At 45.2% G+C, this 101,716-nt stretch overlaps 2 protein-coding genes and 1 non-coding gene across 6 annotated transcripts; 2 read left to right on the top strand and 1 right to left on the bottom strand.

The window, feature by feature from the left end:
* The first annotated feature begins 20,457 nt into the window (after positions 1–20,457).
* BNIP5 (BCL2 interacting protein 5) lies at positions 20,458–43,223 on the top strand. The gene is made up of 12 exons (XM_077161614.1): positions 20,458–20,752; positions 28,900–29,537; positions 30,891–31,013; positions 32,453–32,517; positions 32,800–33,040; positions 34,015–34,146; positions 35,128–35,189; positions 35,472–35,712; positions 36,618–36,749; positions 37,628–37,692; positions 39,279–39,542; positions 41,230–43,223. Exons 2-12 carry the CDS (start codon positions 28,904–28,906, stop codon positions 41,263–41,265), a joined length of 1,995 nt encoding a protein of 664 aa, XP_077017729.1. The 5' UTR covers positions 20,458–20,752; positions 28,900–28,903; the 3' UTR covers positions 41,266–43,223.
* Positions 43,224–44,234: 1,011 nt separating this feature from the next.
* PNPLA1 (patatin like domain 1, omega-hydroxyceramide transacylase) lies at positions 44,235–100,586 on the bottom strand. Of its 4 annotated transcripts, none has more exons than XM_077161610.1 (9): positions 100,215–100,586; positions 78,579–78,811; positions 73,784–73,849; positions 71,417–71,626; positions 70,470–70,530; positions 60,195–60,806; positions 55,463–55,541; positions 47,679–47,784; positions 44,235–47,012 (listed from the first exon to the last, which is right to left on the bottom strand). In XM_077161610.1, the coding sequence occupies exons 1-9, from the start codon at positions 100,417–100,419 to the stop codon at positions 46,962–46,964; spliced, it is 1,623 nt and encodes a 540-aa protein (XP_077017725.1). In that variant the 5' UTR covers positions 100,420–100,586; the 3' UTR covers positions 44,235–46,961. The 4 variants fall into 4 exon arrangements, with proteins under 4 accessions (XP_077017725.1, XP_077017727.1, XP_077017726.1 ...); XM_077161612.1 differs by having other exon boundaries at positions 60,567–60,806; XM_077161611.1 differs by lacking the exons at positions 44,235–47,012; positions 47,679–47,784 and adding an exon at positions 51,163–54,246.
* On the top strand, positions 59,097–59,203 carry LOC143685346 (U6 spliceosomal RNA). The gene has a single exon (XR_013176591.1). It is a non-coding gene; the product is annotated as a U6 spliceosomal RNA (small nuclear RNA).
* Positions 100,587–101,716: the final 1,130 nt, after the last annotated feature.

The raw sequence follows: 101,716 nt of genomic DNA, 5'->3' as shown, positions 1-101,716 counted from the left end.
CCCCAAAAGACACAGGCATTGACATAATGCAGGTATCAGCCCATCGCCTCTCCTGCCATTCTCCTGGTGGTAATACGATTTTGTCTCTGACAGCTGCTCCTGTCCTACCCCATAACAGAGAGTTCTAGCCTTAGCAACAGAGGAGGGCCCTTTAAATCAGGCTGGGCCTTTCAGAGAAGCCCATTCTTCTGACCACAGCCATTGGCCCAGAGATAATACATGACCCAGGCCAGGTCAATCAGAGGCCTCTCCTGGGATTTTGCCAACTGGACCTGGCAGGAAAGTTTCCCCCCAAGTTGGTGGCGACTGTGTCCTCTGCCATGAGGGGAGGCCAAAGAAGCAGGTACTAGAAGCAGAAGATGAGGTCTTGATGGTGTCTGGTCTCCACTTCCAATCCTTGGGTGCTTGGAGCTGTCCTTCCCAGTGGGTCTTATTTCAAGTCTTTGACAACCCACTTAAGGTGTTGTCAGTTAAGGAAAGTTATGACGAGTTTTTGAGGACAACATGTTTAGTCAAAGGTTTTTTGTTTTGTTTTGTTTTTAGCAGCCTCCAGGTTCTTTCCCAAGCTTGCCACTTCTTTCTATCCTAGCAGTTAAGTTCCCTATGACTAGAGATTTTCAAGCTGAGAGGGGATGTCCTTTGGGGTGACTTGGCAGGAATCACTGCCTTGTAGCTCAGGTTTAACTGGGTGATGTCAAATATTCTCTGTAATATTTGCTGATGCCATTGTGTGGAGTTTCAGGGATTAGATGTTCTGGTATTTGAATTCGGTTCTAGCTTTCCTTTGAACCTATATATTGAATTTATGAGTATCAATGTAATACACCATATTAATAGAATAAAAGGCAAAAGCCACTTCATCATGTACATGGACACAGAAAAAGCCTTTGACAATCCATTCAGCCATTCAAAGAAATGGAGTACTGAGACATGCTACGACATGGATGAAATTTGAAAACGTTACGCTAAATGTGCAAAGCCAGGCACAAAAGACGGCATATTGTATGATTCCAATTATAAAAAAATGTTATGAATAGGCAAATCCATAGAGACAGAAAATAGATTAGTGGTTGTCAGAGACTGGAGATTAGGGGGTATGGGTTTCTCATGGTACAGGATTTCTTTTTGGGGTGATGAAATGTTCTGGAATTGGATAGTGGTGATTAATGGACAGCTTTGTGAACATTCTAAAAACCACTGAATTGTAAATTTAAAGGGTGCACTGTATAGTATATGAATTAACTCTAAATAGGATGTTGTTTTTTTTCATATTTCATGACTGTTTTATTTTAAGAAATTGCCACAGCTACCTTAGCCTTCAGCAATCACCAATGTGATCAGTCAGTAGCCATAAACATGGAGACAAGACCCTTTACCAGCAAAAAGGATTACTCACTAAAGGCTCAAATGATGGTTAACATTTTTTAGCAATAAAGTATTTTAAAATTAAGGTGTGTGCACTGTTTTTTTTAAATCTTTTTTTATAATTTTATTAAATAAAAAAAATTACAAGAAACAAACATGCCCAACACATACACTCAGCAATTCACAATATCATCACATAGTTGCATAGTCATCATCATGATCATTTCCCAGAACATTAGCATCAATTCAGAAAAAGAAATAAAAAGACAACAGAAAAATATAACAAACAGAAAAAAAATATTTTTACAGGCCATACCCCTTACTGATCCCTTTCATTGATCACTAGCATTTCAAACTAAATCTATTTCAACATTTGCTCCCCCTATTATTTATTTTTATTCCATATGTTCCTCTCATCTGTTGACAAGGTAGATAAAAGGAGCATCAGATACAAGGTTTTCACAATCACACAGTTACATTGTGAGAGCTATATCATTATACAATCATCATCAAGAAACATGGCTACTGGGACACAGCTCTACATTTTCAGGCAGTTCCCTCCAGCCTCTCCATTACATCTTGGATAACAAGGTGATATCTACTTAATGCATAAGAATAACCTCCAGGATAACCTCTCGACTCTGTTTGGAATCTCTCAGCCACTGACACTTTGTCTCATTTCACTCTTCCCCCTTTTGGTCGAGAAGGTTTTCTCAATCCCTTGATGCTGAATCTCAGCTCATTCTGGGATTTCTGTCCCACGTTGCCAGGAAGGTCCATACCCCTGGTAGTCATGTCCCACGTAGACAGGGGGAGGGTGGTGAGTCTGCTTGCTGTGTTGGCTGGAGAGAGAGGCCACATCTGAGCAACAAAAGATGTTCTCTTGGGGGTGACTCTTGGGCTTAATTTTAACTAGGCTTGATCTATCCTTTGCGGGGTTAAGTTTCATATGAACAAACCCCAAGACTGGGGGCTCAGCCTATAGCTTTGGTTGTCCACACTGTTTGTGCAAATATCAAGAATTCAACTTGGGGAAGTTGAGTTTCCCCCGGTTCTCACCATTCCCCGAAGGGGACTTTGCAAATACTTTTCCACTCACTGATCAAATCACTCTGGGATTCATCAGGGCATTACCTGGACAAACCAACAAAATCTCATGTCCTATACAAAGTTCCATGTACTTAAGGTGTTCAACCAGCTATCTACATACGTTATATTAGGAGATGCACTAGTCAAAGTATAGATTTGCAATTATTACTTTTTTAATGAAAGAGTTTCTGAGCAAACAGAACCTCTGTGTGGAGTGGCAGCTTCCTTTGAGAAGGGCCGTGGATCAGAGGCACTTTCCAGGGCTGGAAGTTTGTTAGAAAAACCATGACAAGCACAATTCATGACAGCATTGCCGTTTGTCTAGGCTTTTCTTTCTCATATCATGCATGGCTTAAGGATAAGGTCAAGATGAGGAATATTTGTGAGCTGTCTCAGTCAGGAGTCTATTGGAGGAAACAGAAACCACACCAGCAAATTTTAGCAGAAAAGGGATTGTGGCTTACAAATGGTTGGAGGGGTGGCTCCAGGCAGGGCTCCAGGAATGACCCCAGAATATCCCCAGCAAAGCTGTGATCCAGCAGGGAGCTACCGCCCCCTGAAGGAGTGCCTGGATGCAGGAACACTGCTGCAAAAAGGAACCACTTCTCCTTGACCTTGCTTGTTTCAGCTGCAGCTGGAGCCTCAGGAAAATGCCCAAATTCACTTCCTCTTTCCATACCTTGGGCCAGTGCATCTGATTGGCATAGTCTAATTCACATCTGAAACTCTAGCTGCAAAAAAGTCTGGGAAATGCACTTTTCAGCTTTTTAGGTTGTGAGATACAGGAAAGCATCCTTGAAGTAAGTTGGAAGGGACACCGAATGTGTCGAATCCATTTGGACTGGCCTCCTTACATCAAGATTTTAACATTTAATTTGGCTCAATAATTACTTGGGATAAACAACTGATGATAAATATATTTTTCTGTATAATAGCTATATTTGCAGAGGGGATGACTTTATTCCAGTTTGTGGAATCTATAAATTTACCTCCAAAGTCCTGTCTGTACATGAATGAACCCTCAAATGCTGGAGAAGTGGTTTCCTTTTGAGAAATGATCTTATTTAAATCTAAGTCCTTTGAGTTTGGCTGATGGTGAACTGAGAAGTCTTCTTCTCTTTGTGCTGTGGGAAGCACCTGTGTGCTATAGGAAGACAGTGCTTCCACATATTCTTTTGAGCAAAATGAATACTTCCTGGAGGAAACAATATAACTTGATAAATGGAATATATTTTTTCAATAAAGAACCTGCTACTCAAGGAGAAACTTAAAGGCCAAGAAGTTTTTGAGCAGATGTTTAATTTCATTAATAATTAAATAAAGGCAAATTAAAACAATAATTGCTCATCAGATTGGCAATAATTAACAGGATCAATAGCATCCACTGTGGATGTGAGTGCAAGGAAGCTAGCCACATTGTGGATCAGAAGTGTAAAGAAGTGCAAACTTTTGGAAGGGAATTCAGCAGAGCCTTAAAGTGTTAAATTTACCTCTCTTGTAATCAGCCATTCTATTTCTGAGAAGACACGTTTCAGAAATGTTCTCAAGTATGCACAAAAACTTAGTTATGGAGGTGTTCTCTGAAGCATTGGTTATAGTTACAAAAAAACTTAGGAAAAATCCAAATGTCTAGCAACAGGTGATTGGATAAATACATTACAGTATAACCATGCAATAGAGTAATATGCTGCTAATTTAAAGAGTAATAGATCTATAAGTTCTGACGTGGATATTCCTGCAGATACAGAGCTCGTATCTCTTGGTTATTTGCCAAATCATGCTGCTCCCCTTGTCTGTGAAAATTCGGAATTGGTAAAACTGTCATTCATGAAGCATGGTGCAGCACGGCTTAGGTCACTTCTGTTCTATAAAACAATTCATGTAAATTATATCAAGCAATTAGACTAAAAGTACAGGATGGTCACTAGAACTTTATGTCTTCCATTCTGTCATGAGAATTTTGCTTGCCACTCAGCACCCCAAGTAAGAAAGAAAAACTTGAAATTGGATACCCCAATTATCAACCATCCTGGGATTAAAAGAGGGAGGTGTGTCACCTCGGGGGCGGGAGACAGTGACAAAATGCTTTTGGGTCACCCTCCTTGTCCCTCCCACACCCCACCCTGTCCCTGCCTGCCTAAGTTGAGGTGAGAGTGGGGGCTGCAAGATCTCCAGCTCTTGAAAGTTTCAGGAAGAAAAGGTCATCAGCAGAAAGCTGAGAAACCAAGTGAGTAAAATGTGATTATTCCGTAATGTCATTTTGTGTGGAAAACACCGGGATTTGGCTGGAAAACCTTCTTAAGTATTGATTATCTCTTGGAATTCCGAACCCATTCACTCACTAAGTTAAAAAAGAAACTATTTCAGGGCTTAGAAGGGAGAAGGGAGCTTCCCTTCCTCTTTGATCAAAAACTCCCTTAAAACGATGATTATTGTGGAATCACCATAACCACCCAAACAAAGACCAAAAAAGAAGAGAATGAAGAGTCGATTGTGGAGCAGTGTGTATCGAATACTCTTATCTTTGCAAATAATACTAACCTATGATCCTGTATGCTGTGGTAGTCAGGGTTCTGTAGAGAAACAGAACCAACAGGAGAGATCTGTAAATATGAGATTTATAAAGGGGTCTCACGCAACCATAGGAATGGAAGAGTCCTAAATCCATAGGGCAGGCTGTGAAGACCCGATGAAGGGTCTGGATGAACTCACAGGAGAAGCTTGCTGACCAAAGAAGCAGTGAAAGAGTCTCTCTCATCCCTTTAAGACCTTCAACTTATTGGATTGTCTCATGGGTGGGAGACATGCCTTAGTTGATCACAGATGTTATCAGCCACAGATGCAATCAACTGACTAATGATTTAATACACCAGCCTTCCAGTTTATCAACCAGCCACAAAATGTCCTTGCAGCAAAGGTCAGGCCAGTGCTTGCCTGACCAGCCAACTGGGCATCCTCACTTGGCCAAATTGGCAGCAGAACCCAACCATCACAAATGCATAGAAAAAGGCTTCTAGAAGAGCTTATTTAAAACAGTCTTTATCCCTGAGTTGGGATGTGTTCTGGGGTGTCCTTGGTGTATTGGATCACACAGAAGTGTTACTTTTGCAGTTCTACAGTCCCACTGCCAGCAAAGTTGGCCCAACTGTCACCTGCCTGTTGGGGGACTGTCGTTTTGATGAGACCTTCAAAGTGGGTCTGGATGGCTCATTTTCTTTTCTTTTTAAAAATATTGTTATTGCTAAAACAACATACAATAAATGTTATACAATAAAAAAGTTAAAACAACAACAATATACAAACAAATACTCTTAACATGCGAACATTTCATACGTGGTGTACAATCAGTGGTTCACAATATCATTGCATAGTTGTGTATTCAACACCATGATCATATTTTTAAACATTTGCATCACTCCAGAAAAAGAAATAAAGAGAAAAAAGAAATAACTCATACATACCATACCCCTTACCCCTCCCTCTCATTGACCACTAGTATTTCCATGTACCCAGTATATTTTTTGCTTTTCTTTCTTTTTTTTACATGGGCAGGCACCAGGAAGCAAACCCCGGTCTCCGGTATGGCAGGCGAGAGTTCTGCCACTGAGCCACCACGGCCTGCCCTACCCAATATATTTTAACCTTTGTTCACCCTGTTTTTTTTCTATCCCCCTTACCACTCTCTTTCATTGATCACTAGTATTTCTTTTTTTTTTTTTTAACATTTGTTCCCCTATTATTTGTTTATTTTTAATCCATATGTTTTACTCATCTGTTCATACCATAGATAAAAGGAACATCAGACGCAAGGTTTTTTCAATCACACACTCACATTGCAAAAGCTACATCATTATACAATCATCTTCAAGAAACACGGCTACTGGAACACAGCTCTACATTTCCAGGCAGTTCCCTCCAGCCTCTCCAGTACACCTTAACTAACAAGGTAATATCTATTTAATGCGTAAGAAGAACCTCTAGGATAACCTCGGGACTCTGAAATCTCTCACGGAGGGCTCATTTTCTGGTTCCCTGATGGGAGTGGTGTGATCTTGCTCCCCAGGTAGGAGGGCAGTCCCTGCTCTAACGCAGAGGTGGCCCCTGCCTTGAGCGCCCGCCCCTTCCAGCTTGGGCCCAGAGCCTGAGATCCCCTATCTAATTACACTCCCCAGGGAATTTCAGGAAGCAGCTTGTTCGTGGCACGTTTCACCTTGTGGGCACCCGCTGCTGGGGCAATCTCAGTTGGACTTAAAAGGAAGGTCAGAGCTAAGAATGAGTCACTAAGGCAGGAAAAAAAAAGATAGGTTAGGCATCACCCTTGGCTTCCATTTCCTCGATATTGGTTTTAAAGTTTTTGTTTCAAGATCATTTTCCACTTCATTTCATTTGCTTATTTTTTAGAGCCCTGAGGGAAGCACTTCGAAAGTCAAAGTGCTTGGCCCTCCCCCTGCTCCTGCTGCGAAATGGAAACATCTTCAACTGGTCAGTGAGGCCTCGTGTCCCCAGGGTGGAAGGAAATAGGTCAGGGGTATCCTGACTCAGAGGAGACGGACAGCTGAACTACGAGCCTGGGCTGGAGTTAGCTGGCACCAGGACCCGGTGCCCCAGCCTGCTGAGTGGCTGGTATAAATGAAAGGGACCCAGCCCGACGGCGGACAGCTGCTGCTCCCGGCCCCTTCACGCCACTGCAGTTAGCTAGTGACCGCGCGCTGTGTAGTGACGGTTGCAAATCTCTCTTTGCCTAATAGATTGCATAACCTCATTTCTGCAAATGAGGTCTCAGTTCGGAACCTGGCTTCTGTATGCTTATAGTGAGGCCCATTTGCAGAAGGAACTGGCGCGCTCGCGGAAGGAGAAACCAATCGTCATTCTTCAGCAGGGGGAACAAGCGCCGTCCTGGGACCCCCTCCTTTCCTTCCCGCTGTGGTCGCTCCCAGGTCTTGTGCGGGTGGGGATACTTCACCCCTCCCCCCTCCTGGAAAGGGATCCCTTTGGGTTTGATATTGTCCCGAAGATGCACCCGGCATTCTCCTTGGGTGAGGGGTGGTGGCAGAGAAAGCCCGACCCCGAAGCTGCAGCAGAGAGGACCCAGGGTGACATGTTTGAGGCTTTCCACAGAGAGGAAGCTTTCCACAGGGCACAGGACCTGGAAGCTGCCCCTGCGGAGATGCTCCAGGAGTCCGCCCCTCACACCCTCTTTTGCCAAAGAGGGGCTAAGTGTTCCTTTAATTCTGCAAACAATTTCTAAAATACTGCAACTGATTTTTTTCTGGATATTAAAAAAAAAAAAAGGAAAGCCTGGGTAGCTGGATATATGAGTAATAAAGTTGGAACATTTGGCAAAGAATGAAAAAAAAATCACCTGTGATTTCTTTCCAAATGAAAGCCATTTGAAGTATTTGGGTGATTGTATTTCCATTTTTAAATGCTTATGTATGTTTTAATGTCGTTTGTATTATTATATATACACACAATTTTATATACTGATTTTTCTACTGAATACTGTGTAATAAGTATTCAAGGAAAGTAGTGTGAGTAAACTGCATCTGAGCTGCAGTCGTACATGAACAGTAAAGTTAAATATGTACTAAGTTCATTGGTTTGTATTTGCTTTTTCTGTGATTTGCTTAGTTTTAAAAAACTTGAATATTACTCTTTTCTCTTACTGGTATGAGTCCTTTATAAAATAAGAAGAGTAACCCTTTGCCTGTCATATATGCTGCAAATAATTTTTCCTAGTTTAGTTGCTTGCCTTTTATTTTTATAGTGTTTGAGGTAGGCAGATTATAATTTTGACTTAGGTCTATGATTCTTTAAGAGGTTCCACTCATTATTGCTCTTATTATTAGAAAGTCCTTCACCCAAATGTAGTTATTTACTAAAAGGTATTTTTAAATAGGTTTATTTATATAATAATTATTTAATTCATCTGGAAATTGTTTTTGGATTATAGTATAAAGTGTCAACCTAAACTGACCTTTCCCACTCTCTTGCCAATTTCTCCAACATTATTTGCAACATACTCTGTTTCTTCTTATTGGTTTCTGAGGTTTCTTTCTAATACAGGAAATTCATGTATCACTTTCAGAGCTGTCTATTTTTTCCCCTTAGCCTGCACTTTGATTCTTGTGTTAATACAACATTATTTTACTTCTTTAACTTTATAATACAAAATCATATGTATAGCACAGAGAAAATATCCCTTCCCCATCCCAATTATTTTTCGTTTTTCAAAATTTTGTGGTAAGCTTATCTATGAATTTTTCAGATGAAATATAGCCAGGGAAAAATTTTTTGTGTGAATTTCTAAATTCTAATTGTGTCACATATAAAATTTTAATAGGAAGTGTGGTGAACTATGAATTAATCAAGGATGAATTGGAATTTTTTTCATAAGTTTTCCATTGAAGAATATGGATGTCTCTATGTTTACTCAAATTTTTATTTTTAGCTAGACCTCACGCATTTCTTTTTAGGGGTATTTTATGTTTTTTGGTTGTTGTTTGTTTCTTTGTTTTTGCATGAGCAGGCACCGGAAATTGAACCCGGGTCTCCGGCATGGCAGGTGGAGACTCTGCCACTGAGCCACTGTCGCACTGCCCTATTTTATGGTTTCTAAAATACTATTGTGGTTGGAGAATTTTCTCTCATCATGCTTTATAACTGGCTACATAGAAATGTAATAATAGTAAATAGCAGTAGATAGAAAAAAATTATTTCGTGTGTGTGTGTTTACTTTGCACATAGGCTCTTCTGTGTTATGCTAAATGTTTTTGGTGCATCCCAATTTTCTGGGTGCGTCATTATATTTTTTCAAGTAATAATTTTCCCTTCCTTTTCTTATATTTCTTTTTTTTTTTTGCATTCACTGCCTTTTGTTTTGCTTTTAAATTTTTAAATTGTGAAATATGACATATATACAAAAAAGCAATAAATTTCCAAGTACATTTTAACATGTAGTTACAGAAAGATTTTAAAGTTTGGTGTTGGTTACAGTTCCATGGTTTTTCATTTTCCTTCTAGCTGCTCTGAGACACTGGAGACCAACAGAAATATCAGTATAATGATTCAGCAGTCACACTCATTTGCTAAACTCTATCTTCTCTGTTATACTCCTCCTTCTCTTTAAATAGCATATACACATAAAAGCAATAAATTTCGAAACTATGTTGCAACAACTAGTTGTAGAACAGATTTCAGAGTTTGGTATAGGTTACAAATCCACAATTTTATGTTTTTATTTCTAGCTGCTCAAAGGTACTGGAGGTTAAAAGAAATATCAGCATAATGATTTAGCACTCATACTCATTTGTTACACCTGGCCATCTCTGTATAATTCCACCATCACCTTTGATCTTTCTCCCACTCTTTGGAGGTTTTTGGGCTATGCCCATTCTTTCATGTTGGAAGGGGATAGGGGGATGGAACTAGTTGATGTTCTGGAGAAGCTGGCCCCTCTGCATTTCAGGACTTATCTGGTCCAGGGACCCATCTGGAGATTGTAGATTTTGGAAAGTTGCCTAGTGAATGGAACCTTTGTAGAATCTTGTATATTGCCCTAGGTGTTCTTTAGGATTGGCTGGAATGGTCCTGATTGGGGTTTGGAGGTTATGATAGGTAGCAATGTCTAACTGAAGCTTGCGAAAGAGCAACCTCCAGAGTAGCCTCTTGACGCTAATTGAACTCTCTCTGCCACTGATTCCTTATTTGTTATACTTCTTTTCCCCCCTTTGGTCAGGACGGCATTGTTAATCCCACACCTAGGCCGCCAGGGAGACTTTCACCCCTGAATGTCATGTCCAACATAATGGGGAGAGCAATGGTTTCACTTCCAGGGTTGGGCTTAGAGAGAGTGAGGCCACATCTGAGCAACAAAAGAGGTTTTCCAGAGGTGACTCTTAGGCATACCTACAGGAAGGCTAAGCTTCTGTGCTACATACATAAACTTCACAAGAACCAACCTCAAGATCAAGGGCTTGGCCTATTGATTTGGGTGTCCCTAATGTTTGGCACAGTATCAAGGTTTTCCTTAATGTTAAATTGAATAGTTCCGTAAGTTTTCTCCCATCCCCAAAAGGGACTTTGCCAATACTTTGTTTGTTTGTTTGTTTTTAGGTGCATGGTCCAGGAATCGAACCTGGGTCTCTTGCATGAAAGGCGAGCATTAGACCACTGAACCACCTGTGTACCCTGCCAATACTTTTTGATTATCTGTTTGATATACTCTGGGATATATCCAGGCACCACATTCAACTATACAGGATTACAGGACCTCATTCTCATTCTGGGCTCCCTGTGTTTGGATTGTTTAAATGGTATATCCAGATAAGTTGAGTTAGATTATGTTCTATAGAAAATTTAGGTTCTGGACATAATAAAACTTTCTTCTTTTGGTCTCAAAGAATAGGTGAAGTTCTGAAACACAGACAGTGTCTTCCTTACCCCTGCAGTCTGAACCACCCTAATCCAACCTGATTGGCTTCATTCTTATCTCTAAATATCAGGTTATACCTATTTATATAACAACCCCTCAAAATCCAGAAATAGCAATTACCACTCTGGACTAAACATGATTGTTTCAAGAACTTACAATCCAGGCCCCCGTTTTCTTGCAATTATTTTCCAAATGAGATCATATGGTACTTGTTCTTTTATTTCTGGCTTATTTTGCTTCACCAAATGTCCCCCAGATTCAATCACATCATTGCATGCCTTACAACTTTATTTCTTTTTGTAGCAGTACAATATTTGCTCATATGTTTACGCCATCATTCGCCAAGCTACCTCTCAGTAAGTGCATCCTTCAGCCACCTCCATTTACAGGGCCTCATGCAAAATGTCCAAAGTCAACAGTCCATCATCACTCTCAATTCTAGATAACTTCATTGTCCCCAAGAGAAAGATAGCCAACAAACATACCCTCACCAAATAGAAAATCCAAACCTCCCCCTAATTCTCGTCCCTTCCCCCATCATGTACCCCTGGTACTGCTGCAGTACTGTTGATGTTTTCCTTTTAAACATAGCCCACAGCAGGCAATATCATTTTTCCACCTGCACCCCGAAATAATGCACTCTTTTTACAAGATTCATACCTTTGCAGTAGTTCATGCAAGAACTTATTTATATTTGTAGTGTTAATTGGTGGGTCTATACAGCCCTTTTCAGTCATGTTCACCTTCGATATGGTTACGTTACTGATAGACCCATTAGTTAACACCTTCACTTCTGTCTATTCCCTAACAATTAAGTTCAACCTCATTAGCAAACTGTGCATCCATCTCAAATTTCTGTGTATCTCTAGGTCCCCTATATTCTGTATTATAAGCCTCTGATTTTACCTTCTTATATTTCTATGTATCTACCTGCTTACCTATAGTTTATTTATACCTTTTACTTCTATCACATGTCTCATTGCACTGGTCAGAAATTCTCAAAACAATGTTCAGTAATTATGGGCTAATGGGCTTTCTTTTCTTATTTCTGCTTTTCATCAGAGTGCCTCTGGTATTTCACCATTGTATATGATATTTGCAATTTTTAAAAAATTTATTCTCTTCCTTTTGCTTTTGTTTTGTTTTGTGTTTGAGGTTTTTTCTGGAGCCTCAGGTGCAGTTCATAGTACAAGAGTCCCAGCTGGCATGAGATCCCCTCTGCTGTGTGCTGGGATGTGTTTACCCCGTGTCTCCCTTGCTCTGAGTAACCCTCCTTTTGTGCTGAACGTGCATTTTTTGGTCTACATTCTTACAAACAAGGCATTGCTGTTTTGCATACTTGCATTTTAAATTTTCATAGCTGTTATTAGGTAATTCACTCATTCTGGTTCTTACTTTTGTCACTAAACACGATGCTGATAGGATCCTTCCATATTGCTATGTGTTCATCTAAGCGAATGCCTTTAACATGTACCTAATTCTCTAAGTGTATGTATTAGCCAGGGTTTTCTAGGGAAACAGAAAATATACATATGTGGACCATTTTATATATAATGAGATATAGGAATCGACTCACGTGACTGTGGGGAGGGGCATATCCGAATTCCTTAGGGCAGGCCACAAACTGGGAATTCCGATGAGGCCTTTGATGAGCTCCCCAGGAGAAGCTGGCTGGCCAAAATAGAGATGGAAATTCTTCTTTCTGGCTGCTGAAATCACCAGGTCTCCCTTCAAGGCCTTCAACCGATCGGATGAGGAGACGCCCCTCATTGCTGAAGGCAGGCTCCTTTGTTGATTGTGGTTGTAAAATCAAATGACTAATGATTTAAATCCATGAAATGTCCTCACCGTAACAATCCTGCCAGTGCTTGCTTAACCTAGCCATAACCTGGCCAAGTTGACCCCTGAACTCAGCCGTCACCAGAGGGCATCCGCTATATCTGCGTCTCCATTTTTTTTTTTAAATTGATGTGAAATCCATATAGCATGAAATCAATCATTTTAAAGCACCAACTCAATAGCATTCAGTACATTCACGATGGTGTGCAATCACCAAGTGTCTTCAATGTTTCATCTGTTCTCCTCTCAACATCTTTCTGCTCCTTGCTAAATCACGTAAGTGCCTCTGTGGGCACCCTTGTACATGCACGCTTAAGGAGCTTGGGAGAATTTCTTTGGGGCATATACCTAGAAGAGGAATTGCTAAATAAAGACACCCATTTTGACTAATATGGGTGAAGAATGGCCACATCCATCTATACGCCTTCCCACCCCTGGCAATGCATGGAAGTTACTTGCATATGCCCGCACACGTTGCCAACATATCAAAAATGCTGTATGACTTGGGTCAGAATAAAAAGAAGGTTACAGGAGACCCACCCTCATTCCCACTCCCTGGAGGCAATTGATTTCAGTTCTTTTCTGTTTTGGTTTTCCTGGTGATGATTTTCATTAATCTAAAGACTATTTTAGATATTATTTAAGGTAAATAATTTTTTTATCATGGAAAAGAAATATCCTCTGTATCTATTTTTTTTAAAAATTCCATCAGGATTGCACATAGAAATTGTTCAACGTTTTTTCTTATACCTACTATGTGATATGTCATAGTAACAATTCCCTAATCTGAAGCCATCCTTGATTTTCCAGGATACAGTTTACTGGGTGATGGTTAAGTCATTTAATGTGTTTCAAGTTTAATTTACTGCTTTGATATTAAGAAACACTGTTATGTTACTACTTGTTTTAGTTTCCTTTGGCTGCTCAAGCAAATACCATGCAATGGCTTGACTTAAACAATAGGAGCTTTTTTTAGCTCCTGGCTCTGAGGCTGGAAAAAAAGTTCAAATCAAGGCAATGCTTTTTTCCTGAAGACTGGCTCTCTGGGGCTGGCTGCTGCTGATCTTTGCTTGTTGCCTCTCCTGTTACATGGCAGCCTCTCCTGGCCGCTCTCTTCTTTTCTGGGTTCCCTTGACCTTCAGTTTCTTCTTTCTTTCTCTTTCTCCCTCTGAATTTCATTCTGTTTATAAAGGACTCCAGTAATAGAATTACCATCCTTTCTGGGCCATACCTCAACTGAAGTAATCTCATCAAAAGGACCCTCTTACAATGGGTTTATGTCTACAGGAATGGGTTAAATTTAAGAACATGTTTTTCTGGGGTACATACATCTCCAAACCACCACACTGCTTTACGTGACTTATGGGGAAAACCCACTGCATGCGACTATCAGTATTTATCAGGGGCCAGCTAACTACAGGGCATCAACTATATTTGCATAGTCTATAATCTTTTAAGAACGTTTTTTACATTTTTAAATGGTTGAAAAAAAATGTTTAAAGAGTATTTCATGATGTGAAAATTATATGAAGTTCAAATTTCAGTGTCCATAAATAAAGTTTAACAGAATGCAGTCAAGCTCATTAGTTACCAGCCTGTGATCTCAATGGTTCAATCTATAAAACTCATAGAGAACCTATTGGGGAAGTGTATGCTGTCTGGGTCTTCATGGGAGTTTACCGTTCTGCTGGGAAGAAAATCAGTACACAAGTGATAAGTGATAGGATGGAGCAGAATACAGGACTGAATGGGGGTGGGGTGGGGTGGGGGTGGGGCATAGTTAATGCCTCTGAGCCATGCCAGGGAAATCAGGGAAGGCTTCCTAGAAGTGGTGATGTCTAAACTGAGACCTAGAGGGTGAGACAGAGCTACCCAGATGAAGGGAGTGGGGGAAGTTGGGGGTGGCAAGAAGAATATTCTGGGGAAGGAGAATACTATGTCAAACAGGAAGCACGGTTTGTTAGAGGAACTAAGAGATGTTTCCATTGTCATTTGCATTATAGGCTTGCTGATAGTTAACTAAATCTGCATATGAATAAATAATCATATTTATAATAAGGGCCTATTTAGGGCCCTTAGTGTTATAAGCAAGAAGAGGGGAAAGTTCATTCATTCAATCAGCAAGCATTGACTGAGCACTTTCTAAGTGATGAGCACAGGGCTAAGTTAGGAGGAAATAGATGAAAACCTGAGGAGATGCCTGTCATAGAAGTGTTCATGGTGGTCTAGAAAGGAAGGCAAACAATAAAAAAACAATTTTCACATGTATAAGAAGTGCTTATACTATCATGTTGGCAGGGGGCATCCCATCTCATTTCCAACCGCCTTCTCCCTTCCCCAGTTGGCCATTTTCTCACTCTCCCTTGCAGCTGGGGTTGACATATAAACCAGTTTGGGCCAATGAGACAAAAGAAAGGTCTCCTGAGAGGTTTCTGGGAAGACTCTTCCAATTAAATAAACAAGTCACACATAGCACCACTTCTTTCCTCATTGCCTCCTTTTGAATGGGACTGTGATGGCTGGATCTGGGGCAGCCACCTTGTGATCATGAGGTGGTGAGCATTAGCACAAAACCCAGTCCTTCCTGGTATTATTGAGCTGCTGCACCAAACCTGGAACTACCTATCTTCAGAGAATTATAGTTACATGAGATTATTGCCTGTTATTATTGCTTAAACCAGTGTTTCTCAATTGGGAGTCCTCTTACCCCCCAGGGGATATTTTGCAATGTCTGCGGATATTTTTGTCTCTTCTGGGGTTCGGGTGGGGTGGGGGGGACGGTGTAGAAATACTGCCATCTAGTGGGCAAAGGCTAGGAATCCTCCAAATAGCCTAACTGCACAGGACCGCCCCTTATAACAGAGAATTATCCAGCCCAAAATGTCAACAGTGCCAAGGTTGAGAAACTTTGGCTTAAGTCATTGTTGACAAGGTGCTGGCAAAGTTTTCTTTACTAATACATGGAGTGTGAGAGCTTGGCTGGAGCCACGGGAGGGTGAGTGGACCAGTATCCACTTTAGGGCGCAGGAGAGAGGAGTGAGGGGAACCATTCCAGCTGATTTCATTCATAGCACACTGTTAGGCTTGGAGCAAGTTCCGTGAAAGAGCTGCAGACTCCAGCACTATAGGCAAGACCTCAATGTGGGCTCCTCTTGAGCTAATGCTGCCACTTCCCATGCTGGGAGCCCGTTCGGATCGCATTATTTGAAGTCTCTTGGCAGGCTTGCAGGGTTGATATCATTTGTTCCCATTTTACAGTTGTGAAAGCTGAGGTTCAGAAGAACAGAGGTGTGCTGTGCTTTGGAGACTGACTAACAGATTTTAATCTACTGCTTGCTAGCAGGGCCACTTTTTGAGCATCAGTTTCCTAATCTGTAAAATAATGTATACTTTATAAATGTTATCGTGAGGGTAAAAAATAAGTAACGTTTGCAAAGGCCTTTAGTATAGGGCCTGGCACATAGTAAATTTATCACAGGTGGTTGTTGCTACTGGAATTACTCACGATATTATTACTGAGTTTAACTGGCCCAGAGTCACCCACTTGGGAGTTGAGGTGCTGCGGGAGCAGGTCCCCCTGAGTCACCCCAGAACAATTGAGGAAGGGGGGATACTGGGAGACACTGAAGAGACAGGAAAAGTCCCCGAGCAAGTGAGACTGCATGGGAATTGAGATTTCCTGAGCACTTTCATTGTAAGACATAACTTCTGTCATCTTATATACCAACCGAAAGAATATTCTGTAATTTCCTTCTTGCCGGGGGCTGGTGTGGAGGTGGGGGTGGGGTGTCAGGGGACCTCGGTCCTCGGTACTGACCTGGCTGGGGAAGGGGTAAAGCCTCTGCCTTTTGGGTGCTTCTCGCCGAGGAAGGAAAGAAGACACAGACAGGGTGGGGGCTGGACTTTGGATTGGGACCTGGCCCTGGATTCCAGGTAGAGGGTCTGGACCTGGAAAGGAGGGTGTGTTCTCACACTCGCGGGTGCCCTTTGCTCCTGAAAGTCATCAAGAGCTGGCATAATTATTTCCATCATGTAAATTCTCTTGCTATGATTTCTGGGAAGCTGAGTTTCAAACTCAGAAAGGTTGTGAAAATTCTTCCCTTAAATATGTTACTGAGAACAGCTCCACCAATCACTCCTGAGGCTGAAGCACTCTACCCTGCTCTAAATGTGGTGCCCCCTTTTCATCCCAGACCCTGCTTATCTTTTGTGTCTCCGTGTGGCTTACCCAGTCCACACAAGAGAGTGAATAAATAAACATACAACCTCTCTGGGGGAAAAAAATTCTCTGTTTTGTGAATGCAACATTTTTCCGTTTCACGGTCACCGCCGGACATTTGAGTAGTTTCAAGTTTTTGGCTATCACAAATAGCGCTGCTCTGAACACTCTCATAAAAGGTGCTGCTTTGTTTTTCTTGGAGGGGCACGTGTGTATGTATTTCTGCTCTGCATATATTTAGGAGTGGAACTGCTGAGTCATAGGGGCTGTCTGCTCAGCTTTGGCAGATGCTGCCACGCAGTGTCCCAAAGCGCCTGTATCATTCTCTGCTCCCACCGGTGGCGTGTGAGGATTCTGCAGCCCCACGGCATTGGCAGTCAGAGAACGTGGAGCGGCAGCTACAGGCCCAGGATGGCTGAATCTCACAAGCACGAGGCAGAGCGAAGAAAGCCAGACCTAAAAGAAGAGGTGCAGCCTGGCTCCTCTTTATATAAAGCTCAGAACCTGGCGAACTGAATCTAAGCGGCTACAAGTCAGGGTGGTGGTGCCCACAGGGACACTGCCTGGAAAGGGGCATGGGGACTGGGTGGGGGGTTCCTCTGGGGCTCTGGGAATGTCGATTCCTACTCTGGGTGCTGGTGACACAGGTTTATTCCCCTTTGACAATTCCTCGAGCTGCATACTTAGGAGTTTTGCCCTTTTCTGTATGTTCCACTGGAAAAATCATTTCAAAAAGGATCTTCAATCTCCCTCTCTCCTCCCTCTGCTGTGTTTTCTCACAGCGTTTGGTTGGGAATGTCCATCCGGGCCCCTACTGTGGCCGCTTCACCAGACCCCCCTCTGTGTCTCTCCTTGAAATTCGTCGTAGTTTTCAAACAAAAGGCCCTGCATCTTCACTGTGCATGGGGCACCCTATATTATAAGCCCTTCCTGGTGAGGGACCTTCTTAATAGGGACATGATGACTGCTCCTCTTGCAAGAACTAGGGGTGAATATTCCTACAAGTGATGTGGGATCACAGGTGCCTACATGATGCCTTTTGAGCTGGATTCATGATTTTCTCTTTGTGTGTCTGTTTCCCCACCTCCACTATAAACTCCAAGAGGGCTGGGCCAGGCTAACTCACCTCTGAACAAGAAAGAGCACATACAGTGTGCATGAGGCTTGAAGGAAGGGTTTAACTAATACTGTTTGTTGTTTAGCCTCTTGTTTGAAGCCTCCATCACCTCTTAGGTGAATGAATTCTCTGTACTCAGTGCCGAGGCTGCTGGCACACAGTTGCATCCCAAACTTGTTTGTTGACAGAATGACTGAAACACTAACAACTCTCCTACCAAGAATAAGGTATTGGCCCTTTATTGGCAATTTACTAGGTGCCAGGCACTGTGCTAATATGTAGAAATGTGACTGTTACATAGAAGGCATGCCGTACATTTTCTTCTTTTGGTTTTCTATTGTCTCTTTTCTTGCAAGCATGAGGACATTTGGCCCTCGCAATCACCCTGGTTTTCTAGGTGAGGAAACAGGCCCAGAGATGTGTGTCTGTTGCCCAGGGCCACACAGCTGGCAGATGGTTCCAGGTCTGAGTGAGGCCAAAACTTGGTGCTTCCAGTCTTTTCTTTTTATTATTACATATTAATTAAAATTTTTTCATATTATCAAATCAAAACAACATATAACGAACATTCCTAACATACAAACGTTCTGTGCATGGTGTTCAATTAATGGCTTACAATATTATCACATAGTGGTATATTCATCACCATGATCATTTTTGAGAACATTTGCATCACTCCAGAAAAAGAAGTAAAAAGAAAAGAGAAACAACTCGTACATCCCATGTCCTTTCATTGTTCACTAGTATTTCCATCTACTCAATATATTTTAAACTCTGTTTCCCCTTTTTTCTTTCTATACCCCTTACCATTACCTTTCATTGTTCACTAGTATTTCAATCCATTCAATTTATTTTGACATTTGTTCCCCCTATTATTTATTTATTTTTAATCCATATTTTTTACTTATCTGTCCATACCATAGATAAAAGGAGCATCAGACACAAGGTTTTCACAGTCACACAATCACACTGCGAAAGCTATATCATTATACAATCGTTTTCAAGAAACATGGCTACTGGAACACAGCTCCACAGTTTCAGACAGTTCCCTCCAGCCTCTCTAATACACCTTAAACTAAAAAGGGAATATCTATAAAATGCATAAGAATGACCTCCAGGATAACCTCTTGACTCTGTTTGAAATCTCTCAGACACTGATACTTTATTTTGTTTCAGTTTTCTTTTTCCCCTTTCAGTTGAGTCAGTTTTCTCAATCCCTTGATGTTGAGTCCCAGCTTTTTCTAGGATTTCTGTCCCATGTTGCCAGGAAGGTCCACACCCCTGGGAGTCATGTCCCACGTAGAGGGGGAGGGCAGTGAGTTTGCTTGTCATATTGGCTAAGAGAGAGAGGCCACATCTGAGCAACAAAAGAGGTTCTCTGGGGATGACTCTTAGGCCTGATTTTAAGTAGGCGTAGCCTATTCTTTGCAGAGATAAGTTTCATATGAACAACCCCCAAGATTGAAGGCTCAGCCTATTGATTTGGTTGCCCCACTGCTTCTGAGAATATCAGGAATTCTCCAAATGGGGAAGTTGAATTTTCCCCTTTTCTCACTCTTCCCCCAAGGAGACTTTGCAAATACTTTTTTATTCATTGTTCAAATCAATCATCTATCTTTCTTTCTGGTTTCATTTGTGTCACCAACCTTTCTCCCTTTATCATTCTCACATTCAGGTACTTCCAGTCTTGACTTTTTATTGTCTCCCAGGTCAATGAACCAAAATAGGATTTCAAACATGTTTTGCTTTTGTTTAAATAAAGCTAGCTTTTAAATTTTCTGATTATAAACACATGATATCTAGCTATATATACATATATATATATATGTATATATATATATATGTATATATATATATATATATATATATATATATATATATATATATATATATATATATATAATAATCCAGACTCTATAGTAAATGAAAATCTGACTTGTAAGACTTCTTAGAATGTTCTCTAAAGAGTCATGGCAAGCCTGGCCAGAAATAACAAGATTGGAAAACACAGTCCTTATCAGCTCTTACTTCTGAGTCTTTAGTCTCTAGGTCAAGGAATAAACATGCTCCCCAGTCACCTCTCTTTCTCAATCCTTCCTTCCCTGCTGACCTTTCACGACAACCAAGTGAAGGTGGCGGAGGTGATAAAGCTACACAGAAGCAAACCTCCTCCTTCTCCCCACCCCTCGCCTGCGTTTCCCATAAACGCTTGTTTATAATTCCATGGACTGGTCTTCCCCAAGCCAGGCCTAAGGTTGTTTGCTCAGAGGTTGGTTTCTTCTTGGGGTTTGGGTGCAATAAGGAAGTTGTCAAGTGAAACTGTTTTTTTTCCAGGGTGGCTGAGCTAAGCCTCCTATCACCGGAGGAGAAGGAAGGGGCAAGGACCAGGTCACAGCAGGTGGAGGAGGGTGGGCTGGCCCATGGTGCTTTGGATTGGCTGCCCGTGAGTGAGCTCAGCTCCTGGGTGAGACGATTTATATGACTGAAAGCATCTTCTGAGACACTCTGAAAACTGGCAGCAGCAATAGCAGCATCTTCTCCCTGGGAGAGCTGGGCCTGACCCTTTATCAGACACCCCTTCCAGCCAACAGGGAGAGTGCTGAGTCACCGAGGGGTGCCCGACGCAGAGCAGGCCAGGGGAATCTCAGCCGACCGTGTCCTGGGACAGGAGCAACTTCTGTGGTCCGAGGTTGGTTGAACAATACCCTCATCTTTGGAGGTTGGAGCATTTGGGTAGATATCTTGGCATACCGAAAAGAGGGTAGACCCTGGAGACAGACTCTGAGTCCAGCCCCAGTTCTGCCGCTGGTTTATTGGGCCCTCTATGGCCCTCGGTTTCCTCTTCTCTGAAAAGATGGAGCAGGGTTCAATGAAGAGATCTCAACCGGATGTCACCTGAGAGCTCTGAACTCACCTGGAGTGCGGTGTGCTAGCCAAGCAGCCCTGAGCAAGAAACTTAATTTCCTGAGCCTCCCGTTCCTAGTCTGCAGAATGCGGGTCCGTTACATGTCTGTCCCTCTGGTTTCCTTGTAGGATGTTGTAGAGGTGGAGTCAGAGTGTGTGTCAAGGGAAGACTTACATAAACAGGAGGTGTTATTGCCTAGTTCTGTGCTCTTAAGATTCTCGGCAGTTAGTCTAAAGAGAAGGGGCTCTTATGAAAAGAACTGGTGGCTTGATTCTCTGCTAGGAGATTTTTTTGGGGGGTGGGGGGTGGATTTTAACTCACCATTTCCATCCCGCGCCCCAGGCAGCAGTTGCCTTGTGGTCTTGGATAGAAGACAAGATGGGAGTGGATGTGGAGAGAGGTAGGGGTGGGGGCGCTTCCTGAGCACACTCTAGGAGTGGGGTGGAGGGAGCGGAGATACTTTTCGGAGTTCTCCAGCTTTTTGAACGACGTCTGCACTGCTCCCTACCCGAATCTGCCCCGCTAATCTGTCACAGTTTCCCAAGTTCATGGCTGTGACTTTCCACCCTGGGGACTCTGGGTGTGAGATGGTTGTGGGCCGGCGGTGCCAATGAGAAGTAGATTGGGAGCTCCTGGTGCGGCCCTGGCCCTCTGGCCCACCCACAGCGGGTAGGTTTCCTGCCCAGTGGTCTGTGAACCCCGCCCCATGCTCACAATCTTTGGTTCTGGGCCACTGATGTCTGTATCTGGACACACGTGGACACCTGACTCTACGTGTACCAGCCCCGGTGAGGGTGTGTATCGATAAGGTTATTTCTGTCGGGATGAAATAGCAATCATGCTCATGGGTAAGTCCCTGTGTGTGTATATGAGTGACTGTATTTATGGGAGGCTGCTGGGTATTGGAGGGAGAAAACAGGATTAAGAATCAGGAGAAGTGGACTCAAGTCCCAGGTTTCCACTTCTTGGTGGTATGGCCTTGGGCATGTCTCTTAATTGCTCAGAGCCTCAATTCCCTATTTGCTAGCTCCTTGGATTCCCAGGGCCGTGACAGAGGTTAAATGAGACAATGCAGATAAAAGCTTTCTCTGGATATTGCATGGGGCAGCACAGAGTTGATCTGACTTCACGTCTGTCTGCATACCTGTGCGTGCTTCATGTGCGTGTAAACATGGACATGGCGCTGAGCCATGCAGGCTGGGTCCTCCTTCCTGCGAGTTAGAATTCGACAGGGAGGCAGAGGGCAAATAGCTCCATAGATAATTTTCCTCTTACAATTGGGACCATACAAATACAATTTAAATGGCATGTTATGAGTCCGTGTTGGTTTATATGGGGTGCATGCATGTTTTGTGGGTACACTTCCACTACGGATGTGCAACAGGTCGGTTATTTCTTAAATACCTTTTGGGTGTCGCCTACAGAGGTGGGGCAGGGAACGGTGTGAGAGAGCAGTTCCAGAGCAGAGGGGCTGGATAAGGAAAATAGAGATGCGTATATAGATGATGTCAGTGTACAGTTTAAAGAATAACCAAAAAAAAAAAAAAGCAGCATATTGGGGATAAAAATAACCAAACTTCCTGCTCCACAGTAGTTCAAGGTCAGTTTTGTGTGCTTTCTTTGGGTTGTTTGTCGTTTTCATACACCTCACGGGAACACGTCATGTCTTATCAGAACTCATCTGCTCTGCAGACCGGTTGGATATTTCTGAGTTGATTTGGACTTTGCTCTGAAGTTCACTCTCTACCAAGGCAATAAACAAGTTTACTAGAACAGCTGGGTTTCCCTGCACTGATGATCTACCGCTGTCACAGGATCACTGGTCTGAAAGCATGTTCTGGACAGGGCAGGATTTCCTGACAGTCAGGTCAGCGCAGCTTAGCCCACAGACAGAGCAGGGGCACAAAATGAGTAAAAAGAGGAGAGAAAAAAGAAAGTTCTGTCTTGATGAATTCTGGATAAGCAGAATCTTGACAGCCAGAAAATCTAGAAAGACTTAGTTTGGGTATATATAGAAATTGGGGAGGGGCTGATGTGAAAGCATAATCTTCTCCGGGCTCAGGGACTTTAAAAAGCTGAGGACAAAGAGGGTCCTTCACAGGGCAGGTGGGTTTGCCTTCCCGGGCCAACCACAACTCCTCAGAGGAGGGGCGGTCAGAGACGTAGGAGGAAAACTGAGCTGAGTTTGGTCTCAATCACCAACAGAGGAAAAAATCGCAAGAAGCAAGTGGACATAGTAGCAAATGCTGCAGCACCTTTTAGTGGGATGGGGGATGAGAAGAGGTCACTGGATTTGGAATTAGACCTCGGGGGAGTCTGGGATTCTCTCTGCACTGGGGAAGCACCCCTGTGATAGCTGAGGCTCCAACTCACCCATCTTGTCCTCTCCCTGCCTCCAGGGCTGCAGCAGCTGCTGGGTTTGGTTACCCTCCCTAACTTCTCTCATCCCCCTCTGGGCTCAGGGCACTCGTTGCTCTAGGGAGGAGGGGACCAAATCTAGGCAGTTTTCTTGAAAAAAAAAAATCAACAAGGAAGCACATCGCCTGGTGTCACTGTTTGGTGCCCTGGTCAGAGGTGGCAGCGTGCCCTTTGAGAGTGGCAGGAGGGCAAAGTGATCCTCATCAACGGCGAAATGGCTGTCCACAGCAGTGACAGCTTTTTGAGAGATTCCTGCGCCTTTTTTCCCATTAGCTGGGTAAAGACGCTCTGTGAGTTGGGCCTCCTGAAGCCAAGTTAGTGCAGGAGGAAGGGGGCTGAGCTGAACAAGGGCGGTGTGTGGGTTTGGCTGATTTTGTGGGGTTTGCTATTGAACAGCTATCAGCCAGCCCCGTCCAATTTGCCCTGACCACAAGAACACATGGAAAAGGCAGAACTCTGACGCCATTCAGTAAATATACCTGGCTCAGTTTGCTTTGATCTTAAAATCAAATGGAACTTTCGCTCCAACTTATCTTCTCCTAAGACCACGTGCCTCTAAGAGGGAGCAATGCCAGGGGTATGGAACATTGCTGACCCCACGATGGACCCACACCCCAATTCCTGCCCATGGGAAGTGGAGCAGGGCTACTTGCCTTGAGGGCATACGGTGACTTTTGCTCAGGATGACACCCCTAGCTCCAAGAGCAATTCCTGGCACACCACGGTGTTTATTGCATGTTGGTTGAAAGTATAAATAAGAACAAAGAAGATCATTTTCCTCTATGATCTTTTTTTCTTATCCCACCCTGGTGGCATTTTGGAAGTCCAACCGTACGGGAGCCTCCAAAGGCTTTTAAGAACACATGTCAATTTCCATGTAAGGTCCAGGCACAGTGTTTACTACATCCCAGGTGTTCCTTTTAGGACACATTAAAATACAAATAAGCCTTTCCAGTTGCCTGCCTCCCCCCACCCGAGGCTCTTTTGCCATTTGCTCCGAGATCGCCTGCCTGTGGCTGCCCAGGACCACCGGCCTCAGCCAGCTGGGGCTGCAGTGCTGTCCAGCCCTTCGTCCCCAGACCACGCTCCAAGAAGGGAAGGCTTCCTACATGTTCCGCTCACCCGCATTTCTCCCTGTGTCATTTCTTATCTCTTTAATGTATCTTCCTCACATCCTCACGGGATCCCCACACATATATTGCAATGACAGATCCTTATATTTGCCTCTAAGCTGGACATAGCACTAGAGTACATTTTAGGGTAAATGGGTCTGTTGGTAAAAACTGGAGATATTATATTAATACATAATTTAGATTCCATACCAATGAATAACGAAATGCATGATATTGCTATAATGTAAACAAGCCTGAGGCTGCTGTGGGGAGAAGTTACAGTAAGGAGGCAAGGGAGACCAGTCGGGGGTGCTGCACCAGCCCGGTGTGCAGTGCGGTGGTGGGAGGATGGAGGTGGGAGACGTGGCTGGATGCTGGATGTGCTTTGAAAGTGGGACCGACAGGCCCTGCACATGGATCGGATATGTGGAGGGAGAGAAGGAGAGGGTAAGGGATGAATTCAAATTTTTGCCCTTGGCGGCTGGAAGAACGGAGTCGCCATTTCCTGAGCCATTTCTTGAAATTCACAGCAGCTGGTTGGATCAGCAGGCAGGTCTTGGGCATGTTCCAGGTGAGGACACTGGCACGGAAGAGATGCACGAGCCATCCAGGGTCACAGGGCTTGTAAAGCGCAGGGGTCAGGCGGTCCTGGTTTCCTGATGCTGCTGCAATAAAGCACCACAAACTTAGTAGTTTGGGATGCAAATTTATTATGTTAGGTTCTGTCTATAGAGGAGAGGAGTGTATTGAAGTCTCCCACTATTATTGTTGAAACGTCTATCGCTCCCTTTGCTTTTACCAATTTCTGTCTCATGTACTTTGGAGCTCCTTGATTTGGAGCATAAACATTTATGACTATTATTTCTTCTCGCTGAATTGTCCCTTTAATTCATATATGGTGTCCTTCTTTGTCTCTTATGAAATCTTTACACTTAAAGATTAATTTTGTCTGATATTAGTGTTAACTACTCCTGCTTTCTTTTGGTACAGCTTGCGTAGAAAATCTTTTTCCATCCTTTCACTTTCAATCTATTTGTATCCTTATGTCTAAGATGTCTCTTGTAAGCAGCATATAGCTGGCTCATATTTCTTAGTCCATTCTGCCAATCTGTATCTTCTAATTGGTGAGTTTAGCCCATTAAAAGTCAAAGTTATTACTGAAAAGGCATTTCTTGATCCACCATCTTATCTTTTGGGTTTTATTTGTCAGATCTATACATTCTTTCCCCTCTTTCTCTTTTAATCCTTTAAGCTATCCTTAAAGTAACTCTTCAATTCTGTGCCCTACCCCAGGCCTCCCTCTCCTGTCTTTTTTTTTCAACTGGCAGAACTCCCTTTAGTATTTCTTGTAGGTCTGATCTCTTATTGACAAACTCTTTCAGGATTTGTTTGTCTGTGAAAATTTTAATCTCTCCCTCAGTTTTGCAGGACAATTTGGCTGGGAACAGAAGTCTTGGTTGGAAGTCTTTCTCTTTCAGGACCTTAAATATATCATATCACTGCTTTCTCACCTCCATAGTGCCAGCTGAGTAGTCTGAACTCAGTCTTACGCAGTTTCCCTTGTATATAATAGATTGTTTTTCTCTTGCTGCTTTCAGAATTTTCTGCTTCTCTTCAACGTTTGATGGACTGATCAGTATGTGTCTTGGGGAAGGCCCCATTGGATGTATTCTATTTGGAGTTTGTTGAGCTTTTTCACTTGCATATTCACGTCCTTTAAAAGGGTTGGGAAATTTCTCCTCCATTATATCTTCCACTACTCTTCCTAGCTCTTTACTCCTCTTTTCTCCTTCTGGGACACCAATGATTCTTATATTTGTGTGCTTTGTTTTGTCCATCATTTCCCTGAGATTGAATTCAAAATTTTCCATCTTTTTTTGCCTTTTTGAGTGTTCAAAATCAGTTGTCCTGTCCTCCAGTTTGCTTATTCTTTCTTCTGCCTCTTCAAATCTGCTGTTGTGTGTCTCTAGAATGTTTTTTATTTGGTCTACAGCATCTTTAATCACTAATATATCTGCTATTTTTCTATTCTTTCAAATTCCTCTTTATGCTCTTCTAGTGTCTTCCTGATCTCCTTTATGTCATCAGCCCTCCCATGTATTTTATTTAGTAGAGTTATATGAACATCTTTGATTAGTTGTTCCAATGATAGAACAGTTGTTCTAACGTCCAAATTTGGTCGTTAGGCTGGGCTATATCTGTCTGTATCATGATACGCTTAGTGATCTTCTGCTGTCTTCATGGCATGTAAATATCTTGATTGGTTTACTTTGGAAGTTTTCCTTCAGTAGTCTAAAAGCCTTGTGTTTCGGGATGGATGTGGAGCAGGATGCAGGGTAAGGGGCATACCAGTGCGGTAACATGCTGCAGTGCAGGTGTAGGCGCAAGTTGGAGATGCTACGCGGGTGCCTGTGAGCCTGGGTGCCCAGAGGCGAGAGGATGTGGCTGTGTGGGTGCACCGGTCTGGGGAGGGCAGGGCGCTGGCGTGTGCCCTGGTCTAGGAGGCGGGGCCCTTTGTGCGCAGGCGCAGAGCTCATGGCAGTGGTCGGTACTGCACCTGCGTGGGATGGGGGCGGATGTGGCCCGGCTGCACAGGTCAGGCTTTCCCAGAGCTGGAGGGGGTGAGACTGAGGGCCCTGCGCATGTGCAGATCTGGGAGGGCCAGTAAACTGATGTACATGTGCGTGGAGCTCAGGTGGGATGGGGTGGGGCTGCTTGACTCTATGGGCTGGGGGCGGGTGTAGCTTAGATAGAAAGGTAAGCACCCGCCGTCTTTACGTGCTGTCCACTGCCTGCAGGAGGTAGGCACTGGGAGGTAGGGTTCCGGAGGGACGGTCAGGGACTGCGCTTTTGCAGCAGAGGTAGGTTGGACTGTGGCAGGCGCGCACGCACTTGGGGAGGGGGTGTGAGGCAGGTACATGAGGGGTTGGTGGGACAGGGTCGCTTGGCGCACACGAGGTGGGGGGGTGCAGGTGATGGGGTTCAGGTGCATGGGCTGTGGGGTGAATCACCGGTCAGGGGACTGCACTGGGGGCGGGTAGCGTGTTCCAGGACCCCGCTTCGCTTACTTCCTAGTCTCTGTCTCCCTGTCCGTGCACTCCTGAGGGCTCCGGACTTCCGTGTTAGGCTGTTTGCACCAGCCTGACTGTCTCCGGTTCTCTGCTTCTCAGCATCTCAGCTTTTGCAACCAGCGCCTCCCTATGTGGTGGAGAAGACTCTCCCAGGTCCCTTACACCCTGGAATTGCCATCTCAATCGCCCTCTTGTCCTTTCTATAGCTGTTCCTTGAGCAGGGTTGAACTCAATCTATCCTATTCCACCATCTTCCTGGAACTTCCTTCTTGTTTTAGGTTCTGGAGGCCCAAAGTCCAAAATGAGTCTCACTAGGCTAAAATCAGGGTGTTGGCAGGGCTGCGTTCCTTCTGGAGGCTCCCGGGGAGAGTCATCTCTGTGCCTTTTCTGGCATCTAGAGGCTGTGTGCTGGAAGGTGACATAGCCACAGGTTCTGCAGATGAGGCCGTGGGCACATTTGGGGGCCATGTTTTCAGCCCACACACCTCCCCTTCCACAGCCCAATCCATCCAGTTCTTCCCCCTTAACCCTCACTGGACTCCAAGGTGTGCCCCTGGGTAAGGCCTGTGTGAGCGTGGGTTCCCCAGCGGGAGCTTTGCTAGTGGAGCAGGAGTGATTCTGGAGAAGAAGGAACTGTCATGTGGGTTCATCTTCTCCAGCTTTCCTTTGCCACTATTCCTGCTTGGTGCAGCCCAGGGTTTCTCCCAGGGCTTCTCATCTTGGCCTGCTTCTCTTGAACAGTGACTCTTGGCTTTGGCCTGTTTGTGCCATTGTGGTCCATCGAAGGTTGCCAGCCTTGTGTCCCATTCCCTCAGGTCTCTCGGGGTGGCGAACTAATGTGATGAGCCAACCTGTGGGAGTGTTTGCATGTCACCCTCCCAAGTGACATATTTCCATATTCAAGGAGATGTGTAAAATCATGGGGGAGTGCTCTTGGATTAAAGGCCCTAGGATAACCTGATGAGGGAAGGGTTTGGGGCAGGGACTCTTGGTTCAATGAAGCTTCAGCTGATTAGCTGTGGGGCTGCTGAGACATTCAGTCTTGACCTAGGGACCTGGGCCAGGTTGATTCTAGACCTGGCTCCCCTACTGTTGAGCTGGCTGATCTGGGGTGTGACCTCCCCGTGTTTCACTTTCCCTTCTCTGGGAAATGGGCATGAGGATGCCCCCTCCCCACCCCAGGGTTGCCGAGGAATTTAAAGGCAACAACAGCTTGGGAAAAGTGGTGACACAAGAGGTTGACATGGCTCATGTGGATGGGTGAAGGGCAGCGGCTGGCCCTGGCTTCCCCTGCGGCAGTTTCTAAGGGGGTTGTTTGTTTCGGTTGTAGCGCAATGGAGAATCCACGGCCCCCGAAGAAGTCCTTGTCAGACAGGAAAGCCAGGTCCCTGGACAGGCCGCAGACTACCAGGAAGGACTCGGAGTCGCCGGACTGCCGGTGTCTTTCCTTGCCCACCACCCCCAGCAGGAGGGGGCTCCGCCGCACGGCCCGCGATGGGGCAGGCTGCTTGGAGAGGCCAGCTCAGCCCCTGGAGGCTCCAGGCGCTCCGGCCGCGGCCCTGTGTCTGGAGGAGACCGGGGCGTTTCTCCGCAGCGAGCAGGGACCCCCGCGGGACGCAACGAAGGACAAGGCCCAGAAGCGGGCCAGTCCCGGGTGGCTGAAGACCCTGCTGAACTTCTTCCTGAGGTCGGACCCCGAGGAGCCTGAAGAAAAGGCCAGCAAGAAGCCAAAGGGGAGGGATGGCCTCCCTCGGCCCGTGGCGTCCCCTGCGGCCCCCGGGGAGCCAGCCCTCCGAAGGAAAGGCCAGGACAAGAAGGGCAGCCGCAGAAGAACCTTGGGGCACAGGAGACAGGGTGCCGAAGAAACGAAGGGGGCTCCGGATGAAGAGGGCAGAGGCCAGGAGGCTGGGCTGCCCAAGGTGGTGGCCTCAGGCCCCGAGCACGCCACGCTGGGCCCAGCTTGCAGGGGTGAGCAGACCCTACCTGTTTCTATGGCAACCCCTTTCCATAGGGCCAGTGCTCCCTAAGCTGGCCCCTCAGATCTCTCAACAGAGGGGAATTGGGGGGTTGAGGGGGCTGGTGGGGACAATGCCCCTGTGAACTTTGCTGGAGGTAGACCAGTACACTGGCTAAGAGCTTGAGGTCAAACCCCAGCTCTTCCACATATCAGCTGTGTGACCTCAGGCTGGTGATTTCACTCTCTGAGCCACATTTTTTCTTTTTCCTTCTAAAATGGAGATAATAATAGTTAGTGTCTCATGGAAGGTGCTCAGAGGATGGTAGCTATTATTGCTTATTTTTTCTAAATATTTTTGTGTTAAGTTATACAGAACATACAGTTTGCCATTTTAGCAGTTTTTAAGTATATAATTTGGTGATATTGATTACATTGCCAATGTTAGACTACTATTATCACCAGCCTCTCTTTCATTTTTTATTTTATTTATTTTTCTTTTTCTGTGAAAAATAACATATATACAAAAAGCAATATGTTTCAAAGCACAGTGCTTTGAAACAGATTTCAGAGTGTGGTATGGATTACAATTCCACAATTTTAGGTTTTTACTTCTAGTTGCTCTAAGATTCTGGGGACTAAAAGAAACGTCAGTATAACGATTCAGCATTCATACTCGTTTGGTAAACCCGACCTTCTCTGTATACCTCCACCACCTTCTCTGTGTAACTCCACCAGCTATTATTAAGTACTCCACTTTGAGAAGCATGGTCCTAGAAGTGGACAGACAGGGAAGCGGGAGAGGAGGGAAGCTTTACCCCTTCACACTGGTCCACATGTGAGGGCTGGGGTGGGTGCTGAGGAAGAGGAAGAGTTGCTGCCGGGGTGCTAGAGACCTCCGTTCTAGACTTGGCTCCACTGGGAATAAACTTGCTGTGTGCCGCTGAGTAACCTGTTGCCCTCTCTGAAATCTTTGTTTCCTCATTTGTAAGATGAGGGATCTAGTCCCTAAATGGCCTCCTAATCTGACTCCAGGGATCCTGGGGATGAATTTCTAAGATTTGAATGTCCGGCCAACACCTCGGGGGAGATGGAGCCTGGTCCTGCAGTGCTCCAAACATACCATATTTTTAATGGGGAGAAGAGATTAAAGGAAGCTCCAGGATTTGGGGTGAGGTGGGGTGACTGGGATGCGGTAGAGTGGACACAGCTCTTTTCAACTCCAGCCTTGCCGAGTTCCTGATTTTTTTGTTAAGCCTAGAGTTGTCTCTGGCTGCACCTATCCTTTGAATTTTGTGCAGGTTTTTTGGTTGGTTAGCAAGATCAGATGAGTGTCACCCCCCTACTCACTCAACTCTGCATTCCAGGCTGGGAAGATCCTGATCTCCACGGGTCGTTACTCAGCGAAGCTGGAGTCACAGACGTTTCTTCTCAAGCCACAGATCACCAGCCAGACGAGGAGCGAAAGCCCGAGGGCGCACCGGAATCCAGTTAGTGTCCTTTTCTGTCTGCAGCCGGGAAGACCGTGAACACGAGGTGTCGATTGCTCTGAATGCCTCTCTCAGAATAAATGCCCTCTCGGCTCTTCCAGAGCCAAGAAACATGTGGGCTCTTTACTTATTTCCGAGTTTCACAGGAAAGGGTCAGTCATTGGAAAGGCTGCTGGCACGTGTGTTAATGAGAACGGGACTTTTTTTTTTTTTAGTCTTTTCAAATTAATTTTACTTTAAAAAACATATAGAAGAATGGAAAGAACAGTTTAATATAGATATATATATACACTCATACTTGTTAACAATCGTCCATTTTTGCTTCAAGGTGTGTGTGCAATTTTGTCACTAAATCATTTTAAAGTAGAATGATGCTTCACTCCTAAATCTTTAAGCATGCGTCTCCAAAAAATAAGGACATTAAACTGTTGTTGCACCTAACAAAATCAATATTAATTCCCTCTTTACCTAACTGTCTGTAGAGAATGGGTATATTTTAAAAGGCAAGAAATGGAGAGGCTCTGTGCCTGTTAAAGAAAAACTTAGTTTGGAAGGTTTTTTTGGTTATTTTACATGCTAATTGTTTTCTCACATGAGAGGAATCAACTGGTAGACTGAGTCAGGGAACAAAAGCCAAACAGGATTTATAAGCAAGAGGAAGTGAGGGTAGGAGAATAAGGGGAGTGAAAATTGGCAGTTAGCCTCAGAACAGTGAATGCTATTGGCACTTTTTTGTGTGTAAACTGATCAGCTGGTAGCTGGCAGAGTTCAGTCTGTGCATAATGTCCTTGAATGGGTTAGCTAGGGGTATCAAAGAAAATCATTTCAGTTGTTTGTGACTTCTCCATAAAACCTTGGGAATGTGGCCGAGGTGCAGACATGACAGGCTGCCTCTGAGCCTGTGACCTTCCGTCCCCCACCTTACTTAGGCAGGGTGGCCATCATTTCCCCAACAAGAATTTTGCAGGTTCAAAGATCAGCATTAGCCTTGCAAAGCAAGTACTGTCCCTCATTTGATGGCTTGACAACCTTCTGAGGGAGACAGGTATGGATTATGATCCACACTTCCCATGGGAAGAAATGGAGGCTCAGAGAGGTTAAGAGACTTACCCAAGATCACACAGCTCACTGATGTTTACCAACATGTGAAGTTCAAAAGGAATAATGTGGCACAAACTGAAAGTTCAATGCCCAGGGCTAATGTGAAACTTCCTGCAGAGAAATGCATGCTTTGGTTTATTACCCTTGCCCTGTGGATCTACTGATGCCCTCCAAGGCTCCCTCAGAAGGACTGGTCCAGAGAATGTGGCACTTTCCCCACTTCTCTGGCTTCAGGAACTGTTTTAAGAGGGCTTTGCCCAACCGAGAGACCCAGTTGATCTCAGAAATCCAAGACAGTCATTTAGAAAGATTAATTGGGTACATTCGCTTTTTTCTAGAGGATGATATCATCCGGAAGATAGTGGAACTTCTCCAGAGAGTGGGAGACCAGTGGGAAGAAGAGGTGAGGAGCAAGCCAACTGGACAGATCCACAAGGGCATGCTGATTTCCTCCTTCCCCTCCTTGCTTGACCCCTTCCTGTCCTTTGAGAGCCGAGAGCCGGCTCTAGCCTCTTCCCCTCCCTACAGCCTCCAGACCTCTGTCCCCTGCTCCTCTGGGCTCTACTGCCTCCCCTAATCTGGGGCTGCACTACAATATGTGGTTGCTCTCCAGTTGCTTTCAGGGCAGCTTTCCCCCTCTCCTAGTTCGGGGGCCCTGACTCAGTTTCTCTCCTTTCCCTCACAGAGACGTCAAACCCAGCAGCTAGAGGTGGCTCTGCAAAACTCAGCACCAGCTATCAGGAAGACATCCCAGGAGAAAAAGCCCAACATCAAGAGAGGCTTTTCTCATAAGAAACATGACTCTGAGGAATCCAAGAGGGTGGGGGCTGCAGGTGTTGTCAGCCCTGAGGTCCGGCTGCCCAAGAAGCACAGCTTTCTGCCCATGTGTGTTGGTGGCCAACGGCCATCCATTCCCAGCAGCTCTGGTAAGCAGGCTCTGTGGTTGCCATAGCAACACAGCAGCGCCCTCCCCCTCTGGAACCTTCCCTAGGGCTGGAGTTAGCCATGTTAAGGGCTGCTGTCAGAGTTCTGACTTGTGCATTCTGCCCTGAGTGGTATGGGGAAGGCTGTGGGGAAGAGAGAAGCAGCTGTATGCCAGCCGATCTGGCCAACCCAGCAAAGCTCAGGGATTTGCCAACTATCCTCATCTCTCTGCAGCCTGGTGGGGGTTAGTGGTGGAAGAAGGAATTAGAGCTTGGGAGGCAGGAGACCTGAGTTCTGAGCTCTGTAGGTTCCATGCCTTTCCCCTTCTCTCTGCCTCAGTTTCTTCACCTGCAAAATAAGACACTCCCCTATTGTGAATCAATCAGTCCTCACAATCACCTTATGAAGCATACATTATTTTCCCCATTTTACAGATGGAGGAACTGAGGCTCTAGGAGGTAAAGCAATGTGTTCAAGGTCCCATGGCCCATTAATGAAGGAGCCAGAACTGGACGGACAGTGGCTCAGGGAAATTGTTTCATCCTGGGGATCAGGGAGGAACAGTCTAACAGGTCACCCTGGCTAGGGGGATTTATAAGAGGGTACCTCTAATAGTGGGATTTTAAGTCACATGCAGAGATATTTTTATGCAGGGGGATTCTGGCTGTGACTCCTTAATCCATACAATGAGGAGGAATCAACTGCTCAACTTGTTGAACAAGCCAGATGGCTGAGGAATAGGGGAGCCAGGGGAATGGAGGAGAGAGAAATAAAGCCCAGGGAAGCTAGTGCAGTGGAAGGGCAGATGGGATAAGAAGGCTGGGTCTGGGCCAGTAAATCAGAGACATGGCCCAGCCCCAGCCATGGTCTCTGTGGTTTGGCCATGGAACCCATTTCAAAACCTGGGCTAACTTCTGTGTATTAGTTAACATCCTCAGACAGATGTCATACACTCACCATTTCATTCTGTTTCCAGACCTGGAAGAACCTGAAATCCAAGAGGCCCTGTCTGCAGACATTGGGCATCCGAGTCCCTTTGAGCTTTCTAGCCAAGCAGGAAGCTTGGGGCCAGAAGAGGAGTTGCAGCTGGACAGAACCTTGGAATTCAGTGAGTACCCTCTCACCGTTTCTCAGAGGCCCCTCTGAAAACCTCTGGCTTGACACCTCCACTTGCAGGAGGGAAACTGAGTCAGAGAGGGGCAGTGACCTGCCCCGAACCACTCAGCAGGCTGGGAAGCAGCACGGGGTCCAGCGCCCAGGCCCTGAGCCAGACCACTACTCCTTACCGTGTCTGAGTCTCAACTGCAAAATGGCAGGAGTGACAGCCCCGTTCTTGGGGAGGTTGACATAAGTAATGCATGGAAAGCATGGGGCCGAGTAGATGGTACAGATCCTTGGGCCTCGGTTTGAATCTGGGCTCTGGCCCCTCTGAGCTACGTGGATGTGGGCAAGTTTCCCCATCTCTCTGGTTTCCGTTTCCTCATCTGCAAAATGGGGCTGATAATAGTACCTACTTCCTAGAGTTGCTGGAGACTCTTGATGGGTCAATGTCTGTGAAGTACTTAGAGCAGTTCCCACTGGCAGCTAATAAATACCAGTTGCCAGTGAGTGTTATTATTATAGTTGGTGTTTTTATTTAGCCCAATTTGAGAAGCAGAGCCTCGGAAGACGTGAGGAGGATGGAAAGGGGTAGAAGCCATAGGAGGGAAGCTCAGTAAGTGATGGCTGCTGTTGTTATTATTTCAGCATTGGTAGAGCCAGGCCTGGAATCACATAATCATTGTTAATCGCATGTCTGAAAAGACTTGTTAAAAATTTCCGCTTCTACTCCCCAACCTCCTGGTTTTCTGCTTCTTTTGGTTTGCTTTTCACAAGACATGTGCCTCTAAGGAGAATGGGGGAGGCCCTGTGAGGCCTAGAAGAGGAGAAAGGTGAGGGGACTTGGGGAGTCAGGCCTCTCCCCATGGGGCTTCCGGCACCTTCCACCAACCCAGCACATCACAGGCCCTCACTGGCGAACAAATAACTGCACGTGGGTTTCCAGGAAGCCTGCTCTCTAATATTTAAACAACCCCTTTGATCTTTTTAGAAGAATTCATCCAGAGGATCATCGACCTACTCCAAGACGCAGAAGAGCAGGGAGCAGAAAAGGTGAGGAAGGCTCCCACGTGGCCCCTCGCCCTCACTATGGACACCCCCCACCCTATCTGGTGTCATTCCTCACCCCCTGCCCCTATAATTCTCCTTCTCGCCAAAGCCCAGCTCCAGGCCCTCCTCCTTCCTGGAGCCTCCCCATGCCTGCCCCAGAGTTCTTCTTACCTTCTCAGCCGGTCTCCTGGTTTCACGGGATTCTGGTCCATCTCCCCCGCCCACTCCCTTGCAAGCTTCTCAAAGTCAGGGGCCCTGACTCAGTTTCTCTCATCGCTCCCACAGCGACATCAAGCCCAGCAGCCAGAGATGGCTGCAGACAACCTGGCCCCCACCTGCAGGAAGAAATCTCAAGAGAGAAAGTCCAGCTTCAGGAGATCTTTTTCTCTCAAGAAACACAGTTCCAAGGAGCCCAAGAAAGCAGGGACTGCAGGCACGGCTAGCCCCGAGGCCTGGCCGCCCAAGAAGCACAGCTTTCTGCCCATGTGTGTTTCTGGCCATCGGCCCTCCATCCCCAGCAGTCTTGGTGAGGAGCCTGGTATTGCCATGGTAACCAGAAGCTGCCTCTGGTCTCAGAAGCTTCCTCCAGAGCAGGGGTTGGCCAGCTGGATGGCACAGCACGCTCAGTGTTAACTGACATCTGCCTTCCGGTCTGAGCAGCATGGGGTGGTGGGGACTGCGGAGAGGAGAGGAGGCCTGGTTGCCAGCAGGACTCATCACCCACAATACACACACACACACACACACACACACACACACACACACACACACACACACACACACACACACACACACATATTCATACTTAAGATGCAAATGTGGTATAAGAGCAGTGGTTCTTAAAGTGCATCAAGATCACCTGGAAAGCTGATAAAAAATTACAGAGACCCAGGATTGATGAGGTAGGAGAGGACCTGGGCCTCCCTGCTTCCCACTACACAAAGTGTAGGGACCAGTGTCAGGGGGCCCACCTAACATCTATGGGGTGCCTAGTGTAGTGCCGCTTTCTCACATTGTCTTATTCACAGAACCCTGTGAGTCAAATGGATCCCTGTTAGTTCCATTTGACACATAAAGAAAGTGGGATTCACAAAGGCTAAGTGACTTGGCAAAGCTTTGCAGAATAAAGGGGGTGGGGTGGGGAGTGGGGCTCACTTGGTGGGAGCCGGTATCCCCGACTTTTTGTTTTCCCATCTGCTGTGCTCCCGGACCGGAGAAGGCAGAGGGGCTGGGTGGAAAGACAAAGACAGCGAGAGCGCTGTGAGCCCCTGAGGCCAATCGGAGGGGGCAGGGAACTCCTCGAGGAGCGGGGAAACCAGCACCCCGGCCGCCAGGGCCTTTGAACACCGCCTCAGGACCTAGGTTCGGCCATAGTTCGTGGACTTGAGAGCCACGTAAAAGGCCCTCACACTGTCTCTGTTTTGCCTTCAGATTTGGAGCGTCTCGACTACCAGGAGCCCTCGCCTGCCGAAGGGGGGCCCGCGGGATCCCCAGAAACCCCCACCCAGGCGGGAAGCCACAAGCCTGAGGGGGCGGCTCAGCTGGAGGAAGCGTGCGAATCCAGTTAGTATCAGCCTTGACAGCGTCCCCAGGGGATTCTTTTGTTGACTCCAGGTGGGGAATCGGAGAGGGAGCTGAGACGCCGGAGCAGGGGAGGCCGCAGGCTTGAATTTAAATGGGGCTGTCGGGGCGGAGTCGCAGGTGGAGCGCCTCCTTCCGGCGGAGAACCTGCCAATCCCGCGGCGGGCCTCGGCCGCCCCCCCTCCCCCACTACTGTTTTGCTTGCATTTCTCCTGGAAGATCCCCGGCTTGCTCTGTGCCTCCTAACCAGTGGGGTCCTGGCAAACAGGTTCTCGGGGATTGGAGTTTGTAGTATTGGCAGATTTTTCCAGTATTTCCACAGTGCAAATATTTCCACTGTGGTTGATTTCGAGCTTCCAATATCTTAATGACTGGTTTTCAATCAGCCATCAGTGGGAGCAGAGTCCCGCCCGCACTGCTTTTTAACCGAAGCCTGTGGGTATCCTCCGGTCCTACGGCATCACTGGCTGTGGGGTTTCCCCTCCTCGCATTCAGTTTAGCAGCTTCTGGTCCCAGCTCCCGTTTTTTGACCGTTCCGTCACCCAAGTGATAGAGGCCTCAGTTTCCCCATCTGTCAAAATGGAGCTGAATGTGGTTATAATTGGGCCTGGGCAGACGCCCTTTAAGGTCCCTTTTATCTTGGTAGAGCAAATCCAGACAAAACTCTCATGCCCCATGTTTAGGGGGTAAATCCTAGTTTAGGGGGAAGGGTTTTCTTTGCCCTTCACAAATGCGTGCTGTCTTTTTGAGATAAAATGCTTTCCTTGATCAATGGATATGTCCTTGCAGAACTTTATTGGTGGAAGGGGATTGGGTTTCATCTGGTCGATAGCCCCTCCATTTTCCTTTATTTTCCTTAGAGAAGATGATTGTCCAGAAGCTGGTGGCCCTCCTCCATGAAGTGGATGGCGAGTTGGGGAAGAAGGTGAGGACCACTCATTCTTCCCCAGGCAGACCCCAGGGGCCTCACCACCCCACAGCTGAGACCTGAGTTCAATCCCCATCTCTGCAACTCTGGGCAGCCTTGGCATGTCCCTTAACCTCTCTGAGCCTCGGTGTCTTCTCTTGCAAAATGAGGGATAGACTCTACTTGTCAAAGTTTAGAGCATGTATAGAAAATGCCAGACACGTAGCAGATGAGATAAATGTTAGTTTATTATAATATACTGCTCATATTATAATAAACTCTGCCAGCAAGGACCTCCTCCAGTTGAATCCTCCATTGAGTTCAGCTCATGGCCCACCCCTGGGATCATCCTTCTGCCACCTTGGGGACTTGCCAGTGTCATCCTCTGCTGTCTTCCTTTTCACTCTCTGTCTCGGCCACACACTTCTATGTGGTCTCCAATTATTTCAAGCTTGTCGATTTTCCTCCCCTGCTAGTTAGCCTGTAGGAGAAGGTCCCCTGCCCATGAAGGCTCACTGTCCACTTGGTGAGACAAACACAAACGGCATGTGAAGTGGCATCAGGCGCCATCTCTGGCCATAGCTGAACGGTCAGTATGGCAGACACTGCGGGTGACTGGCCCTCCTGCCACAGTGCACACCAGCCCAGACTCCAGCTGCCAGCACCTGCTCCTTTTTACCTGAGGACTGGCCTCCTCAGAGGCCATTTTGCCACCCGTGGATTATGCTGGAGTTAACACGCCTCACCTCCCCAGGAGCTGCTCTCGACAAGGGCCAATGAGAGTGGGTGTATAAATACCCCAGCTCCCTCGCCCCTCGGGAGGGGTACCCCTGAGGGGTGTGCTCCACACTGGCTCCCAGAATTCCCTGGAGAGATTAGGCTCCAGTTGCCACCCAGTATGGGCTTCCTTCCCATCCTTGTCCCCTGTCTCCTCTCCCCCATCAATGTTTCCTGGGATCATTTTCCAAATAAGCTACCTACAACTGGGTCCTTGTCTCTGGGTCTGCTTCTGGGGGACCCTCCCTGAGACATTTAGGTATTGAGAGGAGGAGCTTGCTGGAGGCGGCTTAGGGTGGAAACTAAAATTTATCTAATGGCTACTCTGCACTAAACACTTTACACAAATGATCTCACTTAACTCTGCCCACCATCAACCCTAGGTGGATATCATTACTCCCATTTTACCAGGGAGCTCAGAGAGGTCACCAGGCCTGCAAAATTGATTTAAGCATTAGTAATCTGAGTCCAAAGACCTGCAGTGTTTAGGTCCTTTTTTTAACTTTTTATTAAAGGCACCAACACAGAGTACAAAATTTCCCATTTTAACCACATTCACTTGTTCAATCCAATAGTATTAATTATATTCACAACCTGCACTCCCCCCGCCCCCTTTGTCCTGCTGCTTTCAGTTGTTCCATACAGAAGAGATTCTGAGAGGCCAGGGGTTAGGGAGAGCAGCGGAATTTCACAAGGAGAGCTTATGCCAGGGACAAGGTGCCAGGGTACCCAGCCTGGCTGCACGGAGCTGGGGGGTGGTGGGCGACCGCTGGTGGAGGGGACTACCGGCCAGCAATGCTGATCACCTGCTTCATTTCTGTTTCCAGATCAGGAGACACCCCAGCTTTAAGAGGTTTCTATACGAGCTCTCAGACTCCAACCTCAGAAAGCTGGCAGCCACCCTGCGCAGCCAAGTTGCCCTCCCCGCTGAGCCTGACGGGAACCTTGCCAAGAGACCCTTCCCATTTGCTGATGGCTTAGCTAAGAAATTTGCTGGCAACCATAGCCATGCTGTCCCCCGCCTCATGGGCCTCGGGGGGCACTACAGCGGACACACATATGCCCAATTCCCATACAGGGAAACCACACCGGTGAGAAAGGGTGACACTGTGGCACAAATGATAACAGAAGGGCTTGTGGTGGGCCTCAAGGGGGATCTGCTTCTGTCCTCTCCCATCCCTTACTTAACCCAGGACTTTTAGGATCTACTTCAAATGCTATCTCTTTGTTGAGCCTCTCTGAGACAATTCTATAGTACAATGATCTTTTTCCTTTCCAAAATCTTCACTGGCTTTACTCCATGATTAGCATCTTCTTTATTTGGCTCTGGTTTCTAATTGTATGCTCATTTTCATACTTTGATATCAGAATGGAATATTGACTGTTTACTATCTTAATGTGCTCCTTATTACTTAAAAGATTCTGCAGCTTGGCTTCCCAATTCTAGGCTGTCAGAAAAAGTAAACAACAGAGCAAAGTCAGGTTACCTATCAAATAAGGGATGAGAAGGCTGTGTGGCTGTTTGGTTCTAGAAGCTTCCAGAAGGTGATCATTTACTGACCGTGGCCTTGGTTGGTTGATTGGTTAATTGCATCTCCCTGCCATCACCCTCACTGTTCTGGATGGGTTTAGGCTTTTCTTAATGATTCCCCCTCTCCTAGAGGCTCTGGAATTTTCCCTGTAGAGATAATATATATCACTATATATATTTTATTCTGAATTTTCATGTTTTCTGGTAGACTCTAATAAACAGATTTTTCCCACCCTTTTCAAAATCACTTAAGGTTACCTACTTACAAACATTCTACTCAAATCTATAGTGTAGAAGTCACTGAATGAAGGTATAACTTTAAAGGAAGGAAGTATTCTGTTGCTGTTGGACAAACATGACCAGAATTTCTATATCCAAGTGGTCCCCTGGGAAACCAGACACACTGTAATGATGCACCCATCACTGAAAACACTTCTGCTCGCGTCTCTTGAAATCACCTTTAGAAACCATCTGATCAGTCTCTCAAGAAAGCTGGTCATATTTCATGATAGTCATACCTTGTCATTCAAATGTTTTACTCCCTAATGTCTTGCTTTCCTGGTGGTGCCTCTCTTTCCTTGGCCTCAGTATCTTCTTCTGGTAAGAGGGGATTATTATGGATAAGTTGCCCTCTAGACTGGGCTAGATGATAGCTTATAAGGTGACCTGAACTCTCTGTGAAAGATACGGTAGAATCACCAGTTATGACATCCTCAGTAGCCCCAATTCCACTTTCTTGTTTTACTGACCATTCTTTCAGCCACTACCCATGCGTTCAGGATACTTATTGAAAACCTCCTATGGGCTCACTGTGTAGGGTGCTGTAAGGGTCTGCAGATGGTCCTGCCTTCAAAGATTTCATCTACTAGTGCAAAAGACAAGATGTTTACTGATGACAAAATTAAATAACAATTAAACGTCAATCGAGTGCTAATTAAGGTCGATGAAGCAAGTTGGTCCTGGGAGGCTTCTAGGAGGCAGCAGTCATTGATTTTGATCTTTGAGGATGGGGAGGCTTTAGCTGGGGAGAAAGGCCCAAGAAAGCACCGTAGGCAGTGGTGGTGCTATAAGCAAAGACCCGGAGGGGGAACTAGTGTGGGGTGTTGATGGGATAATGGGAAGTCTGATGTTACCTGAGTCAAGGGAAAGTTAGGGAGAAGCAGCCACTCTAACTGTAGGGCCAGTTAATGAGGGACCCACGACTGACTGAGTTACGACTAAAACCTGTGTTCTTTTTCTCCTTCCAGCACAACACGAGTCCTCAGACCCAAAGTCCAGATTGAAAGCTGTGTCTGCACCCCGGGTTCCCATGAACTGGCCAAACCATTGTCAAATTTAGCCAGGAGGACACCTTAAAGATGCCTCATGATGCCCCAATCCCATGTTTCACAGACATGACTGAAGACAACAGCGGACAGCCATCTGTGTCTGTACACCATTGTGGGTTTGTTAAGGTTGAGAATGCACACAGCCTTTGTCCATGAATCTAGATGCAGAGGCTACGTTGGGGGGAAGGAGTGCTGGACTGGGAGTCAGGCGATCAGGACTCACCTGCTGAACCTGACACGAGCTTGCTGGTAGACCTTGGGCACAGCCCCTCTCCGCACCATACCCTGGATCCTGGGCTGACATGGGAGACCCCACAGACCTTTTCCGGCACTATCATGATGAAATCTCTCTAAAGAGAAGTAGTCAGCACCTTTGCCCTGTGGTTAAATATACTTCACTGGGCTAGAGGCAGACTTGAAGTCTTCACTGAATGAATGAAGGCATGAATGGGAGAACCCCTGAGATCCAGGCAACTCTGCCAAGCATTCCCTGGGAAATTGGTCCTCAACTAAAATGGTGAGGCCTGTGGGTTAGGGAGGAAAATGGGGGGCCTACCTTGACTGGCACTGCCATGAGTGCTGGAGCAGGAACCAAACCCTTGGGTTCTAGGGCCAATCCTAGTGCCAACTTTTGTCTCCCTGGGCAGATCTCCCAATTCTTATTTTCATTTAACAGTGAGACTAAATCCTTAATCTTTTTTGTCATCATAAATTTTCTCAAGTCATAGGGGCCACAAATATGTAGCCTTCACGTGGAAGGCCTGCTGACATTTTTCCAGATGTTAAAAAAGAATCTCAGTTAAAAAAATTAATTTCTATTTAATCCTTCACCAGAATACCCACATGCATTTTAACAGAGGTGCATCCATGTGCAAAACATCAGTGCTTGATGCCTGTATGGGTTCATAGATGCCTCCCAGAAACTCTGCAGGCCCCAGATGGGGGAGACCTAGAGGTGAGGGACCCCTGGAATCTCGGAATCCTTCCATCCCTGTGCCCTGTAATTCTTTGACCAGAAAAATGAAGATAATACCTTGCATCTCTCTCATCTTATGAGGGTTTGTTTAGAATCAATGAGAAAATAGGCACGAAGAGTTCTGAAAATTAAACAGCGGCGTGTCCATGTATGTCGTTTTTCTTATGATGGCTACGAGCTGGGTTGTCTTCAGGAAATGGAGGAATGCTGCCAAGAGGCCACCTCAGAGGGCCCCAAGGTGTTGCTATTCACGTTCTAGACATTGTAGATTTATGATCACTTATTTTCCAACTAACGGCAGTCAAGTGTCTTGAGGAAGAAGCTCCTTTTTGTATTTGCACAAAGGTGAGGTGTGTGCAGGTGGAAGTGCTGCCTTCTACACAGGTGAACAATTTCAGCAGCTGGGCTCGGATGGGCCGATTCACTTCCAACATAGGACGGCGAACAGATGTCTAATTCCCTTGGACATTGCCTGAAACACGTGGCCATAAGGAAGAGGGTGTTAAAACCTTGATGGCCAACTAAATCTTGGTACTATTGGTGGATATTGTATTTCTGTGTTGAGCTGTGGTGAGCCCCAACGGGGGTGGTTGTGGAGGGGGAGGGGCTGAGGGCCCAGAGACCCTGGCTACTTAGATGGGACCGACCCAAACCCGACGCAAAGATTTGGGAAGTTGAACTCTGGGCATATTCTGAAATTCGTTTAGTTTTTATTGCCTCTGAGAAGTGGGACAGAGAGGAGCTATTTATGGATTTATTTTAGACAGTGTTCAGGAACATAGCACCAAGTTATGAAGGATTGGAATAGGTTATGAAATGAAGGGCGGGGACCTTTTGTACATAGTTTCTTATTTGGAATGGTGTTCTTTAAGTTGTATGTGTATTTGGTATGAGTTCCTGATGCTGGCATCTGAGTCTCATTTTTGTACTGTGTTATTTGAGCAAATAAAATTGACTCTCACAAAGGTCTGCCTGGGTTATTCATGATGAGGGCAAGAGGGAAACTCACCTGGCATCAACCTCCTTGTGTCTTCTCCCCACCTGTCCCATCCTGGGGATGCCAACTCACTGAGGCAGTCAAAGGGCCCTGGGCTGGGCGGCAGGGGACCCAGCTGCCTGTTTTAGTTCAGCCGCCCGCAGGCTCTGTGACCTTGGGAGAATGTACTTCCTTCCAGAATTGATATTCCACCTACTGTGTGACTCTTCGGGTGACAGTCCATTGAATACACCGTTATCACACCTGCATGTTTGGGAAAATCTGGACCAGTCCCGAGTCTCCCTCCTCTGTCTTATTAGTTGTCACCCAAAGCCTGATGTCCAAACTCTGTCACTCGAAACCAGGATAAAAATAGAATACGGTTCCTGGTTTGAGGTTCAGAAAATGTGGTCTCCATGGAAAGGCCTCCTTTCCCCTCCCTGTTTGTGCATGAATCCTTCCAGCGGCTTCCTGGGGAAGGGCTTCCTTTTGTGTGTCCAGCTTTTCTCCTTCTCAAACCGCACTTACATCCTCCACCCCTTTGAGCCTCACTGCCACACTGGGTCGGCAGGACAAGGCAGCCTTATGATTCTCATCTCACAGAGGAGGAAACTCGGGCTCAGAGAGGGTTCAAGGTCACACAACCAGCACAAGTCCGAACCTGATCAGTGCTCTGTGCTAGTGCCCTCCTTGTGTGTAATCCATTAGTTAATTTATTCAGCCAACGTTTAATGAGCACTTACTATGTACCGGGTCTTATGGTAGCTTTGTGGAATGCATGGATGTGAAAGACACAACCCCAGACGCTCAAAGACTTCACTGGTTATGGGGATTTTGTGCCAATAGGGATATAGGGTGGTGAGGACACAATTTGGGGGGGGTGTCCTCCCTTGTCTCACACTACGGCTTTTATAAGAGCACTGAGGTGCTTTTAAGAGGTGGACAAGAGACATCACAATTTTTTATCTTTTTCTTATTTTATTTTATTTTAACATTTATTCCGCCTAGTATTTATTCATTTTTAATCCATATGTTTTACTCATCTGTCCAAAAGGTAGAGAAAAGAAGCATCAGACACAAGGTTTTCACAATCACACAGCCGCATTGCAAAAGCTCTATCATTATACAATCATCTTCAAAAGATGGCTACTGGAACACGGCTCTACATGTTCAGGCAGTTCTCTCCAGCCTCTCTGTTATGCCTTAACTAAAAAGATGATATCCATTTAATGTGTAAGAATAACCTCCAGGATAACCTCTCGACTCTGTTTGGAATCTCTCAGCCAATGATACTTTCTTTTGTCTCATTTCTCTCTTTTCCCTTTCGGTGGAGAAGGTTTTCTCAATCCCTTGGTGCTGAGTCTCAGCTCATTCTAGGATTTCTGTCCCACGTTGCCAGGAAGGTCCACACCCCTGGGAGTCATGTCCCACATAGACAGGGGGAGGGTGGTGAGATTGTTTGTTGTGTTGGCTGAGAGAGAGAGGCCACATCTGAGCAACAGAAGAGGTTCTCTTAATTTTAAGTAGGTTTAGCCTATCCTTTGCAGGGTTAAGTATCATATAAACAAACCCCAAGATTGGGGGCTCAGGCTATTGCTTTGGTTGTCCCCACTGCTTGTGAGAATATCAAGAATTCTTCACTTGGGGAAGTTGAATTTTCCCCCTTTCTCACCATTCCCCCAAGGGGACTTTGCAAATACTTTTTTACTCATTGTTCAAATCACTCTGGGATTTATCCGGGCATCACTCTGGACAAACCTACAAAATCTCGTGCCCTACTCAAGGCTCCATGGACTTATGATTACACTGAGATATCACAATTTAATTAACTTATCGCTCCCTGGGAAGTCAGGAGGCTGAGTAGGTGAGGCGGAGACAATAGGGTCAGCAGGAAGTGGTTGAATTAGGTGGGCCAGGTGAGTTACAGGAAAGTCTGTGCTGGGGTCATGCAGATATGCATGTTTGGAAGACAAGACAGTATTCCAGCCTTGGCCTTGGCATCAGTGAGCACAGTTGTTGGCATGTAAAAACGATCCATTAGTGTATTTTTTGTTGTTGTTGCATGGTCTGGGAATCGAACCCAGATCTCCCACATGGAAAGCAAATATTCTAAGGGGAAAGTAATTCATTAAGGTTGTCAGAGTTAACTGATAAAAATACAGAAGGCCCAGTTAAATTTGAGTTTCAAATAAATAATAAATAATTGCAATTGGGGACATATGCTAAATAATTATTCAATGCTTACTTGAAATTCAAATTTAACAAAGTGTACTATATTTTATCTGGCGACCCAAAACTCATGCAAGTAAAGCAATTCACTTAATTATCCCAAAATGAGGAAGAGGGAATAAAAGAAATGCAAGGGGATTTATTGATGCTTGCAACATAATTGACATTAAAAGCATCTGGGCTTTAAATACAGGCTTTAAGTTAAAACAATAATTATTATTAAGTTTGAGTCTCCCTTGCACACCAGGAAACAAGCATCTCCTGAGCTGTGTAGAGAGAAAACCCTCCAGGACACGTCTCGGGGTCTCTGGGCAGAAGCCGCCCGCAAACAGCGAGGATGACCCTGGAGAAATGGCCTGGAAACCGCGGCCAGCTGGGCAGCCTCCAGGGACCCGTCTCTCCCCCACTGCACAACCTCCAGGGCTCTTCCCTTTGCGGGTCTGGGCCACAGAATCAAGCAGAGTGGCCAGAAGATGCAAGAACAGCTGGACCTCTCAAAAGCACAGTTAGGTTCTTCCAGGCAGAACCTTCTCAAGGGGGCTTGTGTGGACTCATTCCCTGGAACGGCCCCATTACCTGCAGGCCCCTGGGCATCCCTGCCACTGTCCTTTCCCCCGACCCCTCACCCTAGCCCCCAGTTCCCGCCTCCAACATGGCTTAAATGTGCACACAACCATTCTTAGTCTAGAGTTTTCTCCCTCCCTTTTGCTCTGGGTTTCGCATTCCAGAATCTGCTAAACAAATGCATCTGAGACCCACAGGCGGCCGGCCTTCCTCACTGGGACTCGTTGGGCACGGAGGTTATCTGCTTTCTGGGAGGCCAGAAGTGTCTTTCTTGTGGAATATTTTCCAAAAGGTGTGGCCAGCAGGCAGGGGGTCTGCCGGCATACACCCCGACGGGAGATGAAGGAGGCAGAACTTGGCCTTGCATTTCCCCTACAACCACACTAGGGCTCAGGCAAGTCGAGGGCAGCTGGTCTCAACCCCAGATGACCTTGTGATCCCTGGGGAGCTTTTAAAGACCCCCATGACCAGGCTGCCCCTTCCATCAGGTGGCTCCCATGAGCGGCTGGGGTGGGAGACAGGGCTCTAGTGGTTCCAGCTCCTATACCGTTAGAATGCAAAGCCAAACAAAACAAAAGACGAAGTTGTTCTCTTGATGGGGTTGGAAGTAAGGAAGCCACACCACCGGGAATAGGAGGGTGCACCCACAGCTCCGGTCTGCCAGACCCCTGACCGGGCTGGTGGAATGGGTCCTGGGGAGGCTAGAACCCTCAGGGTGGGGTCAGGAGGAAGATCCCGGAGCCCAGCTGCCAAGTGGAGTCTGCGTTTGTTGAGTGCTTTCAGCAGCTTCCAGCAGGATCCCAGGGAAGCCGAGAAGTTGGTTAGACAAGGACTGGCAAGTGGGCGCTGCCCCTGAGCCCCGAAAGGCCTAGGGTCAGGGGAGGCATCTGCTTGGCCTCAGGGTCCTCAGGTTCTCTCCCATTCCAGGTCAGATTCTCTCTCTCGGATCACGGCTTCCTAGGGAAAGAACACGGATTCATCACTTCTAATTTCTAAGTCAGTCGACTTCCTTCATCTTAATTCCACTCAAGATATCCCTCACAGCATCGTAAGCCTTGGGCAACCCTGAGCAAGTAGGTAGTTTCCATTCTAGCCAACCTCATGAGTCGAGATCAGAAATCTCAATGTATAACCAAAGGCAGTTAGGGGGTTTCTTTATTGTACAAGGGCCCTGGGCTGCTCTACAAATGGAATTTTCTACAGGGAGGTGAAAAAAGAGTGTTTGAAATATTATTCCATTTATGCAAGTTTAAAAAATTTCAGGAGCATCACTCACAATTGGGCAGCAGGCACACTGAACAAGGGCATGACGTCACTATTTAAGGGACTAGGTACTTCTACAACAATGCAGCTTTGTATGATAGTTTCACAGTTTTCTAACAGTTGGCAGCAAAGTCCAAAATCAGTATATTAAGACAATTTTCTTACGGCTGGCAGTCATGTTCTTGAGGAAGGAGCACTGGTTTCTTAGCTGCACAAGGTACTGTATGGACTAGCATTGACCTTGGCTGTGACCCTGAGAGGGCAGCAGGGAGGCTTGTTGACAGGGCCCAAGGGTAGCCACAGCATTCAGGACAGGGCAGGTGACGTGAAGCCTCTGGGATATTCCGGGAAATTCCATACCTCAGGGCAGCTGAATTCCTGGATCCGGCTAGGGTGAGGCCTGTACGTGACCCAAACTGTTTCAGAAGTAGAGAGCAGAGGGAAGTCAAGGGGGCAGGGAGCGGACCTGGATAAAAGAAGATGAGGAAGCACACGTGAGGAGAAATGTGACAAAAAGGGAGCCTCAGAAGACCTGAGTTCCAAGCCCTGCCTTCACCTGCTGTGGGATCTTGGGCAAGTCAATTGCCCTCCCTGGGAAATTGGAAGAAGACTCCTGCAGACCTCTCCTGGGGTTGCAGACTTACAGATTCATAGATTGTCTACAGTATTCAAATCCGACCATATCATTCTGCTGCTTAACACCCGTGATGACTTCCCAGCACCCAACCCCATTAGTGTGGTACCAGAGCTGGCCAGACCTCTCCCCTGCCCATGTCTCCAAATCCCCTCCAAGCCTGTCCTTGCCTCCATCTTCCCAACCACAGTTAACCGCTTGCATAGACTGTGCTACTACTCCGTGATGTCCTATCTGCTGCAATGACTTTCCACACTGGCCACCACCCCCAGACTGCCTCCTGCCAGCCTGGCTAACTTCTGTCCATTGTCCTTGCGTCTTTCAGGAAGCCTTTCCTGAGACCCTTCAGTTAGCGGGATGAACTAGCTGACTCTCCTCTGGGCTTCCATCCTATCCATGGTCGTGGTTCTCAAACTCCAGCATGAGTCGGAATTGCCTAGTAAGCCAGGTGGAATACTGACCGCAGGGCCCTAGACCCAGAGTTTCTTATTCAGTGGGCCTGGCATGGGGCCCACGAATTCCAGTTTCTCACAATTTCCCAGGTGATGCTGCTGCTGCTGATTGGGGAACACACTTTGAGACCCACTGGCTTGGGGATCTCTCTATAACTGATCCCCTTACTTGTCATTCTCCCTCCAGCCAACTGAGAGCAAACTAAAGGCTGTTGTACCTCTAGTGTCCACCAAAGAGCAGGACTAATGGAATGCCGGTTGAATAAATAAAAGTTAATGAATGTGAAAGTGCTTTGGAGAAAAATAACTAGATAGATAATTAACGTCAGATTGGTTTAAGTCAACTTTTGGCCTGAACACGAGATATTATTGAGCATTTACCACGTGCCAAATTCAACGGGAGGTGGTGCTCTGAGAGTGCCATCTGCAGAGTCCAGGATGAAGTTTTGCCCTGGGATATTTTATTGACCTGGAGGCTCTGCAAGGTGACTGCGCAGGTGACTTCATTTCTGGAGCCTATGTCCCAGAGTTTTGAGATAATTAAATGTGAACCAGGTTCCTGGCACTCGGTCTTAGTTCAAATATGATTTTGAATCCCAATTCTATTTGAAAGACATTGCCTGGTTTATAAGACGTTTAAATATATAAACAGCTCAGTGGTTAAAACACCCTGCTACTAATGTGGAATGAATAGCAGATCAACTGAACAGGCCCAGGTATTAATGGAATGTCAATAGGGGTAATATTTAAAATCAGCAGGGAAAGGATGGATTACTTAATAAATCGTATTGAGATGACTGGCCAACCATTTTGGGAAATTAACATTAGATCCTTACCGCAGATCTTGCACCAGAATGGATTTTGGATGGATTAAAGATAAAGACATAAAAAATAAAACCAGGCAAATGCTAGGAGAAATGTAAGCAAATATTTTTATGAATCAAAGTAGAGACCCTTAAAGCACAACAGCAAAACTGAGGGAAGAGAAGAGCAGAAAATTTTCTAAGAGACAAAATCGGGTGTAGATTATAGAAAAAGGCATTTGAGGAGTGGGGCGAGGGGCATTTGCCTTGGGCCCCACACAAATCAGGGAGGCCATTTGGGAGAAAGAGCCAGAATGGAACAAATTTGGAGAGAGGCGGAGGCAACCCAAGAAAGAGAAATGGGAGGCACATGACCCCTGAAAGAATGAAAGGACAGCTTGAGAGGTTTTCAGCACCCAGGAGTCTCTCAATTCTTTTATTCGAGTGAGCTCCAGGGTATTCTTACAAAAATACTCCATTTTAAAATCAAACTTGAGGGAGGTTTCTGTTCTTTGCAAACCCCCAAACAGCCTTGTCTAGACCATTGCCCAAACACCTTAATCAAAGAAGGGAAAATAAAACAGTCATATAAAGACCTGTTGAACTAGTGGTCAATAAGAGGGAGGGGTAAGGGGTATGGCTGTATGAGTTGTTTCTTTATATTTCTTTTTCTGGAGTGATGCAGTTGTTAAAAAAAATAATCATGGTGATGAATTCACAACTGTGTGATGATATTGTGAGTCATTGATTGTACACCATGTATGGAATGTATGTGTGTGAAGATTTCTGAACTATAAAAAAGAAAAAATTTCTGGACCATACACTAAAAAAAAAAAGACCTATTGAGACCAATAACCAAAAGACTAATCTCCCAATAGAAAAACTGGCAAATGCAGGAACAATTTCCCAAAGGAGAAACAAGAAAGGCCAGTGAGTAGTGGAAGAGATATTTGGCTTCACTAGTAGGTAATGAAGAAATTTAACAGGTTTATTTTCACCAATCAGTTTGGTAGAGAATTAAAAGATTGACACAGTTTAGCAATCTCTTATCTAAAGCTTGGGGGCAGCTGTGTTTTGGAATACAGAATTTTTTCAGATTTTAGAAAGATAACAATGCCTTTATCATATGTTTTGTAATTACTCCGGAGGTTTGGGGCAGCACCTTTGCGGGTAAAGCATATCAGCATTTCTGTAGGAAAATACGTTAAAAAATTTTTGTTAAATTGGATAAGTAAAAGCTATAAATAGCTTTATGTCCATATAGCGCTTTTGCCGTCAAAAGAGTGACCATAAGTTTTCGGTCTTCAGAGCTTCTTCAATTTCAGAATTAAAGATGAGAGGCTGTGTCCCTGTGATTCCTAACGTTAGTGAGGGTAGGAAAACCCACTCTCCTTTTCACTGCTGGGAGAAGAACAAAGTGTAATAATCCCTTGAAGAGGGTTTGTCACTATGCAGTAAAAATTCCCCAAAGCACATGCCTTTAGACCCAACAATTCCAATTCTAGAAATGTAGGCTAAGGGGACAACTGTGTGTGCACAAAGATGTGCCTATGGGCACATTAATCATAGTATAATGTTGATAATAGCAAAAAAATGGAAACAACCCAAATGTCCATCAGGTGAGAATCGATTAAATAAATAATGATACATCCACACAAATGGAATACTGTGGGTCCATCATAAACTTGATAGATCTATATTTATTTGACATGGAGAAAAGTTATGATATGCTATCTAGTTAAAATCAGCCTACAAAATAGTATTTACATATGCTACCACTGCATAAAAATAAACACATGGATATCTGAGTATGTGAGCATATGTGGAAAAATATAGAAGGATGTATACCAAAATATCAACAGCTGGGTGGTGGGGTTTTAGGCAATTTTGACTGTCTAAATTAAAAAAAAAAAAAAAAATATATATATATATATTTTTTTTTGTAGTGGGCATACATTGGTTTTAAAATCAATAAAAGCAATAAAATTGTTCATCCTGTAAAGAATGCCAGCATAAAATTAAAGCTTTATGGATAATGTTGCTTTTAAGTGACACTTTTATTGGGCTAATGTAGGGCTTACTCTGCCCAGAGCCAGGAAGTATGTGGCTCATTTCTCTGTGTCCCTCCTCCATCTACTCAGAAACCCCATCTGCTTTCTCCTGGTAGAAGAATCCACATGGTGCCCAAGCTGGCAAGTTGCCCCAACCCACCCAAACGTCCCACACTGGCCTAAGTCCTAGTCATTTGGACCTGACACATCTTTCTTTCTTTTTTTTCTCAGAATTACACAGGACGCTTGCACATTTAGCTTTGCATTGAAGTCCCAAAGAACTGTGGGATGAAGGCAGGGCAGATGTTATCACATAGGAGGGAAACTGAGGCTCCCCTTAAGTAAAGTGGCTCACCCAAATGGAGAAGCCAGGGGCCAGAACCTGTGATCCCAACTCCCACTCCAGTGCCCCTTCTTCCCGGGGAGGCTGTTTTGCATGGTGGTTGTACCAAAATGTTCATGACAGACAAACGGACTTGGATCCTGGAGCTGCCATCTACTAAGTGTGACTTTGAGCAAGTTGCTTAACCTCTCCGTGCCACAGTGCCTGCTACATAATAGGAGCTATATAAGTTTTAGCTGTTATTATCACATGCACATTTGAATAGAGGAAAATTCCATATTTACTAAAAGGAAGGGCTCTCTAATGGTGGAAATTTGGGGAGCCTAACAGATTTGGCAGCAAGCATTTGGGAACAGGATGGAACTCTTCCTTCTTTTCCATTTGTAGCCTGTAGGCTCAAACTCTCTCTCTCTGCTGGCCTTTACACAACCCCAAGTCAGATGACCACTGAACTCTGGTTGGAGGCAAGACCAGGCTAGCAGAGGACAGTTAGGCTGATACCCATATCTAGCCATTCTCCAGGAAAGGAACGTGTTGGCCATAACCACTGGGCCCAGAATGAAAAGGACATGGAACAGATTTGACTCCAACCTATAGTCTAAGCAGAGCTACCCCAGCCAACTCATGGAACTATGAATGAGAAAAACAAATATTGTTGTAATCCATTGAGATTTAGGGAGATTGTTTGTTTTACAGCATTATCATAGCAGCAGTCGTTGACTAATACAACCTGAATCAGCATATGCATTTGAACATTGGATTTTTTTAAAAACCATGCACTGATTAATGTAGCTTTTATTCAAGTCTGTCTCCTCTTTGTTGGCAGGGGCAGAGATATCAACTGTGGTGGGTGTGTGGAGGGGCAGGAATTTGCCCAGGACTAGCCCGTAGATGTGATTTTACTTTGGGAGGAAATTAGCAGATTTCTCCTCTTCCTGGATCACTCCCTCTTTTCTATCTCTAACATTTTTGAGCTTCTCTTTTCTGTCCCTTTCCCTGGCTTTTGAAGGAAGCTCAAAGCAGTGAATTTGGATGGAATTGCTTATGACCATCGATTGGTAAATTGTCTCCTGGCAGTCTCACAATCTGTTCTATAAAGGAAAGCTGCAGGAAACCACCTGCATAATGCAGGATGTGTAACCTACTGACAACAGCATTTCCGACACTTTATGAATGTTGCTTTACTTGTTTTTCTCACAGCTTCCTTCTTTACAAAGCTCCTTCATTCCTAGAAGTTTCATGGACCGAGGTTGTCCTGGATGGACCGTGTAGTCCTGAATGCTGTGATGCAGTGGGAAGAGTTCTGGCCTTGGAATCAAGGGACCCAAGTCTGGGCCTGGTTCCCAGATGATGCTTTTATCTCCAGGGATACGTCCCCACACCCATGGCCAACCTGCCTCAGCTCCCATGAACGAATTTGACTTTGAGCTCCTGAAGACAAAGTTACAGATGCACAAAGATCAGAGAAGTCTTAGAGACCAGGGAATAGAGTGAGAATAGTTCCAGGCTGAACTGACTCAATGATCTTTAGGGTCCTACACCCCCCCATGCTCATCCAGAAACTGACCCTCATCCATTTGACATGTGTCTCATGTGTCTACCAGTGAAATAATGTAGATGAAATAACTGCAGTTGAATTTTTGAGTGTGTATATATGCGCAATGTGTCTGTGAAACAAATGTAATGATTCAGTGAAAAATTAAAAGTTTGGCTTAGTTGGTGTTCAAAGTTGGAAAAGTTAGTATATTTTAGCATGAACTTTAATCCAAAGTTCAATTTGGGGTAAACTCTTGAAAATTGGGGAGTCTAATTCATCTTTGATGTCCGCAGAGCCTAGGAGAGTGTTTAACTCTTAGGTGTTTTATAAATGTTGACTGGTTAAATCAATGACACTATTCCAGTCAATAAACCTGGAGAAGCAGGCCTGTGTTGATTAGGATTCTTAATTGTCAGTCAGCAATAGTTTGGACTTCTTCATGCTGAGGATCACCGAGACATCCACCTGGCTAGTTTGGTTTTTAAGTGCAATTCTGTTCAGAAGTTGAGAGGTAGCTACTTAACCTCTGGGCATCATGTGACCACAGTGCCAATAAATATGGAGTGCTATTGCACATCCCCCACTTTGCTAAGCTATTTACATAGGTGACCTCCTGCTACCCTCACAACAACCTTATGAGGTGGTACAACCTTCATTTTTAAAAATTTTATTTATTTATTTTTTAGGTGCATGGTCTGGGAATCGAACCCAGGTCTCACACATGGAAAGCAAGCATTCTACCACTGAATCACCTGTGCACCCTATAATCCCCATTTTACAGATTAAGAAGTAGAGGCTCCAAGAGGCCAAGTGTCCTAACTGCGATCACTGAGCAAGAATGTGGCAGGGATTTTATGTCAGGTGTGTCCGACTCCAAAGTCCAAGCCCCTAATTCAAGCTCCATACTGACTTCCCCTCTCCTCCTCGTAACCCCTCTGCAGACCATTTCCTGCACAATTTAGGAAACATTAGCCACACTCAGTGCACTCTGCCGCTTGCTTTTCTGGATCGTGGCTGTCTTGGGGAGCCTTTTCTGGTGCCACTTGTCTTCTGCTTGCTCTTCTTGAATACCTTGTTCACCCAGTTGAAGTCTTCAGCAGAGCTCTCCCTGGGCAAAGAGAGGAAGTAGGTGGCTCTTTAATGGCCTGTCCCATGTCCTCCAATAGCAGGGCCACCCTGTTGCTTAGAAGGTAGGTGCCCCAATGCTGTGCATTGGCCCAAGCAGAGCATCAGCGCCCCAGCAAACATCTTTTGATAATTGATGAACATTTATCTAAGTGGCACCATGCCAACTAGTCAACTGAGACTCAAACTTTTCTGAAATAAATGTAAAAGTGTAAATCATGCAAACAAAAGGCATCATTTGTGCCTAATACCAAAATCATTCAAGTTATACAAGTTCAAAAAGTTTTATAGTTAAAATTGTACTTGATGTTGCACACAAGCATAGTTTAATATGCTTGATATATTAGGGAGTGGGAACATCAAAAGTAAGAGGGTTTCAGACCCTGTTCTCCCAAGATCTACAGCTGTGGCTTCAGAGAAACTGCTGGAACCACCCAAGGCAGGAAGGGATGGGAATGGGGTGGGGAGGGGAATACACCAACTTTCTTCCTTTCTACCCTCTGATCTCCTTTTGGTACCCCCAATTGGTTAACCCAACTGGCATCCAGCCAGCAAAGAAAATTGGATAATGCAATCCCAGGGAACTTTAAAAGCATACACATAGCCAGGACCTTTCATCATTACTGCATACATAATAGCGGAGTATATGCTACGCATCCCAACAATCAATGTGCATTATGAAAAAATATTTCCTGGGGACAATCTACAGCAGAGAAATATTAGGTCTCTTATCATGCTGTTAGGAAATAATTTGGATTAAGGAAGGCTTTTGACAAAGCCCTGCAATTGATGCCATGCAGGGGCCACCTAAGGCTAGGATGTGGAACGCCAGTTTACTCTTGTGAACAGAGATTAACACATGAAAGGGGAACAGAGGCGGAGCACATTCTCCCGTTGAGCTCAAGGAAAATGCATCCCCCAGTGTGCACAGGAGGCCACCGAAGAGAAGGACACTGTTAGCATGAACGGGCTCATTTCCTACACATCTTCCACACCGAAGAAGACAGAAGAGGAGGTGGTAGTTTGTGAAATGTACAGGTGCGGACTGTAATCATATAAGTTAGACAACTATCTCAGGGTTCCAGGGGCAGCCAGTGATGGAAAATGTCACTTAGCTGGCCCACTGCCCCCAACCCTGAATCCTTGCTCTTACCTCTGACCAAAGGAAAGAACTGGCTCCCAATTAAGGAGAAACTTACATGGCATAAGGCTTGCAGATGGTCTCCTTCACATTACACAGAAGTGTGGTACTTTTGGGATTTGAAGAGGCAAGGGGTGCTAGAACCAATGTAAAAACATAGATATGAGTGAGATGGGTGGGGAAGGAGCATTTAGTCATTTAGCAATGTTCAGCAAGCAGCAGTGCTTATGTAACTGAGAAATCAGGATTTAAGGGATGGCTTTGATTGCTGAATCATTATATAGATACTTCTTGCGTTCTGGTACATTGGAGTAGACAGAGGGAAATGCTTGATATCTCTAAAGTGTAATCCAGCTGCCTTGATCTCTGATAATGATTGCATAGCTCTTATCTTCTGCCCCTGTGGTTGTAAAAACCTTGTGACTAACCTTCAATTGTACCCAGTTACCCAGTTTTTCAAATTTAGAGTCTTGTAATCACTAAAGAGAGCTCCTAATGTTTATTAATGAAGGGTATTGGGACAGCCCAGAACTAACCCACCCCAAGTCCAAAGTTATCTTGAGAACCGAGACCGGGTATAACCAAAATGGGCCTACCTGACATGCGCAGTAGCTTTGACTTTTACCTACAAGTCAGCTGTACCTCATTCTGCCATTTTCTTATGTTCGTTCTGTGACCAAGCATGTCATCAGTCTGCACACACTCAATAATCAGATCACCTCTAGTTACATCATCTGGGGCCATTCTGCTCATTATCCTAGACCCTGCCCATCTTTTCTCTAATAAACTGTCTGAATTACTGCAGTTCAGGGGGACACATTTTGGGCCACTAGGACATCTGCTCTCCTACTATGCACCTAGTAATAAACTCTCTCCTTGAAACCCCAGTGTCTCAGGAATTGGTGATTGAGCACAGCAGGCAAAGGAATCCACAGCCTTTGTCCAGTAACACTTAAAGACAGTAAAGAACTCTTTTGTTCACAAATTCTTATATGTAAGACCAGAATTTTGTTGTTGAGTTTGAGTGAGACCTGGGCAGCAGCAGCTGAAGGCCCAGTGAAATATTCATAAACAATTCCTCACAGAAGGCAGTCGTGTCAGGGAAGGTTTTCAGAACATTTTCCCACAGGAGCCTGAATCTTCCATCACCTGCATTATGTAATTTATGCATTAGACATTTTCACTGGAAAAGAGAATATTGATGGCTTTGTGATCATTGTTCTTAAATAAGGTATTTGCTTCTAGTGTGCATGGGAATATAGAATATATGAAGATGAATAAGAATTTGTGCCATGTATGTAAATTTTAAAATACAGTGCATATTTAAATCCTCCCTCTCAAGGTTCTTTCTTTGGGCCTGCTGGGTCTCCCTAGCTCTCCCTAATTGAAATGACTGATGAGACTAAACCCTGGGGAAGCTGTGCCCTGCCTAAGTCCCACAGATGCTGAGGCTCACTATAGGCTCTAACAACAGGGTTTCTGGACTTCTCCCTGTTGACATCAAAGGCTAGATAATTTTTTACTATGGGAGCTGTCTTGTGCATTGAAGGATGTTTAACAGCATCCCTGGCTGCCTCCACCCACCAGATGGCAGGAGCATCCACACCGAACCACCAAAGATGTAACAACCAAAATGTCTCCAGACATTGTCAAATGTCTCTTGGGGGCAAAATCATCCCTGGTTGAGAACTACCAGGCTCTAGGTCCCCTCTGTCCATCCGACACAAGTGAGGAGCAGCCACTCAGAGCCGTGGATGGCTAGGCACCTGTAGATTTCCACTGTTAGATGGAAAATATGGGTAATATAAAATAAATATGCTGCATTTAACAGAAAATAAAAGGATAGGTGAAATACGTTGACCGATTTTCTGACTTTTAATATCCTGAGAGTTTTGTCTCATTATGATTAATTGAATGGAAATAAAACTCTTCCAGAGAAGGAGGTTACGCCTGAATTGGGGCAGATCCCAAAATGGGAAAATCTTGCTAATTTGTGCTGCTATTAGGTGTACGAAGGAAGGGAAGATCAACTGAGGGACTGAGCAGTCTCTACCCCCTGGTTTCAGTCCACTGTTTGGTCCCCTCTCCCTGTGCCCCCAGCCAGACCCATCCACAGGGTTAAGCAATATCTTCTTTCTCCCAGATTTGTTTATTTTGGAAGCTCCGATGGAGAGTAGGAAAGTATTAAGTCCCACAGATGTTGAGGCTCATTATAGGCTCTAACAACAGGGTTTCTGGATTTCTTCCTGTTGACATCAACTTTCCTACTCTACATCTGAGAGTATCCAGAATAAACAAAGTTTGAAGCGCCTCTTCTACTCATCCCATCCAACCTCCTAAACCATGGACGTCAAAATCTTGTCCACTTCAGCTCACCTCTCACTTCCTCCAATACACCTTCCTTATACACCCAGAGAAAAGTTATCTTTTCCTCTATGAATATCCACCAACACGCTGTTTTGTTAACTATCTGGCACTGATTAATTCTCGTGTATTCCTGAGGTTGGCATCCATGTCACCTCTTCCACTGGAGGAGCTATTTCCTGAGAGTGCAGAATCAAGAACTGCTCCTCTTTGCAGCTCCTAGAGGGTCCTTCTCAAACTATCTGTAGTGAAGGACCAGTTTTTTTTTTTTTTTCTAATTTCCACAATGGACTAGTACTTCTGTGAAATACAATAAAAATGAATCAGTAGAAAGATAAACAAGCTCTTGAATCTCATGCCAAGATTTTATTGCCGTAAGTGCTTCTAACCTTTTTTTTTTTTTTTTTTGCATGGGCTGGAACTGGGTGTTGAACCCGGGTCTCCAGCATTGCAGGTGAGAACTCTGCCTGCTGAGCCATTGTCAGGGGACTGGCATCGGTCCCTGGACCACTCTTTGAGTGGCACTGACCTTGCAGAGCAGCTTTCACAAGGAAGGCATTCAAGAGAAATCTACCAGAGCAGTGTTCTCAATCATAAGTGCAAAAGAACCACCTGTAGGGCTTGTGCAAAAGGCAGGCTGGTGACACCTAGCCCAGCCTCTCCAGAACATCAGATAGTTCCATCTCTCTACCCCTTATCAGCGACAGACCCTTCCAATATTAAAAATTTAGAATTGCCATAGCCCAAACAACCCCAATGAGAGGCATGGAAAGATCAATGGTGATGGTGGAAACATATCATAGAAGATAGGACTTAACAAATAAACATGAATGCTGAGTAATTAAATTGATATCTCTTTTAGTCTCCAGTATCTTAGAGTAGCTAGATGTAAAAATCTAAAATTGTGAAACTGTAACCCACGTCAAATTCTGAAATATGTTCTACAACTAATTGTGGTGCTGTGCTTGGAAATTTATAGCTTTTTTTGTATATATGTTATTGTTCACAAAAAAAAAGTCAACTGTGATGATAAAAAAGTATTTAAGTCCTCTAGCCTCCTATATTCTGGAGCAGCTAGAAGGAAAAATATGAGAGGATCATGTGGTAGCCCATGACAAACTCTGGGATCTGTCCTGTAACCACGTGTTGAAGAGTGCTTTGAACACTGTTGCTTTTTTATTTCTTTGCATATATGTTATACTGTACAATAAAGAAAAATTTTTAAAAAGTGCATTCATTGAAACTTTTAGTGTTTGATGACAGAAAACGGGATATGGAATTTTTGTAAAATAGAAAGAACCGTATTTGAAAAAAAAAAAGGCAGACTGGTGCTTGCTTTGGCGGCACATACACTGAAATTGGAATGATATGGGGAAGATTAGCATGGCCTCTGCACAAGGATGTCATGGAAATTCATGAAGCATTCCATATTTTTATGTCTGTATATCCCTTTAGTAGTTACAACATGTTGGATAAAGGATCCCTAATTTCTCTTTTTCTTGCAGGTTTTCACCTGTTAAGTGAATTTATGGACCAGATTTCAAAGGAACTTTTTGTGTAGTTAATTCTTGCAAATGTGTTTGGTAAACTAAATTCATAAAATGGATTCCCAGAAGAGTTTGAATTTTTATCAAATGATCGACCATTTCCTATAGATAAGTAAGAAAATGTGGGCTTTTTAAAAATTTCAACTGGTACAAAGTTATGCAACAGGGCATATTCTTTGCTTCCAGGGTTTGGGTTGGGATACTGGGTTCAGAGCCTGGCAGGATGGCCGCTTTATTCTGACTTCAATATGAGGGGAGAGGACAAGCATCACATCTAATGATACATGTTCCTTATCCTCTTGGTAGTGTTATTAATGATTAAACAGGTCTTAGCAAATTCCTGATAATGGAACCTTGAAATGCATGTGCTAGATTTCTGGTAAAATGTTTCAATTAGCATTTTAGTAACACTTCTAAGTTTCCTATAAGTAGATGAAAAGATACTAATGGTTGAATTTCTCATTTCTGTTTTATTTTCTTGAATATTTTTTTCATAGTTATTTGTTTAAGATTTAAAAATCATTGCACTTTGCTCAGAAAAATAATAAATATATCTTATAAATGTGTGATTCCCAGCCCCCCACCCCACCCTCAAAAAAAGACAGACGGGGCCCCACCTTGACTTTATAATTCCGGAGAGCTGAGGTAGGGACTGAGAATTTTCATTTCTCACAAGTTCCCAGTGCTGCTGCTGCTCCTCGCACCGGGCCACACTCTGAGACTCACCCGACTGAACAAGCTTCAACTACACTGCCCCTGAGAGTGCACGGCCCTCACCACAGGCAGAGCTGCCAACTTCCCAAGGCCACCCCTCTAAAGCAACAACTTTGAGCCACGGAGTGTTACACAGTTGCTGTGAGAAGGCAGAAGGGCCCATACCTGGGTGCTGCTCGGAATCCAGTCCCTGCCCAGGTGGCTGTGCAGAAGAGGCTGAAGGAGAACTTCGGGGTGACGGCAGAGGTGGCCCCACGGCTGATGGCCCCAGGGATGGGCTGGGTGATAGGGGTGGCTGGGAGGGAGAGGGTCTAGGCGGTACCTGCTGCTGTGGTGACACAGGTGATGGCCCAGGGTGTGTGATGGGCAGGGGTGACCTGGGTGGTAAGTGGACAACTGGGAGAGATGCAGGTGAAACAGGTGATACTGGTGGCAGGTCATTTGGAGACGGTGATGGTGATGAGGCCAGAGGGGATGCAGGTGGCTGCTCAAATGAAGACATAGGTGGCGAAGCAAGTGACTGCACCGGCCACTCACATGTGGATTCAGGTGTCTGCACAGGTGAGTTCACAGGTGGACCGTGGCCTCCCCTTCCGTCCCCTTTGGCAGCCCACTGTGTGTGAAGTTGTACGGCATCTTCCACGCTGGCCTGCTCTGTTTGGAGGCTTGGTTGGTGGTGTTCAGGGCACTCCTTGTCAAGGGCAAGTTCGATCTGGCAGTATACTTCTACCCGGGGGAAGATCACTCTCTTGGAGGGAGAATTAAGGTAAGCAGCATCTAGGAAAAACAACGTGGGGCCACAGATGGCATTACTGATGCCTGGCATTGCTTGGCAATTGCAAAATATGCTTTCCAAAATTATTTTCATAAGCAAGATTAGTGTTTTTCAATGGCTTTTCTTTACTTACTTGAATTAATTAATTTGTTACATATTAATTCACTTATTTAATGGATTTTTATTGCACTTCTATGCATGCCAGGCAGAATATGAGGCACTTGGAGGTGAAAGGGAAGGAGAATAAAAACAGATGTGATAGTTCTTGGCCTCCTGGAGTCTTGTGGGGGAGGCAGGCATTGGTTGCCCAGATAATCTAAAATGTTTAACAAGACAAGTGCTAGGAAAGAGAGGATTGTGGGACTGAGAGAAGGAAGCAGGGAGGACTTAATCAAGAGGGCTTCCTTGAGGAGGTGACATCTGAGCTGAGATCTCAGGGGTGAGCAGTTCCCAGGCGGGAGGGGTATTCCAGGCAGAGGGCACAGCACACACGAAGGCCACAAGGTTGGAGGGAGCTTGAGAAGGTTGAGGCCTGTGGGTTCAGAGGGGCTGCAGCAGGGCTGGGGGCACTGTGGTGGGAGGTTGAGGAGGCTGCAGGGCCAGACCCCACAGAGGCCTGAAGACCACGGTGAGGATCCTTGGTTTTCATGGAAACCACGAATGGCTCTTAGGCAGGAGAGGTGGGAACTGGTTCTGGCTGTTGTGTGGGGACTCACAACAGACAAAAGGGGATCCAGGGAAACCTTCCAGGTTGCTTCTGAGAGGACGGGGAAGGCATGTGAAGCATACGTGGCGAGGTGGGCTTTAGGCGGGAGGAGGGACACTTCCTTTAATGTGCCAGGAGGGAGGGGGAAGAGCAGGTGGTGAGTCTATATGCAGTAGCACAAAGCTGAGCGAGTTTCCCTTTGATGGCTTTAATTTTCTCTGAGAAGCAGGAAGCAAAGTCCTCTGCCAGGGAGCTGGGAGAGAGAGAAGGACTGAGGTGATAGTTGCAGAAGTGGAGAGAATAGGTAGACAAGACATATATAGCATACTGCAGCTGAGTGGGGAGCCCATTGGTTGGTGATCATGAGTTTATGGAGGGAAAATTCATCCTATGGTGTGACTTTTCTTTGCTTCGTATATATATTATATTATACAATTTAAAAAGTTAAAAAAATAATCAGGAGATCTGAATTTCTATTAAAGATGGAAACTTCTGGGTAACTAATGTGAGGAAAGGAAAGGAAAAATAAAGACTATTTTGAGAACCTATTTATTCCAGAGGTTTTTTTCCCCTCTCTCTCTGTGCCAGTACTTTGCTCTCAGACCACTCTCTTTAGCCTACATCTCTATTACTTCTATTACTATTCTATAGCTTTAAATGGACTTGTGCTTCAGTCAAGATGAGGCAATAGGGACCAGATATACCTCCCTCTGGAAACATCCAATAAAACAGATAAAAATGCATGAAATAATGGCTTTCAAGACATTGGATATAGGCAATGAAGGACACTGATGTCTGAGAGATGGGAAATAAATGAGGTGAGTCCTACAATTGTTCTGAGCTTACAACCTTGAGAGAGTTTTTAGGCTTTGGCACAGGGAAGGAGAACCTAGGCGGACCCCAGCAGACTCCCTGAGTTGAGGTGAAACTACTGAGAGGGTGATCAAAGCAGTTAGAGTTCACAGGAAAAGTACTGGAGAGGAAAGTGATTCACAGAGATTTTCAAAGGTTCCACCGAAAGTATTCAGCAGAGTACTCATCAGTGCATGTGGGTGAAGAAATAATCAAAGGCAGAGAAAAAAAAAATGAATTTGAAACGATTAGAGGGAACAGTGCCCAGGGGGCATGCAGACTGAAAAATTTTATCATATCTAGAGAGCACTGGGTCTTGCCTATTGATGGGAAATAATGAACATTAGACTAAACACTGCTCTTCCTGATAAAAACTGAACATTGGTCTAGCTTAAGAAATATTAAAAGCAAGACCCAAAAAGATCATACTGTTTCCAAGTAACTTAACTGAATCCCAAAAACATTTATGGAAATACAAAAATATCAAGTTAAAACTCATAATGACTGCTGTCCAGTTAAAACATTTCTAAACAAACATAAAAGCAAGAAAATAAAACCACTAAAAAGGAGAAAACTCAATCAATCAAAACTGACCCAGAAATAATACAGATGTCATAATTAGCAGAAAAGGACAGGAAAATAGATAAAATAACTGTATTTCATAAATTCAAATAGTTAAGTAGAGACATGGAATATATAAAAGACCCAAATTCAACTTCTAAAGATCAAAACTACAATGTCTGTGATTTAAAATACACTTGAAGGGTTAATGGCAGATCAGACATTGCAGGAGAAAAGATTTGTGAAAATATTGGCACATCAGTGAGCTGTCAGACAACAACAGTTGGCCTAATTTAGTTCATATAGTTACAGAATTCGTTCCCTGAAGGAGAGTAGAATGGAGACAGAGAAAATATTTAAAAAGTAATGGTCAAATTTTCTTAAATGTGATGAAAATTAGATCCAAGAAGTTCAACAAACTCCAAGCATAAGAAACACAAAGAAAACTACACCAAGGCATCTCATAATCAAATTGCTCAAAATCAGTGATAAAAATAAAAAATTTAAAGCAATCAGAGAAAAGATACAGCACCTACAGAGGAACAAAGATGAGGATGACAGATGATTTCTTGTCAGAAACAATGTAGACAAGAAAACATTGGAGAAAAATCTTTAAACGACTGAAGAAAACCCATCAACTCAGAACTCAATGCCCAGCAAAACTTGCAAAAAGGAAGATGAGATAAAAACATTCAAGACATATAAAATTGAATGAACTCATCTCCAGTAGATCAACGTTTCATGAAATGTGAAAGGAAGTCATTCAGGCAGAAGGAAAATTATAGTAGATGAAACTATGGTTCTATAAAAAACAATGAAGAGCACTAGAAATAATAACCCCATGGGTAAATACATGATTTTTAAAAATTATTTACATCTTTGTTAAAGACAATGGACTTTTAAAAACAAAAATAGTAATAAGGTAGTATGGGTTTTATTACACACAGGGGTTTTACATAAAAGTAAATATAAGACAATAATAGCATAGAAGTTTGGAGAGGAGAAATAGGAGCATACTACTGTAAGATTCTTACCCAATATATAAAGAGATATACTATCATCTGAAGGTAGATGGTGTTAAGTTAAAGATGAATATTATAAACCCTTAAGCAAGCACAAAAATAAGAAAACAAAGAGTCATAAATGACTAGCCAACAAAAGACAGAAAATGGAATCATAAAATAAATTCAATCCAAAAGAAGGCATAAGAACAGGGGAAAGGGAATAAAGAACAGATGGCACAAACAGAAAACAAAAAGCAAAATAAGGGACTTAAATGTAACCATTTCAATGATACCGTTAAATGTGAATAGTCTAAATACCCTCAATTAAAAGGTAGAGATTGTCAGATTGGATAAAAACATTTTAATAAAAGGATCCAATGATAAGCTATCTAAAAGAAACAAGCTTTAAATATAAAGGAACAAACGAGTTAAACATTAAAAGTATGCAAGTGGGCCACAGTGGCTCAGCAGGCAGCGTTCTTGCCTGCCATGCCAGAGATCAGGGTTTGATTTCTGGTGCCTGCCCATGCAAGAAAAAAAAAGAATGCAAAAAGATATCCCATGCTAACAGTAATCAAAAGACAGCTAAAATGGTCCTTGGAAGATGGTGGAATAGGATAGGTTGAGTTCACCCCTACTCTAAGGAACAGTTAGATAAGTGACAGACAAATGACCAGGACAGCAATTCTGGGTGTAAGTGACCTGGGAGGGTCTTCTACATAACATAGGAAGGCCCTGGTTGCAAAAGCTGAAGAATTGAGATGCAGAGAACTGACGACCATTCAGCTAGTGCAAACAGCCTAATGCAACCCTTTTCAAACAGAGGCCTGGAGCCCTCAGGAGTGCCTGGACAGGGAATGAGGCCTAGGAAGTAAGCCAGGCTGCTTTCCCTGAATGTGCTACACCCACATGCACACACGCATGAGCACAGCCACATCCTGCCTACCGGGCACCCACGCATCTGTGCATCAACCTCTCAATCCCTGCATCCCACCCCCACCCCTGCACCATGCACATACACACCCTTACCTCACCCCCAGGCACAACGCCCTATTCTTACACCTGGCAGATGTTCATATGCACATCTCTAACTCTCAGCCCCTGCCTTGCACAAGTAGGCACTCCTGCCCTACCCATCCCCACACCTGTGCACCCACCCCTGAGCCACACCCTGAAAAATCAATGACCCCACCCCGCATCATGTGCAGCTGCATCTGACTCTCTGGACTCCTTCCCCCTTCTCAAGGACATACCGCCTTCCCTGCAACCCCACCTCTGTACCCTGTATCCCACAACCTGATATCCATGACACCCATGTGTCATACACCCATCCTGCCCATGAATCTGCCCCCGCACATCCTCACAGCCCCCCCATCCACCTCCCACTGTGCCCTACATCTGTGTCCTCCACACTGCAACCTGCTCCTGTGCGCCAAGTCCTGCCTGAGCTGCACCTTGCCCCCATGGCCCCCACACCGCACTTCTACAACCCCATGACCACACCCCACGCTCACAGACACCAGCGTAGCATCCCCAACCCCATGACTACACCTATACTGCAACCCATCACTGCACTGTTATGCCCTGCCCCATGCCCGGTGTCGTGTTCCACATGCATCCTGCAAATACAAAGCCTTAGACCACTGAAACAAATCAACTTCCAAATAACCATATTAAGATATGTACATGCCTTGAAGGCATCAGAAGATCACAAAGCATATGAAGAGGCAGACAGATATAGCTCTGCCTAATGACCAAATTAAAACACTGGAGGAGACACAGACTTTGGAACAACTATCAAAGATGTTCATATAACTCTACTCAATAAAATCAGTGGGAGTACTGATGACATATAGGAGATCAATAAGACACTAGAAGAACAGAAAGAAGAAATTGAAAGAATAAACAGAAAAATAGCAGATATCACAGAGATTAAAGATGTTATAGACAAAATAAAAAAATATACAAGAGACATACACAGCAGATTTGAAGAGGCAGAAGAAAGAATAAGTGAACTAGAGGACAGGACAACTGATTTCAAACCCACAAAAGAGCAAATGGCAAAAATGATGGAAAAACATGAATTGGAACTCCAGGAAATGATGTGCCAAAAAAAGTGCACAAATATAAGAATAATCAGTATCCCAGAAGGATAAGAGAAGAGCAAAGGGCTAGGAAGATTAGTTGAGGATATAACGGGGAAAACTTCCCAACCCTTATACAGACATAAATATGCAAGTCAAAAGAGAACAACGAACCATAATAGGCCTACTTCAAGACACATACTAATCAGTCTGTCAAATGTCGAAGAGAAGCAGAAAATCCTGAATGTAGTAAGAGAAAAACGATCTACTACATACAAAGGAAATCACATAACACTGAGTTTGGACTACTCAACTGGAACTATGGAGGTGAGAAGGCAGTGGCATGATATATTTAAGATCCTGAAAAAAAAAAGACTTCCAGCCAAGAGTTTTGTACCTAGACAAATTGTCCTTCAAAAGGGAAGAAGAGATTAAAATTTTCACAGGCTAAAAATGCTGAAAGAATTTTTCAACAAGAGACCAGTCCTACAAGAAATACTAAAGGGAGTTCTGTTCACTGGAAAAAAAAAAAAAAGACAGGAGAAGGAGGTCTGAAGGAGAGCACAGAATTGAAGGGTACCAGTAAGAGTAACTTAAGGGATGAAAAGAGAAAGAGGGAAAAGAATATATAGATGTGACAAATAAAAGGATAAGATGGTGGATTCAAGAAATGACTTTACACTAATAACTTTGAATATAATGGACTAAGCTTATCAATTAAAGGATATAGATTGGCAGAATGGATTATGAAATATATAATCCAGCTATATGCTGCTTGCAAGAGACTCATCTTAAAACCAAGGATACAAACAGATTGAAAGTGAAAAGATGGAAAAAGAGGTTCCATGTAAGCTGTAACCAAAAGAAAGCAAAAGTAGCTATACTAATATCAGGCAAAATAGATGTTAAATCTAAAGACATCATAAAAGACAATGAAGGACACCATATATTAATAAAAGAGACAGTTCACCAAGAAGAAATAACAATCGTAAATGTTTATGCTCCCAATCAAGGAGCAGCAAAGTACATGAGACAAATATTGGCAAAACTGAAGGGAACAACAGACATTTCAATAATAATAGTAGAATACTTCAATATACCACTCTCCTCTATAGATCTAACAACCAGACAGAGATCAACAAGGAAACAGAGAATTTAAACAATTTGATAAGTGAATAAGACCTAACAGACATATATAGGTCCTTGCACCCCAAAACATCATGAAATACATTCATCTCTGGTGTTCAATGAACATTCTCCAGGATAGATCATATGGTGGGGCAAAAAACAGGTCTTCATAAATTTAAAAACACTGAAATTATTCAAAGCACTTTCTCTGATCACAACAGAATGAAGCTGGAAATCAATAACCACAAAAGAATGAGAACTTTCACAAATATATGGAGATTAAATAACACAGTCTTCACCAACCAGAGGATCAAAGAAGCAAAAACGGACAGAACTAAAAGAAGAAATACATAGATCCACAATTATAGTTGGAGATGTCAATACCTTTCTCTCTCAATAATCAATAAATATACAAGGATATATACTGTTTGAACAACACTATTTACCAACCTGTTTGATATTTATTTCACGCTCTACCCAACAAGAGCAGAACACACATATGTTTCAAGCGCACATGGAACACTTGTCAAAGTAGACCATATTCTGGATCATACAAGTCTCAATAAATTTTAAAGGACTAGGTTATATAAATATGTTCTCTTGCCACAGTAGAATTAAATTATGTATCAATAGTAGAATGGTCTCTGAAAAATCGTCAAATATTTGAGAAGGATATCACGCACTTCTAAATGACCTGGGGATCAAAGAAGACTTCAAGAGGGAAATTAGAAAAAAAAAACAGTCTCAAAGTAATGACCACAGCTTCTACTTTATGAAACTAGAGAGAGGAGAAATGAAAGCCGGAAGAAAGGAAATAATGAAGATTAGAGGAGAAATCAATGAAATAGAAAATAGAAAAAATATGTAGAAAGTCAGTGAAATAAAAACCTGGTTCTTTGAGGTCAATAAAATTGATCCCCTCTAGTCAGACTAACGAGGACTACCAGAGAAGGTACAAATTAGCACTATTAGGATTGAGAGAGGTGTCATGACTGAAGATTCTGCAGATACCAAAAGGATAATAAGGGAATTTCACAAAAAGCCTATGCCAATAAATTCAACAAATTAGATGAAATGGACAAAGTCCTTGAAAAATACGAACTACCAAAGCTCACTTGAGATGAAATTGATACCCAGAATATTCTATATTTATTAAAGAAATTGGCTTTATAGTTAAAAAACGAACAAACGAACAAACAAAAAACTCCAAAGAAAACAGCAGGTGCCAATGGCTTCATTGGCAAATTTTACCAAATTTTAAAGATGAAATAATACCGATTCTACATAAAATCTTCCAGAAAATTGAAATGGTCCCAACTCATTCCAAGGCCAGCATTACCCTGATACTAAAACCAGACAAAGACATGGCAAGAAAAGAAAACTGCAGACCAATATTCCTCACGAGGGTAGGATGTTTACATAAATTATTTGGCATTCTTTTTTATGGGAGCTTTACATGTATTTATGAAGGAAACATCTGAAATGGTAGAACTGTAACCCATCCCATACTTTGAAATTTGTTCTAAAACTACTTGTTAAATGCACTTTGAAATTTATCATTTTTTTCTATCTATGGTATATTTAACAAAAAATAATAGTACAAATGTATATATATCAGTATGGACTTATGAATATTTATTTTATATTTTGAATTTTAATCCAATAAATAACACACTATGGGACTAAAACCTAAAGTATAAAATAAAAGGTGTACTTTTGCTGATTTGCACATTTTCTTCCTTTTGTGTTGAATGAGCCCATGTCCTTGAAAGGACCGGGAGGTGAGTCCGCAGTCAGAAGGAAAGTTCATTCGACGATCATGCAAATATGTGATTGGAACACAATCAATGTAAAGGAAAGTCAACAATTTATACATGTAATAACATGGGTGAATCTCAAAATTATTATGTCGAGTGAAAGAATCCAGACCAAAAAAAAAGTTAAAAAAGAGTTCGTACTGTAAGACTCCATTTATCCAAAAGGCTAGAAAAGACAAATTAATCTACTAATAGTGACAGAGCAAATTAAGGTTTGCGTGGGTAGGGGTGTGGTGGAGAGGGAAGGGTGGGGTGGGGGACAGCAAAGGGGCACAGGACTCTTTTGGAAGTGATGGATTGTTCACTTTTTCATTATCTTGATTTGAATCACTTGCCCAAGATCACAGTTAGTAGGTGTCAAGAACCAGGATCCAAACCCTTTTTACCGTCTAGGAAACCAAAACTCAAAGAAGGGAAGTGATTTTTCTGAGGTCACACACTTGGAGGGGTGGGGACCCCAGCCCTGGACCACTTGCCTCCCGAGCCCACATTCCCTCCAAACTCTTCTACCTCCACTTGCCGGGAGAACGGACCCAGGATAAAATTGAAGAAATAGGACATGGGGAGCTTGGGAAAGCAGGAAGCAATTTTAGAGAAAAAAAGGTGTGCATATCCTAGAAAAAAAATCTCATTCAACTCCTCTATTTCACTCCAAAATATATATTTTTTTACATGCACAAAGTGTTCACTCCAACAGTACTTATAATAGTGAACATGTGGGAACTCAACGGCACAAGGAAGCAAAGTTTTCTTTGTGGTGGAGTATTATACAACTATGGAAATGATGCGAAGACCATGTGACAACACGGGAAAAGGCTTATAATACAACTTTAGGTAAATACCCTCTGACCCAGCAATTCCTTTTTCTAGGAATATGCTCCAGTTAGCTTCAAATGAATTCTAAATATGCAAATGCTTTTTTACCTGTAGCAAGGATGTCTGCTATGGCCTTCATGGTGTTAGTGTATAATCCATTTCAATGGGATAATTTCTTTACCCCTGATAATACATAAAGGTCATGCAGGTGTGGGCACCACATTTTCCAAACCAAACACAGGGCAAGGGCTCTTCCCTCTGATTTGCTGGTTGATGTGTCACCCAAAGTTCTCTGCACATATAAAGTCATCACATCTATTTCTACATTAACCGTATGGCTTTATGGAAGATGATGAAATGATATGACAGTAATTCTCCAGACAGATCTGAGCTAGAGATTTCCTAAATGTAGTTTTAAAATTCATAAAAATATTTGCACCGATGTCCTAGATCCTGACCCATCAGTTAAGCCCAAAGCTCTATTTCTGCGGAGATCCTAATCTTTGGCCACTCGTAGCCTATCCCGGACAATGCAGGCTGACAGGTCCCTACATGCATTTCCAGCTCTCCTGGGTGAAGGACAATTCTCCAGTCCACAAATTTAGAGGGAGGCTCACCTACTCAGCCCTTCCACTTCCGGTCTCCCTGCCCAACTCCAATTTTCCCCTTCCCCAGAGCCCTGGCGCCCCGTACTTACTCAGCCGCCTCAAGTACATAACTGCATCGTCGTACCCTCGGTAATAGTAATCATGCAGGATCTAGGGCAAGGCAGAGCAGGAAAATGAGGCTGCAGTGCTAGAGAGGACCATGGTACCCTCACCCAAGGAGCTGCTTTCATTAGCCTGGATGTATTTGATGAGCTTTTGAAACTTACTCATCCAGTGTCTTATCCCTCTCTATCTATTAAGAAGAATTGGGGAGCAGCTGCTGATAATATTTTCATAGTGAGATTGTATTAATGTGCGATACCATTCACAGCTGCTCACCAGTCACCCCTGGGGGAGATGAGATATTTATAGTGGAAAAAGAGAAGGCACGTTTGGGCCAAAGGAAGAGCGGAATTTGGAGTGTGGGTTCCAATGCTAGTGTGGTCACTTATTGGCTGTACGGATATAACCTCTCACTGCCTCAATTTCTCCATCTGTATAAAGATGAAGAATAGGATCTACCAGCCAGGACGCTGGAAGATGACATGAGATATTGTCCTTGAAGCCTTTTCTATAAAGGGCCAGATGGTGAATACTTCATGTGTTGCAGGCCACAGACAGTTTCTGTTGCAGGTTGCATTCTTCTTTCTTTTTCACAATGCTTTAAAAACGAAATGCTCATTCTTAGCTCACAGGTTGTGCAAAAACAAGCCATAGGCTGGATTAGGCCCGTGGACCATAGTTTGCTGACCCCAGTGGGAGCATTCATTCATTTAATTTTCCCTTCAGTGGTTCTGACTTCATCTCCTTTTACAGGGGAGAAAATTGAGGTTGGGCCAACTGAGGGGACTTTTTCAAGGTCACATAGTTAGTGGCAAGGCCAGGACAAAAGGTCCAGGAAGAAGTTTGCAGGTCACTTTAGGGGAACTTGATTCCTCCAGCTCAGCCCCAGGCCCTGCCACCCATTCCTGAGCCAGCTGGCCCTCCTCCCTCTCACCACCAGGTCTGGGGGAAACAGTGCGTGGGTCATCCTGGTGATGTTCTCCAGGGAGAACTGGAAGGAAAAGTTGAACATGCGGAAGTCGTGGAAGATGGCGGGGCAGTCCCGGGGGCAGATGTCCTGCTGACTGCTGAAGGTGGAGATGGTGATGGAGTCGGTCCAGAAGGAGCAGGGCTGCATGCCCGTGAAGCCCCCATCGATGTACCTCTGGAGAAGTAGGCCAGAGTGAGAAATGCTTATTTGGGGTCAGAGGACCTCAGCCTATCAGGGTGCAAGTCAAAGAAAAGGGTCCGTGGGACCCTTCAGGACAAGCCTTGAGACCGAGGCACAGGGGCGTGGGTAAGCGGTCTACACAGGGATACTTGGTGAGGCCATGGTGGACTGTGGACCCAGGCCTCTGGACTCCCAGCCCAGTGCTCCATCCCCTCACTGCCTCCCCTCTGCCATCTTAATGGTGCTGAGATTGGGGGCCCCAGGCCTCTGTGGGAAGGGGGCACAGACAACCTGGAAAAGGCAGGAGCCCACACTCCTCTCTCACAGCCACCCAGGCCAGCTCCTGGAGCCACTCGAGGCTGAGGGTGGGCTGTGGAATGGAGCCCATGTCCACAGCCAATTGAAAGGTGGGTGCATGGAGGCCTGAGCCGGTGCTGAAATACTCCCCACCCCAGACTGCTGTGGGTCCCAATTGGTCCTAACTCCCTCCTTTTCGGGTGTCTGTGACACCCTTCACAGCACCCTGACCACAGCCTCACCACCGGCCACTGTGGGTCCGCCTCAAGTCCCTTGTCCTCTCAGGGCTTCTGTTTCCTCACTTCTGAATGAAGGACAGCATAAGCCCAGCCTCTCTCTGGGGTGCCTGAGAATTATATGGCTGAAACACAACATGGGATCCATCCACTGCTTGAATCCTAATCTCTGGGCCCCATTTTCTATACAAAATGAGAAGGGTGGTGATGGGGTTAGACCTTCTCTACTCAATGAGGTCCAGGGACCAGCAGCAGTAGCACCACCTGAAGGCAATTAGGAATGGAGGCTCTCAGGCCCCACCCCAGTGTTTCTAGGTCAGATAGGCATTTTTATGGGATGCTGAGTGATTCATATGCACATTCAGGCGTGGGCTGACGAGCCCAGGTGACCTGGAAGCTCCCTTCTGACCGATCATTCAATGTCCTGGGTCCCTACATTCCAGGATCCGTATTCCTTAATCCAATCCCTCTGCCAAGTCTGGGGCAAAGCGGCAAGCCTCTGGAGCCTTCACTTCTCAGGCTCAATAAATCCTTCATAGAGAATTTAATTCCAGGCTGCTAGGAAGTGAGAGTTTTGTCAGTTGGATGAAGGTGTGAGCCTTTGCAGGGTGTCTGTGTGTGATGGGGGACAACAGAGGCAGGGACCCCCGGGAATGGAATAACCCTGCCTCCGATTGGGAGAAGTGGGGTTTACACGGAACAGAGAATAAAAGGAAGCCTGGAAAAATGAGATCAATTGATTTGTTAGGTAAAGAGTGAATTCCAGGTGATTTTTATTGCATTTAAATTTTTAAATGATTATTCTAAAAGAATAAATAGTTTTGGATAGTGTAAAATTGTCTACAGCAGCATCAGAGTGGAGGCTGATTGTTATTTGGGGGCCAAGGGATGTGGGGGTGGGTGGTAGGAAGACAGAACTAACTCCAGAGAACTGGCTGGACCAGCAAGCTGCATTCACTTTGACATCTGTACCTGAGATGCCTCAAGCAATCATCAAGGTAAGAGCCACCAGACCCTCTCACACCTTTGCAAGATGCAAAAATTCTGCTGTGTCCAGGCACAGTTCAGAAGGAGCAGAAAAGGGTGAGAAGCTCTGGTTCGCTTTTCCCAAAAAAGACTTGGAGGGAGGCTGGGCAGGTGTGGACCTGAAAAGAGCAGCGGGGTGGGCTAGGGACCCAGGCCTATGTCGGGGGGGTGGGCGGATGGCGGGGTGGGGGCAGGGCCATCCTGAGGGGTCTCTGCCATCCTCTTCATGGCCCCCTACCCAGCCATCCTTGGACCTGCCTTGGCACCTTAAATCATCATTGTCAACTTGGGCTTCTACGAGAACTTCCCTTGAGCCGAAAGCAAATTCCTCACAGACTGAGGAGAAAACTAGAAATCAAAGCAGGAGGGCTGCCTGCCCCTCTGCCTGGGATGAGAGTCAATGTGTTGGAGGGGCCAGAGAGAAGCGTGACCTAGCCAGGGAGGGGTAACTTCAATCTGTCTACTTTGGAAATTCTCAGTTGAAACACACGAGGAACTCTCTAAATCTTCGTCCTTGCCCTGCTTTCTGAGACCACCCCTTTGCTCTCCCCGAGGTCCCCTGGGTCCCAGCTCTCCCTGTTGGAGGACTCACCACGCCACGGTAGGTCGGGGGGATGAGGCCACAGTACACAGGGACAAAGCAGCTGCAGTACAGGGCCTGTGGGAGAGAATGAGGGATTGACATGCCAGAGGATCAGAGGTGCATGGGGAACTTGCCTGAAGAATGCTGGGCCACTGCCCGCCTGGCTTCCCTTAAACCCCAAGTGAAGGTGCCACCTGGTGAATTGGAGCCCCAAGTTCAAACCTCTTACCGGGTTCTAGCTAGCTGCATGCTTCTGAGCCACCATCCCAGCTGTAGAGGGAGAAGCTGGCTTCAGTGCTCTCTAGGGTCCCTTCTGGCACCAAAATTCAACAACTATTAATGTGTGTCTGTCCTGGGCAAGGCTCTGGAATCAAAGGACGTGAGATGCCAGTGGGTGAATAAATGAGAAGGTGACAGTCTAGGGGGGTGACAGGTGCTGTGATGGGGAGAGTGTTGGGCATCGAGGGCCTGCGGGAGGAGAGAGGGACTGGAGTTTCACCACGCAGCTGAAGTGGGCTGGGAAGGAGGGTAGGGCATCCCATGCAGAGGGCACAGCAGGTGCAAAGGCTCGGAGGCCTGGATTGTGTGTGGTTTGATAGGGTTGGTGTGGATGAGGGTGGGAAAGGGCTGCAGAGAGAAGCATGCCACAGGGCGTCTCTAATGGTGAGAGGTGTAGCTGGAATGTGGGGGCTTGGACTTCAAGGAGACAGGATGCCAATGAAGGACTTAAATCAAGGAGGAGCACATGATCATGTTCAATTTCTCAGGGCATTTCTTGTTCTGCCCAAGCCCATCTTCTTAGCTCGCCCACAGAATGAGGTCCAGACTTAGCTGAGCCTTGTGTAATCTTGATGCCACTGTGCTGGTTTGGAAGGATGTATGCCCCCTAGAAAAGCCATGTTTTAATCAAAATCCCATTTCATAAAGGTAGAATAATCCCTATTCAATACTGTGTGTGTGAAACTGTAATCAGATCATCTCCCTGGATGATGTGATTTAGTCAAGAGTGGTGGTTAAACTGGATTAGGTGACGACATGTCTTCACCCATTTGGGTGGGTCTTGATTGGTTTACTGGAGTCCTATAAAAGAGGAAACATTTTGGAGAATGGGAGATTCAGACAGAGAAGAACCATGAAGGAGAGGGTCCACCAGCCAGCGACCTTTGGAGATGAAGAAGGAAAATGCCTCCCGGGGAGCTTCATGAAACCGGAAGCCAGGAGATAAAGCTAGCAGATGACACCGTGGTCGCCATGTGCCCTTCCAGCCGGGAGAGAAGCCCTGACTGTGTTCACCACATGCTGTCTCACTTGAGAGAGAAAACCTGAACTTCATCGGCCTTCTTGAACCAAGATATCTTTCCCTGGATGGATGCCTTTGATTGGACATTTCTATAGACTTGTTTTAATTGGGACATTTTCTCGGCCTTAGAACTGTAAACTAGCAACTTATTAAATTTCCCTTTTAAAAAGCCATTCTGTTTCTGGTATATTGCATTCCAGCAGCTTGCAAATTAGAATAGCCACCTTACTTGAAGCAAGTGGAGCCAAGGTCATGGGTTGGATCCTGCCTTTATTTTAAATTTGGACATTTTGTTCATCATATTTTTTGCATTAATTTTGATTTTTCAAAATATTGTGCAAAATGTCATTTATGCTGATTCCAAAGTCTTTTGTGCCCCCTTAAATTTTGCTCCTGAAGCCAACACCTCACTACCTACCTTTGTCTGTTCCTGTCTCCCACCATTCTCTGCTTTATGCCACCCTGAGTAGTTTACTTGCTGCTCTCCAAATACATCTGGTGTTTCACTCTTGCTGCCTCTCATCTAAAATACCTATCCTTTTTACTCTCCCACTCTTCTGGACTCTGCTGCCTCTTCCTCCAGGAAGCCAGGCCCCTTTGGTCCCTTTCTTCCGCATTCCCATTAGAGATGTTCACTTGGACTTTATCTCAAAGCCTTGCAGAAGCCTTGAACCCTGAGGCACCTGACCTTGTGTGCACAGACCCAGTGTAAGCCCCCTGCTGGGTACATGTTACATGGGGGTAAAGCCCACAGTGCAGGGCTGCCTATCTAAGAGGGGCCTGTGGACACAGTTCAATGTCATCATGATCAAAGAAAGTCACTCCATGAGGACAGAGGGCTTAGGGCCCATTTACTCTGCTGGGAATAGAGAGTAATTCCTGGACCTAGGCCTGGCCTTTTCATTGTTGGGGCTGAGACCAGCAGTTGGCCCCCATATTGGCTGTCCTCTTTGTTCTCCATTGTGTAATTCCTGCTGTCTAGTGGATGCAAGGCTGCCCAAACTGAAAGTGGTCCTTCCCTACTCCCTTGCAGCTACATGTCACCTGGACAATGGGGTCTAACTGGGAACAACATGTGCAGCTTCCCAGGGGGTGAGCCCTTCTTCACCCTTCTTCCTTCCTCCTGCCTGGACCATGGAGGCCGCCATGTTGGATCATGGATGGAGGCCACACTCGGTGAAGCAACAAGAGAAACCGAGCCTGGATGTCCACTTGCCGTGTATGCCAGCCCCGCCTGTCCTCCTCCAGGTGGCTTATTGAAGCCACTGTCCATCTCAAATAAAGCACTGATATTTTGAGGGTTTTTTTTGTCATGGAAAATAAACTTAGGCTAACTAATACAATGGTGCAGGCATAATTTACTTACTATTAATTTAAATCTATTTAAATATAGTGTTCTTTTTGTGAGGAAGCAGTGGCAGGGGGAGCACTTGCATTACCATTGTTTTGACATCACTGTTTACAACCCACTGTTGGCTCAAATCCAACTTCTCTAGTTGAATATAAAAGGCCCAGATTTATATGGGCTGCAATAAAACGAGACAAATGATGGTGGTTGACTTGTCATTTGCCTTCAGTCTCCCACTCCTAAGCTGCAGGCTCCTGTCAGCTCCCTTCACTGGTGCCTCTGGAACTGGCTGGCTGGGTAGGAGGTGGATCTGGATGCTTCTGCCCACTGGCTTCCCCTGCCCGACTCTGGCCAGCCTGAGTCTGCTGCCTCAATTATCCTTCCCTCTGCAGTCCCAAGGTCTGGCTCAAGAACTCTGCCCAGGAAAACCACCCCTCGCAGAAAGCCAGATGCCCAAACAAAACAAAACAAGCAAACAGACAGCGGGGTGTGTGTGTGTGTGAGGTGGGTGCAGGAGGTGCCGGTGCCCACTGCCTACTCCCCAGCACCTCCCCCCCAGCATGGTGGCCAGGCCAGGGTGAGGATGGAGGGACAAAAGCCCTGTGCCTAGGGGAGGGAATGGGAAGTTTGAGGTGGAGGGTCACACAGCTTAATCACTTGGTCTTGAAACAAAACTGGGCATATCCAGGACCCTCTCCAGTAATAATAATTCATAACTGCAACCAACATTAATGAATTTAGTACAGTATGCTGTTAGAGGTTAGAGTGCACTTCGTAATAATAATTCATAACTGCAACCAACATTAATGAATTTAGTACAGTATGCTGTTAGAGGTTAGAGTGCACTTCCCTAAGTTATAACCCATTTAGTGATAATTCAGTCCTTTCACGAAGGGCCACTGGAAAGAAAGGGCAGAAGAGGGAACCTGGGGACTCCTCTCCCCTGTTCCCCCCAAAACTGGGAGTAATTTGGGAGAACACACTGTAACCCAGACTGGGAGGTTATCTTCTTAAAGGAGACAGGGCCAGTGGTGGTCACAAGCGGGTGTGTGAGACGCTCCAGGATTAGCCCAGAAGACAGGACAGAGGGGAAAGGAGGGGCTGAGACCGGCGGAGTGGGGTGTCGAAGCATCGAGGACAGTGACAAAGTCTGATGCTTCTTGGAGCTTTCTGTGTCCATCTCATCCAACACTGTAGCTGGCCCAGAGAGATGCCGGGGGCGGGGGGGGGCGGGGATAAAGAAAGGGAGGGGCTAGGGAAGCAGGACATAGAAGGAAAGGAGTGAGGCAGAAAGGAGGCTCGTCCCCGGGGTCCTTCAGGTGAGAGCTGGATGAGGCCTCTAACCTTCCCGACCCCGGGCCCGCCTCCCAAGGCCCCACCTCCCCTGGGCCGAGACCCCGCCTCCCAAGGCCCCACCTCCCCTGGGCCGAGACCCCGCCTCCCCAGCCCCTCCGCCCCAGGGCCGAGACCCCGCCTCCCAAGGCCCCACCTCCCCTGGGCCGAGACCCCGCCTCCCAAGGCCCCACTTCCCCAGGGCCGAGACCCCGCCTCCCAAGGCCCCACCTCCCCAGGGCCGAGACCCCGCCTCCCCAGCCCCTCCGCCCCAGGGCCGAGACCCCGCCTCCCAAGGCCCCACCTCCCCAGGGCCGAGACCCCGCCCTCCAAGGCCCCACCTCCCCAGGGCCGAGACCCCGCCTCCCAAGGCCCCACCTCCCCTGGGCCGAGACCCCGCCTCCCAAGGCCCCACCTCCCCAGGGCCGAGACCCCGCCTCCCAAGGCCCCACCTCCCCAGGGCCGAGACCCCGCCTCCCAAGGCCCCACCTCCCCAGGGCCGAGACCCCGCCTCCCAAGGCCCCACCTCCCCAGGGCCGAGACCCCGCCTCCCCAGCCCCTCCGCCCCAGGGCCGAGACCCCGCCTCCCAAGGCCCCACCTCCCCAGGGCCGAGACCCCGCCCCCCAAGGCCCCACCTCCCCAGGGCCGAGACCCCGCCTCCCAAGACCCCACCTCCCCTGGGCCGAGACCCCGCCTCCCCAGCCCCTCCGCCCCAGGGCCGAGACCCCGCCTTCCAGGTACAGACCCCGCCTCTCCAGGGCCCGCCTCCCCAGGCCCCGCCTTCCAGGCCCCAGACCCTGCCTCACTGGTCCCCGCCTCTTGCCTCGATGAGCTCTTCCTTGGAAGTATACTCGGAAACCACGACACTCTCTCCATCCGTGAACCGCGTCAGGCTCACATGCAGCTTCCCCGTGGTGACTTTGTAGGAATCCTCAGGCAGGACCTTGTACAGAAACTGCCTCATCATCTGCACCATCCTGCAGGACGGGGACAAGGGCCCCAGGAAGGATTTCTTCACCTCGGCCACACCCACATTGAGGACTCTGAGGTACTCATCTTTGGAAGAAGCAGAAAGAGAAAGGGAAGGAGGTGTTAGCGTCGCACAACGGACTGCAGCCAGGGGAGGTCTACAGTGATTTTGTCATCTCATTCTCCATCCAACAAATGGAATCCGTAGAATCCTAAAGGTGGGGAGGTCTGGAGAATCGACCTACTATTTTGCACATGAGCCATGGAAAAATTCAGTCACTTTCTGCAGAGAGCCCATAGCTAGACACAGGTGTCCCGACTGCCCTGTCCCGGAGTGGCCACTTGACAGAGCCATTTATACAGAGGGCGAAAGGAAAACTTTCCTAACCCCAAGTAGCTGCCCCCAACTTTCTGTCACCAGGCCTGAAGTTCCATCACCACAGGCATGTTCTCTTGCATCTTAGAGGCTTTTTGCCCTTTAAGAGGCTTCTATTAAAACACTGACACAGAAAGCAGAAACAACCCGTGTCCATCAACAAATGAATGGATAAACAAAATGTGGTTCATACAAGGAATAGAGTATTATTCAACCATGAGAAAGAATGAAGTTATATGACATGCTGCGACATAGAAGAACCTTGAAAACATTGTGCTCAGCAAAATAAGCAAGGCACATAAGGACAACACGAGATCCCTAGAGACAGCAGATTCGGAGAGATAGAAAGTAGATTCAAGGTTATCAGGGGAAGGGAGGAAGGAAGAAGAGGGAATATTTGTTTGGAAAAATAAATAGCAATAATAATAATTTTAAAAAGAAATGGGAGACGATAAAGATTGAGATGGTATAATCTAGGAATGCCTAGAGTGTATAATGATAGTGACTAAATGTACAAATTTAAAAAATGTTTTTGCATGAGGAAGAACAAAGGAATGTCTTTACTGCAGGGTGCTGAAAATAGATGGTAATTAATATTTTAAAATTTCAACTTATGTGGGAGACTAAAGCAAAAAAATGTTTATTTGGTACAAAATTTATATTTTGACTAGTGCACCTCCTAATATAACTTATGTAGATAGTTGGTTGAACAACGTAAGTACATGGAACCTTGGATAGGACATGAGATTTTGTTGGTTTATCCAGAGTGATGCCCCGATGATTCCCAGAGTGATTTGATCAGTGAGTGGAAAAGCATTTGCAAAGTCTCTGTTATAGTTTGCTAGCTGCCGGAATGCAACACACGAGAAACGGATTGGCTTTTAATAAAAGGGGATTTATTTTGTTAGTTCTTCAGAGGAAAGGCAGCTAACTTTCCACTGAGGTTCTTTCTTATGTGGGAAGGCACAGGATGGTCTCTGCTGGTCTTCTCTCCAGGCCTCTGGGTTCCAACAACTTTCCCTGGGGTGATTCCTTTCTGCACCTCCAAAGGCCTGGGCTGAGCTGCAAGTGCTGAGATGAGGAATGCCAAGCTTTTAGGCTGTGCTACGCTGTGCTCTCTCATTTAAGCACCAGCCAATTAAGTCAAACTTCACTCATTGCAGCAGGCACGCCTCCTAGCTGACTGCAGATGTAAATCAGCAACAGATGAGGTTCATGTACCATTGGCTCAAGTCCACAGCAACAGAACTAGTTGCCTTCACCTGGCCAAGTTGACAACTGAATCTAACTACCACAGTCCCCTTCAGGGAATGGTGAGAATGGGGGAAAATTCAACCTCCCCAAGTTGAATTCTTGATATTCTCACAAGCAGTGTGGACAACCAAAGCTATAGGCTGAGCCCCCAGTCTTGGGGTTTGTTCATATGAAATTTAACCCCACAGAGGATAGGTCAAGCCTACTTAAAAGTAGGCCTAAGAATCTCCCCCAAGAGAACCTCTTTTGTTGCTCAGATGTGGCCTCTCTCTCCAGCCAACACAACAAGCAAACTCACCACCCTCCCCCTATCTACATGGGACATGACTCCCAGGGGTGTGGACCTTCCTGGCAATGTGAGACAGAAATCCTAGAATGAGCTGAGACTCAGCATCAAGGGATTGAGAAAACCTTCTCAACCAAAAGGGGGAAGAGTGAAATGAGACAAAGTGTCAATGCCTGAGAGATTCCAAACAGAGTCGAGAGGTTATCCTGGAGGTTATTCTTACGCATTAAATAGATATCACCTTGTTATCCAAGATATAATGGAGAGGCTGGAGGGAACTGCCTGAAAATGTAGAGCTGTGTTCCAGTAGCCATGTTTCTTGAGGATGATTGTATAATGATATAGCTTCACAATGTGACTGTGTGATTGTGAAAACCTTGTGTCTGATGCTCCTTTTATCTACCTTGTCAACAGACGAGTAGAACATATGGAATAAAAATAAATAATAGGGGGAACAAATGTTAAAATAAATTTAGTTTGAAATGCTAGTGATCGATGAAAGGGAGGGGTAAGGGGTATGGTATGTATAATTTTTTTTTTCTGTTTTCATTTTATTTTTCTGTTGTCTTTTTATTTCTTTTTCTGAATTGATGCAAATGTTCTAAGAAATGATCATGATGATGGATATGCAACTATGTGATGATATTGTGAATTACTGATTATATATGTAGAATGGAATGAGCATATGTTAAGAATGTGTTTCTTTCTTGTAATATTTTTCAAAAAAATTAATAAAAAAAGAAATGGGAGTCGCTACTACAATTAAAATACAAAATAAAACAAGCTGAAAATGAAAATGTGTTATATAAGTGCAGATCTTCTGTAGTTAAAATTCACCGAGTGGCAATGTTAAAATAGCTACAGATATTGTTAAAATAAGGCCAAATATGCTACAATCAATATGTAATGTATTGGATAAAAACAACATGCTGATATAGTTGAAAGCCTTTACCAACTGAAAAAAAAAAAAAAACCCTGGACACTTGCTGAGCACCCACTAAGGCTGTGGGTGGGAGGGGGTGCTAATCTGGAGGTGAATTGTGAGGAGGTGAACTTTGTCTTGAAACCACTGTAGCGTCTCCCCTGTGTGGCCCCTGGCATGGGCCCGAGAGGGAGAAGGTTCTGTTTTCAGCAAAGATTTTGTGAAACACTGAGCACCAACTGTGCAGTGGGCACCTCCGTGTTGGAGAGGCATGCAGGCAAGGACAGGTAAGGGCTGGCCTGTGCTGGGGGGGCTTGGAGGGAAGATGTGCCCTGCAGGGATGGCAGAGAAGAGTGGACCCCGCTCCCCAAATCTCACCAGGGAAGTTGGATTGTAAACTTAACATAAAGTGCTATCTTTCTTATTCTGTGCAACAAGATAAGGTAGGTATTATAAGGTAGGTAAGTCCAATAGGGTAGGTATTTCTATCTTCATTTTGCCAATAAGGACACTGAGGCTGGAAGAGGTTAAATAACTGGCTCAGGGTCAAACAGTCATTAAATGGGCAAAGTGAGATTTTAGTCTACATAGCGTGCGACCCTGGAACCCAGGCTTGTTCCACTACGCTAAGCCACGAAGCCACAAGATTCGAGAACCTGCCCAGGTTCAAGGGAAAGCCCCCTGGGCCTGGCACCTGTGTCTTGCTGACTACTGCTGATTTCTGCCCTGTTCCAGCCCTCTGGGAAAATCGGGAGTGGAAATATCTTTGAAAACGGTCGCCAAATTTTTTAAAACAAATATTCCATTGCAAAACATCACCCTATACAGAACTTTCTTACAGAGCACAATATGGCAATGACTGCTTGGAAAGTTGTGTGGTCGCAAGCTCTCTACCCTGGAGGTAACCAAGAAGAGGCTGGACCAGAACCTCGGTCAGGAAACTAATCAAAAGGATTCTTGTCTGGGCATTTAGGGCTAAGATTACTTCTAACTTTGAGAATCAGGGAAGTAATCAGGATGGATGCTACTCTTCTGTGAGGCACAGGAAAGTGTTAAGTGACTCAGCCCAAGTCACATGTGGCAATTTTGAGACAAACCGAAGCTAGGGATGCCTTCTACTCTTCTCATGTTTTACAGTTCGCAGCTCACTCCACACCAGTGCTGCAGGTGGGCAGGATAAGAAGCTTCTGTACCATATTATGGATGTGGAAACCAAGGCAGAGGAAAGTTAAGTGTCTGGCCTGAAGTCAGTGAACCAGGAAGAGGATTTTTCCTGGTCCAAGCTCCATCTTCTTTCCCCGGGTGTTGGGCTGGTCCCAGGGATACAGTCAGAGAACGGGAGGCCAGGACTGGGTTTCCATAGTGGTGGCTTTTCTTCCTTTTTTTTTTTTGAATACTTTTATTGACAAATCTTCACACACATACAGTCTATAGGTGATGTACAATCAGTGGCTCACAATATCATCACACAGTTGTGGATTCATCATCCTGATCATTTTTAGAATATCTGCATCACTCCAGAAAAAGAAATAAAAAGAAAAACCTGAAACGTACCATACCTCTTACCCTTCCCTTTCATTGACCACTAGTATTTCAATCTACCCAATTTATTTTACTCTTTATCCCCTGAATTATTTATTTATTTTTATCCATATTTATTTACTCCTCTGTCAATACTCTGGATAAAAGGGGCATCAGACACAAGGTTTTCACAATCACACAGGCACATTGTAAAAGTTCTATTGTATTCAACAGTCTTCAAGAATTGAGGCTATTGGAATACAGCTCAACAGTTTCAGGTACTTCCCTCCAGCCTCTCCAATACACCATAAACTAAAAAGGGATTTCTATATAATGCATAAGAATAACCTCCAGGGTAACCTGTCCGCTCTGTTTGAAATCTCTCAGTCACTGACATTTATTTTGTCCATTTCTCTCTTCTCCTTTTGGTCAAGAAGGCTTTCTCAGTCCAATGATGCTGGGTCCCAGCAAATCCTGGGAGTTCTGTCCCACTTTAGCAGAGAGATTTACATCCCTGGGAGTCATGTCCCACGTAGGAGGGAAGGCAGTGAGTTCACCTGCTGAGCTGACTTACAGAAAGAGGACGTGGTGGTGGCTTTTCTTGACAACATTCAAAATCACACCTGTATATGTGTGGAAGTAACTTGCCTGAGCAATGGCACATCACAGCTATCACCCCTCCTAGAAAGTGGGGAGGCCCTGCAATTTCAGTCTTACCCTGTGCAGACAGGTATCAACAGTGTTTTCCTTCAAGGGAGGGCAGTGACCAATCCACCAGCAGGTTTGAAGCTACCCAGTGCCAAGGTGCTGGGTCAGTGAGGCTGTGCCTGCGGGACTGGTCGGGATGGGGAACTAGGGCGGGACAGACTGTTCTCAGAATTCTATTTTTCCTTCCTAATATTTTTATTGAAAAATATCCACACACATATGGCTCACAATATCATCACATAGTTTGTATATTTTTCACCACGATCATTTTTAGAACATTTGCATCGCTCCAAAAAAAAAAAGAAATGGAAAAAAAACTCATTCATCCCATATCCCTTACTCGTCCCTCTCACTGACCACTAATATTTCTATCTACCTAATTTTTACCCTTTATCTCCCCCTATTATTTAATTGCTTTTGTCTATTTTTTTATTCATCTATCCATACCCTGGATAAAAGGAGTATCAGACACCAAGTTTTTACAATCACGCAGTCACATTATAAAATCTGTATGGTTATACAGTCTTCTTCAAAAATCAAGCCTACTGGAACATTGCTCCAACATTTTCAGGTACTTCCCTCCAGCCACTCCAATACACCATAAACTAAAAAGGGGATATCTATATAATGCATAAGAATAACCTTCAGGATAACCTCTCAACTCTGTTTGAAATCTCTCACCCACTGAGACTTTATTTTGTCTCATTTCTCTCTCCCCCCTTTTGGTCAAGAAGGATTTCTCATTCCCACGATGCCAGGTCCCAGTTCATCCCTGGGAGTCATGTCTCACGTAGGAAGGAGGGGAGTGAGTTCACCTGCCAAGTTGGCTTATAGAGAGAGAGGCCACATCTAAACAACAAAAGGGGTTCTCTGGGGGTGACTCAGACATAATTATCAGTAGGCTTACATTCTCCTTTACAGGAATAAGCTTCATAGGGGAGAGCCCCAATATTGTGGGCTCAGCCTATTGAATTGGTTGTCCCCACTGCTTGTGAGAATATCAGGAATTTCCCAGATGGGAGAGTTGAATATTTCCTCCTTTCTCCCCCGCCCACATCACACTAACCTGTACAAACCAACAGGATCTTACACCCTATTCAAAATTCCATGTAATTATGGTGTTCAAGTAAACTGACTATATAAGTTAAGTTAGATAATGCACGACCCAAAATATAAATTTTGCACCATATAAACCTTTCTCCCTTTGGTCTCACACAGAGATTGAAGCTTGAAAATATAGCCCATATCATCCTTTGCCCAGTATTCTGATTTACCTTAGTCCTATCCAGATCAGCTTAATTCATATCTCTAAATGAAGTCTGATCATTTTTTAGTTTTTTTAAAAATAGTTGCTGAATGGGGTAATGCTGACTTTCATAGCTTCAGTGCTCTACCTCTGTTCTCAGAATTCCTAATACGCAGCTTGACTTGGCCTCCCAGGGGTCAATGACCTTTCCCACAATGCCTCAGAGCCAGAAGTGCTTGGTCCCCTTTGCTCATACACTCCTTTACTCCCAGCAGGAGACACTTGCTGGGGCAGACAGAATGAAATGCATTCTTATAGCACAAGCAATACATGTGCATTGTGGAACAAATCATGGGTGCATAGGTGGTTCAGTGGTAGAATGCTCATTGCGTAAAAAATAATCTTGAAAAATGCAAATAAGCAAAGGAAAAAAATAATTGGAATCCCTCCACAAAGAATTAATGTTTGATTTATGTCCTACTAGCCTATTTTATTTTATTTTTATTCTTACTTATGTGGGTCCTACTACATACACTATTTTGTAACTTGCTTGTTTTTACATAATATATCGTTAATATTTTTTCACACCAATAAATATCCATTTATAACCTCATTTAAAAAGCCACATTGAATGATATTGTAAGGTTATACCATTAGTTATTGAGCAGGTCCCCAATAAGGGCTGGCTATTTAATGTGTTACCTTTTTTTTTATTATTAATTAAAAAAAATTAACTAACACAACATTTAAAAATCATTCCATTCTACATATATAATCAGTTATTCTTAATATCATCACATAGACGCATATTCATCATTTCTTAGTACATTTGCATCGATTTAGAAAAAGAAATAGAAAGACAACAGAAAAAGAAATAAAACGATAATAGAGAGAAAAAAATTTTTTTAAAAATTAAAAAATAATAATAATAAAAAAACTATACCTCAGATGCAGCTTCATTCAGTGTTTTAACATAATTACATTACAATTAGGTAGTATTGTGCTGTCCATTTTTGAGTTTTTGTATCCAGTCTTGTTGCACAGTCTGTATCCCTTCAGCTCCAATTACCCATTATCTTACCCTGTTTCTATCTCCTGATGGTCTCTGTTACCAATGACATATTCCAAGTTCATTCTCTAATGTCGGTTCACATCAGTGGGACCATAGAGTATTTGTCCTTTAGTTTTTGGCTAGTCTCACTCAGCATAATGTTCTCTAGGTCCATCCATGTTATTACATGCTTCATAAGTTTATTCTGTCTCAAAGCTGCATAATATTCCATCGTATGTATATACCACAGTTTGTTTAGCCACTCATCTGTTGATGGACATTTTGGCTGTTTCCATCTCTTTGCAATTGTAAATAATGCTGCTATAAACATTGGTGTGCAAATGTCCGTTTGTGTCTTTGATGGGTGCTCAGTGTTTATTCAGTGTGTGAGCAAAGGAAAATAAAAACCTAAAAGGGAAGAAAAGCAAGTGCTGGAGATGTTCATGGGGAAGAGTGCTTGACTTAGTTACCCAATAAAAGCTTGAAGGCAAGATCAACACAGATTGATAGGGAATAGAGTTAACTATATTGATTAGTGTGATGAAGTCACCAGGTTTTGAGTCTATTCTGCAAAGAACTTCGGTAAAAAAAAAATGAGTAAATGAACTGGAAGATTTTGAAAGGCATTTGGAAGCCATATCTCCAAGTTTCAGCCACTCAGAGAGCCTTTTACTCTTTTCTGTGACCAGATCCAGTTCTTGGAAAAAGTTAAGACTTTGGAGTCAAGATGGCTTGGTTCAAATCCCAGCTTCATCACACACCGGGTCATCCCTGGCAAGTTAAATAGCTTCTTTCAATTTTGTCACCTGTAAAGTGGTGTCTTAGTTTCCTCGTTGTTAAAGCAAATAAAATTGGTTGTCTTAACAGTGGGAATTTATTGGCTTATGGTTTTGAGGCTAAGAAAAGTCCAGAATCAAGGTGTTAGTAAAGCAATGCTTTCTCCCCAAAGACTTTGACATCCTGGGGCTGGCTTTTGGCGATCCTTAGTCTTTGACTTTTCTATCGCTTGGCAATGTCTTCTTTCTCCTCTGGGTTCCACTGAGTTCCAGTTTCTTCCCATGGCTTTCTCTCTGTGGCCCTCTCTATCATCCAGTAAAAGGATTAAGAACTACCCTGATTCAGTTGACCAACCTTAACTAAAAATAACATCTTCAAAAGGTCCTATTTACAATGGGTTCAAACCCACAGAAATGGACTAAGATTAAGAACATTTTTTTGGAGGGTACATAACTCAATCTACCACACATGTGGGGATAATAATGCCTACCTTACTGGGATGTTATGAGGAAGGTAATTTTAAAAGCGACTTTACTCAATATTGATTATGCTAGAAATCCCCCATGTGGCCATGAGCAAGGCCTGTTGGTGTTTCTAGTTCTCAGCTGTCTCGTCTGAACAGTAGGGCAATGATTCCTCACCCACATGTGTACTGAAGTGCGGTCAGGCATATATATGGATGAGGAAGAGCAGGTAAAAGCATGTGGAGATGGGAGGGTGAACCCCTGTTTCAGTGTGTTGTGAGGGCAGGTGGTGAGTGCGATGTAGTGCAGGCATTGATGGCAGCCGTGCTCCCTCTCTGGCCAACTTGAGAGGCGCTAAACATTTTGTAGGGGGAAGGAAGCTTAGAGAAATCACAGGAGAAGGAAAGGGATAGCAGGCGCTAATAAACATGAAGATATGCATGCATAATGAATAAACGAATGAACCCCAGAAGTCGGAGGACATCGAAGCCAAGCGAGAGAATTAGCTATTTACGGGAATCCAGACATTAAAAGCAGAGCTCTTCTCTTTCCCCTCCTCCCCAGGGTTTTTTGCTAAGTGGAAAATCCTAGAAAGATGGGTACTTGGAGGCTGACAATTTAAGCTGCTGGGGAACCCGTTCACACAATGCCCAAATTAGGTTTGCTGTGCAGAATAGATCTGCCGTGGAGGATGGGACCACCGAAGCTCCTGTCTCGGTGGACTGGTAACCTAGCAACAACCTCCTGCTCAACCAATCACCGCGAGGCGCCTCCCGCTGCCTCCCCTGCTCCGGGGCCGCAGTATCCGCCGTGGGCCTAGGGGAAAAGCAGGGAGCGCAGCAGGACCCGGAGAGGCGCCTTCGAGCAGAGCTTGCTGTTCCCAGGGAAGCCCTGGCATTTCTCAGAATCCCTGAACGGAGCACCTGGGAGTCTGCTGCTCCAACCTGGTCCCTAATCGTAGGCTGCAGTTTTCTGTGGGATTATCTTGACTGATTCCACTATAATAATCATCATCATTATTTTCCTAACAACATTCGTTTACCCAAATAGGCTTTCACACCTATTATCTCAGGTTCTCACAGTGACAGCGAGCCCCTAGGGGCTGTGACTGGTTCACTCATCATTTTATTTCTGTAGCCCCCCCCCCCCCCCGCCGCCCCCCTTAGTGCAGGGGCAGTGCTTGCAAAAACAGTTTGGCTTAATGCTGCAGTGTCACCACTGAAAGGTTCAAAAGACCCACTGGGGCAGTAGGTTTTCATCAGAGAGCTCTTTGTTCCAAAGAACCTTAGGAAGAAGCCCCAAAGCAAGGTGGTTCTGTTTGGAGCCAAGTGGGGTCCTAGACCCTGCCCCGCTTGTCTCCTCACCCTAGGAAGGAAGCCCTGAAAGTTTCACCCTGAAATTCTTAAGATTCTAGGAGCCTAGGTAAAAAAAATACTAGTCCAGTCTAGTTTTCTCAATTTACAGGTAAAGAAAGCCAACCCAGGATAAAGGTTGACGTCAATAAATATTTGCTGAATGAATGGATGAATATATCTGAAACATCACATTTTTCTTCTCTGTTCTGAATGCATCATAGACTTTAGTCAAAAGCAAAACAACTCTGATCTATTAAACTGACTTCTTTAAAAGACAATATTTTACATGAATAATAACAATCCCCACACAGACCTTTTTCTAACCCTAAGAGTTTATTGGAGAATTGGCGTGAAAAGTTCAGATTGTTTTATATCAGGTTGCCAAGGAAACAGAAGTGTCCCCTGCTGGATCATCACCCTTCTTCCCAGCCAAAGTGCCCACGGGCCTTTTTCCCTGCCCTTGGTCCCAGGGTCTCACCCTGACCCTGGGTGCCAACCCCCAGAATCCAGCAAAATCTCCCCAACTCTCTAATGAAGAGTCTTACTGCTCACTCTTAAGTGAAAGAGGCAGAGGGGGAGGGTGGCTGGAAAGCCAGTGTTTTCGGGGCCATTGCTTCTGCTATTTTCTTTGGGTCCCCAGAAGTCCATTTGGGATCCTGCTCCAAGGTAGAAATCAGTATTGCCCTCTTCCAGCCTGTGGCCTGTCCTACCCTATACATTCTCCCTGCAATACCTGGTTGGAAACACCGGGGTGATGCAATAGCTGTGAACTAGTCACCCTCTAGTCTGCACGTGTGCATGGCCAGGGAACCTTCTGGTGAGCCTATTGCTGTACTGGGAAAAGGTCATCTCAGAGCATGTTCTCATTCAGGAGGAAATTAGGGCACAACTGCAGAGCAATGCCCCATGCCACCCTGCCAAATTAGGTTTCCTCCCCTCTTTCAAAACCACTATAATTAAGATTCTTTTCAGCTGACTGGAGTTATTCTCCGCCCCAGACGTCTGAGGCTTCAGTTGGCTGGGTTGACATCTGCTACCTGCGTCTTTCTCTATCTAGGTGATATGTGCTGAAGACCTCATGAAACCACAGGGTTCTAGTCCCATACCCTGCTATTTGCTGCTCTTAACAGCCACCACTTTTTGTATACCACTCTGGGCTAGCTCTGAGGCCTCACTGTCTTGCTTAATCTTTGTGCCCTTCCTTTGAGGAGGTACTAAGGTTATTCCTTCTTTACGTATTAGGAAACTGAGGCTCATCTGGTTTGTAACTCACATGTGTGTGCCTTGCCCCAGGCCACACAGCTGGAAAACAGCAGAGCTGGCCCTCAAAACCTTCAGGATCCCAGAGCCAGTGTTCTCCATCCCACCACACTGTCTCCCCTAAGGATACACCCTCCATCTTTCAGTGCCTTTTTTTCCTGCTGTAAGGCAAGATGGTGGGACCAGATGATTCCACAAAGGCTTTGAGGAACCTGCCCTTCTAGAATTCAGTTCAGTCCTACGTCCTAAGAACTCAGATATCCTTGGGAGACAGGAAGACTCTCTTTAGAATAATAGAATCTACGCCACCTCTTCAGATGTTTCTCTCCCACCAGACACAGAGTCCCTTCCTAGGCCAGGCTAGTCTCTTCTCCTATCGGTAAATACACCATGCACAATCCTACCATCCTGTCCTGTCCTACCGCCCCCAACTCCTTTATTTCTTACCATCTACCCAGATTACTCTAAAGCCCAGCCTGAGCCCCTCCTCCTCCATAAAGGCTTCTCTAATCACCCCCACTGTCAATTCGCCCTGCCGTGACCTACCTTCTCTGGCACTCACTGTCTGTACCACTTATCTCGGGCTGTCTTGAGTGGACTGCCCTGTCTCTCCAGCTAGCTGCATTCCTTGATGATGGGGCCTGTATCAAGAACAACTCCTTCCCCCCATTATTGCCTATAGGGACTCAAGAATGAACAAATTATTACATGCTCCATGAATAGGGACTATTTCAGTTTGGCTTCCCATTATAACCCCAGCACTTAATACAGTACCCGAACACTGTAGGAAATTAACAAATGCTTGTTGAATAAATCAGTGATGAAGGAGTGGAAAATGAATGAATAAATGAACCATAGGAGAAAACCAAAAATGGTTTTCTGCATTCTTGAGCTGACAGGATTTTTTCCAATTGGTGATCAAGAAGGTGAAATTCTTCAGGGACTCACACAGAATTGAGGTTGTGATGGGACAAACCACAAAGACGTTTGCTCTGTTAAACCTGTTCCTCACTCTTGCTTCCATATCAATGGGCACAAGAGGAGGATGGGATGGTGTCTTGGGGGGAGGTGAGATCTCAGACAGACCTTAAGTATTAGGTAGGGTGGAGAACTAGGAGAGCAGGTCATTCTAGGTCATTCTCGGTAAGGGACGTAAGGAGTGTCTTGGCAGGACTGAGGTCCTTGTTCATTCTCCAGCTGCCAGGAGGTTCAGGGCTGAGCCCCTCCCCAGCGACAGCCTTCAGCCAAGATCATACCTTCTCCTGGGTTGGCCTCCAGCGACTGGCCCTGTGAAAGTGTGAAGGCCCTGCCCCATTGCTTCAGCGTGGGCAGCACTGCAGGGCTAACCCAGCCCAGAGCTCGTCTGGAATGGGCTAATGTTTCTATTATAACTACATCACCGTTCAACTTCTTCCTCTGCCCACTTGCTGCCCCCACTCCTTCACAGGTGCTAACAATCCCCACTGTCCCCTGCAAATCTCCATCTGGGGGTCTGTTTCCTGAGATACCCCACCGGAGTTAGGGGCAGAGCTCACCTGCAGACCTTCTTGGGGCATTTTCATATCACCCTTGGTCACAGGGAACTTAGGGTTCTGTTTTCCACCAGAAGCCATGCCTTCTTCTCGATATCACAACCTGGAGATGGGTCTTGCATTTGACAATTTCAGGTCCGTTGAAAATCTGTAGAAGCTGTCTGAGCTGAGCCGGTCAGCCCAGCTGCTTGTCCCTTCCCAGCACCCTGGATCCTGTCATCTTTCTTCCTGGGTGAGAATCTTTCCTAGCACCACATTTGGTGGCTTTTCTTGTGCTTTGTTACAATCACATTTGTTTCGAGTGTTGATCTACGTTTCTCCACCCACCCTACACTGTGAAACTTCCATTCAGGAATCTCCTTCCCTAGCCTCTTTCCTCCAGATTCTGCCTGTGAACAGGTGACCCTTGTCTCTGACTATCAATTCACCAGGACTCGCCTCTCAGATTCGGCCACGTATTTAGTAAATGCTTACTGGACACACACCATATTCCAGGGACTGTGCTGGATGCTGGGGATACAGAAGACAACTCATGAGGTTTGGATCTGGCCCTCTGGGAACTTGCAGCCTAATTCTAGTTGAGTGGAGAGAGAAGATAAACAGACATATCTGTAATCTAGATGGACTATGATGAGTTCACTGGGCAAAAAAGCATGGTAGGGACAGAGAGTGGTGGGGCTGCAAGTTTGTAGGTCAGGGGGAGCTTTTTAATGAGGTCATAATTGAGCAGAGACTTGAGGTGAGGGATGGAGCCAAGGGGAGGTGGAAGAAGATGCTCAAGAGGGAAGGACAAGGGAAAAGTTACTCGGAACCATGAACTCTGGAGCTGGCTGCTCGAGTCCCCATCCCCAGTCACAACCCAGGCTCCTCACAGAGCCCAGTCCTTGACCTCTGTCCAGGCCCATCTTTCAGGGAGGGGCATCAGACTATTGGATGGAGACCCAAACACTACAATAGATGTGGCCGGCCTCTGTGGAGGAAGAGTGACATCTGCCAACAGACAAGACTGAGACTTATGGTTATGGAGTCATGGCCTTTGGCCCAAGCACGGGACAAAGTTTCTCCTTTATCATCAGCATCATCACTAGTTATGTTTATTGTGATAATTGTCCCCAGTATCTGCTCTTCCCTTCTTATCCCATCAGACACAAATGAAACCCCAATTTCCACACATGGCTGCCCAGAATAAAGACTGGATTTCCCAGCCTCTCTTGCAATTAGGTGTGGCCATGTGACTAAATTCTGATCCATAGGATGTAGCTGAAGCAGTCTGTGTCACTTGCAAGGCCTACTCTTAAGGGGAGGAGGTGTGCCCTCCCCCTTTCCCTTTCCAACTAGTGGGAATGCAGACATGGCGGGGGGTGGGGGGAGGGAGACTTACTGGACCATGGGACAAGGCAACACCTGTGAGCAACATGATGGAAGGAGATGAAGTCCTGGCGCGATGGAGTCACGCACCAGTCTTGGGGGGGAGCATGGATGAGACAACTCTGCTGTCTTGTTTCAGCCTCTGTTATCCCCACTAATGCAATGGTAATCACTATCCTTGAAGTTTGTATAACACTTTCCAAACACATCCATAAAGACCACTGCTGATTCCCCCAGTGAGGCTGTGGGGAGGGGGAGGCAGACATGGTCCTCTCCCATAGTGCAGTAGCTAAGCCAAGGTTTAGGGAGGTGGGCTTGCCCAAGGTCACTCGCGTGGGAGGAAGGGGAAAGAGTTTGGATTTGGGGGTCAGGCCAGCTTTGGTTTGAAGGCCACCTCCCCTCTTTACTGGACCCCACTGCACAAAGTCATGTGAGGATGATGTGTATGATAAGCTGGGCAATAATCAGACTGCAGGAAACTTTCATAGCTTTTGTTCTCAGAATCCAGAGACCCTGATTTCAGTGAGTGCTCCTTTCCATAGAGATTCTTGTCTCTGAGGCAAATGCTATCCTAGAGTGTGCTAAGGGAGCACCGAAGAGTGATGGCATCTCTGAAAGAGGAAACAGTTCCATCAAAGGCACAGAGATATGACAGAAGCTGAGATTACTATGGAAGTGAAAAGAAGAGCTCTCAATCCCAGCACTCGGCCTCAGATCCATTCTTACTTCTGGACCTTGTGCCTTTTAACATTTTATCTCATGGTTTTGGTGTTTGGCGGTGGAGCCATGGTTGGTATTGTTGAGAAGGCAGGGTGAGAGTATTGGAAAATAATTACTTTTGGAGGACAAAACAAAGCCATATGACGAGCTCAGCTAAATGCCAGCTCAGTTCCCTGGTCTGTCATCCAGCAGGGGACAGCCACTGAAGCAGGGGCCTGCCCAGTACCTGTCTGAGCTGTGACAAGATCAAGCAACCTGTGCCCCACTGGGCTTCTCCGTAGACACATAGTCCTTATCTGTGCTTTCAAATGCTCCAGCAAAGACAAAGCAGTGTAGGGAGCGTTGGGGTAGTTCAGTGGTAGAATTCTTGCTTGCCATGTGGGACACCCAGATTCTCGGCCCATGCACTTCCCGAACAAAGAAGCAAGCAAACAACAACAACAACAAAAACACACAAAAAAACAAACAAGAACAAAAATTCAACAAATGGTGCTTCAATAAGGAGATCTTCACATGGAAAAAGAATGAAATGTGACTCCTGCCATATAGGACAAAGAAAAAAAAAGTGTGAAGGGGATGTTCAACTTTTGTGTGGGTTTAAAATTGCTTCAAAATAAAAAATGTAAAAAAAGTAAAGAGAAACAAAGCAGGGTAGAAAGTATATAGATGAAATGCAATTGGTGTCAAAAATTATTGATGTTGGATATGAGTATATGGGAGTTCATTATATTATCCTCTACAATATGTTTGATTTTTTCCACATTAGAAAGTTTTAAAATGTACACAAATGTTCATCAAAACATTATTCATAATTGCCAAAAATGGAAGCAGCCCAAATGCTCATCAGCTTACAAATGGACAAACAAAATGAGTATATCCATATAATGAAATATTATTCAGCCATGAACAGGAATGAAGTACTGACATACTACCACATGGATGTAGCTTGAAAACAATATGCAGTCCATTGAAACTGAGTCAATGAACCACATATTGTATGATTCCATTTATATGAAATGTCCAGAATAGGAAAATCTATAGAGACAGAAAATAGATCTGAGGGAGTGGGGTGATTAGGAAGTCATGGCTAAGGTGTGTAGGACTTCTCTATGGGATAATGAAAATGCTCTAAAATTGAATGTGGTAAAGGATACAAAGCTAAGCGAATGTTTAAAAAGCCAATGAATTGCACAGGAAAAAAGAAAAAAGCCAGGAAAGGTGCTGAGTCATGACTCAACCAATCTCTCTGGAAAGTGGAATGGGTATGAGGATGGGCTAAGGCCAAGAGATAGTGACCAGTCCTTTAATCAAGGTTAATCTTCCTCATTTATGACTTAGCTGGAATAATTCATAGAAACTAACCCAGCCTGAAGCTACCATAGTAAAACCATTTCCCTCTCCACTAAAAAAACTTACTCCCCATCAATAGAATTTTAGTTAATCTGGGACTGTGATGAGTATTTTGCAGATTTCCATATGAAACTCCTGATCCATTCCCACTGACAAGTCATATATTCATGGAATTTTAGGGAGGCAATACATCTTAGTTTTCCAAAGTGCACTGGTTTTCAACCATGACTGCACATTGGAATCACCTGGGAGCTTAAACAGCTATTGAAATCTGGGTCCCACCCCAGAGATCCTGAATTAATGAGTTTGGCAGGAACCTGGGCAGTAGAATTTCTCAAATCTCCCCAGGTGATTCTAATGACCACTCAAAGTTGAGAACCATTGATTTAATGGGTCATGATGAGCATATTTTTAATGACTAGAAGAGAATAGAAAATATCAAAAGTATGACATGCAGCATGGACAGTGTTCTAACATGAAAGTTTTCTTTTGGTCTTCTGTTCACGTATGTATATACTGGGTCATGATATAATATTTCTTACTGTAGGTTTCAGTCCAAGAATCTGGAGACCTCAGGTTTAGAGGTCATCTCAGTCAATGTACCAAAAGATGCAGGAGCTGGCTGAACAGCAACCAATCTGATGGCCTCGTAGCCTTTGTTTGTACCTCTCTGAGGGTGGGTACTCCCTCTTCTGGCCTTTTCCCATCTTGGATAGCTCTTGCTATGATGAAAGCTGCCTCTCTGAAACTCTAACTTCCACTCCCAGCACCAATAGACCTGCACCATTCACTGCCCTAGAGTTCATCACTTCGTGCCTTTGTCATGCTCCTGCCCGACCTGTTTCTACCTGTCAAAACTTCTATTTAACTTTGAAGCACCAGCTCAACTGCCACTTCCATTAGGCCTTGCAAGACTGGAGGTGTTTGCTCCCTCCCCCTGTACTTCTAGGCCTTTTAATTTTCTAACATGCAATTGGAACTTTCTTATTCTACAACTACTTAGTAGCTGTCTTCAAATAGACTATAAGTTCCTTGAGGTCAAAGACATAATTTCAATTTGTATTATATCTCTGTATCCTCTGCAGTGCGTAGTGTATACTCAATAAACACATTATGAATGAATGAATGAATGACGAAAGAGTGAATGGCCTGCCATGCAGTTCTGATGAGGCCGAGGGGTGGGGTGGGATGCGCCAAGGAGTAGTTTAAGTGAGGCTGGGGAGTGCGGTTTTAAGACTGTCCAACCTCCATTGTTTGATAAAAACAAATTGATATATATATTTTTTAACGTTATGCAAAGGTAGCTTTGAGACAAATTTCTACCCCCACTTCTGATGACATTGGAAATTCTGGAGCCCTGGTGGTTGTCACAGAGACTCTCTCTCCTCAAATAAATAATTAGTGAACATTTACCACATCTCTAAGAGAAACCAGGCACTGTCTTAAGTCTTTGTTTTTTTTTTTTTGCATGGGCAGGTTCTGGGAATCGAGTCTGGGTCTCTAGCATGGCAGGCAAGAACTCTATCACTGAGCCACGCTTGTACTGTCCTGTCTTAAATACTTTTACAAACATTTTCATGTACCCCGAAATGACCCTATCACAGAACGAGCCACACATCTCCAGAAGATGGGTGTCCTGCTGCCTCAGCTTTCACTGAGAAAAAAATAAATTGCAGGCAGGAAAGCCCAGGCTGGGAACAGAAGGAGAATTTGTATTGAGGAAAGAGTTCCTGGGATAACGTGTATAAGATTTTTTTTTAAGAGACAAATCTGTGGTTAGTATACTCAGTGTAATTATTTACACAGAAAACACAAGATAATCTGCCAAAAACTTTTAGAACGATTGAGAGGGTTCAACAAGGTTGCTCAATACAAGATCAATATAAAAAACCATGAATGCTACTTTATATCAGTAATAGCCAATTAGGTTAGAAAATGCCCCAGAAAAAAAAGATCCCAATACCCATAGCAACAAAACCTATGAGACTCGCAGGATAAATCTAATAAAGATATACAAAATCTTTATTGAAAGACAAAAAAGGGCCAGCATAGATCTGTAAGTGGGACCTCTCTCTGTACTTTTTTTTTTTTTTGAAGCGGCCATTCAAATGTGTCAAGGATGGCCTTACCTCTCAAAGACTAAAGTCTTTTTGTTTGATTTTTGGCAACTTTGTTGGGATATAATTCACGTACTATACAATTCACCTATGTAAAGTGTATAATTCAATGGGCTTTCACAGAGTTGTATAATCATCACCACATCTGAATTTAGGACATTTAATCATTCCCCATAGCAGCTCAGACTTATTAGCATCACCCCCAAAACCCTCCATTCCCTCCAGCCCCACCAACCCTAATTCACTGTCTGTCTCTACGAATTTGCCTATTCTAGACATTTCATATAAATGAAATCATAATAAAAAAGATCAGAATAAACGGAGAGATGGACCATATTTCTAGATAGGAAGATGCAACTTCAGTCAAAATCCCAACAGAACTTTTTCACATGAGCAAATGAAGGGCCAGTAATAAAGGTACTACTTGAGACAATTTAAAGGAGCGGGGCAAGGAGAGGCTTGCCATATGTGATGTGCTCCTTAATATAAGGGTATAATGATTAAGACATGTGACACTGGTGCAGAAATAGACAAATTAGCCCATGGAAAAGAAAAGAGACTTCAAAGTCAGACTCATGTGACTCCTGGAACTGAAAATGCAGGGAGCAGTATTTCAAATATGTGGAAAAGACAACCTGTAAGCTCTGTGGGATAATTGGTTATCATACGGCAAAACAATTCAATAATTAGATCTCTACCTCCAACCTCCCACAAAATAAGGTCCAGATGAATTGATCAAAATATGAAAGAACAAATCTTTTAAGGGAAAACGTAGACAAAATCATTATAACAAAGTAAAAATAATTAAAAACACAAATTATAAGCAGAAAGGGTTGATACATTTGACTGCATTAAAATTAAATTTTCTGAATGACAAAAGACACTGTAAGCAAAATAAAAGGACAAGCCATAGATTGGGAGAAGACAGTTGCAGTGTCTATGACTGACAAATAATTAGTGTATAGAATATGTAAAGGACACCTACAAATTAAAGGGGAAAAAGATAACGGCTGGAAAAAATGGGAAAAGGCCATGGGCCTTACAGAGGACAAAACACAAGAGCCTAATAAATACACAATAAAAGATACCCAACCTCATTAGCAATCCAGATATGCAGATTAAATAAGCAACATAAAATGAGAAATAATTTCACATCCATAAGATTGAAATAAAACATTCAAGTCTGACCATACCCTGCGGGTGGTTAAACTGGTACAATCACTTTGGAGGATAATTTAGTAAAATCTAGTAAAGCTAATGATATGCATACTCTAAGGAAATGTTCCATACGGGAATGGAACACAAACAAGGATGTTTGCTGCAGTTTACATCAGCAAAACTGGCTATGCCCAGAAATAGAATGGTTAAATGAACTCTGGTATAGACGTGATGGAATGCTATCCAGAAAGAGGCCAACAGCCTTGAATAAAGTCAGGAGATCTAGTCCTACCTTTTGTTCTGCTTCTAACTGATGATGAGCTATTAAACAAGTCAAATTTGCCTCTGTGGGGAGGGCTGTCCCCAGACAGCCATGTGACTTGCTCCCTTACGTTCCTCAGATCTCTGTGCAAATTCCAGCTGCTCAGAGAATTCCCTGGCCCAGCTAGCCTTGCAACCAGCAGCCCCATCCCCAGACACTTCTTTGTCTAAAGGCACTACAGTTTAAAGGGTGAGTGTAGACGCCGGCACCAAACTGGGTTCAATCCCAGCTTTACCAAGTACTGTCTGTATGACTTTAAGCAAGTAGTTAAGCTTTCTGTGATTCAGTTTCCTCCTCTGTAAAATGAGGATAATAGTTTTCATCTCAGAAGGTTGTAAAAACTGAGTTAATATGCCAAGGGTTTAGGACAAAACCAATCAGGAAATAACTGATGTAGACTAAGTGCTAGTTAACAGTAAATTAAATGTTAAATCATGAAAATGAATGAACTAGATTGGAGTGACGTGGATGCATTTCATCGACATGATGCTGAATGATAAACAGCAGGCCCCTCATTTAGCTCACCCTTCCCTGAACTTCTGTCATAATTATGAGCAGCACACAATCTAGTCCTTGACAACACAACAGGGTCTAGGTGTCCTTTTCATGAGCTTTAGTTCCCTTTCCCTTCTGCTCGTGCCCTCTGTGGTCAAGTGCTGCACACAGAGTAGTTTTTGACCGTATTTACCGAACTGAATTAATTCTCCACCAGAGGGGAAACACAGCCCTGACTCTCTCAGATGGTGTTCTTTTCCATATCTTCAAATGGCTCGTGCTCTCAGGTCCTTCCCTTCGGTGGAGAGACCTCCCTAACCATGCTTAATTCTCCTCTGTCCCGTTTCTGCAGAAATTTTCTTCACAGCTTTTCCCTTCCTGACAATACATGTTAAGTTACTTGGATGTTTATATTCTGCCTCCTTTCTCTACAGTTTCTCCTCCACCAGGGCAGGGACTTTGTCCCCAGTGCCTGGCACAGGGTAGGTGTTCTGTAAATGAATAAACGCCCCCAAGCAGTGTGGTTTTGGGCGCCTCTAAGTAGCCCAGCTTCTCTGGGCGGAGAGGATCTCTCTGCTCCCCTCCCCAGCAAGGTGCTCCTGCCCACTGGTTTCGCAGCATGGCTCCACCCTTTTCTCCTGGGCTCCAGGCCCCAGGTGGAAGCTTCCAAATTTTTCCCTCCTCTTCCTAGTTCCTTCCTCCTGGCCATCCCACCTCTCCCAACCCCAGGGCTTTCACCTCTCCAGCCTTTTTCCAGAAGCTGATTTGACAAATCCCACCTTACCAAGGTGTTAGAGATTTGAAGTGTTGCCCCTCCCAAGGGCATTTGCACTTTAAAAGAAGCTAGGCAGGGTCAACACTCAACCCGGATACTGCGCCCTGGTGTAACCTCTTGCACCAGGAGGAGAGAGTTCTTGCCTTCCCCTCTGAGACCCCACCCACAGCTCATACCAGGCCCTGGGAGATGGCGGAGAGGGAGCGCTGAGTCCAAGCTCATGCATTGGATCAGAGTTCAGAACTGGGAATCTTGCACCTTCAAATGTTGTAGTCACCAAACGCGCCTCCCCACTCACCTCCTCTCTTCCTGCCACCCAGAAAGTTTGGCTTTGCTCACAAAAGCATCCCCAAGCCTTCCACAGGCTCGCTTTTGCAGAATTCCTCCAGAGGCTCCTGGGGGGACCTAGGAAACCCCAAGCCCAAGGTCTTACCCATTTCGATTCCGCAGATGACCAGGGCGGCGACCACAGCGCCGGCCGACGTCCCGGCGAAGCGATGGGCCGTCTCCAGCATCCGCGGCGCCAGGTCCCGCAGCGCGTCCACTGCTCCGCACTGATAGTAGGAGAGGAATCCGCTGCCCGAGAAGGAGATGGAATGAGGGGTGTCCGGGTCCCCCTTGAACACCTGTTCGTCCATCGCTCAGCCCCGGGCCTCCCGGGAAGGGGAGGAGCGGCCCTTCGGTGCTTGGCTGCCCGGGCTCGGGCCCGCCGCTCCTGTCCCAACTCGCCGCCGAACTTCCTGCGGGGCCAGGAGCCTGGGAAGGGGCGGGATGGGGCCGTCTGTGCCCGGCCGGCGCCGACACCCACGGGCGGCTCAGGCGGGCGCCGCCTGGACCTGAAACACGCGGCCAGGAGGAAGCCCCAGAGGACGGTGAAGGGCTGCGGCCCCAGGACAGGGTGCAGACAGCCCCCCGGGTGCCCGAGCAGGGGCCTGGGCCTGGGAGCCCACCCCGGGCCTCATTGCTGGGCTCTGTTCATCGCAGCTCCGGTCTCCTCAGCCTTCTGGATCCTGGGACTGAACGTCCTGAAGTGTTGGGACTCTCTGTTGGGGAGCCCAGGCCCAGAGAGGCGGGCTTGGCGCCACCCCCAACTGAGACTGGCTTCCCTCTAGTTGCAAAAGCACGGGTGATGGTTATCGGGTGCCTCCCTCCCTGTGGCGCTGCAGCCCTGAAGGAGTTAAATGCTGGGCTCCCTCCAGGAGGACCGTGTCCCCTCTTCCCAGGGCAGCCAGCTGTGGCTCTGGTTTAGGAGGGGGACCCCCACACCACCCACACTCTCCCCTGGAGCCGTGCCCTCCACTGGGCTCCTTCCTCAGGCTCTGTGTGGTATGTGGCAGGTGTTATGCAACTATTTTATTTGCTCCTCTACATAAGCGCCCCTAGGGCTGGGCATGGGCAAAATTGTAAAGGCAGAGAAGCCCCCCCACCTCCACCCACCCATCACCACGCTGTCTTCACTGACCCTTTGATGCTTGGTCAGCGCTCTCTACACCAAGCCTCCAAATCATTATGCTGTCTCCTAAGTGCCCAGGAAGAAATCAGTCTGAAATCTAAATCATTCTAAGTGTGAGGCTTCATATATGTGCACTCTTCTTCCCCTGTGGAAGTGAGAAGTTTGAGGCGATAATGTTCACGCTGACGGACTGACAGCTCGGGAGGTCCAGTACCGGGCAGGGGGCCGGGCAGAGTGATGTTTGGGAGCCCAGGTGGTCAGGGAGGCAGTGCGCGGGGAGCAGGAGTGGGCACTGTCACTCAGAGCGCGGGGGAGAGCCCTCCCTGCCGAGCGCCCTCCCTGCGGACGTTCTGCCCTCACAGCTGGACGCAGTAAGATCTTGTTTCTTGCCCCCTCCTCTGCGAGACCACAGAGTGCAGGGTCAGGGACACCAAGCCCTGCCCAGTGCAGGAATCCCAGCTTCAGCCTCTGGGTTAGGAGGC

Source organism: Tamandua tetradactyla, chromosome 5 (assembly GCF_023851605.1).
Source record: "Tamandua tetradactyla isolate mTamTet1 chromosome 5, mTamTet1.pri, whole genome shotgun sequence".
Taxonomy (NCBI): Eukaryota; Metazoa; Chordata; class Mammalia; order Pilosa; family Myrmecophagidae; genus Tamandua; species Tamandua tetradactyla.
This window is presented reverse-complemented; position numbering and strand designations above follow the sequence as displayed.

Bases quoted from the DNA above. Each gene is read 5' to 3' on its own strand.
- BNIP5 (XM_077161614.1), top strand. From the start codon at position 28,904: ATGGAGAATCCACGGCCCCCGAAGAAGTCCTTGTCAGACAGGAAAGCC. The intron at 33,041-34,014 runs GTAAGCAGGCTC...TTCTGTTTCCAG, and splicing joins ATCCATTCCCAGCAGCTCTG to ACCTGGAAGAACCTGAAATC. The intron at 34,147-35,127 runs GTGAGTACCCTC...TGATCTTTTTAG, and splicing joins GGACAGAACCTTGGAATTCA to AAGAATTCATCCAGAGGATC.
- PNPLA1 (XM_077161610.1), bottom strand. From the start codon at position 100,419: ATGGACGAACAGGTGTTCAAGGGGGACCCGGACACCCCTCATTCCATC. The intron at 71,627-73,783 runs GTGAGTCCTCCA...CTACTTCTCCAG, and splicing joins CCCCGACCTACCGTGGCGTG to AGGTACATCGATGGGGGCTT. The intron at 60,807-70,469 runs GTAAGTACGGGG...TGTTTTTCCTAG, and splicing joins TATGTACTTGAGGCGGCTGA to ATGCTGCTTACCTTAATTCT.